Here is a 144,179-nt window from a genome sequence, read left to right on the forward strand (position 1 = left end):
TGACAAAAACAACTTAAGAGACAAAGGGTTTATTTGGCTCACAGTTCATCATGATGGAGAAAAGGTAGCAAGAGTCGAAAGCTGATCACATTGTGCACAATCAGAAAGCAGGGACATGGATTTCTGTGCTCAGCTACCTTCTTTTTTAGGCAATATGGGACCACAACCCATGGAATGGTGTCACCTCTGAAGGCAAGTCTTCCTACCTCAACTAGCCTAGTTCAAGATAATCCCTCAAAAGCCATGCCAAGAATCTTATCTCCCATTCCTACCTCATTTTGAAGAAACCACCTTTCCCAGACCTTAGGGTCTAGTTCTATACAGGAAACTTTCCATAGCCCAGTTAGAGAATCTGTGTGGTTCTCAAACCTTCTCTGGGAAAGCGTCCTCTCTGGGCTTATATGTGTATTTTAAGGAAAGAAATTTGTTAAGATTTCAACGCAGGAGTTCCTTCTTGTGGTCTGTGCCAATGTGGTTGGTGGCTTTGTGCTATGGTAATCAGCACCAGGGCTCCACCTAGTGTCTGCATATAGTACTACTGATTTGGGTATATTTTCCTTTCGTAATTATGTTAGTGCTTTGACTCAAAATAGTATTTTGAGACAAATAAGGCAAGAAGGGGGGGGGGGGCGGGGACGGAAGGAACGAAACCTCTCATGAGAAAGACAAATAGTCTGTCACAGAAAGATCACAAAATAATATTCACAAAATAAGACTCAACAGTGTTACTTAACTCAAAAAGAACATTTCACAGCAGTCTGCTTCAGGAGAGGCTGACAACAAACAAGACACGTCTAAATCCCATTATCCCATCTAAGAAAACGAATACTGGCATTTTTGTGAGGCATCACATGAAATTCGATGTTTTGTATTTACTTGCCACAGAACTAAAAATACCATCCCTTAATTGCACTTGTCCTGACCCTCAGACTAACACTGACTAACAGTGGTATGTGCAGAATAACTTTATGGCTACTCAGAGAGAACAGCATCATCTCATTCCTAAGAAACATATGCCTTGATATTATTTGAAATAAAAAATTCAAAGCAATGATAATTTTTAAATAATTTTTCAGCTCACATTATCTTTCTTCACATATAAATTCTCTGAGAAGATTGTTTTAAAGTAGGACTGTTTTGTCATGTATTGGAAAAATATCTAAGATTTCTTTATCATTTCTAGGTATGATGGTAGCTTAAATAGCCTAGAATCCATTTTATATAATAGGTTATTGCACTGTATATATGTGTGTCTTGTCAAAATGTTTTACAGCCCAATCGGTAAAATAGAAGATGAGAGCTATTGTGTCAGCCACAGCAGAACACATACGTGGTCTCTGTAGAATCTCCTCCTTGCCTGTATTCCATTCCTTCCTACCCTACAATTAATACGCTGAATTGTGTTAATCATTTTCTTGTACTACTTTCTTGAACTACTTTGCTAATGCAAGAACACATTTGCAATTTTGCCTATCTGGGAACATAAATGAAATGGTAAAATTTTTCTGAGTTCTTGAAGCCAAAGTAATTTCATGACTCATATATAATGGTGCACTTAGTTAAAAGTTCATGTTATCCAGCTACAAAGTGTTTTACTGTCTAACTGTACTATTTATTCTGGCTATTTGAGCTTTTAGAATTTTTTAAATATGATAGGACTGTATTTTTGTAACTATCTCCTACATAAATACACAAATTTCTCTAGCATATACATCACAAGGAAATATTAAGTCATTTTTCCAATGTGATCTGTACAAATCTACATTTCAATTAGATTTTCCCTACTATGATAAGTCTTTAATTTATACCATTCTATTTTGTAGTGGTGGAAACCAAACCGAGGTCGTTATACACACAAATACTCCTTTATTGCTGTAGCTCCAGTCTTGTTATAAACATTTAGTCAGCTGTGTATTTCAAGTATCTTCTCCCACTATAGGACTCCGCTTTTCACTTTATCATTAGGTTTTTTTTTTTTAAAGGATGTGTTTATATATTATGTATATAATGTTCTGCCAGAAGAGGGCACCAGATCTCATTATAGATGGTCATGAGCCATAATGTGGTTGCTGGGAATTGAACTCAGGACCTTTGGAAGAACAGCCTTCTGTTAACCTCTGAGCCATCTCTCCAGCCCCATATCATTAGTTCTTAATGTAGTCAATATCCAGTATTACCCTCTTTGCTATTGCATATTAAAAATACACTTCTGGGCCGGGTATGGTGGTGCACGCCTTTAATCCCAGTACTCCAGGAGGCAGAGGCAGACAGATCACTGTGAGTTGGAGGCCAGCCTGGTCTACAGAGTGAGTTCCAGGACAGCCAAGGATACACAGAGAAACCCTGTCTCAAAAAACAAACAAAAACAAAGAACCCTTCTGCATCAGTTGTGGTGGCTCATGAATGTCAATTTCAGGACTACCAGGAATTAAATTCAGACCTGTCTGAATAGGCAAATACCCCAAACTCCTGAAATCCAAGGTCATTAAAACTTTTAAAGTAAAAAAATTATTTTAAGATCTACCTTTTCCTCTAACATTAAGTATTTATTTAGCCCACCCAGAGATGGTATTTACATATAGCATAGGGTAAATATATCCTGTGCATCTCAATACAGTTTGCAGCAATTCCTGTTCTACCATAAATGGAGGTTGCATGCACATATAGTTTCTATCTCTCCATATTGCTTCCTGAAATCTGCCTACTGATGTACGGAACCTGCACTATCCTACTTACTACATGGTACCAGACTGAACAAGTCCTACCTCTTCCCTCCCTTCTTGGCACTCATTTGCCTCTCAGTTCCCACATAAAGTTCAGATGCAGACTGTTACTTATACTCCGCAACAACATCTCTTGGGATCAATTTGCAATGATTCTAAATCCTAACTTAGGAGAAACTGTAGTGTTATAATACTATCTCTTCCTAGCATAGGAATGCACTGGTTTTCATATATCTTAATGTTTCCAGTAAGTTTAACACTTGTAGCAAAAAAGGACCTTGCAGTTATTAAGTTATTAGCTATACCCCTTTCTAAATTAATTCTGTATTCATTGGCTCAATTTTTGAATGTAGTTTATTTGTAGATTCACATTGTATATTTGCAAATGACTCCTAAAAAATTAATTCCTGTCATACTTCCCCAATTCCAAGATAAAGCAAATCAACTACTGTATCCCACAAAATGAGGAACCCAAATTGGTTTTTGATGCACATACACAATAGCATTGAGAATGGACTGCATGCAGTCTCTCTTTTCTTCAGCAGCCCAATGTTTCTTTAAAGTGGCCATTATGTTAGTCTTTGTCTCCTTTCCTAGCCCAATGCTCTCTTTAAATGTTCAAGCACATTCATCACTTTTGTCAATGGGAGAAATATCTCATTTCCTGTTGAAGAAGACAAATATATACACTTTCATCTAGGGCTAAGAGCAAAGTAACCAGACACTCACATTTTATTTAAAATTAGAAGAGTACACCTTGTTTAAAAACTAAAATCCTAAATGAGACCCTGTAAGTCAGACAGTGGTTAAATGCACTTGGTCCCCCTCCCCAACACTGAATTAAATTCAGCCCAGTGTTCTGAATTCAATCTCAGAGATCCCCACATTTAGGAAAGAACCAATTCCCTCCAACTGTCTTCTGACCTCCACACAAGCCATGCCTCCCAGTAATTAACATGTTAAGGAGTTAATCTTTTAATGTGGAAAGACAGCCTGGGATGTAACTCAAGTGTCGAGTACTTGCCTACAAACCCGCATGACTATGGGTTTGAGCCCCAGAATCACAACCTGAACAAAATCCCCAAGTAATGTTAAATGTATTCTCTAATTAAGGCAGTAATGTATTGAAAATCAAAATAATCTTTTAAATAATTTCATGTATTTTGAACGAATTTAGACAAGTAAGAAGGAGCCCAGTGACATCACCAGGAGAGTCAGCATTATGGTGCCACTCTCTAATGTATGTGCCTCTTGTAGGAATTTTTAGAAATTCCTAGGCTGTTAGTACATGAGCCTGCCCTTTGTCACATAACTCAGGATCTGTATTAGGTGCTTTCCTTATTGCTGAAACAAGGTATCTGAACAGAACTACTTAGCTTGTTTTGGCTTAGTATAAGGGGAATCCCAAGATGGCTGGGAAAGCATGGAGGCGGGAATATAGAAGTGCCAGTAGCCAGTGATTAGTTAGTTCCCTTTTCCCTGTTAGGCCCCAGCTCATGAAATGCTGCCCCCCAAGGTTACAGGGCCCATCAAGATGACCCCCCAAAGGCATGTATAGACAGCTGCCTTCCAGGTGATTCTGTATCCTGCCAAGTTTACAATCTGTATCAACTATCAAAGGCTTTAAACCTTTTAAAAAAAATAAATAAGGTCTCACTGTGCACCCCCAGCTGTCAGGGAACTCACTATGTAGACCATACAGGCTTTGAACTCAGACTCAAGTGCTGGGATTAGAGTACACCACTATGTCCAGCAGACCTCAAATCTCTTTACTGATTTTTCCAAATGAAAAAATTACAGATTTACCTTTTACACAATTTACAAAAGCTACACAAACCTATCACTAGATGGCAGTACGTCTCTAGCATTTCAGTAAAAGATGCCTAGGTTATAGCTCAGTTGGTAGTGCTTGCCTACTATTGGAAGGACATAGATTGGATCTGTAATGTTACAAAGCAAAATAAATCATGATAAGGCTGGAGAGATGGCTCAGAGGGAAAGAGCAATGTTTTTTTCTTCTAAAGGTCCTGAGTTCAACTCCCAGCAACCATATGGTGGCTCACAACCATCTATAATGAGATGTGGTGTGCAGGAGTGCAGGCAGAACACTGTATACATAATAAATAAATCTCTTAAAAATAAACAAATCACCATAAAAACAATTATTTTTAAAGGCATCACTCCTTATCTCATAAACTGAAATTTAAAAGCACTCAGGATTCAAAAGGATATGGAGAAATATGTAGGTTGCTTTTGTACCTATAGACATAAAGGTAGATCAGGGGCAACAGTTCAAAACTCATTTCCTTTCTTTGTGAATGTATACTTTATTTTTGTTTTATGTTCACTAGTGTTTTACTTGCATGTGTATCTGTGTAAAGGTGTGAGAAGCCCTGGCACTGGAGTTACAGACAGGTGTGAGCTGCCATGTGGATGCTGGGAATTGAACCCAGGTCCTCTGAAAGAGCAGGCAGCCAGTGCTCTTAACTATTGAGTGTAGGCTTCGACCTTTTCCAAACCTACTTTGAGGTCCCTTCCAACCCACCTACCCTAGATAGGAGAGAAAAGAGGTTAATGGGAACAGGAGACCATTTTGGACTCAGTTCCTGGGAGAGATTCTCCTGGCGTAGTTGGAAGGATTTCAGCAGAGCAGCAATTCAGCCAAAGTTGCTGCTGGAACCTGGAACAGCAGCTGGAACCCCGAGCCCCGAAGTGTTCTCTGGAGTGGTTCTGCTGGAGCTTCTCAAAATGGAGCGACGAATAGCCACACAACAGGAAACAATACAAAGACCCAAAAGCCCCATCTCGTGTGTGTGTGTGTGTGTGTGTGTGTGTGTGTGTGTGTGTGTGTGTGTGTGTGTGTGTGTGTGTCCTCTCAGAGTCTCTACTAAGAAAGTAGCTCATCTTCTAGTGAATAAACATCACCTGTTCTCTCACAAGTCTGTTCCCCATCCCATACTTGGGAATCAAAACAAAAACATGTTTACATCATTACATATCCCACACTTGGATCACAACAAAAACATGTTTAAATCCACAAGTGAGCCATCTATCCTGCTCCAACTGTTAATTTTCTTAATCGAATACTTGAAGAAATAACTTTTAAAAGGTATCTGCACTAAAGTAAAGATACAATGATCCCTGATACTAACAAAAACACCCCCAAATAGCCAAAATAAGAACTAGATTACATTATGGTATAAATCTTAGTATCAGATGGACATTATAGGCAGTCTAAAATGGGTTGGGTGAGGTGGCTCAGGTCTATAATCTTTGCAGTTAGGGAACCAGATCAGGGACAGATGTGGTGGTACACCCCTTCAGTTCCAACACTCAGAAGGCAGAGACAGGCAGATTGTGGGAATTGTAGTTCAATGCAGAATTCAGCTCCCAGCCTCGCTGATGCCAATGTTGCTAAGGCCACTTTCTACACTGAGTTTCTAGACCACTTAAGAAGTCGGCATTTTCCTTATAATGCTAACAATCACACGCAGAACATAAACTTACAGTCCAATCACTATGTTTAGGTCATTTATTTCTACACTGTAACATGCCATCAGAACTTTTCTCTGATCTCAAAATGATGAATGTAAATACAAACAATTGGCTTAATGAAAACTAAGTGAAATATACTGAAATTTTTGAATGACTTTGTTGATTTGTTTAAGATGAGACAAGGTTTCTCTGTGTAGAGTTGCCTGTCCGGAACTTGCTCTGTACACCATGCTGGCCACAAACAGAAACTCACCTGTCTCTGCCTCCCAAGTGCTGAGGTTAAAGGTGTGCACCACCCAGCTTCAGTAAGTCTTTAAATTTTCTTTAACACTTTTTCCTGGTTCAGACCGGTACTCATTACATACCTCTGGCTATCCTGGAACTCATATCAATGAATCTACTTTTGTGTTGAAAGGGCAGGATATTTAGCTCCGCAGGACAGCAGTTGCCTAGCATGTCAAGGGCCCTTGGTTTAATTCCCTATGTGTAAAGGAGGCTGGAATTGAGCCCAAATCTTGACACACTTAGTCTGACCATTATGTGCTGAACTACTTTGAGTGAATGGTGAAGATAAGCCTGAAGTGTTAGTGCAGACATCCATGATACTGCAGGCAGCACTGTATATGCCATACAAAGATTCAAAGGGAACAGCATGGTGGCCTGTCTGAAAACCCAAGAAACCAGAAATGGCAGAAATAGGCTGAGCATAGTGAGAAGGGGACAACAAATTAGACTATCTAGTCAGAGAAAGAAGAAACCAGACAAAGCTCAGAGGAAGTTCATTTATTTACTCACTTTACATCCAGATCATAGGCCCTTCCTTCTGATCCCATCCTCCCTCCCTCTTCCCCCTACCAGCCCTACCCCCACTCCCCACCCCCCTTCCCGCCAGTGGAAAGTTCTTAAGGACTGCAGCTTTACTGACAGAAATATGGAGCCACTGCAAGATTCTGAGGATACTGACATCTGTGCCATAAAGAGACTATATGTAGTATCAAGGGCAGAAAGCAATGTAAATAAATATAAGTGGTCCTGGGAATTCACTGATGATAGATTTCTTAATGTATTCGATGTGAGATGTATCTCCAAGTTTTAGGACGAAGCAACTAAAATGTCAGAGTGAGTTGAGAGCTAACTGGGAAGAGGAAATGTGCCAAAGATTAGAGTTTGGTATTGGCATGTTAAGTTTGAGATTCCTATTGTTTATATATTTGGTCACCAAGCAATTAAAGTTTGAAAGCTTGAATTAGAAACTGACAGCTAGTGGTATGTGGTGGCACACATCTTTAATCCCAGCACTTGGGAGACAGAGGCAGGTGGATCTCTGAGTTCATGGCCAGTCTGGTTGTATTCCAGGACAGCCAGGGAGAGGGGGAGAGACCAGGAGGAGAAGGAGGAAGAGAGAAAGAGAGAGAGAGGGAGAGGGGGAGGAGGAGAAACATGAAGGGGGGGAGGAAGGAAGGAAAAAGAGAAAATAAGGGGGCTGGAGAGATAGCTCAGAGGTTAAGAGCTGTTCTTCCAAAGGTTCTGAATTCCCAGCAAACCACATGGTGGCTCACCATCTGTAATGAGATCTGGTGCCCTCTACTGGCATTCAGGCACACATATGGGCAAAATACTATATAAATAAAAATAAATAAAAGAAAATAAAGCTACAGCACAAGTACAGCTTACAGCTATGTAAGTTACAAAAGCACTAAAGTGGGGACACTAAACTCCCTTGGAAGTACACAAAGAGAAACAAACACAAGACACTCTAAGGAGCTTAAAAAATACTGTGAACTTTAAATTTCCCTTATAGCAGTTCAGGTTGGGTCTAATAAAGGATGCCATGTTCTGTACTTAATATGTCTGTAAGTACAGGAAATAACTGGGAGGTAACTAAATCATTGTACATTCTTCTCAGATGATCAATCTAAAACAGCACAATAAAATGGGCTACAAGCTTTAAAGTTTCTGTGTGAATTCTTTAAAGAGCTGGCTTACTCAAGGGATAAGAGTTGCCAGCACTCCTAAACCAGCTTTAGAATCTAACAATGTTTATACTACACAACATGAGGTCTGCTATTAGCTGTAAAAAGCCACCCACCTGTGAATTCATAGCTGCTAGACCAGTATCACATCTTTTAAATCAGGTGTGCTCCTAGGATGAGATGCTCCAAAGTGGTACACAAGGCCCAATTTTACTCTAAATTTGTACATGCATCTAAGTGTTATGTATATGTGAGCATGCCTTGTGTCTTCAGAGTCCAAAAGAGGGCAGTGAATACTGTGGAACTGGTTACAGTTGTGAGCTGCCATGTGAGTGCTGGGAATTGAACCTGAGTCCTTTGGAAGAGCAGCCAGTACTCCTAACTGCTATGCCATCTCGCCAGCCCCTTCCCCAAACTATCTACCTACCTTGTCTCTGACAATTACAAAGGTAGAATCTGCACCAATATTTTAAAAATTATGTACACATGTGTGTGTGCATACCAATCCAGGTACACACGAGAGGTTATAAAGTGCTACCAGATGTGGGTAATGTGGACCAAACTTGAATGCTCTCCAAAAAAGGACACACTCTTATGAACTGAGCTCCTGCCTATTCATATGAAATATTACTGAGCTTATATACCCTGACTTAACATACAAAGCATTTCACAAGGTAAGAGTCGGTATCAAGAATTGTGGAATTGAGCTTTTACAAATATATTCCTGATTACTGGTATCAATACAGCTTAAAAAATAGGGCAGAGGGGTTTAGCATGATAGGGATGGGCAAATAATAACTGTAAAACTAGAATCCAAAGAGCATTTTCTAACCTCCACTCACTTTTTTGCTAGTCACAACTCCTCAGCGCCTCCTTTGTAAAACTTACCATACAGTGTGACTAAAAAAAGTACGAAGGACTAAAAGTACAAAATCCATTTAAGAACACAAACCCTCAAGCAGGGAGGACATGGGTAAACTGTATTTTGTGGCTAGAAAGATAAACACCAAACTAAAAGGTGAAGATGAGAGCCTTCATCCATAGCTTTATCCATCTACCATCCTGTGAAAAACAGATGCATGCAAATCAACTGCCACCAATAAAATAGAGCATAAAATTAGATGGTCACATATAGCCTTGATAAAGCTAAGAAATATTAAGTCTAAATATAGGTCACACCTATACAACATCTCAATTTCTACTTCAAAGTAGGTGGGTCACTAATTACGTATACTTCCTGTCCCCTAAGTACAAACCTATAACCTTCCATGTATTTTCCTTTAAGAAATTTTCTTTTTCCACCCATTTACTTCATATTGATCTCAATGAGTTTTAGCTTGCCTCCTAAAAGTATGAGAATACCAACTAGACTGTTCACATTCCTTTTACCACTGTCTTACCACATTTAGCCTTTTCTCTATTTTAACTGTAACTAAAGGTTATGACTTCCGATTTAACCCCAGTTCTCACGGCTACATGATTACCATTTCTTGGACAGCAAAATATTAAATGTGCACCTTCTAAAGATCTTCTAGTGTTCTCCATCTTAGTCACTGGAATGACATCACACATGCTTGCCACCATGTCACTATATTCCACTGACCCTGCATGCTACCTCATTTACTTCCCCTTTTTTATTCCATTTTCTGATAAAGCTGTAAGCTTCATTGGCCTGTCTAATCTCTTTTCCCAATTTAATCTGCAGCAGATGCTTGGAATACTGAATTGTGACACGTCATATACACTAGTCACTTCCCTGTGATATTTAAAGTAATTTTTAAAATTACATAACTTGGAACGGGGCATGCATGCCACTGTGCCTGTGTACAAAAGGCAACCAACAGGAGCTAGTTATCATCGTCTTAGACCTCATGAGACTTGCAGATGGGACTCACGGCTCAAGTGCCCACCTGTTGAGCCATCTCACTGAGTCTAAGGTCGTAGGCTCCAGCGTTAATAAATCCTACAGCTTTCATGTTTCTTATTACCTGCTTCAGGTAAACAAGCATTCTTTAAAATCCTACTACACTGAATTCTTCTCCCCACAGGTTTTTTTCCACAATCTGCTCTACACGGAAAGTACGTACTTCCCTCTTTACCAGATTTCAGTATAATGTTAAGGAAGTAAGTCAAAGCTTCCTATAAATCTTCCTCTCACTTAATGTGGGGCCTAACTGGGTAGACATGAGGGCTTAGCAGGTAAGCACATCAAAAAGCATGATTTTGTGGTGATTTAGGAAATGATTCCTAAAAGCCAATAAAAAACAGAAGAGAGGTGTCCTTGGGGGTTGTTTGTTGGTTGGCCTGGTTTTTCGAAAGTTTCTCTGTAACAGCCCTGGCTGTCCTGGAACTCACCTGTGTGTGCACCAACAGTCAGGCAGCTGTAATCCCAGCAATAGAGAAGGCAAAGGCAGGAGGATCTCTGAGTTCAAGGCTGGCCCAGCTACACAGAGAAACCATCTTGGGAGAGAGGGACCTAGTGTGGTACACACTTTTAATCTCAGTATGGGTGCTGAGGAAATTCACCCATCTGATCACAAGCCTGCTAGCCTGCAGTGTGCCAATACGGCAGAAACAAGAGAGATGCTATCTTAAGGTGCAAAGCAAGATATATGCTGTCCTTAGATCTGACTGGCATGTGCCTACACAACACAGACACATAAGGATAGGGCGAACTGGTAACTTAGTTTGGCCTTAGACTAGAGATTCTCCTACGTCCATCCAAGTGATGGCGATTAGAAGCACACAGTACCATACTCGGGTCTGAGTATGCATTTTGAAGTATGAAAATCCTGCATACCTGATCAGAATCAAGGTGCATACACAAATTCCTAGGCACTGCCAATGAAAGATAAAAGCTGATAAAGGGGCTGGGTTTGCCTTTAATCCCAGCACTTGGGAGGCAGAGGCAGGTGATCACTTTAGTTCAAGGCCAGCCTGGTCTACAAAGTGAGGCCAGGATAGCCAAGGCTATACAGAAAACTGTCTCAAAAAAAAAAAATCTAAACAAGGTTATTTCATGATTGGGCTTAGGAAACACAAGTAGGAAGACTAAGAGAATCATCTTAAGTCTCTTGTTTAACAGGCAGAAACAGCTGTACCAGGTTGGAGCTGTAATTCAATTGGCTATCTTGCAGGAAGCCTTGGGTTTCAATCTCTAGCACTGCAGAAACTGGGAATGTCCACTATGACAGACAGCACTCACACATGGCAGAAGGATCCCAGATTCAATGTCATCCCTCAGCTATACCCTAAGTTTGAGGGAATGCAAGCTGTAACTGATTCCTTTTTGTTTGGTGTGTTCTTTACTCAAGATATCCCCAGTAACTTTCAGTTACATGCTTTTTGTTGTTATATTAAGGCTATAGACAAAGTATTCCAATGATGAACGCAACTTTAAAATGCATAAACAGTAACAAGAAAGCTAGCAATGCCATGTAAGTGCTGACAGTAACTAAACTGTTTAGCATTGTTATTCAGATGTGGCATGTAAAAACTTGCCATCCAATTCAACATTTGCCTATCAAGTATTTCTCTTTCTTCTTTAAAAGCATACTCTCATATAGTCCAGGAGGGCTTGGATCTCATGCATGAGATGAGGATAAATCTGAACTTCTGATCCAGAGTGCTGAGATTACATTGTGCCCCACTATGGCTTGTCTTGTGTGGAGCTGTGAATCAAGCCCAGGCTTCCTGCATTGTATGCAAGTTCTCTACCAACTGAGCTGTATCCCCAGTCCCAATGGATCAGCTATTTGAAGAACAAATCTGTTACTATTGGAAAGTATGTCCTATACTGTTCCCAAGTTGTCTGGTAAAATAAATTGCTGTGTGTGCTGGGAGAAAATAACCACTCTCAAGGAGGTTGGCTTAGACAAAACACAAATGAGCATCTAATCTGTTAATACTATATTTATTCAAAGTTAAAATGTTTAAGAAATCGTAAGTCAAACCAAGAAGGACAAACTGCAAAGTATTATCAAAACTTTGTTTTTATTTTCAATACAAGTTAAATACCATGCTTGTTACTAGCGCAGTTTAAGGCCAACAATGGCCATATAGCAACCTGCTGAACAGTCACCTAAATGCTAAAGAAAGAAAAGACAAAGTAAAACATTAAACACAAAATTGCAAATACAAACGTTTTAATGAAATGGGAATGAACCTTTTGAAAGAAGCTAATATGGAAGTCTAGTTTTCATGGACATCAAAAGGATGCCTATTTAATGGAATCTTACCTTGTGCACAGAAATCTTATGAAGTCACCACATTCAATAGCTAAAATCTCAAGACTTTCTTTGGCCTTCTGATATTAGACAACTTATTTACAAAGGGTGATTATTCAATAACTCATGGGTACTGTAATATGATACAATTTTTCGTTGCTAAGGGTTTTCCATAAAAAATTGTAAAACAACTTTGTAAGGCTGTGCTGGGCTGTAAACTACTTTGCTAATACACCATGGGATGCCGAGAAAGGAATAATAGACCTTTTTAAGGCTAAAGTCATAAATGTTATAGTTGCGTCCTCAAAATACATGATTCACCCCAAAGGACCATTTCCCATTAAATACCACCTGAGTACTACAATTTTCAAAGTAAAAAATAAAATAAAATAAACAAACGTGAATTTATCACTGTATTTTAAAATTGAATACAGAAATGCTGAGAATTGTTATGCAGGAACAGTGAGGCATATATATGCCTTCAAAATAAGATATTTTTTTCTAAAATTAAGGGTAAGAGTCTGTCCAATTATGAAATAAGTGTAATTTACTCCCATGGTGGAGTTTTAGGGTGTAACACAAAAAAAATGCTCGTAGTATTTACTATCCACAGGTACCATTCAAGATTTGTGTGACTTCGATTAAATCTTACCTAATATTTTAAAAGCCTCCCAGTACAATATAACTAACGTAGCAGGAAGTCTTTAAAATACTGAAATCTGCCTATATGTAACCAAGAGTTCATACACCCCATACAAAAAAACAGTAGCTAATATATTCAGTGAATGCCAACGTTTAAAGAAACATTGGGCTAAAACAAACCTAAACCAATCTGAACATAATACAATGGCCTGAATATTTTGAATATTCATAAATTCATATTGCTTCTTTCTAGCGCAAGAAAGAAGAGTATAAGAACTTCCTCCCAGAAGCCTAGACGCTTAGTACATTTTCTATTTTGACTTAAAATGAAACTAATTCTAAATCTTTATTTAAATAAAATCTAAATTTTAAAAAAATCTCATGTTATGAACACAAAAAAACACCACATATAAGGCCACATCTCAATAAATTCATAATTTTTGGTTGAATGTTTATTTAAAAATCAGTCTAAGGCTTCTAGGAGTCAAGTTGCTAAAAAATAAATACACCAGTGTTTAAACTGAATATTAATGTTAACACATACACTATAAGAACATAAAAATAGAATGCTTTGCTACAAAAATCCTACTTAATATGTTTTAGCATAAGTGTCTAGTATGTACAATGAATAGGCGTGCATTTAGTAAAGTACATACAAGCAGGGGAAACATTTACAGAGGACTATAGGTTGCAAATGAATGTCATGAATAAAATTTAAAAATCATTTATCTGTGCAATAGCAAGAATCTCAACACTGTATTCTCAGTAAAGACTCAGAATATAAACTTCCTCTTAAAATAACTTAAGCTGAAGCTTAAAACAATATTGGGGCCACCTTGTAAGATATACAGATGCAATGACCATTTGGGTAACAAAACTAAAATGCCAAGAGCACTCCAACAGAAGAGTCTTGCAGTAGCATCTCATTGAATGAAACAGCATGTACTTAGGTTATTGGCACATTCAAATACACAAGGAAAGAGAAAGTCTTACCCTTTCCAACAATTTCCCCCTTCACTATAAAATATTATACAACATTCATTAAAACATCCATGTTTAATTTTAGAACTGACTTTAAACTAGTAAAAGCTAAAGCAACAGTCTCCATAGGAGAATCAAATGAAAATAATATCTTAAGCTACATGTTATTTGTGAATTCCAAAATGTAATAACTGCTTAAGAACATTCTAGGTGAAAGAGCCATTAAATGAGCTAAGATACATGATCAATAGCTACGGCAAGTCACTCAAAATCTTGATGATGAAAACTGACAAACACATGTATATTTACACTAAAATAATCCTTTCTACAAAAGGACTTCCTTTCCCTCAAAGCAGTGTATTGAACTCAACGTGCTGCTCCAGGATAAATGCCATGTGAGTGCTCTACCACTCATCTAACTGTGCTGCTAGTTGCAAGGAATGTGACTGCACAGCACTAGGCAATGCTAGGACTCAAGATAAACTCAAGCTGGTTTTCATGGCCACTATATAAACTCTCCCTCACTCCTTTTTGATCCTCTCTCTCTTGTTTTTGTTGTTTTTTGGTGTCTTTGCAAAGAGTTCTCTCTTTGGACTGCTTTTACACAATAAAATAACAGAAGGGCTTTGACAAATAAAACAAGGTTTAAAATTTTTACTTTTACTGTTATACATTCATGTGTTATCAGGTAGGAGACTTTGCAAATTTGGCCAAACCAAAGTTATTTTATTTCTTCCTGACAACACTTAAAATAATCGACTAGCAGCAGCACTCACACTATCTGCAACCAAAGTCATTGAATGGAATAAGCCAAGCAAAGAGAGGAAGCAAAGGGTTCAACTGATTCAAAAACAAAAAAGAAAGAAATGAAAAGCAATGAAGATTAAAATAGTACAAAATCTCCAGTTTCATTTCAAGTATATGTATTTGTGATTCCATTTTTTAAGGTTTTCAGAGAAATTTTACCCTCGTGGACATTTTACTTACCTTTTAATCTTACTATTAACTAATTTCCCTTGTAAACTATGTCCAAACGTCTTCACATTAGGGTATTGCAATTAAACTATTAAAAAAAAAAAAGCTAAGAAATGACAAAAATACAATACCTATACACAAAACAATAGATTTTGATACAACTCTCAAATAAAAAAGGCAACTACATTTCAACAAGATTAAACACTTAAGAAAAATCATTTCTGAGAGCTAACAACAGTTGTAGTAAACACCAATGATCCCTTGCCAAAACACTCTGCTCACAAAACGTTTTAAAATGAACTGGCAGTGGTATGGATGTTTTAAAACTAATTTTTGAGTACTTTAAAAGCAGAAAGGATGAAACTGAAGAGAAGTACAAATCTCTCAGGCTGCATATTCTCTCTAGCCATGGTACATACCTTAGGCATTGCCCTTAGATTGAGACAAACTTCAAAGTCAATGCATAATATCCAAAGATCTCTCATAGGTAAGAAGATCTTTAAAATATATTTAAAACAAATTAGCTTAAGGATTTTTATTTCAAATTTATTTAGTAATTCTAATCTTTACCTTTTTATAAAAATAGGCCATCAAGTTGACCGTCTGTCTGGTAACTTTGCAGAACACATGCTAGCCAGGTGCTTTTAATACAGCCTTTTATTATAGTTGGCTTTTAAAAATTCAGCTCATTAACTAACTCTAAACAAGCATAAATCAACAAGGTTACAGGAATATACATAGAATTCCTTGAACCATGAAGACAGGATGTAACTGTAATCTCTTATAACACACACTCAAGAATCAGCCCAATGTTAGTAAACGTCACACCCTTCAGAAATCTTTATCAAATAGGGTTTCTTTACTCATTTATCTGCTGTATGGCCGTATTCACACTGCCCATGGCACCATCAGCATGATACAGTAAATTACTGCATCAAATCAGAATTATCAAAGTCTCTCTTAAATGCTAGCAGTTCTCAATTAATTTTTCAGTATATCTGGGTTGTGATTAAGCTGCACTACTGTAGCAAATACATGAGTTTTTACCAAAAATGTTACAACCTCAAATTTTTTTTACCCCTAACACATTGACTAGAATCCTGTATCTGTCAAATTTCAGTTTTTACACAGTTACATACCATTCAGCAAAATCACAAGCTAACTAGGTAAAAACAGCTAGAAAAGCAGAATATAGAAATAGTAAATACCCATGTAATCACCTATTCTAATATCAAAATCAAGGGCAAGAGACACTTAATTAGTTATGTTTAATTCACTGAACGCAAGATTAGATTGATGCATATCCAAACACGCTATTGCAATGCTTTTTTAAAGGACAGTAAAAATGTTGTCATAGTAACATTATCTTTAGATATTGCTGAACACAAGACTTTCCCTGAGGTGTAAACATCAAATAACTTGAACAGCTTTACACATCAGCCCCGTTAAACAGTTTATTACAACACTACATCTATTGTAATCAAAGTGGTGCTGTTTACAGACATTATCATATGAACATTTTAACAAGAACAAACTACTATAAAAACAAGCATTTACTTGACTTTTTTTTCCAATTGCTTGCACATTATAATGGCCAAATATATATAACCAGTAATAAAGTTGCAAAAGCTATTAACTTTTTAAAATCACACAGGTTTCCTTCAAATAAAACAGTTAAGCAACATAAAAAATAAAGTAGAGCTACTGGTTACCATTTATGCAGATTTGCTTTATTCAGATCTATTCCTGCTCAGTTTATCCATGAATCCTTCCTTACAGGTTCAGTTCAATCACAAGAAGCAAACTGCTGGACAAGCGTCACTTTTCCCCCATGAAGACTGTTTTGTCTTGGAAGGTGTTCCTCTTCCTTCAGCTGTAATGTGTCAAAATTTGTGATGTAGATTTTGCTATTCCCCAAAATACACAGAAAAAATGTTGGCTTAGCTATACATACACAAGTCGTGCATCTACTCACGGTTAGGTATTCTAACACAAAATAAAAGGTAATTCAAACAGTAGCTGCTTGTGTGGTGGAGAAATGCTCCTTATTTACAAATTCAAAAACAGAAAATTGCCATATTTCATTCTTTTTACATATCAACTACCTTTAAAAGTCAGTGAAGACCATTACTGTATACAATATGTGCTAATTTTAAAAAGAAAAAATTACAATAACAAATGAAAACAGAGCAGCTACTGTTTCTGTGATGATTGAGAACAGTCATAAGTCATTTTCTAAAATATGCATACTACAAAATAAATGGAAAAATGCTTGGATTTGAATGTAGATATTTTTCATTCATCCACATATCAACTTATTTGACAAATGCTGAACTGAATATAAAATGCAATGAAATTCACAAATTAACTGTATTTGACAGCATACATGAAATTCTGCCAATTTGTTATAAACCAATGGAGTTCCATGTTACAAAATTTATAGATAAATACCTCAAATGGACATTAAATATGACATCCACATACAAATCTTTAGACATAATACATAATTGAGACATTACTTTCACTCTATTTCAACTATATCCACTAACCAAACATAAACTAATGAGCATCTACAATGATAAATTTCATTGAAAACTTACATAAAGGGGGAGAGGGAAAACCAACAATAAAATTGATAATATAGTCTCAGTAATACATATTTATGTAAACTTCAAGTTAATGTCCAAAAAAGAAACATTAATTTTAAAAAATAATCCAATATTTGATTATTTTGAATCATTGAAATACCAAATATTTAAAATTCTAAAAGGGTATTTTAATGTTTTTCAAACGCATACAATGCTTAGTGGCATTGTCCTAAAAAATAATTTTTAAAAGATTCTTTGCTTTATAATCAGGAACAATTTTTGTGACAACTACAAATTTTTGTGTTCATTTCTCTACTGGGAGAATCTTAAAAGTATCAGTACGCATACACATGTTCATACTAATAAAACCTTAAATCTTGAAAGAACAAAAGGAAAGGTTCTTTCTCATCTAAATACTATGTATCTGCATATTTTTAGAGATATTTATGCTATTTATAGTAATCATCTTTTGTACCTTTGATTTTATATGTTGATGAGACTTATATAGGAGTTATTTAACAGAAAAAAAGTCTACAACGTCAGTTTTCAAATGTTTCACTTTTACAGGTTACAATTCTTGTAGGTCTTTTGGTTTGTCTTCTGGGATGGATACTAAGGACTAAATCCAGTACTACACACACACACACACACACACACACACACACACACACACACACACACACACACACACACACCACACACACACACCCTACACTAACAACCTACACTAACACATCCAGCACTGGTGAATTTTAAAAACAGTAAAGCATTAAAGGAAGACAAGGCACATGTTTTATTCTATAAAAAAGATTACAGGAAAATTAATAAATCCTACTAAAAAGAAGTGTTGTCTCTCCTAATATTTTTGTTGTGTTGTAAGGAATGAAGAATGAATCAATCACTGAGAGAAAAATTATTTAAAGTCACAGTGCAAGGAAAGGGATATATATGCATGACCCCAATGGAAACTTACTACTTTAATACAGGATATCCTGTTTGTGAGGTCATAATATACATATTTATGCAGAACTAATAATGCACTCATCTTTTCCTTCATTATATTATAGATAGGTCTTTACTAACTGGAACACCTTAAATTTTCACCATACAGACATAAAATTTAGGGAATAGTTTAGGAGCTTTTATTTCTAATTCTAAACACTTTACATAAACACAAATTTTACAATCTTAAATGGAAGCAAAATTTGAAGGCAATACAACCCATTTTCAATTCCATACTATAGTCTCAAATGTCTAAGTAGACAGCTACATAAACAAAATTATCAAAAAGCTTAAAAGTAACAAATACATTCAATGGCCATAGTAAAAACAGCATTTGCTCAAATCTGTAATGTCAAATCCACACAATTACTTGCTTTAGCTCTCAGTTATAAAGGAACCTATGTAAGCAGCTGCTAAATGAACTGAGGCAATGAAACTACACTTTTAGAGTCTGCAAGCTAAAGCAAGCAATAGAACTTCAATACAGAGTGAGATGCCTACATTCTGAGATAATGTGCTACCAAACCATAATTAACAACTCAAATTAAGTTTGTTACTCGTAGATGCAATCTTAGCATTATTCGTCATTATTCACGGTAAAATTATCTTTTTAAGTAAAACATTCTAATATCTATTTGATGAAAATTCTCATAGGTTTTTATGTTGGGTGTCTTTATTTCTGAAACTAGGTCTTACAGAGGCCTGGCTAGCCTGAAACTCTACATGTAAACTAGGCTCACCTGAACCTCACCGAATCCTCTTAAGGTGCTGAGGTCACAAGTGTATATTATCATAGTGAGCTCTTACAGATTTTCATAGTAATGTGCTGAATATAAAAGGATTCTCACATAATTTTAGAAATGCAATGCTTTTTAAATAAGTAAAATTTACCCTTCTAAATCTTAAATTTTCTCCTTAATGAGGAATGGGGATGAAGTAGGAAACAGAAGCATATAAACATAATGACTCTTAAGCTTCATCTTATGTTGACCAGTACACAGTACACAAAACACTATTGTTTATTACTGATGTTCACAAAAGGCTCCTAACTACTGAAACAGTTTGTCTTTCCTGTTTTTCTCTGAACACATACTTACCCCATTTCAACTAAAGTTTGTTACTACTCTACAAAATACACAATTAAGTGGTCTATGCAACTGGCTGCATAGAAATATCAACTCCATCACAAAAAAAGAAAAAAGCTTGGTGCCAAAGAGTCATCCAAAAAATATGGACATTTCAAAATAAACTGTTTGTTGCTTAGAATTCACCCACTGTCGAGAGTTAAGCTCTTGTTTAACCACAGAAAGCAAAAGTGTCCATCTGAGTGACATGAATGACAATCTCTTCCTGGTTAGTAGGTTTCCCTTCAACAATGCTAATTGAATACTCATTTAAAACATTAGTTATTCAAAACAATCCAATATACAAACTAAACAATGGTAGGGAGTTCACACTGAGATGAAGGTGAGAAAGCAAGGTGACTCACATTGGCATTGAATTTTTTTAAGACAGAAAACATCAATTATTTATAAACAAAACTATATTCTTAAACCACAGTGAGCAAAACACTATACATATATCCAAGAGATCACTTCCTACCCTCTCTTTGTCACTTCACGTAAGACAGTGTAGGGTCAAGATAAGATTTTACAAATACTAAAACCATCATCAGGAATCAAAAAATAAACTGAGCCAGCATAGCAAAATTAAGCAAAGCAGTTGAGATAGATGGGAAAGCATAAGAAAACAAGGCTGGGAATACTAAACAGGAAAAAAGTGATCTAGAGTTAGAGAAGTAATTTTGAAATCCTGTGAACAGTCTTCACTCCCTAGGCAATGAAAAGAATTTCATTTTCACAAAAGCCTCAACATAACACTCCTAAGGAGGTGGAACATCTTAATAGAAAAGAAATGCTTTTCTTTGGGCTTTCTCCCAAATTAACAAAAGCTATAAGATAATCTGAATAAGCAACACAAAGCATCCTAAATTCTGTGCAGTAAATAAATCCAAGTTAATGACATTTATGCCAGCAGTAATCACATGGCCATACTCTTACAGTTATTTTACCCAGGTTCCAAACACAGTGGGGGGTGGGGGGGGATCACTTGAGAACATGTGAATCTCATAAGTTAGGAAGAGGAGCCTGAATAAAAAGCATCTAGAAAAAGAATTTGCTTTCACTTTTCTTCAGTACACAAAACTCAGTTTAACAGAAACTGCTGAGTGGGGCTATTCTAAACCAGTAGTAAGATAAACAAAACCTAAAGAAAGGACCTCAACTAGAACTGCAACAGTAACATTACTTCCATTAAGAACACAACCTTACATCTTTTATTTTGCTCAGAGTGGTCTGAGAATAGAGGCAAAAATTACAATATATGAAGCACAACGCATTTACACACTGAAATTTACAAAACTTATTTTTTTTCTCATTTAAGTATTATTACCTATTTGAAGTTGAGTATGGAATGCTTTTAGAAAAACTAATACATTTTCAAATGAGAATGCTATTGACATTACCCAAAAGTTCAAACACAAAAAAAACTTAGAATGGGACAGACATCAACAGCAGCACCTCCCTTCACCACCATCATCACTCATTAGCATATTACATTATTAACTTACACAAAGACTGACAGTTACTTTATTGCTGAAGTATTTCTTATTCCATTTATTCCATTTAAATTTTACAAGGAAGTTCAAAAGGACTCATATTTAAAAACTTCTAAAGAGGTCAACAGACCTTATAATGATAATAAAATTTGCAAATAGGTTTGCACTCCAATATATGTTTTTAATCCCAGCCCCCACCCTCTTACTCACATCTACTTCCACAATACCTCTTGGAATATAGCAAAGGTACAATGATCCAGGAAAGAATCCTTTTTCCCCCACTAGAAAGGCTTTTGTAAATTTTGCTTGGATGAAGGCACACACAATATTACAATTCAATTCTGATTAATGTACAAACAAAACATGGGATTTGGGATATGGTACATCACTGATTGCAGAAAACATCAACTGCATACTAAGAAATTGTAGTTAATGCCTGAATGACATGGAACTCAAATCATGAATATTTAGGTGTATACTCTCAACTGGATTGTAAATTCAAAGGATGTAAAAATTAACAATGAAATTTTCAAAGGAACATACTTGGTTTACTGAATTAATTTTATGAACACCCATAGGAAACTGCTACTAACTCTACATATGAACTGGTTGAATGGACACACTGAATTACTGGAAATGTATCCAAGTTTCACTATCATATCTTTGGTACTATAAGATGGTTGATAAACTACAAAGCCTACAATAAATAAATAAATAAACAAACAAATGAATAAAAATACAACTTATAGACTCTGTACTTTATTAAATGACGAATCAGACATTTCATGCGATAACTTGGCCACAATCCACCTTAAGGGATTTTTACTAGGAATAAAAAAACTTCATTTAAAATTCAGCTAAGATTTAAATAACACAACATTCAGTTTTTATACCAAAACAGCACAATTTTAGTAATTTTAAAATAGAGAAATGTTTTGAGAATTAAAATTTTAATGCAGAGTATAAGTAGTAAAAAAAAGTTTTTATAAATATTCAAGGGCGTATTTAATATGTAAGACAAAGTATTAAAATGGGCTTTCTCATTTCAAAAAACCCTTAAACTGTAAGGTTACTAACTTATGTTCCATAAAAGAATTACTTTCCTTTTTCAAAAAGGATGATGTGTGTGATTAGAGAAACTGCTAGCAACAGAATTACATACATGATAAAGCCAATTACAATTTAAATGTTAACAATTTTCAGGACTGAATTTTCAGTACGTTTCTGTAAAGAATTTACTTATAAAGGATTTGTTTTAAGTCTAACTTAATTCAAATATTCCATCAGTATATGAAGCTGTTTACAGAATAACCTGCCACATACAAAAGATTCACAGTGCTTTTTCCCCACTCTTCATGAGTAAACACTGTTCACAAATACAAAATAAAATTACATGTAAAAATGAAGTATAAACAGACAACTCATTTTACTTTATGAAAAAATGTACACAAGAAATTTTTAAAATACAGAAAAAAAAGACAATGATTATGGCTTATGAGTGAAACAACAAAGAAAATTGTTCCCAAGTATTTCTAACTTGGGGTGGATGGCTTGGCAATTACTTGGCAATGTGAAGTTTTTAGGTATGTAACCTGAACCCACTTTATGTCTTCTTTGCAAATAAAAAGATAGTGTTCCTTTAAAAAACAAAAATCAAATGCTAGGAAAAAAAATTTTTTTTTTAATTTTCTAAGAAAAAAAGCACTTTCAATGCTGAAAAACAACCTTTTGTATTATTATCTATTATAGTGTTAGATTTTCTTAAAAAGTTTCAGGGACAAATGAAGTTAGTTCAAGGAAGGAAGGATAGAAGTTTTATTTTTAAAAATCCAAGCACAAAAAACTCATTTCTGAAACAATCCCCTGGTATTTTGTATTTTAAATCACATGCAAACAATGTATGTGATTACAACAATCCCAATTTTCAAATTTTAGAAGTAGACAATGAGTCCTCTTGATTATTTTTATTGCTTTAAAACCACAATCTGAGTGAAATCTAAAAGTCACAGATAACATGAATACAATATTTAATGGGAAAAAGGTTAAATGTTTTTTACCTGAAATGGCTTACCTGTTTTCAGATGTTTCCAGAAGATTAAATCAGAACAAGTACTTGGACCACTTAAAATGTAGGTATATTTACTGTATAAACAACAGCCTTGGAGTTATAATTACTGTTAAAAACACACACATACTAAATAAAATAACAAAAAGGAATGCCCACCTTCTAACGGTGACGGTATTCTCGCTCTCGGTCACGCTCACGGTCCCGGTCCCGATCACGATCCCGGTGTCTCTCTCGTTCTCTGCTTCTCTCTCTGTAATAATCATCATGGCGATCTCTACTCCGAGATTTATGACGCCGACTCTTTTCCCGTGATCTACTATGGTCCCTTTCTCTTGATCGTTCACGTCTTCTAAAAGAAATTACTGGATTAATGCTGTCCGTAACTGTAAAGCTTCAAAAGACATTCAATACAGTTTTCCTTTTATCACTAGTTTTATTTTCCATGGTTTCAATTACAAGTGAAGCAGTCTAAATATAAATCTAAATTTCAGTAATAAACATTGTTACGCCATTCTGTTAGCTGTAGGAGTAGAGAAAGTCCCGAGTGAGTAAAGTTTTGAATAATTGTGTTATTGACATGGCCTTGGCCATGTGGGGACCACAACGCCCTAACCAAACCCCATGAAACACTGGCAAAGGGGGTTCCCATATAGACCAGGCTCAAGAAAGGTTGTCAAGCTGTACTCAGGAGCCCAAGTATGAGTGTTTAGGAAGAAATTGATCAGTGAGCATAAAGACTAACAAAGGCAGCTTCCTCTGGGACGTTTTTCAAATAGCAACTGCTACTCTACAGAGACCGCCTACCTAGACAAGTTTGCCCCTCCCCCAGTATTGCACCTAATATATGAAGTTCCGAGTTACAGATTGCAGTAGTAGCAGAACCTTACTGACTCTGGCTCTCCTGAAAATGTGTCTGTCCTTTCTTCATTCACCTGCAGCCCCTAGTCATGTTTCCAGGACCCAAGCCACCTAGATTGAGGTAATCATCATCATGAAATCTGTCATCTTGCTCCTCCCTGCTTGCTTGTGAGCCACTCCATGTCCAGTGTACCCATACTATATGCTGTGTGCTCATTAATTATTCAGTATCTGTTGTAAGGATCATGATAGTGCAGTGCTTATGCTTGAATAACCTTTGGATTACTAATAATAGTTCCCAATGTGTTAAGTCATGATGCTGAGAGGCAATTTGGACATTGTTCCTTTAAGTGAAAATGAAAAAAAAAAAGTCATGCTGAGTTGGGCATGGTGGTGCATGCCTTTAATCCCAGCACTTGGAGGTAGAGGCAGAGGCAGGCAGATTGCTGTGAGTTCAAGGCCAGCTTGCTCTACAAAGTGAGTCCAGGACAGCCAAGGCTACACAGAGACACCTTGTCTCAAAAAAAAAGAAAGGTCATGCTGACATCACTATGGTCTACAGTGTGGACCCATGAAATAATGAACAAAAAATAACTTACACTAGTTTTACCACATCTTAAAAACCCAAAAACCATAGCCAAAGTTTATAATAATTCTATTAGTTTAAGTAAGAATTTTTCTGAACCAGGCAACTAAACTTAGTGCTAAGCTCCTTGATCAAGCTACGTTTCCAAAATGAAGACAAGGCTTGATATTGGTCACTAGCTATGACAAATTTCTTCACAGATATTTACACTGAGCCAGAAAAGTAATAACAAAGTAAAGACTGTGTCCAACATAAACTCCTTTCTCTGAATTAAGTAAGACACTACCTCCAGAAGAAGCACAGTAAGGGCAGGCAGAAGCATGATGTGGGCACCTGGAGGCCACCCCGGTGGCTCAGGGTTAAACACTGGGTTCTCCAGAACCCAGGTTCAAGTCTCGGTGTCCACATAGTGGCTCACAACCATCTCTAACTTTAGTTCTGGGGGATCCAAGGCCCTTTTCTAGTCTTTCTGGGCACCTAGCATGGTTAGTGCCCAGCCGGTATTGCAGGCAAAATAGCTGCACATATGAAATCAAAATATTAAAATGTGGCTGAGTATGGAAACACAACACTGAGAATGCAGCAGCAGGCTGATCTTTCTGTAAGTTCAAGGCCAGCCTGGCCACAGAGTGAGACCCTGCCTCAAAAGAAATAGTACCGTGTAAAGATTAAACATTCACCTCACAAAATACATAACATCTCAAGATTAGTGAAAATGCTTTTTAAAGTAACCTTTAAAAAACTATATCAAGCCTGGTGTAGTGGCACACCCCTGACAAGAGAGAGGCAGGCAGATCTCTTTGAGTTCAGAGGCCAGCCTGGTGTACAAAGGAGTCCAGGACAGCCAAGGCTACACAGAACAACCCTGTCGGGGAGAAATCAAACAAAAAAACTGTCGGGACTGAAAAGATGGCTCAGTGGTTAAGAGCACTTACAGAGCACTACTCTTACAGAGCGGACCAGGGTTCAATTCCCAGTAGGCACATGATGGCTCCCAACCATCACAGACATCCTTAACTCCAGGGGACTCAATGAATGCTCTTTTGACTCCCTCAGGCACCAGGCACACATATGGGGTGAGTATATAAACACATGCCAGCAAAATATTGATACACATAAGTAAATCTAAACTGAAACTATATTACAAAATAGATAATCACTTCTTCATTCATAACTCCCTCTTTGAAAACATCCTGTCTCCTGTATAAAGCAATGTTTAATAGCCAAGCCCCTTGCAATCGGCCAAAATGTGTTCAGTAAGAAATGGAAAATAATGATTAATAAAAATCAATAATCAAAGGCGGTTATAGTAAATACTACAAAAGAAATAGAATGTGACAGACTGGATTAAGTTAAAACATGAAAATGTAGAAGAGGAGAAAAACAACAAGAAAAATGGTTCCAAGAAGGAATATCAAGCACAAAAATCAGTGAGGAGACCCATTTGACTAGAGACAGTAAATATGAGACTTAGGAGAATCAAGGAGAGATTACATCACACAATGTGCTTGAATGTGTACAGTAGTCTAAAAGGAAAGAGAAGCCACATAGTTCCTTGTGTATAATTTTATTCTAAGTGACAACTTTAAGGATTTCAGGAAGCATGTACATGCCATTTAGAGTTTGAAAAATGCACTCTGACTGCTGGGTATGCAGCACCTAAACTCACTGGGCCATTTTTTTTTTTTAAGTTTCATTTTTCCCTTTTGTTTTTTTGTTTTTTAATCTTTGCTTAAAAATATTTATTTATTATACAATGTTTTTCCTGCGTGTACACCAGAATGGTCATGAGCCACCATGTGGTTGCTGGGAATTTGAACTCAGGGCCCTTGGAAGAGTAAGCAATGCTCTTAACCTGAGCCATCTCTACTCTTTTCCCCACTTCTGCTAACTAGCAGTTTTAACAATACTTGAGACAGGAAAGTTTTACCTTGATCCAGAGCCATAGGACTTGGACTCAATCCCATGAAGGCAATCTTGCAAAGAGCTAATAAGAACTTTGCAGCGATCATCTGCAGACACTTTGGATTGTTTAATTAAAGAAATTGCTGTTACCAAAGTTTCAATAGCACTCCCATAATCACCTGCAGGGCAAAGAGAAGGTTAATTAACAAATTGATGTTTCCAAATTCTCATCAAACCATTTGAGAGTAAAAGTAATGAGAACTTTTTTTAATGTCTCCTTATTTATTTATTTATTTATTTACTTATTTATGAGACAGGTTTCTCTCCTGAACTCACTTTGTAGACCAGTCTGACCTGTAAATGTCAAAATTTTAAGGTGACCATAGACAATGACTTTCACTCAATATTTTGAAATTTGCAGAAAACTCTCATTTTCATGATGCTAGTACAATTGATGGTTGTTTCATGAAGAGGGACAGTTACTCTTTTGCAAATATGAGAATGAGTTATCTTTGGGATTCTGAACTATTAAATACCAAAGTTAGCATTTTATCTCTTCGTATATGTCCAAGTGTTTTGCCTACATATGTATTTGTACCAGAAGCAAGGCTGGTGCCTACTGAAGCCAGAAGAGGGTGTCAGATCCCCTAGAACTGGAGTTTTAAACGGAAGTGAGCTACCACATGGGTCCACTGTAATTCCTAAGCTACTTTTTCAATCCCCACAGTTGGAATTTATTTTTAACTTTGTAAGTATAAACATTTGCCTGCATGTATATCTGTGCACCATGCATGTACCTGGTACCCAATGATGAAAGAGGATCCCAGCACTAGCAGTCAGTGCTCTTAACCACAGAACCATCTCTCTACCCCCAAATAGTATTTAAGTCTAAATCTAATAACCTAAAAGTGGTAGTCTTTCCACTACACCAACATGTGTCTTCCTTCAATACTTTAAAATTAAGTGAGAGATAATGATTTGGGAATATACAGATTACATAGAGTTAAGAGAAATACTTTGGGTTTTGGTTTATTTTAAACTTATGTATATGTGTGTTTTGACTGCATGTGTATCTGTCTTTACACAATTAGCATGCCTGATGCCTGAGTAAGTGAGAAGAGGGCCTTGGATCCTTAGGAACTGGAATTAACAGGTGGTTGCACATCAAACCAGGGTCCTCTGGAAGAGCAGACAGCTCTAAAAAGCTGAGCCATCTCTCCAGCCCCTAGGTTGGGGTTATTCTTAACATAAATAGGAATGAACACTGAAACAAATATACAAACCAGCACTGGCATCAGACACAGCTCTTGAAATAGCACTGCTTGAGATTGCCCGATTTCTATTCATGATTTCTTCAAACTCCGCTTCACTCAGTGGAGTTCTTGCAGTATCCATTTCCCTACAAAAGACAAAATAAAAAATAAAAAAATAAAAAGTTAAATTGTTACTTAAAAGTTCTCAAGTTAATAACAATGTAAACAACTCTACCCTAGGAGTCTTTTGGCATTTGCCTTAGAGATGGTTATTACTTTTCCAGATTGGAAAATGCTATTTTTCCTACCAGATCAAGTCTAAGCAAAATCCCCCTTTTCACTGTCTTCTAGCTGAAATAAAACTGCAGCTCAGAAATCTGATCTTTCTGCAGGACAGAAATTATGTTTACATTTCTACAGCGTAACAGATTTCAGTCAGAGTTCTTAATCTTTCACTAACTAAACAGTTTCATTTACTACATATATTGAACTTACCTCCCAGGGGGACCATAGTCACCCCTATCATATGGTGGAGGGCGGCCATATGGGTCTGTTGGTGGTGGACCTCGACTATCTGATGTTGGCATGCCACTATTAGTTGGTGGAGGGAAAAAAGCAGGATTCACATGTGGAGCTGGTGGTGGGGCACCTGGAGGTGGTCCCGGAAGATGTGGAGGAGGAGCAAGTGTAAGGGGAGGCCCTAGTGGACCTGGTGGTCGAGGTGGAAAAGGGCCTGGCGGTGGAGGTGGCCCCTGCTGAGGAGGCGGTGGACCTGGAGGTGGGCCGTAGCCTGGAACTGGAGGTGGAGGCCCAGGAGGAAGAGGACCCAACGGAGGTTGCCCAAAGGGTTGTCCAGGAAAAAGAACTGGTGGTGGAGGGCGGTCTCCTCGATTAGGAGGTCCTGCTAGAGGAGGTGGCAGAACCTGACCAGGAGGTGGAGGACCTGGTGGACCAGGTGGGCCTGGAGGCCCTAAAGGTGGACGTGGTGGAGTCTGTCCAGCTACAAAATAAAGGAGAAAAGAGGAGAAAAGCACTTTAGTAATGATTATTTAACTATTACATTTCAACAATATACTTCTAAAGCAGAACTTATAAACCATGACTCTCTCTTTAAATGAAACCCATATAGCAATAGCAATGCTCTAAGAACTACAAAGGTGAAGAATACTCTTACAAATTTAATTAGTACAAATAATGATTAAGAAAAATCACTAGAACAAAAACTTTATTAATATCTTAATGCTTAGAGTTATTTTCCATCTTTCTGCATACACACACGTCTTACAGTGAAATCACCCACCTTATATTCTACTCTGATGCCAAGCTAGAAAGTGAAACAAGGAAAAATGGTCTTGAAAGGATTTTTTAAGAGGTAAGAAAATAAGACGGATGTAAATATTCTATATATAAGTCAAGCAAGTTTGGAGAAAAATAAAGACCTTTTAGGCCAAAAATGGGTATTTCCTCTATGCTGTGCCCAATATGCCATGGAATCCTAGTTTCCAGGAACAAAGGCCGAGTTCCTTTAACAAGATGCTTGATCAAATTTCCTGGGTTCCAAAAATAGCATAACAAGGAGAGTAAGTCACATTAATAATGCATTACTTGAAAAAGAGAGAAAAGGAAAGAGGTATTAGGCAGACATGTTTTCTCTATGATAAACTTAAAAGTTTTACCTGGGAAAGGTGGAGGTGGCCCTCCTGGTCCTGCTGGCCCAGGAAATCTGTCCCCACCAGGAACAGCCCCTGGAAAACGGCCCCGTCCTCTACCACCTTGTGGAAATGCTGCACGTGAACTGCCTCCTGGAGGACCAGCTTTCCCTTCCCCAGACATCTGTCCTGATTGTGTAGCTGCAAACATCCAAATACTCATAAATAGCACTTATTAAAACAGTGTTCTCAATTGTAACCACTGTTACTATTGAAACTATTTCCAAGTTCATTTATATTATTTATCAATTTGCAGGTGCCTTGGACCTATGTGTGTAAAGTACTTGGCCAGAAAATCATTTATTTAAATATTTTCTTAGACTTTTTTGGTTGGTTGGTTGGTTGGTTGGTTGGTTTCGTTTTTTGAGACAGGGTCTCTCTGTGTTAGCATTGGCTGTCCTGGACTCACTTTGTAGACCAGGCTGGCCTTGAACTTACAGCAATCCATCTGCCTCTGCCTCCCGAGTGCTGGGATTAAAGGCGTGTGCCACCACACCGGGCTATTTTCTTAGTCTTGAAACATTCTAGTTTAGATGTATTTCCACTGAGTAGATCAACAGGTTGCTTTTAAAATTCCATACTCTGCAGCAGCCAAGACAAGAAATTCTTCAATAGAAATCTTAATTTCAATAACAGATTATTTCAGGCCATGTAATATATTATTCAGTTAAGTAGTAAATGCTAAAAAGTTAAAACAAAAACATCCACTTCAATTTCTATTAATTACATGAGTTATCCACCCTATCTCTCTTTTTTTAAGTGTATAACAGCAAGTCTCTTCTACATGTTTTACCAAGTAACAAAAGGTCTTGGTGGCAAAAAGAAAAATCAGTAACTATCTTCACTAGCTATCACTGGCCTCTCTCTGTATCAAAACATGTATACATATGAAAGGCTCCTCTTCTCCAAGAGTGAGACTGCAGCTTCCTTTCTCTAAGAAGGACAGGACTAGGATAACAGCACTAATGTAGCTCTTCAAACTATTGCATTAAGCCGGGAGGTGGTGGCGCACTCCTTTAATCCCAGCACTTGGGAGGCAGAGGCAGGCAGATCTCTGTGAGTTCGAAGCCAGCCTGGTCTACACACAGCAAATCCCAGGACAGCCAGAGTTGTTACACAGAGAAACCTTGTCTTGGAGGAAAAATAAAACACAAAACGATTGCATTCTGCTGGGTCTATGACATCTAGGGGAAAAAAAGGAATGGGAGTGGGGTTCCGATATATTGGCCCATAGCCAGAACCAATGATTAATCAAGTTCATCCAATAAGCTAAATAGTAACATGAATTCCTAAGTATATTTAATAAATGCCGGCAACGCTGCTTAAAATTGGAAGGGGAAAAAAAGCCGCTGAGAGGTTTGCTTACTTTTCCTGGACTGCATTTCAAACTGACTCAGGAACTGCTTGTTGCACGGAGTTACAACAGGGTTCTGACCATGGAGTTCTCTTTTAGGCAAAAGATCCATTAACTTTTTGGAAGATGCTTCAGATCCAACACCAACAAGGGCAAATCTAGAAGATGTTACGGGGGTAAGAATAAAAAGCAAAGACGAACCGAGAATGTTGGTATGGATTTAAAAAAGGCACGGTCTTAACTTACTCTTATACAGACTATTTATTTCTTAAGGCTACACAAGCATACACTATGGTTTATAATGTACTACAGAACTCACTCACTTAAATGTGCAATCCAGTAATTATTTTTGATATATTTTGGTATGTTTTACAAACATCATATGATGGTTCATTTTATAACATTTATGATTACCAAAAGAAAATCCGTAACTCCACCACCATTCCTACTTACTCTTGTCCCTTACTCACAGGGAAGCATCAATCTGTCTTGGCTCTATAGATCTGCCTCATTTGGAATTTCAAACAAACGGAATAGGTAATCCTTTACAACCAGCCTCACTTGGCACTCAAGGTCTAGTCATGTTATAACATGCATCACTATTTCATTTCTTTTAATGGGTAAGCAACGTTCCATTATAGACAGGGTTTTTTGGTTTTGCTTTAAATCCACCTATCAGTTAATAGGCACATAGGTTGTTTTCTCTTTTTTACTGCCACAAAAAGATGTTCAGTGTAGGGGCTGGAGAGAGGGCTCGTGGCTAACAGCACTGACTGCCATTCCAGAATGTGGGTTCAATCCCCAGCACCCACATGGTGGCTCACAACCACTTATAATTCCAGTTACAGGAAATCCAATTCCCTCTTTTGGTCTCTATGGGTATTAGGTACACAGACTACATAGACATACATGCAGCAAAAACACCCATACACATCAAAGTACAAATCAAAACCATAATGAGATTCAATTCCCTGCTGAGTAGTGGTGGCACATGCCTTCAATCCCAGCACTTGGGAGACAAGAGGCCAGCCTAGTCTACAGAGTTTCAGGACAGCTACACAGAGAAACTTTGTCTCAAAAAAATAAACAAGAAAAAAGAGATGCAATGTCCCACTATAATCAAAATGACAACTATTCAGTACTGGTGAAGATGATGAGAAACTATAACCCTCCTGCATTGATGATGAGTATTGCAAACAATCTGACAGCCTCTCAAAATGTTAAACAGTCTTACATATAATTTAGTAATCCCATTCCTAGGTATATGCCTCAAACAAGCAGAATCGTATGTTCACACAAAACAGTATACTAATGTTCTTAGGGACGTTCCCCTTCATAGCTACAAGTAGAAATCACCCAAATATTCACCAATGGATGGATCATGGAGTCCCCTTTTAGTGCTGCCCCATTATATGGATGCTGCTACATGGATGACCTTGAAAATATTGTGCTAAGTAAAAGAAGCCAGACACATAGAACAGTATTATTTACACAAAAGAACCCAGAATAGGCCTGAGGTAGCTAGTACATGAATGGTGATCAGGGAGTAATGTCAACAGGCACAAGGTGTCTTATGGTGATTGGGGCGGGGGGGAGCATGAAATGTTCTAAAAGTAGAGAGTTGCAATGTTGCTTAACTTTTTATAAATGTGTGTATATATGTATGTATATAGATACATACATATATACACACATACATACATATACACACATATAATAAATATATTTTTAAAGTACTACATTATACTCATGCACATATAAAATGATGTGAAAAAGATCCAATAATGTGACTACTGTATTATTTATAAGAGATACAAGTAGAAACAACCATAATACTGAAAATTAAGAAAAGCAAGATATATTTATCACTAAGTATTTCTTCTGCTTTTCCAATCTTGCATGACAAAGTGTGAATTATAATACCATCTTTTAGGGGAAATTTTGGATGCAGATTCACTAAAGTGATTATCTGTAAATGGTGAAAATGTAACAATTCATTTTCTTACTTTCATATACCTCCATTATATAATGCTCATTAATAATCCTATCCCGTGTGTGATTTGCTTATCAGGGAAATGACGCAAGATACCTAGATTACATTCTTCTTCAGTTATTCCCCCTTCTCCATTATTTTTATATTTATGGTGCTGGGATCAAACCCAGAGGCTTTCCACACATTAGAAAAGTGGTTCTACCACTGAGCTACATACCTGGCTCTTCCCTATCTTTTTTTTTGGAGGGGGCGGGCAGACAGGGTTTCTCTGTATAGCCCTGGCTGTCTTGGAATTTGCTCTGTAGGCATGGCTGGCCTCCGGCCTGCCTCTACCTCCCAAGTAGTGGAATTTAAAGTGTGTTTCACCACTGCCCAGCTTCTTCCCTCTTTATCGCAACAAAAATAAGGCTTCTTAGCATTGCCATTTCAACCTTAGAAGGAGTATACTCAGTAAAGTCAGGAAACAGGCTTGGTCTGGCCACAGACACACCTCAAACAGCTTCAGTATGTTTTTAAGAAACAAGGAATATGAAATCCAAATATGCCTAAAATCTTCCTTCTAGTGTGTTCACGTGGGTTCCTAAGAACTAACCTGGGATGTCAGGTATGTACAGCAAGGGTCTTTACTACCTAAGCCATCTTGTGAGCACTAATGTGTTTATATGTTCCTCATGTGTGTAAACAGCATTAAACTTAAGGAAAACTAATTGGTAAATTGTAATCACTATAAGCTTGTATTAGGAAAAAAACTAAATTCTTACCCCTTTGATTGTCCATTTGCCCGATTTTCAAAAAATTTTATCTCCAAAATATCATTTACTCCCAAAGAATGAACTGCTTCAGTTAAGTCCTCATCTGTTGTCCACTGCAAGATATTTCACTTTATTAGCCATTAAAACATATACACACTTTATTGTCTAAATTTAACGCTTAAAAGAAAACAAGAGAAGCCGGGCGTGGTGGCGCACACCTTTAATCCCAGCACTCGGGAGGCAGAGGTAGGCGGATCGCTGTGAGTTCGAGGCCAGCCTGGTCTACAAAGTGAGTCCAGGACGGCCAAGGCTACACAGAGAGACCCTGTCTCGAAAAACAAAAAAACAAAAAACAAAAAAAAAAAAACAAGAAAACAAGAGAAAATCATTGTTCAGTACAAACATAAATATAGCTACTGCTCATCAACCTCAACTTTTAAATAGCAGAAAAACATCCTGAGTGGCTAACTTCATTTCCTGGTAAGAGTTTTGGAAATTATAAAGTGCATGCCCTTGAAGACAGATAGTTTTACTCCTTACAAGTTTCCAGTTTCTTTCAGATTTAGAACGCCTATGATTTTAAATTCTCACACTTCATTGAATACCTACTATGCATGTTTTTATAAAATACTTAGCTCTTGCCTCCTAAGTCCTATTATTTTCATAAGGTGCAATAGAGGAGATAAACACCTTGTTCAAAGTCACAAGACACAAATCTATACCAATGCTTTTGTTTGGTTGGCTGATTTTGAGACAGGCTTTCTCTGTGCAGCTCTGGCTACACTGACCACAGCTAGCTACAAACTCAGAGATCCACCTGCCTCTGCCTCCCCAGTGCTAGGATTAAAGGCATGTACCACAATGGCTGCCAATTCTTTTTTTTTTTAAACAATTAAACACACACATTTATTTATTTATTTATTTATTTGTTTATTTTTAAAGATTTATTTATTTAATTTATTTATTATATGTACAGTCTTCTGCCTGAATGTACACCTGCAAGCCAGAAGAAAACATCAGATCACATTATAGATGGTTGTGAGCCACCATGTGGTTGCTGGGAATTGAACTCAGGGCCTTTGGAAGAGCAGGTAGTGCTCTTAACCTCTGAGCCATCTCTCAGCCCCATTGGCTGCCAATTCTTATTCAGCTACTGTTTCCAATTTTGTAAAAACTATTCAGATTGAATAACAGGAAACTCAGTCACTTAGTTTAAAGGAAAAATAATGTGAGGGCTGTAGAGATGGCACAACGAAAGATCCCAGGTTCAACTCCCAGCACCCAGACTAAAAAATTCAAGATTATAATAACTGTAATGTCTTAAAAAGGACTTGTTTCTGCCTTTCTTGTCACATAGGTAAACAGGAAAAAAAAAATCAATATAGCAATGTCAATTTTTTTTTTCAAAACTGGGCAAAACCACAGACTACGAGGGCAGTCGAAATGACTACCAACAATCTGTGTTACCTTTACTTACCCAAGTGAGATTTCCAATATACAACGCAATTCTCTTTCCAGTGTAAGTATAGACAACATTGGGTGCTGCTCCTTTACCCACGTCGTCGCCGACAGTTGGTGGGAGAGTATCCATGTAGTCCCGGTCTTCTGGGGCATCGCCATTATTTGCAGATGGAGAGATGACATCATCATATAAATCTATCTGATCATGCCCACCATATTCTGCTTCCTAAGACACAGAAATAATGTTCTAGATTACATGACAGTCACAATACTAAATAAATAAGTATGTATACAAATTCAATGTGTTCCTGAATGGTAACTTTAACTCTCTTTGAAAGTAAAATATTCTTAAAAGTAATTACACGTTCCCAGCGCTCAGGAGGCAGAGGCAGGCAGATCTCTGACTTCCAGGCCAGCCTGGTCTACACAGTGAGTTCTAAGACATCAGAGCTACACAGAGAAACCCTGTCTCAAAAAACCAAAAAAGTTAACACATAAATGCAAATAGACAAGTTTCAAAAGAATAATTGTCAGAAGACTATAACACACACAAAAAAAGATACTAACATGTGACCACATATGAAACATCCAGTATTCTCTTTGGTATTCAGATATTATTTACCTACTCTGAGAAAGCTAATTGGGAGGGGGGGAGTTGGGGGGGCTGTTTTGTTTGTTTGTTTTGAGACAGCATTTCTCTGTGTAGCCTTGGCTGTCCTGGACTCGCTTTGTAGACCAGGCTAGCCTTGAACTCAGTGATCTGTCTGCCTCTGCCTCCCAAGTGCTGGAATTAAAGGTGTGCGCCACCATGTCCAGCTTGAAAGCTAGTATTTTTAAGCTAAGCCATAGAAGGGGACTAATAACACACATACACAGATATAGATATAGATATACACAAAAAGCTACTCAAAGTAATATCTTGCAATTATTCTCAGTAAACAACTACTGCTTACCTGGCTTTTAAAATCTAGACAAGTACATTAGGAAAATGTTGCCACTGTCACCAGTAAAATTAAAGCAATGCTAGGATGTCACTTACATGCCTAAGTGATAAGCCAGGGAAAAAAATGGAAAAAAAATAAAATTAATGTGAGAGGGAAAGAAGGGTGGTGGGTAATTCAATTTGCCAATATCCCTTTATAAGACTAAGTAACTATCAATATCAGTATGAACTATTTAGCCTTTCTGAGGGAAATTTGAGACAAAAAACAATAAACACAAATTTCAGAGTTCAGCTATAACTAGGTATAACTTAAGGTATAACTTAAATTCTCCAAGGGTGCCTATGCTATACCAAGATACTACAGGAACAATAGCTATTGTTCCATAATTCCCATAAAAGCCAGAATAAGACTTGGTTTTGCCTTGGTTTTTGTTTTGGGTTTTGGGTTTTTTTAGTCTGTTGTTGTTGTTGTTGTGTTTTGTTTGAGACAAGGTTTCCCTGTGAGCCTTGGCTGTCCTAGACTCCCTTTTTAAACCAGGCTGGCATCTGTCTGCCCTCTGCTGGAATTAAAGACATGCACCACTACACCTGGCAACTTGTTTTTTTAAGAGAAAAAAAAAAGCTAGAAGGGAAAAATTATTCATAGACACTGTCAAAGAAGCTTCAAATTTCCATTGTTTATTTGGAAATCTGCAATAATAATGACTATGCAACCTTTTCCTAATTTATCAAGATACTACATACCAACTTATTATGAGGCAGGATATCTCTAAGTTTTATTTAATAGATTACCATGTAAGTCAAAGAACAAAAAGCCACCTTCAGCAAAAGACAGAAATTAAGACAAGTTAATGATGAATAATGTCATTGATTTTAATGTACAATAACAAAATAGGGATGGGCACATGGGAGGCAGAGATAGGTGCAAGAATTTGAGGCCAGCCTGGTCTACAAAGAGTCCAGACCAACCAAGGCTACACAGAAAAACCCTGTCTCAAAAAAATAAAAAATAAAAATAAAAATAAAAATAAAAAAAAAAGAAAGAAGCCAAAATAATATCTAAGTAATGAGTTTTTAACAAAGAAGCATAATCCAACTGCCCTAACAGTAAAAATTTGAAAAAAAAAAAAAAAAAAAAGCAAGGTAAGCTTTGTTATGTTATCTGAAACTTGTGATGTGGCTAAGAACAGTGGCTCCGTACATTTAAGAGATAGAAAATCCCACAAAGGATAGATAGTAGGCACTTTAAACTCTCTTACAATCAAGTACTGCAGATCAAGTAAAATTTTAATTATTCAAAGGGAGTTGTGTTCCCAACCTCCACAAAGATTAGCAGCAACATACAGTCTGAGGGACAATGAAAAAGTATGCAAGGGTTACTTGAATACAAGACTAAAAATCGAGATGGTGGCACACACCTTTAATCCCAGCGCTCTGGGGGCAGAGGCAGGTGGATCTCTGTGAGTTCAAGGTCAGCCTGGTCTACAAAGTGAGTCCAGCACAGCCAAAGCTGTTACACAGAGAAATCCTGTCTCAAAAAAAAAAAGTATTTAAACTTATACTTTCACTTACAGGAAAAGATTAAGTTATTGTATAACTTATCATTAGTTGTAAATGTATGAAAATGTTTACATAAGTAGATAATCATTTGCAAGCAGTAACTGAAGTTTCACTAACCTGGTGTATTATAATGGCTATTTTTGTACCTCCATGATTTCATACTGTGATACCAACCATATTTTTCCATATTCATATAATTCTACCAATATTTAGGTTGGATTGCTTCCAAATGGTTGAAGTGATGCTAATTAAAACCATGGTCTTGGGGTTTGATCTCCATGTGGACTAGTTAGCTTCACCGTGTTCCAAGGCCACAGACTGCATTCTTACCCCTAATGGTATACATTAGATTTGTTGAAAAAACATTCACTATTTTAACTATTTTAAAGAAAATCTAGAACACATTCAAGTGTTTCTACTTCAAATGGAAAATGTACATACCCAGAAATTATGCGCCTATCACAGGTTATATATAAAAATAGAACTCTGGGGACTGCAGAGATGGCTCAGAGGTTAAGAGCACTGACTGCTCTTCCAGAAGGCCTGAGTTCAACTTGCAGCACCCACATGGCAGCTCATAACTGTCTGTAACTCCAAGATCTGACACCCATAGACATACATGAAGGTGAAACACCAATGCACATAAAATAAAAATTAATAAATTATTTTTTTAAAAAAAACAGAACTCTGAAGATCTACTAAATAAACTAAAACCTTTCCACTTTACCAAAGAAAGTTCTGCTATGTGAAGTCTTTTCTTTCTTTTATTTTTTTCCGGTTTTTTGAGACAGGGTTTCTTCTCTGTTATCTTGGCTGTCCTGGCCTCACTTTATAACCAGGCTGGCCTTCCACCTGCCTCTGCCTCCCCAGAGCTGGGATTAAAGGCGTGTATCACCAAGCCTGGCTGAAAAGTCTTTTTCAAATACATCTCAACAGCATTCAAAAATCTAAGACTTTAACATACCCTAATCATTTCAGATTCCAAAAGTCACCTAGCCTTACCCATGTTTCAAGACCCACTCATCAATAAAAGTGCATACCTAATGTCTAGCAAGAACAGCCCTTAGGCATTAAATCAATGCCTTTAATCCAAGCAAACACTTAGAAGCAGAGGAGGTAGATAATTTGTGAGTTTTATGTTAGTCTGGTCTACATAATTCCAAGACACAGGGAGATCCTGCCACACAAAACAACAACAAACAAAAGAACAGCTCTTAGGATTTGGGGGGAGGGGGGTGAGTAGCAGAGTAATTTTTTTCAGTCCCTACAATCATTCTAATGGTGTGAAAGGTATAAAAATCCTGTAATAGTTGCTCTTTGATAATCCTAGTTAAACCTAGCAGTTGGGAGGCTGAGGCAGAAGACTGCCATAAACTTGAGGCCAGCCTGGGACACAGGCAAGCCTTTGCTAGAGGGAGAGGGAAAAACGGAGGGGAGGGGGTAGGATTTTGTACTAGGGCTGGAGAGATGGCTCAGAGGTTAAGAGCACTGCCTGCTCTTCCAGAGGCCCTGAGTTCAATTCCCAGCAACCACATGGTGGCTCACAACCATCTATAATGTGATCTGGTGCCCTCTGCTGGCCTGCAGGTGTATGAGCAGCCAGCACACTATATACATAATAATAAATTAATTAATTTTAAAAAAGATTTTGTACTAAAAAAGCCGGGCATAGTGGCGCATGCCTGTAACCCCAGCACTCAGGAGGCAGAGGCAGGTAGATCACTGGGAGTTCGAGGCCAGCCTGGTCCAGGACAGCCAAGGCTACACAGAGAAACCCTGTCTCGAAAAACCAAAAAAGAAAGATAAGACCAAACAAACATTTTGTACTATAGGATGATTGTTTTCTTCCTACAAGATACACAGAACTGTTGCCCAGTCAGAGAACACACTTAAAGTTATGACAGATAGAAAAATGATCAACATCCTGTTTATTTTCTCAAGGCACTATTTCAGTTTTTTCATTAGCACTATCTCCCTTCCTCCAAGATTTTTGGAAAGCATCCCTCCGCCCACTTCATTCATTTTTAATGCCGCAGATAAACTGTATATAATGTATATCATTATCAGGGCTATCCTGATAGAGCTATTAATGTATTCATTTTCTCTGATAGGCCCAACACTGGTTGTGGTGTTCTCAGACGTAGTTAATAACACTTCTGCATTATTGGTACTACCAGTGAAGGACAGCACCTATTTCAAAAAACACCTATATTTTAAAAAAGCATTAACAGTCATTCCATTAAAAAAGAGGAGGAATTATACTTTTCATTACAAGATATGTTGCTCAATGTTATATAAGAAAAAATTAGCACATAAACCCAGTAGCAAGAAACTGGTACCAACATATCCCCAACCCACTAAAGAATCCCAAAATGTACAGATGTTTAAGCCTCAAAATGATTCAGTATTTTCACATAAACTATATATCCTCTCATGTACTTTAAAAATTATCTCTAGATTTCTTAAACTCCTAATACAGTATAAATGCTTATGAAGTAATTATACTGTATTGGTCTGCAAAATGGCCAGAAGTCTGTACAAATGCAGTACAAATACAATTTCAACCAGCCAATACTTTAGGATCAAGTTCAAATTTTGGATACAGAAAAATGTGGATTCTTTTTTTTTTCCAGAAACATTGCTTTACAAATATACTAAGTGTGTTAATTTTATAACTGCTGTAAAATGTTACACTAGCTCTTAACCACTATGCCATCTCTCCAGCCCCTGTAGATTTATCTTTAAGCTGTATTTTCATTAAGCATATCATAAGTAAGGTTTCACAGGATAATAGTTCCTTTACAGTGAATATACAATGTCTAAGTATAAAGTGAAATGAGTTAGTCAATAAAATTAGACTTATGAAGATATCTACATCCTTAATTCCAACCCGACACCCCCACCCCAGCCATTGCCTCCATATACTTTTAGTTAAGTGAGCAGGTAACTGAATCAATGATCCACAATCTAACAAAGTAGACACTAAGCTCTATTAACAGCTCCTGACCCCAGATAAACATAATATATATTATTTAGATGTACAGAATATAAATTGAGCATACTAAGTTTATTTTGTTTTTTTGTTTTTTTTTTTTCCAAGACAGGGTTTCTCTGTGTAACCTTGGCTGTCCTGGACTCACTTTGTACATGAGGCTGGCCTTGAACTCACAGTGATCCACCTGCTTCTGCCTCCAAAGTGCTGGGATTAAAGGTGCACACTACTACACCTGGCATAAATTGAGCATACTTAAAAAAAAAAAAAAACTAAAGGTTTTTGAGCACCAATATGACACTCAAGAAGTTTTGGAGTTTGGGGCTAGAGAAGGCGCAGAGGTTAAGAGCACTGGCTGCTCTTACAAAGAACCTGGGTTTAGCCAGGTGTGGGTAGCGCACACCTTTAATCCCAGCACTCAGGAGGCAGAGGCAGGCAGATCTCTATGAGTTCGAGGACAGCCTGGTCTACAAAGTGAGTCCAGGACAGCCAAGGCTACACAGAGAAACCCTGTCTTGAAAAAACAAAAAAACAAACAAAAAAAGAAAGAACCTGGATTTAATTTCTAGCACCCTTATGGTAGCTGACAATCCGATGTATCTCTAGTTCCAAAGGATCTGATGCCTTCTTCTGGCCTCATGCAGACAATTCACATACATAGAATAAGTAGGTACTGGAGTGGGAAGGACTGCTTTCTGTTTAACTTCACAGTCAGTGCAGGCAATGCGCAGATTCACAGGTAGTTCATATTCTTTCCATTGAGCAACTGTTCTCAATTTGCCCACATTCAAAGCCTTTTAATTGAAGAACTAAGCAGCCTTTGTTCCTGTGCCTTCTCATCTTCATTCTCCCTTCTTAAAATCACCTAGTAAGAAAGTATATATATACACTGTCTCATCCCACCCCGAATCAAAGCTTAATAATGCCCCATACTTTCTGCAATACTGTGCTTTACTAAAATGCAAAAAGGCTTTATAAAAGCTGCCATTTTGAGTAGTAAAGACTAGTGACTACACAGAATTTCAGAGAATTCAAAGTACAAAAGAACTGCACCTCATGGGCCGGAGAGGAGGCTCAGCAGCTAAAGGCACTGGCTGCTCTTACAAAGGTCCTGAATTCAACTCCCAGCACCCACATAGTGGCTCATAACCATCTATAATGAGATCTGGTGCCTTCTTCTGGTGTGTAGGCATATATGCAGGCAGAACATTGTGTATATATAATAAATAAAATATTTTTTTAAAACTGCACCTCACAATAGAGAACAAAAAAAAAATGTCTTTAAGGCTGTGCCTGGTGGCGCATGCCTTAAATCTCAGCACTTGGGAGGCAGAGGCAGGTGGATCACTGTGAGTTGGAGGCCAGCCTGGTCTACAAAGTTGAGTCCATGACAGTCAAGGCTACATAGAGAAATCCTGTCTTGAAAATAAAAAAAGCTTTATAGGCTAGAGAGATGGGTCAGTGATTAGAGCAGAGGCTGTTCGTCCAGAGGACTCAGGCTCAATCCCCAGCACCCACATAGCAGCTCAGAATCCCAGTTCCACGTGATCTGATGATACCCTCACACCAATACTCATAAAGAAAAAAAAATTGTTTGTTTTGTTTTTTTGAGACAGGGTTTCCCTGTATAGCCTTGGCTGTCCTGGACTCACTTTGTAGACCAGCCTGGCCTTGAACTCACAGAGACCCACCTGCCTCTGCCTCCAGAGTGCTGGGATTAAAGGTGTACACCACCACCGCCTGGCAAATTAAATTATTTTTAATGAAGTTTAAAAAAAAAAAGAAAAGAAAAAAGTTAAACAAAACATAGATATCTAGAATCCAACATAATTTTAAAAAGCTAACAATTAGTTCTGAAAAATATTTTGCTCAACTACAATCAAATAATCACATTGGTTACTATGGCAGCTAGTAGAAATAAAGTTACCACCTATTGCTTAGAGAGAACAAATTACTAGGGATGCAGTACAGGAGTAAACTGTTTGCTTAGCATGTGCAAGGGCCTGAATGCTACTCCCAATGGGGTGGGGGCTGGGGGAGAAGAACTGAGTCTGATGGGTTGTACAGGTTGTAATTCCAGCACTGGAGAGGCTGAGGCAGCAGATGCACCACAAAAATTTTTTAAAAGTAAGCAGGAATACATTTCAAGTTCAAAGTCAACCTGAGCTACAAGACAGGAAACTAACAGAAACCAACAGAGAGGGAGGAGAGAACATAAGATTGAAATCAATCAATACTTTTGTTGTTGCTTCTAATTCTGGTAAGATCTCAGAAATACTTAGTAACACCTATTAGAAAACATGACAATTCTCAAAATAACTGGCAATCTTTTTTGTGGTTACTTTTTTGTTCAGGAATTCAGAGCAAGCAAATCCTAGAGGCCAATTATATGCAAACAGTAACAAGTAATGCCTCTGGGCTGTAGAGTGCATACTCAAGTGTGCATGGGTGCAGCACCCAGACCAGCAAACCAAGTCTTGGGGAAAGCTTCTACTTACATCTCCCAATTAATCTATTTAAACCTACAAAGATTTTACTTGTACAAGTACACAACCATGCATCAGATACAATGCTGAAAGTACAAGTTAATGAAAAACTACATTTATAAAAAGGAGGCATACAAAGTAGTATCTCATTGGGGTCAAAAAAGTTTAGTCTCTTGCTAGCAGTAGTTAATGCACAGAGATAAAGTATCACTTCATCCAGTTATCTGCATAAGGATACGATCTCTCCCAAATTAAGTATTCAGCAGTCTAAATATAGCTCACGTAGATACTATAGAAAACTTAATTAATCTCTCTTCCTTCTCCTCCTACACCCTCCCCTACACACACACACACACACACACACACACACACACACACACACACACACACACAATCTCTAAAACAGGAGCTCAACTTGTCACTGTCTCCCAAGTGCTGAGACAAAGGCATAAAAGTACTGGAAGCTGTGTAGCACTCAAAGAAAATTTCTGTTGTAGTTGACACAATTCAGGCACAGTAAAAAACAGATTTCCAAATGTAAAGTTTTATTGCAACAGGTTAATTACATTTTAAAATATCTAGTTTTGGCCGGTGGTGGTGCATGTCTTTAATCCCAGCACTTAGGAGGCAGAGGCAGGCAGATCTCTGTGAGTTCCAAGACAGAGATATTACACAGAGAAACCCCGTCTCAAAAAACAAAAACCACACAAACCAAAAAAATCTAGTTTCTAAGTCAATAGTAATTAACTCTACCAAAATTTGCTTTTTAGTTGAGGCATGGTGGCACATGTCTTTACTGCTGGCACTCAGGAGGCAGAGGCAGGCAATTCCGAGTTCCAGGACAACCAGGGCCACACAGAGAAAATTCTGTCTCAAAAAAAAAATTTTAAATAAATAAATAAGCTTTTTTCTTTTTAAGTATTTAGGCCAAAGTCGCAGTAAAGATTTAATACTTTCCATTATTTTGTTTTTTAAGTCTTGCAAGAAAACGCCATACTAGTCAACAGCACTTTAAGGTTTTCATATGAACCTTAAATATTTTTAAATATAGAATTTTTTAAAAAGACAGGAAATAAGTAAATTTAAGAGAACACAGCTTTTATTTGCACTATGGTTGGGTGTAATTTGAAAAACGTGGTCCGGCCCGGTAGCACATGCCTGTAATCTCAATAATCAAGGAGGTTGAGGCAGGAGGATCTCTGTGAGTTCGAGGCCAGCCTGGTCTACAAATGCGAGTTCAGGTCAGACAATGCTACACAGAGCAACCTCGTTTCGAAAAACCGAAAAGAAAAAAAAAAGAGAAAAGAAAAAAAAATGTGAATGTATGGAATGCAAGAAAAATGTGACGATGAGAGTAAGAGGCTAAACGTCACTAACTGGTAACCCGACCCATTCAAGGATGGCCATCATCAGACATCACAGCTAGTTTTCTAAGCATCCGTGGCCGCCTCCCTTTCTCCAGCCTTTCAAACCGTGAGAGGCAGAGCCCACAGGGCAAACACTTCGCTTTCAAACTACAATCACGTCCACAACGATTTGTCAGCTACCCTGCGAGCACTCCGGGCCGCCCGCCGTTCTTCCTTTCAGCCTCTCTGATCTGTTAGCTAGGTACCACCATCTTTTTGTTCTGCCCAACCACGGCGCTTCTAAGTCTTTGGCGCAAGCCATCTATCTTCACAGATATTTTTTTTTTTCTTCACAAAGGCCAAGGACTGGGCCTCGGAGGCACTGCACGCCCGCAACTGCCACGGCAGACCCACGCACCCGAGTTTTTAAATCATCAGTGGGTCCAAAAGTCAGATGACTTGTTGCAGACGTACCCACACCTAAGCCGCCTATCCCCTCGGGGGGCCGGGGAGCGGGACCCGGGGGGGCGCCACGCCGAAACCTGTCGCCAAACGCTAGCGGGGATCCCAGGGAGACCCGGCGCGCGGGATACAAAGGGGCTGTGAACGCGGCCTTCCATGAGGAGGCGACCGTGCGCGGACAGAGACACAAAATGGAGCGGCGGGAGGAATCGGAACCCGAAGCGGCAGGGGCCGGGATGGAGGCGGCGGGCGGGCACGCGCGCGCCGGGCCAGGGCTTCCCTTTTCAGGCCGGCGGCGGCGGCGGCGGCGGCGGGGGAGGGGGCGCGGCGGCCCGTTCTCCCCGCCCCGCACACGCGGCCTAGCTCGGCGGGAAGCGCCCGCCACCGTAGCCAACAATGGGGCGTGAGGCCGCCCCGAGGAAGAGGCGAGCGGACTGGCGGGCAGGCGGGCAGGCGGGCCAGCGAGCGAGCGGGCGGGCGGGCGAGCGAGCGAGCGAGCGGGCGGCGGCGGCTGCACGGAGACTGGGCCCCGCGCTCCAGAGCCCCGCGGCCCGCAAAACGACGCGCGAGAACATGGGGTGACGGGGGGAGGGGGGGGTGGACGCCGCGCACGGCGGCGCGGCCCAGAGGTGCCAAGGGCGCACGGTCTGCAGCCGAGCCGGCTCGCGGCCCGCGGCGGCCCCGGTGAGCGTCCGGGCCGCGGCGGCGTCCGCGGCGGCGACCAGACCCTCGCGTACCTGGTTGAACTCTTCGCCCACGTCCGCGTAAATGTCTATGTGGTCCACGCCGTCCGCCATCTTCCCTCTCAGCCTCAGCCTCGGCCGCCGCCGCCGCCGCCGCCGCCTCCTCCTGCAGGTCGGCCTGCCGAGGCAGCAGCAGCGGATCTAGCGGCGGGGGCGGGGCGCTAGACGTCACTTCCGAGGGGCGGCGAGGGGCGGAGACCAGAGCGCAGCGGCCCACTGGTGCTGCTTGGGGGGACCCGGCTAGGGAGGAGCCTACGGCTCGGAGGGCGCTAACAGGTTCCTTTGTGTGCAGGGTTAAGCCGGGGTTGAGGCAGGAACGGGATTTCCTGTGCTACCCCGCCATCCCGCATGCCACTGTTCCCAGACACTGACTTTTCAAACTGCTCCTGGCACTTTTTTTTTTTTTTTTAAATATTTACCTTTTCAGTTTTTCCTACTTTTTTTTTCTTCCAAGGATCCGAGAGGTGGGAGTTACGTGTGCATAATTAAAAACAAAATGTGATGCCCAGGGCAATGTCTTGTTTCTGCTTCTTCAGACAACTGAATTTTGTGATTACCTTGAGTTATTTGTGTATTTCAAATTTGCATCTCTTATCTTTTATGTAGTTGTAAGAGTTTCACTTCTTCCCTCATCCTTCCCTCTCTCCCGCCCCCCCAACACCATCGTTGTCTTTGCTTTTTACCTCTGCAGTAGATTCTCCGGCCATCGGAGCTCGTACAACAGAGTAGGTGTATATCGTAAGTCTAGGAACTCCTGGATCCAGAATGCCGAGCTAGAAGGGAAATTAAAAAGATGTCCTTAAATCCAAACATCCCATTTTACAGATGAGAGAACTAAGACCTAATAAGACATGAGTGATTTTGGTTTTTTTGAGACAGGGTTTCTCTATGTTATCTTGGCCATCCTGGATTCGCTTTGTAGACCAGGCTGGCCTCGAACTCACAGCGATCCACCCGCCTCTGCCTGGCGAGTGCTGGGATTAAAGGCATGCGTCACCACACCCGTCAGGACGTAAATGATTTAACAGGGGTTAAAGGTGGCTCGTAAAGCTGCACACCTTTTGACACTGGTTCATGATTCAGAGCTCTCTCTCCACTCCCAAGGGCCTTCCCCATTTCTTTCCTTTCCATTTAAAAACTCAACAGGTCTAGTGATGTTGCTCAGCAGGTAAAGATCCTGGCAGAGAAGGTTGATAAATTCAGTCCCTGGCACTCTCAAAGAGAAAAGAGAGAACTAAATCCTGTTAAGTAGTCCTCTGATCTAGTCAGGACCTCTGACTACTTTCACTTCCATCCCCACCCGTGCGAACAAATAAACATTTATAAAAAAAAAAAAAAAAAAAAAAGCACCGGTTGTAGACTGGTCTTGTTATGGCTTTGTAAAAGCTTACACGGAAAATAGTTTGATAATCTGGATACTCACTGCTTTAGAAAAAAAGAATTGTTTTATATGTAGAGGTGTTTTGCCTGCATATAGTCTGTGCACCAACGAGTGTGCAGCGCCCTGGCAGAGTGCAAAAAGGACTGGCGTCAGAGGATTTTGAGCCACGATGTGCTTTTTGGGAATCAGGTCCTGGTCCCTGAAAGAGAATCCTGTCCTCTTGGCCACAGATGTGACTTGTGATGGCCACCACTGTTGAAAAATCTTAGACTCGCTCCGAGGAGTGGTGGCGCACCTCTGGTTCCAGTAGTCGGGAGGCAGAGGCAGGTGGATTTCTAGGAGTTCTAGACCAGCCTAGCAACAGCGAGTTCTAGGCCAGCAGAGGGTACCCGAGCTCTTCTGCTCCTCTGCAGCTCACACACTGTCTTAGGAATGTTTCCCTGTCTCGAGAAAAAAAAAAAAAAAAAAGCAGGGCGTGCTAGCACACGCCTTTAATCCCAGCACTCAGGAGGCAGAGGCAGGTGGATCTCTGTGAGTTCCAGGCTAGCCTGGTCTACATAGCTAGTTCCAGAACAGCCAGGGCTCCAAACAGAAACCCTGTCTCCCCTCCGTTTTTTTGTGTGTGTTTTGGTTTGGGTTTGGTTTTGGTTTTCGAGACAGGATTCTCCATGTGTGTCCCTGGCTGTCCTGGACTCACCTTGTAGACCAGGCTGGCCTCAAACTCACAGAGATCTACCTGCCTCTGCCTCCCAAGTGCTGGGATTAAAAGCATGCGCCACCACTGTTCGGCCAAAATTTTTTTAATGTAACTTCATACTACATTTTTACTTGACAATTTTCAAATTTGGAAATATTCGTGAAAATGAAAAAGGAAAGATATAATAACCAGCACTTATTTTTATGTTTACTTATTTGTTTATTTTGTGTATGTGTGTTGTTGTTAATTTACCAGTATGGCCTAATAATGTTTATTACCAGGCCTATAATTATTACGGCAGTATAACCTGCTAGCAATCAATCAAGACACAGACACCTGTTATATTTTAAAATAGCCTTAGTTAACCTGGGGCAGGGCAAATAGTAATTCCCTAAACTACTTCTCATAGTGGGACAGGTATGGGATACCTGCCCCAATTCCATGCCATCTGCTTCTAGTAATTTCTATCAAGCTACCTCCCATCCATAATCCCAAAGACTTGCTAATGTTCTTCATCTGGGCCAAATCTCCATCCACGCCGGCCATGTGCTTCTCTTCCATCTAACCCATGGTGGCCGCCTTCTCCTCTCTTCCTCTGGTCTCTCTCCTTCCCAAGATTCTCTCTGTCTCCCCAAGCCCAGGAACCTTAGACACACCTATCCCATTTGCCCTGCCCAGGTGTGAAGGCCTTTTATTAATTAGCATCAAAATACATCAGACCAACGTATGTGTGTGTGAGTGTGCTTGTGTGAGGACCTGTCCGTAGACAGATGGAAGTTGGGGGGCCGCTGTGGGAGTCATTTCTCTCCTTTCACTGGGTGGATGGTTGGGGTCAAACTTAGGGAAAGGCTGCCAACAGACGCCTTTACATACTGAGCATCATGGCTCTCATTGTCCATCTAGCATTTGTTTAGTACCCTTCTCTATACCTACCTTGTTGTTAGCTAAAGATTGGGAACTTGGGTTTTTCCTGACTCAATTCTAACTACCCAAATAACCCTTTCTTTTCTTTTTTCGTTCTTTTTGTTTGGTTGGGGTTTTTTTAATTTTTTGTTGTTGTTGTTGGTTTGTTTTTGGTTTTGTTTTGAGACAGGGTCTCTCTGTGTTAGCCTTGGCTGTCCTGGACTCACTTTGTAGACCAGGCTGGCCTCAAACTCACAGCGATCCACCTGCCTCTCCAGTGCTGGCATTAAAGGCGTACACCACCATTCCCAGCTGTTCCATTTACTTTTTCTGTTGCTGTAATAAAACACTCTACCAAAAGCAATTTACAGAGGAAAGGGTGTATAAGTCAAGGTTCTCTAGAGTAACAAAACTGTAGGTTGGCTCTCTTTTTATATATGGGATTTGTTAGAATGACTTATAGGGTGCGGTCCAAAATAACCAATGATGGTTTTCTATGAATGGAAGGTCCAGGAATCCAGTGCAGTCCACGAGGCTGGATGGTCTTCAGTATGTGCTAGAACCCTGAAGAAGCGCATTCTAATGTGAAGGAGCAGACTTGCTAGTGAGGTGAGGGCAGGCAGGCAAAGAACACAGCTTCCTCTTCCATTCTTATTTATATAGGCTTACAGCAGAAGTTATGGCCCAGAGGAGAGGCCTCAAAAAAAAATCATGCATGGTGATTTAGCCAGGCATGGTGGCCAAGGCTTTAATCCCAGCACTCGGGAGGCAGAGGCAAGCGGATCTCTGTGAGTTCGAGGCCAGCCTGGTCTGCAAAGTGAGTCCAGGACAGCCAAGGCTACACAGAGAAACCCTGTCTCAAAAAACAAAAACAAACAAACAAACAAACAAACAAAAAACCATAGAAGTGGATCTTCCCCACTTCAGATTAGACCAAGATTTCCTTGCAGGTGTGCCCTGCCATTCTGAGGTTTTCGTTGATTCCATCTGTAGTCAAGTTGACAAACAAGAATAGTCATCACAAATGGTTGGTTTGTATTACACTTTCAGGTCACGGCACATCATTGGGGGATGTCAAGGCAGGAACTCAACACAGGATCTTGCAGCAGAAGCTATGGAGGGATGCCGCTTACTGGCTTCCTCACAGGCTTATACTCAGCTAGCTTTTTTTGTTTGTTTTTATACAGGCCAAGTCCACCTGCCTACGGATGGTGTCTCCCAAAGCAGGCTTGACCCTCACACATTATTCATCATTAAAACAGTCTCTCGCAGACCTAGCCACAGACCAATCTTAGTAGGCCACTCCTCAATTAAGGGTCCCTTTTTTCAAGTAACTCTGGTTTGTGTGAAGTTGACAAAAACTAGCCAGCCCAAGGCCTACCAAAGTACTGTAGAAAGTCAGAAGGCAGTTGGAAAGGTGGCACGGCTAGTCTGTGATGCATCTGCCTATTTCCAAGGCTACAAGGGAGCTTTCTGTCCTTTTTCATCCATGTGACCACACCACAGTAGCAACCTCAGTTCCAGGGTTCACATAATCACTGAGCAAAGAAAACAGGCAGCTGTCTTAGTTCCAATTACAAATCTAAGGAGAAAGCAACTAATTGCCTCATTAAAAATTAGCATATATTCATTTTTTTTTAAAAACCAAGATATTTGATTATGACATTTTCATACAAAATATCATATGCTTTAGTCATTTTCACACATTCCCTGTTAGCCTCTCTTGTACAGTCCTTCCTCCTTCTGATGATCCCAATTAGTCTCCTTTCTATTTTAGTGCCCTTTAAAAAAAATCTGGATTCCTCCAGGCATGGTGGTGCACGCTTTAAATCCCAGCACTTGGGAGGCAGAGAGAGGTGGATCGTCACTGTGAGTTCAAGGCCAGCCTGGTCTACAAAGCAAGTCCAGGACAGCCAAGGCTACACAGAGAAACCCTGTCTTGAAAAACCTTTTTGGTTCTACATATGATATGAGCAAAACTAGAAGATTTGCCTTTATAAATCTGGCTTTAAAAAAAAAATTAATATGACACCTGTTGGAGGACGGTCTGATGTATTTTGATGCTAACTACTGTTTGCTGTCTCTGTGACTCACCTTTTGACCAATGAAAAGCCGTCACCTGGTCCAGGCAGAGGAGGTAGATGTGGCTAAGGTTCCTGGGCTTGAAGAGAGACAGAGAGGACCCTAGGCAGAAAAAGGACGAGAAGAAGGAGAAAGACCTGAGGAGTGAAGGAGGCCGCCATGGGTTAGGTGGAAGAGAAACACATGGCAGGCGTGGATGGAGATTCGGCCCAGATGAAAAACATTAGCAAGTATTTGGGATTATGGGTGGGAGGTAGCTTAATAGAAATTATTAGAGACAGATGGTATGGGATCGAGGCAGTGATCCCATACCTGCCCCACCATGGGAAGTAGTTTAGAGGATTAATGTCTGCCCTGCCCCAGGTTAACCAAGGCTATTTTAAAATATAACAGGTGTCAGTGTCATGATTTATTACCAGTCAGGCATTCTGATATTACAGATAATTAAAAACAACAGACCCCATTGTTTTCCTGAAAATGACATTATTTATTTATTTATTTATTTATTTATTTATTTCTCCCCCCCCCCCAAGACAGGGTTCCTCTGTGTAGCCTTGGCTGTCCTGGAAGAGCAGGCTGGCCTTGAACTCACAGAGATCCACCTGTCTCTGCTTCCTGAGTGCTGGGATTAAACGCGTGCGCCACCGCACCTGGCACCAAATGACGTAATTTCACTCCTCTTTATGGCCAAATGAAACTTCATTTTTTTTTTTTAAATTCTGTACATTATGTTTCTTTATCTTGTCATCTGTTGAGGATGCTTAGGTCCACGCCATCACTTAGCTATTGTGAGGAGTGATGCACTGGTGGTGGACCCTCCTCTACAGCCTCGCCAGTTGTTGTTTATTTGCTTGTTTTGTTTTTTGAGACAGAGTTTCTCGTTGCAGCGTAGGCTGTCCTAGAACTCACTCTGTAGCCCGGGCGTGCGCCACCACTGCCCAGTAGCATCTTCCATTTTCATCAGTATTTTAATTTTTCCAGCGCAGATGTCTTTTACCTCTTTAGTTATACTTATTCCTAGGGGCTTTTTCTGTTTTCCCAAATTCTTTCTCAATATGTTTATTACTGGCCTAAAAAAATATCTACCAATTTTGGGGCTGGCCAGTTAGCACTAAGCCTGATGTCCTGAGGTTGATCTAGAAGGAAGGAATCTGTTCCTACAGGTTGTTCTCTGACCTCTGCATATGCACTGTGGCACTGACTCACACACACACACACACACACACACACACACACACACACACACACACACACACACACACACACTCTTAATAAACCCATAAATATTTTTAAAGCTATTGATTTTGCATGTTGATGTTTTTTTTTTTTTTTTTTTTTTTTTTGGTTTTTCGAGACAAGGTTTCTCTGTGTAGCCTTGGCTATCCTGGACTCACTTTGTAGACCAGGCTGGCCTCGAACTCACAGTGATCCACCTGCCTCTGCCTCCCGAGTGCTGGGATTAAAGGCGTGTGCCACCACCGCCCAGCTGCATGTTGATTTTTATAGCTTGCTACTTTCCTTTTTATCAAATATAAAGGTCTTCAGGCAGAGTCTTGAGGTTTTTTGTTTTTTGTTTTTTTTTTTTGGTTTGTTTGTTTGTTTGGGGTTTTTTGGCTTTTTGTTTTTTTTGGTTTTGTTTTGTTTTGTTTTGTTTTATTTTGTTTTTTCAAGACATAGAGGTTTCTCTATGTTATCCTGGCCATCCTGGACTCGCTTTGTAGACCAGGCTGGCCTTGAACTCACAGCGATCCACCTGCCTCTGCCTCCTCAGTGCTGGGGTCAAAGGCATGCACCACCATGCCCGGCTCAGACAGAGTCTTTAGGAGCTAGTAAGAATGGGATCATATCCTCAAAGAGGGATAATTTCATTTCTTCTTGTTCTATTTTGTATCCCTTTAATTTTTTTCTGTCGCTGCATTTCTCCAGCTAAAACGTCAAGCAGCATATTCAGTGAAAGTGGGGAGCATGGGCACTCTTGTTTCACCCCTGAGTTTAGAGGAATGGTTTCCATTTTTCCCCAGTTACCATATATTGGCTATTGGCTTGCCATATATAACCTTATTGTGTTTACGTATAGTTCTGGTTTCTACATTAATTTTTTTTTCCGAGACAGGGTCTCTCTGTGTAACCTTGGCTGTCCTGGACTCACTTTGTAGACCAGGCTGGCCTCAAACTCACAGCGATCCACTTGCCTCTGCCTCCCAAGTGCTGGGATTAAAAGTGTGTACCACCACTGCCTGGCCCTAGGGATTCTTTAAAAATTTGAAATTCTGGTAAAATTTCGTCAACGAAACCATCTGGTCCTGTGTGTTTCTTTGGTGGGAAATTAATGCTTTAATCATCTGTTTGTTTAGATCCTCACTTTAGGATTTTTTGGTTTGTTTGTTTTTTTTTTCCCTGTTGTTTTTTCAAGAGAAGGTTTTTCTATGTAGCCCAGGTAGTCCTCGAACTCACTCTGTAGATGAGGCTGGCCTCCAACTCACAGAGATCCACCTATCTCTGCCTCCCAAGTGCTGAGATCAAAGGCGGCATGCGCCATCACACTCAGCAATACTAAGCCATTTCTAAGAAGAATGTACACCTATGAGTGCTTACTTTTAAAAAAATCAGAGAGAGCCTGGTATGGTGGTGCATGCCTTTAATCCCAGCACTTAGGGAGGCAGAGGCAAGTGGATTTCTCTTGAATTCAAGGCCAGCCTGGTCTACAAAGTGAGTTCCAGGACAGCCAGAGCTACACAGAGAAACCTTGTCTTTAAAAAAAAAAAAAAAAAGGAAATAATAGCAGATCCCCAGTACCTAAAAAAGGCAGGTCAATGAGAAGGCAGTTATCGAGTACCTGGGAAGCTAAAACATGTGATTTTTACACTCTACATAGTGAGTTCCAGGACAGCCAGCATTACACAGACTCTCTATGTATGCTATAGAAAGATAGAAAGACCTTGTTTCAAAAGCAAGCAAGCAAGCAAGAAAGAAGAAAATGGTTTACTATATCCCAAAACATTTTTATATTAAAGGAATATTGTTCAATGTTCACAGGTTTGCATGGGTCTTGTTATTTCTATTGTTATTTACTTTTATTTTTATTCTATTATGATCTAATAAGATATTAACATTTTCACATGCCTCTAATCCCAGCACTCAGGAGGCAGAGACATCCAGCTCTCTGGGAGTTTCAGCCCAGCAGGGCCACATAGTGAGAATGTGTCTCCAAAATAATTTGAAAAAGACATTATCTTGGTTCTTTTGTATTTGTTAAAACTTGGTCTATAACCTAGAGTGTCACATATTTAGTAGAAAGTTCTATCAGGTGCTGGAAAGTATTTGTAATTCATAGCTGCTAGACTATTCTGCAGGTGTCTATTAAATCCCTTTGATCTGTGGTGCAGTTTAACTGATGGCTGTTAATTTTTTGTTTGTTTTCTGGTTTTTGGTTTTTCAAGAAAGGGTCTCTCTGTGTTAGCCTTGGCTGTCCTGGACTCGCTTTGTAGACCAGGCTAGCCTCAAACTCACAGCACTCTGCCTGCCTCTGCCTCCGGAATAAGGGGATTAAAGGCATGCGCCACCATGCCTGGCTCCAGTAGTAACGTTTTATGAATTTGGCTACACCAACATTTGGTGCACACATATTTACCATCATGGCTTACGGCTCAGCCAGGTTTTCCTTCCCAGATTCTCAAAATAGCAACAGTTCCTAGTCTTCAGAGCAGGTCAGTCTCAAATAACAGAAGCCCACCCCAGGTGGCATCTGATTACTGTACTCCTGAAGAAAGGGGTATTCAAATGGATTTCCTCTCCAATGTTGACTCGCCATACAGCAGAAGCCAACTGTGACAGCAAATCACCCCTCCCCCCCAAGATTTAAGTCTTGTGGATTTGTCCTGTGCCTAGGAATGTCAGTCACCTCTCCAGGGGTGTCTGCCTCACCTGGTATTGGGGCTTTGGCTTCATCTTTCTTCCTACAGCAGAGAGATTCCTACAACTTCCTTCCATATTACCTTTCCGTTTCTCTCTGCTTTTTATCAGCCCATTATTTCTCTCATAATTCCCCTCTCTCTCTCTCTCTCTTTCTTTTTTTCTCTCTCTCTCCCTCTCTCTCTTCTTCTCTCCTTCTCTCTCTCCCTCTCTCTTTCCCCCTCCCTCCCTCCCGCCTCCTCCCTCCCTTCCTTCCTCTCCCTCCCCCCTCTTGAAATAGAGTTTGTTCTTGGCTATTTAAATTCTTCTAATTCTTAACGTCCCTTAGGGTAACTTCCTGTCAGCCATGGTCACACCATTTTGGTTTCTTCCATTTTGCCCAAACTGTGACAATTCCAGAAACTAAAGTATATTGGTTTCCAGAACTTCCGGACTCAAGACAACCTTGAATTGTAATTTTATTTTGTTTTTATTTTACCTTTGGTTTTTTTGAGACAATGTTCCTTTATGTAGCGTTGGCTGTCTTAGAACTCACTCTGTAGACTAGGCTGCCTTTGCACTCAGACGTCTCTCTGCCTCTGCCTCCATAATGTGAGGATACATGGTGTGTGCTACCACTGCCCCCTGAATTATAACTTTATTTTTACCTAGTGCCTTCCTACCTCGTGGCTTCTGGTACCTAAGCTAGGTCGCAAGGTGTGGAAACTTCTTCCCTGCAGATTTGCAGGAGCTATCAACTCCCCTTGGTTCCTTGGAACTGAGGGGGACTGGAGGTTCTTTCCCTCCAGGACCCTGTCATGCTGTGCATGGCTGCTGTCTCTCCTAATGAGGCCCCTCTTTAGCCTGAAGGCCCCACTATGGCTGCCTCCAGCTGTGACAGATGCGCTCATCCACTCCTTAAGCATTCACTCAAGGCTCAGTCCAGCAGTTCTTCTTCACAATGATGCCCACGCCCCTTTTCACCTTTGTTATAGATATAGATATTAGCTATAAACAATAAAAACACGATAGTTTTTAGGACTTTAAGAAAGATACTTGAGCACACCTTAAATCCAGCACTCAGGAGCAGAGGCAGGTTAGACCCTGTGGGTTCAAGGCCAGCCTGGTCTACAAATCAGGTTCTACACCAGTCATGGGCAAAGCAGTAATAATACCCTGACTCAAACAAACAAACAAACAAACAGAACCTAAGCCAAACAAAACCAACAAGCCAAACAAAAATCACTTGGGTATTTTATGATGCTATTGTTCAGTCCATAAATCTTTTTGTTTGGTTGGTTTTGTTTTTGTTTTTTGAGACAGAGTTTCTCTGTGTACCTCTGGCTGTCCTGGACTCGTGAACCAGGCTGGTCTCCAACTCACAGTGATCCTCCTGCCTCTGCCTCCCGAGTGCTGGGATTATCAATCCACAAATCTTTACTGTGGTTATTCACTATGACAGTACCATTCCATGTGTCATACATAATCCACTTTAAATTGAGTTTACTGTTCTTAGGTCTCATAGACAGTCTAAATAGCCAATAGGACTTCTGGTGGTTACATAAAAGCCAGAATTCCTCAGAAACTTGTGAAACTGGTTCACACCTGCCTTTCAGTTACCTCTGGAAGAAGGGACACCGGGCTACCTGTGACACCTCTCAGCATATCAAAGCTCATGGTGGCCTCCAGGCCCCCTCAGCAGCATAAACAGCTGTTACACATTTCAAAGTCCACGCGGGCCATCCAGGCCCTTCTCACCTCCTCCTCTGCTTTAAACGCTCTCCAGCTCATGGGCTTTCAACCCCTCTGCAGCTCACCCTTCTTATAACCCAGCCATTCTCACTGTTCTCTTAGGCGCTTGCTCGCGCTCTCTCTCTCTCCACCACATTCTTCTGGGTTACTCCCTCTCTAGCGGGCTGCTCGCCAGCACTACACTCGATTTGCTCGATTCGCTGTCTCTTGTTATCTTGGTCTCTCCACTACTCTCCCGCTTCCTTAGCCCTCACTGTGTGTCCTGTCTGCCGGCCATGTTCAGTCTACTTCTTTCTCTCTCTGCTCTAAACTCTTCCAGATGCCTCTGGCTATTCTCTGTGTCTCTGTGTCTGTCTGTCTGTCTGTCTGTCTGTCTGTCTGTCTGTCTCTCTCTCTCTCTCTCTCTCTCTCTCTCACATCTACAGTAAAAACCTTAATTATATCTTGGAGCAGTTATGACAGCAGTTTCTTTACTGTGCCCCTTTGAATACAACCTTATGCTTATATGAAAGAATCACCTTAATATTCAATATTGCAGAACATCACCCATCTCTCTCTATAACAAGGAGTACTAGGAAGCTAAGGACGTTATTGATTAAAACTCCTTCATTTTCCATTGGTATCTCCCACACTTTGTTTGAGGCAACTGTTTCCGTTTCTGTTTCCCGTCTATCAAACATCATCTTACGTAGAGATTTGAGCGGAATGGGAACATGTCATACACTTAGTTTGGGTTCAAAAAGAAATATGGTCTGAAAAAAAAAAAGAAATATGGTCTGACTTTCATACGAACTCTGGGGCCCCATATTTGACCACTTCCCCTGGATGGGGAGGCCTGGTGGCACTCAGAGGAAGGATATCAGGCTACCAAGAAGAGACTTGATACCCTATGAGCATATAAAAGGGGAGGAAGTCGCCTTCAGTCACAGTCATAGGGGAGGGGAGTAAGGGGAAAATGGGAGGGAGGGAGGAATGGGAGGATACAAGAGATGGGATAACCATTGAGATGTAACAAGAATAAATTAATAAAAGAAAATAAAAGAAAAGAAATATGTATGGATGTGTAAGCCACTGTTTGGAGTCTTGGGACAGGGGCGACTTTCATGACTATTCACACTGCTGCTGTGTTGACTCATACAGCTCCTGTGTCCACTGTGAGAATTTCTTTCCTGAAAAGATGTACACAGTATTCATGAGGTCCCACTGACAAACCAAAGTACAGCTTCACGGACGTTCAACCTGGGGACCAGTAAGTTTATCAGGTTTACTTACAGAGTACAAGTGCGGGGTTACTGGTAGTGGTATGGGTGGCCCTAAAGTAGAGGCACTGGCAAGTCCTTACCTAGCAAGGGTGATGGCTTGCCCAAAGCTCCATCAATGGTGCCAGCTCCTTTTCAATCAACCTCCTGAGACCTATATACCCTAAAGCAGTGGTTCTCAACCTTCCCGATGCTGCAACCCTTTAATACAGTTCCTCATGGTGTGGTGACTCCCAACTGTAAAATCATTTCATTGCTACTTCATAACTGTAATCTTGCTACTGTTACAAATGATAATGTAGGGCCGGGCGATGGTGGGGCATGCCTTTAATCCCCGCACTCTGGAGGCAGAGGCAGGCAAATCGCTGTGAGTTCAAGGCCAGCCTAGTCTACAAAGTTAGTCCAGGACAGCCAAGGCTACACAGAGAAACCCTGTCTCAAAAAAAACCAAAAAACAAAAAACAAAACAAAAACAAAAAAGCAAATGATAATGTAAATATCTGTTATGTGACTCCTGGAAAAGGGTCATTCAACCCCCAAAGCAGTCGTGACCCACGGGTGGAAAACCACTGCAGCACCTCCTGAGACCCTACAGTAGAACTGCATTCAAATAAATGGAGGAGTGGCTGGAGTCTCCAGTGAGATCCCATGGGCCATACTCCCGCCCCTTACCTGAGGGATTGCAAACAGTCCACAGGGCACTCCTGATAGCCACTTAGAAGCAGGCACAGTTTATCTGAGGGAGATGGAGACCTTTTTGCTCAAAAGAACACTATCTACATAGTTTTACACATTAAACTATCCTAGGTACCAGGGATGTGTGGAAGAGAAGCAAAGTTTGAAATATATGGAGCTGTTACAAACTAATCTATAGGGAATAAAAGTATCATTGTTGTATGTGAGGGGTGCCTTTATAAAGCTGTTGAAATGGCTGTTCCATGATAGGAGATGGGGCTTATTATAGACAAGAGAGGGAAAATATTTAGAAGCAACTGGAAGAGTACAGAGAAGAGGGAATGGAAGCAGGCTGGACGTGGCCAGGGAATGTGTTGTTTCGTTATTTGTTTGTTTGTTTACTTATTTATTTATTTATTTTTAGAAGCAGGTCACATTGTGATATATATATATATAATTTTTTCTGGTTTTTCGAGACAGGGTTTCACTGTGTAGCCCTGTCCTGGACTCGCTTTTGTAGACCAGGCTGGCCTCGAACTCACAGAGGTCTGCCTGCCTCTGCCTCCCAAGTGCTGGGATTAAAGGCGTGCACCACCACTGCCTGGCTCCAGACTGATTTTTAACATGTGTGATGAAGCAATGCCTTCTCAGCCAATGATCTGATTGATCTAAGGCTATGAGCCACTACCTCTCCCAATTGCAACGTTTTAAGCAAGAGCGGCTCAACGGCAGTTGACCTGTCTGAAAGAAAAAAAAAAAAACTCAGAGATAACGATCCCTCTCTCAAGTGGGATATTTATTGGTGACAAGAGGATGAATAAGAGCCAACAATTATTGAGTACGTAGCAATTTATATCAGTCCCTGAGGTAAACGTTTCAGAGGCATCAACTCGAATTACAAACTGTGTGTTCGGAGAACTGATAATCCTTGAGCAGAGCACAGACATTACTTTGAAAATCCCTAGGAAGTCATGCCAGCCAAAACCTGGCAGGAAGCAAGCGGAGCTGTCTGTCAGTGAAATAAGAGGAGACGTTAATGGAGAAACCACTTATGAGGGTCTATGTCAGGTCTAAAAGAAAGTAATAAGTGTTGATGAAACTCTGTGCGGCAAGCCACCAAAAGCAAGGAGCCTCTAGCGACACAAGAGAGTCATCACGTAATCAGTAACTGTGAGGAGAGAGATTAGCGGGCAGCGGGAGTTGGGGGGTGGCGTGGGGGTGGGGAGCAGGAAGGATGCAGGGAAGGGTTACGTGACCCAGCTGTAGCCTTTGGTGCAGGCATACAATGGTGAGAGCCTAGGCAATAAAATTCTTATATCTCTCACACCTGACTGACCTTAAATCCTGTTTCCTCTGAGAGCAAACATTGGCTTCTCAAGGGAGTGGGGAGGTTCCTAGCAGTCAGAAGCTAAAGAAAGGAGATTCAGAAGCCCACCATCCCCCACGGGGGGGGAGGGGGAGGACGGAGAGCGGGGAGCGGCACAAAAGCTTGGGAGAGGAGTGCAGCCTGTTCGGAATTCTGCTAGTAGCATACTAAGAATATTTTTGCTGTTTTGTTTTGTTTTTCCTTTCTTCTGAGACAGTTTCTCTATGTAACAAGCCCTGGCTGTCTTGGAATTCATTTTGTAGACCAGGCTCACCTTGAACTCACTGAGATCTGCCTGTCTCTTTAATCCCAAATTTATGGGATTAAAGACATACACCACTTCCACCTGGCTCAGAGAATACTTTTACTGTTTCAATAAATAGTGATTGAACCTTTTATCTCCTCCTGTTTCACTGCCTTGAATACCAATGTTACCCAACAGAGTTTTGTTTGTTTGTTTGTTTGTTTTTAATATTTCTTTATTTTATGCATAGGAGTGTTCTATCACATGTACACCTGCAGGCCAGAAGAGGGCACCAGATCTCACTATAGATGGCTGTGAGCCACCATGTGGTTGCTGGGAATTGAACTCAGGACCTCTGGAAGAACAGACAGGAACAGAGTTATAACAAAAGCATGTATGCAAAACCCAGTGTGCTAAAGATGGAAGAATACATGGAAATAACCTACACATTGGTTCTGTTTTGGAATATGATGTGACTATTGAATAATCTTAGGAATCGTTAGAGAAAATATATAGTTAAATGTGGTGTTTTAAAAAGTACTTTTTCAAATCACAGACGTAATATAGCCTTCACATCAATAAAGATGGGATGTTGGTGGAGGTTGAGAGCTGGTTGGTGGTGGACTAATCCCAGCATTCGGGAGGCAGAGGCAGGTGGGTCTCTGTGAGTTCAAGGCTAGCCTGGTCTGCAAAGTGAGTGCAGTGCGGGACAGCCAGAGATATGAGTCCAGGACAGCCACAGAAACCCTGTCTTAAAGCAAACGAATGAACGAATGAACAAAAATAAGTAAACAAAACCTGCTTTGCTTCTGGGATGGATCTAATTGTCCATTGTAGGAGCATAACAGCATGAGGGATTGTCTCAGTATTTACTTAGTGTGGCCAACAAGGAAGGCAAGAGGATTCCCAGCAGTATCTTTTAAAACTATATCACTTAAAACAGTCACATAGGGGCTGGAGAGATGGCTCAGAGGTTAAGAGCACTGACTGCTCTTCCAGAGGTCCTGAGTTCAATTCCCAGCAACTACATGGTGGCTCACAACCATCTATAATGTGATCTGATGCCCTCTTCTGGCCTGCAGGTGTACATGCAGGCACTAAACTGTATACATAATACATAAATAAGTCTAAAAAGAAAAGTAGAAACAGTCACATAGGGTATAGAAAAATGGCTCATCTGTTAAGAACATTGGCTGCCTTTCCAGAGGACCTGGATTTTGATTCCCGGCACCCATATGGCTGCTCATACCATCTGACTCGAGTCCAAGGAGGTCCTATGCCCTTTTCTGGCCTCTGAAGGTACCAGGCACGTATATGATATAGCTTGTCATGCTGGCAAAACACTCATACGCAGAAAATAAGTTAAAACAAACAAACAAAGCCCAGAAGCATAACTGGTCCCGACTGGTTTTTAGAGGTGACTATTCCTCTAATGGAATGCTGGGGGAGGAAGGTAGATTATGCTAGAGAGCTCTGCTTTCAGGCTTGTGTTGACACTGTGGGTCGGCGTTGGTTGGACATGGTTTTATTTTACCTTGGCAAATGAAGCATCTCTCTGTTACCTAGACCCCAAGGTATGGGGAGAGTAGTCATCGAACGTTACTGAAGAATGATCACGCTGAAAAAGATAAAAAATATCCTGGGAGCCAGGGGGCATTTCTAGCAACAAGCACGCAGAGCCCCCTGCTGGCAAAAACTAGCAATGGCCAGCACAAAACAGCAGAAAATGCCATCAAAAATGACAGACTCAGAACTGGAGAGCGGAAGTTACAGGGACATTTGCATTGATCATCATAATCGGCAGGAAGACAAGCTGAGTGCTTCCGGGGTTGGAGGTCTGGTACGCTCTATGTGAAAGCTGGTATAAATGAAGGGTTGTGGCTGGTTTAAATAGGAAGCAAAGAGTGAGTGAGTGTGAAAGCAGAGCTGATGGCCAAACCACAAGCCAGAGTAGCACAAGAGTCAGCCTGGCAGAGCAGTGGTTCTCAGCCTATAGCTGCCACCCTTGAATACAGCTCTCCGTGCTGTGGTGACACCAAACCATTGGTTATTTTGTTGCTACTTCTTAACTGTGATTCTGCCACTGTTATGAATCCCCCTTCTGATGGTCTTAGGTGACCCCTGTGAAAGGTCGTTCATCCCTAGAGGGTTGAGAACTGGCCCGGGCTAGAGGATAAAGGAGTCTTCCGTTCATGTAGAAACAACCAAGCAGCTCCAAGGATCAGCTTCACCAACAGTTTCTCCAGAACTCAGAGGAACTGCGCAAATGTTTCAAAAGTTTGAACTAAACAAATTGAGACTTGTAGCCACTCCTGGCTAGGAGCCTACAGCATATGTATAGTCACCTTGTAGCTACCACGCCACCCCCAAGCCTGTTTATTTCTGCAAAGATCAAGAAATCTGGCTTCATGACAACTATGAAACCTCAGAGGTGTCTTGAGTTAAAGTCACTAGCTGCTTCTGCCGGACGCGGAGCTTTTGGACAGCCCTCAGGCACTCTGCTTTGCTAAGGGTGAGGACAACGACAATGGGTTCAAGTGTTACTTCAGCGGCAACTGTAATAAATTGCCTAGACATAATAGACGCCTAATCCATGTTTGGAAGCAAATGAATGAATCATTAAATCAGGCTTATAGGAGGCCTATAATTTGGCGAGGTCTCAGAAGAGTAATTCATTTATATATTTATCTGCTTCTTGCTTTATAATTATTATGTCTTCCTCCGTGGGGGATTTGAGAAAGCTTGTGATAAAACATGCACCCAAATAGAAAATATAAATAATAAATAAAGCCTGCATCAGGAGAAACACACGTTAGGCAAGCACAAGTTAGTGGGACGGACTGAGACACACCAGCAATGAGACAGCACCCAATTATCTAAGCCCAGCTACAAATTTGCACTGGGTTTTCGACGGAAAGAAACGAAAGCCAAGCATGGTTATCTTGATGACAGAGGCAAATGATTTTAGTTTCTTAGGATTTATAGGAAATTAACTTTAAGATAGAGTTCGGATCTGCTGCTTTATTTGTGGGAAATTGTGGAGATGTGGTAAACAGCTGGACACTAGTCCACAGAAAACCTTACAGAGCTTTCCCACAGCTGTGTGCTGGTCTGTGAACTTCGAGTGCAGTGGCTCTCAGCCTTCCTAATGCTGCCACGCTTTAATACAGCTCCTCATGCCGTGGTGACCCCTAACCATAAAATTATTTTCGTTGCTAGTTCATAATCGTAACATAAATATCTGATATGACGACTCCTATGAAAGGGTTTTTTTTGGGGGGGGGCCATGGGGTCATGACCCACAGGTTGAGAACCATGCTCTAGCATGCCCTGTACGGCTCACTGAAGGCAATTCTATTAGACACCAAGGAAATCCTCCTCAGTTGGAAACTTTTGGAATGTGAATGAAATCAAACAGTGTACATACAAAATCCGGAGAAGTGCTCAGCCCCTTTCTACAGTTCTCTGTTGGCATCATCTCCTCAAACCAGACATTTAATACAGGTGGGAAACAGATCATTGGCTTTATACCCTGTACTAAGACCTGAAGCGTGGCTGTCCTATATTGTTGCTAGGTGGTACTGGGTGCTTCAGTTATCAAATAAAACTTTTTTTTAATGGAAAAGCAAGTTAGGCATGTGACCAAAATCATCTTCAAGGATGGATGACCCGATAAAACTTTCTGACTTAAAACATCAGTGTTAGTGCTATGAGTGCTCGTGGCTCTTGTGATTGACAGGGCTCAGCAAAGTAGCTCGTGGTCAGGATTGTTCACACAGCTGCAGTTAGACAGTGGGGGATCGCCCAAGCTGGACACAAGAGCTCACTCACATGCCTTCTATCAGGCTAGGCAGACTCCGTCAGCCGGAGTCCGGAATGGGGGGGCTTATCGGGGCCATTAAATATCTGTATCAAAATGGACTTACCAGTGGCTCAGGACTCTGAGCTCTAAAGGCATCGAGACAAGGGGGCAAAGGAGGGAGGGAAAGACAGGGGAGAGGAGGGGGGGAGGGACAGAAAACATTAAAGAGAAGTCATGTTACTTTTTAATGACAACCCTGGAAAGGCGTACACTGTCACTTCTACGTTCTATTCACTGTGACCTTCACATTGTTCTGCCTATGGGAACTGGGACTGACGGAGAAGTGACAAGGCCTAGACCAGCATGTGGAAATATTGTTGCGATCATTTTGTAACATAAAATCTACAAGTCCTTTCGCCCCCCCCCCCCAAGACAGGGTTTCTCTGTGTAGCCCTGGCTATCCTGGAATTCACCCTGGAGACCGGGCTAGCCTTGAACTCAGATATCCACCTGCCACTGTCTCCCAAGTGCTGGGATTAAAAGTGTGCGCCACCATCACCTGGCTACATGTTTTTTTGTTTTTGTCTTGGTTTTTTTGAGACAGGGTTTCTCTGTGTAGCTTTGGCTGTCCTGGACTTTGTAGACCAGGCTGGCCTCAAACTCACAGTGATCCGCCTCACTTAGTTACATGTGTAGTTTTGGGTTTGTTGTTGTTGTTGTTGTTGTTGTTGTTCTTTGTGGGTTCTTCTTATTCCCATCCTTATCCCCTACCCCTGGTTTCACCCCCTATCACTAGATAGGAGAAAGAAGAAAGTAAGGGATGGAGAGAGGGAGAGGGAGAGGGAGGGACGGAGGGAGGGAGGGAGAGAGAGAGAGAGAGAGAGAGAGAGAGAGAGAGAGAGAGAGAGAGAGATCCTTGACTAACAAACCACAACCAACCACCAACCCTATGGGGCTCTAACATTTATGTATCCTCTGAAAAGTTCCCAGAATTCCAAAAATCACACAACCATAGAAACCATCTGCACTTGGCAAAAAAAAAAAAAAAAACCATGCTTCTGCTAGAACATGAGGCAAATCATAGTCAGCTGCTGCGGACAGTCCAAAGCAGCCCCGTAGCCCCACACCTGGGATTAAAATGAAAACATTCTTAAAATATTTCTGTTTTTTTTTTTTTTAAGGAAACCAAAATCTCCCTATATTCATGTTCTTCTCATTTGAAAGGTATCCCAAGGAAGTATTTATTAGGAGAAAAGTAGTTGCTGCGGGTTTGGGGGACAGGAAGGGAGAAGAGTAACTAACAGTAACTAATGGACCTGGAATTCAGTGCTGACGAAAAAGTTCTGAAGGCCTGTTGCAAGTACACGCAACACTAGTGAGTTGTTCACTTAACACTGTAAGGACCAGACAAGCTCCATTTTGAAAGAGAAACTCCATTTTGCACTAAACCTAGCCAAAGGCTGAACCCAGATTTCAGAAAAACCACAAACTAGTCTCAACAGAAAAATATTCCCTAGCATCACAATCAGCTCACCTTGGGAAAGTTCAAATATACTCTCTGCTGGTCAAGCTGACCAGCAGGTGGTCTGGCACATAGCAACAGCCAATTAGGAGAAGCCAGGCCAGCTGGGTATGGTGGCACATGCCTTTATTTTATTTATTTATTTGTCAAGAAATGTATTAACCTTTACAAATACTATTTCACTCAATCATTCATTTAAAAAATGGCACACACGTTTAATCCCAGCACTTGAGAGGCAGAGGCAGGTGGATCTCTGTGAGTTCAAGGCCAACCTGTTCTACAAAAGTCCAGGATAGCCAGGGCTACTCAGAGAAACCCTGTCTCGGGGGGCGAGAAAAAAAATGAAGAAAGAAGAAGAAGAAGAGGAGGAGGAGGAGGAAGAGGAGGAGGAGAAGGAGGAGGAGAAGCCAAGCCAAAGTCCCTAATGCCCCCATGACTGCTTCAACCAATCTTTTCTACTTTTCTATAGGCCAACTTGCCCCTACACCTATTACCCAACCATGAAATGCCAAGGCTTATAATTCCCTGCTTACAGCTTTTCTGCCCAAATGCCATCCAGTCATATACTATAAAACCCATTTCTTTGTCTAAGACCTATAAAAAAACCCCTTTCATTTGAGACTTGAGGCCACTTCCCTGCATCTGCTGTGTCAGTGCATGAGAGGTGTGTCCTGGGTTCAAACCTGCAATAAAGACTTCCTTGCATTTGGACTGGGCTCTTGGGTGGTTTGTTTGGGCAGTCTCTCAAAATTTGGGCATAGCAAAAAACACAAGATAGCAAATTTAAACACACACACACACACACACACACACACACACACCAAGCCACTGGTAAGAAGTCGATCTGTACTGAAGAGACCACTTGCTGAGATGATTCAGGTATTTATCAGCCCTATAGCCCCCCTCCCCCATTCCAGCATCTAGCTGACTGGGTCTGCCTAGCTTGGCAGCAACCATGTGAATAAGTGCCTGTGTCCAATGTGAGTGTTTCCAACCCAACCACTGTGTAGGTTGGTGGGTGGGTGGGGCATAGTCCTTACCCAACCTGGAAGCCAACACTCACTTACGTGCTCACTTCAGTCAGCTGGAGTTGGTTTCAGGGCCCTTAGTCAAAGTGCCTGATTTACCAGGAGACAGATCTGTCAGAAAACAGACTTTCTTAGGGTTAGGTTCAAAGCAGTCTCCCCTGTGCCAGTGCTAGTGACAGTGCGCTAAACAGACTTTGGCTGGGTACACAGAGTGATTGTTATTGGGCAAACAAAACCACAAGGAACCTCCTTTAACCACCCCAAAGGTCAACTACATAGGGCAAGGGCAGCTAGTTTCCAGCCTGTGTCAGCTCAAAGACCCCATCTGCTGCCATACAAACTCTGCCAGCTTTCCAGTTATTTTGCTCTTCTCTCTGCCACAGCACCCTTCCCACACCAGAGACAGCCTTGTCAGTTTGATCCCCAATAACCCTTTTTTCCTACCATGGAGCCACCTAGGTCAATGTTTCACTATACCCCACTGACATCCACATTATGGAGGGAATTTATTTAGAGCAGACTTTGAAGAACAGTGGTGTCAGAAAGCCTACGCCTGCTGCTTCATTCAATAAATGAAATGCTTTCAGAGGTACTCTCACCCCACCCCCAACTGAGGACCAGATTGCCTATCCCAATCTGGGTTTATTTGTGCTCACACAGTTAATTGCACCCCAGATCTTCATTACTGGTCGCTGCAATAAAACGTCCAACCATGCATCATGTCCATGAAATTGAATTTTAGAACAACAGCTTTAAATCTGAGGGGTTCTATTCAAGTCCTCATTGTTCTGTTTCTATGCCACTGTCGGGTCCAGGAATGACAGGGGAGTGTCTGACGGAATTCTGAGCTCCCAGGGACCCCAGCTTCGACAGTCTTCGAGGCAGGTATCCTGAGAGCGCTCTCAGGCCCTGCACCCCCAGAGACTCACAGGGTGATGATGGGAAATGCTGCAGAAGCTCCCTATCAGCTCCCCAGGCTGTGTGGCAAATACTGCCATCATTCTCCAAACAGTTCATGACAGTACAACTGTCAACATTTAAATATATATGCTTATATATTTATATTTATGTTTTATATGTGTATATATACATTATACATATATATGTATATATAAAGGGGGGGATAATACACATGCAGCAAAAGCCGCAGTCCTCAGTAGGTTGGTTAAGGAATTGTTTCATACGCAATGCACATGTTCGTACCATCAGCATGAAGACCTAGCTTTCGGTTTCCTTCTCAACCTGTACCCCAGTCCCACTGGGAATGAATCATTATCCTGTCACCCTTGATTAGGACTTCAGTTTTCTTGCTTGTTTTTGTTTTAGAAGGGTCACACCATGGAGCCCTGGCCGTCCTGGAACTATGTAGATCAGGCTATCCTCAAAACTCACAAAGATCCACCCACCCCTGGCACCCCACCCCACTCCACCCCATGACCTCCAAGTGCTGAGATTAAAGGTGTTTGCCACCAGGTCGGGTCTGGTTTTTGTTTGCTTTTATCTTGTTTTCCCAGACAGGGAGCTTATACTTTGTATTGGTAAATCATCATGGGCTGTTTGAACTCACTGAGAGTCTGGTTCTGTACGTGCGGTTTCCCTCTCCCCCATGTCAGAGCCAAACATGTTTATCTCAAAGCATTCTCCAAGGTCCCTTGTGTGGTGATGGGTGACTCCCTTAACTCTTGACAGGGAGAGCAGAAAACAACAGTACAGTCAGGGAGTGGTGGCACACCTCTTTCATCCCAGCACTGGGAGGCAGAGGCAGGTAGATTGATGTGAGTTTGAGGCCAGCCTGGACTACACAAAGCGAATCCAGGACAGCCAAGGTTACACAGAGAAACCCTGTCTCAAAAAAACCAAACCAAACCAACAACAAAAAGAAAACAACAGTACAAGAATAAAAATACGTTTGGCCAGCTGTGGTGGTACCCACCTATAATCCCAGGGGGCGGGACAGAGGTGGACAGATTTCTGTAAATTTGAGGCCAGCCTGGTCTATAAAATGAGTTCCAGGCCAGCCAGGGCTACATAATGAGACCATGTCTCAAAAACAAACTAACTAACAAAAACCCCAATAACTTCACATCCTCAAATATAACTAGAACATAGACCATTTCCAAGAGAATTACAATAGTTTACCCAAAGATGTAAAAGTGCCTGCAGTAGGAAAAATAAAACAGGTGCTCAGCCGTTCAGGCAAAGCTCGTCTGTGGAAGCAAACCCCATCCAGGACCTCCAGCCAACCGCCTTACCTTCTGCAGGACTCTGTGAGCACCTGACTTGATGATGTCATCTCTATCCCTCACTATCTGTTCTTTTACTTGAAAATCTAACCCAAAGGGACACTCTACTTGGCTGGGGACTCTATCAGGAACTGCAGCTGACTGTGTCACTGGGGCTTCATCAGTTGAGTTCTGCTAATTGTTTTATGAGTATGTGTGTCTGGCCGGCATGTTTGCCTGCGTGCCCTGTGCATACAGTGCCCTTGGTGGCTTGGAGAGGGCCTCAGATGTCCTGGGACTGGAGTTACAGATGGCTGCAAGCCACCATGTGGATGCTGGGATTTGAACCCTGGGTCTTTCTGATAGAGTAGTCAGTGCTCTTAACCATTGAGCCATCTCTCCAGCTCCTGCTAAGTGTTTTTTGGGTACTCAATTTGATGTTTCTTTGCTGTCTGACTGTCTGTCCGGCACTTGCTATTTATTCTTTTACTTTAACTTGCTATATTCTTCAACCCCCCGCCCCCACCCCCACCCCAGGACAGGGTTTCTCTGTAATTTAGTGTGGTCAAGAGATTGAGTTTTACCATTGTAAGCAGAAGTGATTGGCTTTGTGTGAGAGCCAAATACTAGCCCTCTTCTGGATGATTCTTCTTGTCCTTTCTTTTCCTGTCTCCTAGATGTCAACTCTCAGGTGACCTTCATAGCCATGAGGTAAAGATGGAAAAGCCTGCTGACCTTGGTTCCTGAGTGACTGTGCGGAACAGAGGGCTTTCGTCTCTCTTGCTTCTCCAGCCCTATCTCACCACCTAGAACAGCCTTGCTCTGAGAGTGAAAAGTACATATCTATAGCGTTTGGGCCATTAGACATGTAGGGGTTAATTAAATATAGTTGCTAGCCAACCTTAGCTAATGCACCTACAATAGCACCTTGCTTTCCCCCCTCAGACCTCATATATCTCTGCGATACACTACTTATGAAACAGTGGGAAAGTTAGAAGTATAATAGTAAATATATATATATATGCACATGCAAGACCCAAGTAGTCTTGTAGAGTCTGAAATGCCAAGTCTTCTGCCTCTCTTTCCACCCAGTTGCTAGCCCAGTGCCCACTATACCTACTTTTGACTATTTCCTTTTCAATTTTACTGTTACCCCTATACAATCTCCTCTATATATAGATCTACCTACTGACCCATCTACCTAATCTAGTGGCTTCCAACTATGAATGGGGCTGAGTTACTGAGGCTTGCTTTTTTTTTTTTTTTTTTTTTTTTTTAGTTTTTCGAGACAGGGTTTCTCTGTGTAGCCTTGGCTGTCCTGGACTCACTTTGTAGACCAGGCTGGCCTCAGACTCACATGACCCACCAGCCTCTGCCTCCTGAGTGCTGGGATTAAAGGCGTGCGCCACCACCGCCCAGCTTACCGAGGCATTTTTAACTAAGCATTTCCTCAGGCTACTCTAACAAACTAGTATGGGCTGGATGTTTTAAACAGTAAACACTTAACTCTCAGAGTTCTGGAACCTGCAACAGCCAAGATGCAGGTGTTGGAAGTCTGACTTTGGCATCTGCTCAGGGCTTGCTTCCTGGTTCGTGGGTGGCCATTGTCTGTGTGTGCAGTCTTATGGTTGGAATATGGCAGCCGAGTTCTCTGGCGCCCTTCATATAGCTCCCTTCTCATGAACTAACCATCTGTCACCTCTGGCTCCGTTGCCCTGAAGCTGAGGGTCCAACATATGAATTTTAGTGGACTGGGTATAGATCTTCAGTCCATTTTCCTATGAAAGTATTAAGCTGAGGAAACAAGGCGGTGTGAGAAAGCTATCACACATCATGATTGCATGAAGGAAAACAGTTTGATGTGGGACAAACAAAACCTGGGGTAAAAACTGTGTGAACTTTCCCTTTACACTTTCTTTATGAGGGTAGGAAATTGCTGAGCTGGAGTGATGGTTCCTCAAGCATTTCTACCATGAGTTCATCTCCTAAAGTATTTTCAGGTGTGCATGAGACAGCAGGACTATGGGGTGGTGGGGGGGGGTGGGGGGGTGGCGGGGGGGGGGGGATGGCATCGCTAAATACCTTGTCTCTCTTGGAAACTGTTGGATGCTTCATACACATGACTCTATTCTTTTCTGCAGGGACTCAGACAAGGTGGGTTATGAAAGAACAAACAAAGTTTGATAACTTGTCGTATTAGTTTCTTGTCCTGTTGCTGTGATCAAACACCTAGGGATAAACCCCTGGGAATAGATTACCAATTAAGCAGCTCACCTGAGCCAACACCTCTTGTTCCCACCCAGAGGGGGCAGCAAGAGATAGAATGCATTTGCCTGTAGAGCCCAGGAAGTCATGCTTAGAAACCGTATTAAAATCATATTTGAACTGCTGTCAGCTTACCACAAGGTTGGCCTGAGGCCCCAATGTGAGTAGAAATGTCTATCTCAAAAAAAACAAACAAACAAAACAAAAAAACAAAAAAACCCCAAAAAACAGGTTCAAATATAATCCACCAGAGTCCTTGACAAAGCAATACAAATTTGTTATTAATTTAGAAGTAATCATTTAAACAGTGTGCACCCATCAAGTATTAGCCCCGAGAAGATTGTGATCCCATGGGGACAGTTCACATACAGAAAACAGCAATTCATTTCCTTGTTCTCTGCCTAATGTCCAAGCTGATTTTTGTGCTGGTTCACATTGCTAAGCCAATGGCATCATCTAAAATCCACCCACTGAATGTTCTTGACTGAATCCTTCCTCCTGTTAACTCCACCATTAGGTGTTTTTTTTTTTCCTTAAGGCAGAAATAAAATCAGAGATTCCTATTTAGTGATGACAATTCTTGTGAATCCTTCACTGATGTGCACAAATCAAGGAGAGGATTTGTCTTCTACTGCATGTACTACCACTGGTCAAAGGATGGGTCATATTTTCACACTGGGAAAAAAGTCCCATTGTTACTTGATCTTGGACTTTAGATAAACATTTGATGAGTTCCAAATTCAGATGAGAGGTTATATAACATAATCATGGGTTATATAATATACACATATATACACACACATATATATTGGTTATATAACCTATATATATGAGAGGATTATATAGGAAGAGAGATGGGAATATACCAGACTATCTTTATTTGAAGTAAACCTACCAGACTATCAGTTGGGAACCTCATTTAAAACAAATAGACAATAGGTGTGGGGTTGCACGTATCCAATCCCAGCACTCCAAAGGCAGAGGCAGGCAGACCTATATGAGTTCCAGGCCAGCCTGCTCTATAAAGTCATTTCTAGGTCAGCTACAGCAACAAAGTGAGACCCTGCCTCAAATAAATAATGAATAAATATCAGTTAACTGGGTGGTGATGCACATCTGCAGTTCCAGCACTTTACTGTACAGTGAATTTGAGGTCAGCTCAGACTACATGGTGAGGTCCTGTCTCTTAAGAGTAGTTATTCATTTTAGCTGGCTGAGAAGTGTGTACCACTGCCTCTGAGTGAACAAGCTGGCCTTGTTCCACTTCCCTCTTTTCCTTCTCTCCCCTTTGCTCTGACACCCACTATCTTTTCTAAAGACAGACTGGTCTCAAACTCACTGCTTAGCCCAGGCTAGCCTCAAACATGAAATTCTCCTGCTTCAGCTTCCTGAGTACTAGCATTAAATGTCTGTGCTAACCCATTTGACAACCTGAAAAAAGTTAAAATATAGCAACACACACACACACACACACTTCCAAGTAGTTAAGACTCCATTCAAATCAATTAAGTCTTTTTTGTTTTGTTTTGTTTTGTTTTGTTGAGACAGGGTTTCTCTGTGTAGCCTTGGCTTCTCTGGACTCACTCTGTAGACCAGGCTGGCCTCAGACTCACAGAGATCCACCTGCCTCTGCCTCCTGAGTGCTGGGATTAAAGGCGTGCGCCACCACTGCCTGGCTCAAATCAATTAAGTCTTAAGTCAGAATGTATGACATGATAGTCTGACAACATGTTTTTTGTTGTTGATTTATTTTAAATCTTAGCAGGGCAAGGTGGCATAAGGCTTTAATCCTAGCAGCTGGAGGCAGAGGCAGGTGGCTCTCCGTGAGTTCAAGACCAGCCTACATACCAGTTCCAGGCCAGCCTACATAGATCTATCATATATCTATATCTATATCTATACCTATATCTATATCTATACCTATATCTATACCTATATCTATATTGGGGATCTATTAGAATGCCTTACAGGCTGTGGTCCAGCTAACCCAACAATGGCTGCCTATGAATGAAAGGTCCAAGAGTCCAGTAATTGTTCAGTTCACTATGCTGGACGCCTCAGCCAGTCTTCAGTATATGTCAGAATCCCGAAGAGGCAGGCTCTAATGCTAGTGAAGAGTTGGAGTTGCCAATGAGCGCAAGGAGGCAAAGAGAGAGCAAGCTTCCTTCTTGCGTCCCCTTTACGTAGGCTGCCAGGAGAAGGTGTGGCCTAGATTAAAGGTGGATCTTTCTCCCTCAAAAGATCTGGGTTAAAAGTGGGTCTTCCGGGCCTGGAGAGATGGCTCAGAGGTTTAGAGCACTCACTGCTCTTCCAGAGGTCCTGAGTTCAATTCCCAGCAGCCCCATGGTGGCTCACAACCATCTATAATGTGATCTAATGCCCTCTTCTGGCCTGCAGGTGTACATGCAGGCAGAGCACTGTATACATAATAATAAATAAAGTGGGAAGTGAGTCTTCCCACTTCAAATGATTCAGTTAAGAAAATGTTTCTCCCAAATATACCCAACCGCTAATTCCAGCTGTGGACAGGCTGGCAACCTAGAGTAGCCATCAAAGCATATTTTGAGATGCACACCTCAAACACCTATTTCACCACCATCTTACACTTCCCCTCCAAACACAAGGGCACCTGTGTCCTGCCGCTCACCCAATCCTACCAAAACACAGCGTGGTAGATTTGCCACTATGGCAGCTGCTGACTAAGCAACTGATTCTCTTGCCTCATACTGGTCTCATTGGGGGCTGTGAAGGTCTAAATAACTCAGTCACTTCAAGATCCGCTTAGTGAACAAACTCTCACCTACGAGTGGTAAGCGACGTGACCAAGGGCTTTTGTAGTTAAATGGCTGTTCTCACTATTGACTTCTAGAAGCAAAACTGCAAAGGCAGACCGCCTGAGTGGTCATCGTAATCACAAGACGATGCGCACACCTTTATTTGTGCCTAATGTGGTGTCTTAGAGTTCCTGTTGCTTTGCTGAAATACCACAGTCAAAAGGCAAGTTGGGGAGGAAAGGGTTTAATTTGGCTTACACTTCCACATTGCTGTTCATCACTGAAGGAAGTCAGGGCAGGAACTCAAACAAGGCAGGAGCTGATGCAGAGGCCACAGAGGGGTGCTGCTTCCTGCTTGCTCAGTCGGCTTTCTTTTTCTTTTCTTTTTTTTTTTTTTTAAAGATTTATTTATTTAAGTATACAGTGTTTTCCCTTTTTTTGTGTATACCTGCATGCCAGAAGATCTCATTATAGATGGTTGTGAGCCACCATGTGGTTGCTGGGAATTGAACTCAGGACCTTTGGAAGAGCAGGCAGTGCTCTTAACCTCTGAGCCATCTCTCCAGCCCTCAGTCGGCTTTCTTATAGAACCCAGGACCACCAGCCCAGGGATGGCCCCACCCATCACAGGCTGGGCCCGCCCCCATTGATCACTAATTGAGAAAAATGCCTTGCAGCTGGATCTCATTAACTGAGGCTCTTTCCTCTCTGGTGACTCTAGCTGTATCAAGTTGACACATAAACCAGCCAGTAAACGAGGGAAAGAAAGCCACTGGACACACATCGGGGGTTTAGTAGCACCTGCACATTCTTGACCTTGAACATGAATTAAAAACCCAGTTCCAGGCTGGAAAGATGGCTCAGCTCTTAAGAGCATTGGCTGCTCTTCCAGAGGTCCTGAGTTCAATTCCCAGCAACCACACAGTGGCTCACAACTGTCTGTAGCTCCAGTTCCAGGGGACCCAACACACTCATACAGATATACATGTAGGCAAAACACCAATGCAAATAAAATAAATAAATTATTTAAAAAAAAAAAAGACCAGTTTGCCAGGCATGGTGGCCTTTAAGCCGAGCATTCGGGAGGCAGAGGCAGGCAGATTGCTGTGAGTTTGAGGCCAGCCTGGTCTACAAAGCGAGTGCAGGATGGCCAAGGCTACACAGAGAGACCCTGTCTCAAAAAACCAAAACCGAAAAATAAAACAAAACAAATGATGATGACAACAACAACAACAACAAAAAACCCAGGTCCTTGTAGAGCTCCACGTAGTTTACATGAACTGCCCTCCAATCTACGGAAGATCATAGGGAGAAGTGGGTGTGGTCACTCTCAATCCCCAGCCATCTTTGTTTGTTTCTTGTTCTGTGTGTTCAGGAAAAAAAAAAAATGGGTCTGTATCACCAGTCCTATTGGCGTAACCTGGAATCAGATTGCATGGAAGTTCAAAGCAGGAGTATGAGGAGTTCAAGGTTGTCTTTGACTACAGAGTGAGTTTGAGGCCAGTCTGGCCTATGTGAGATGCTGTCTCAAAACATAAAAATAAAGATGCCAGCGAGGTGGCTCCATGGGAAAAGGCAGTGGCTGCTGGTCTTGACAACCTGGGACTCATAGGAGTAGACGCTATTCCCACAGGCGTCCTCTGTGCACATGTGACATATATAAAATGTAATAAAAATTAAAAAAGAAGAGAGACGTGTGAGTGCTTGAGGTGGTAAAGAAGGGTCCTAATTGTTAATAAATTTGTTATTTATTTATTTATTTATTTTGATTTTTTTTTTTTGAGGCAGGGTTTCTCTGTGTAGCGTTGGCTGTCCTAGACTCACTTTGTAGACCAGGCTGGCCTCGAACTCACAGCAATCTGCCTGCCTCTGCCTCCCAAGTGCTGGGATTAAAGGTGTGTGCTACACCATACCCACCTTTTATATTTGTTCTTTAAAATATACTAATTGTAGAGATTTGAATAGGTATGGCCCCCATAGACTCATGGGTGTGAATGCTTGATCCATAGGGAGTGGCACTATTAGGAGATGAGGCCTTGTTGGAGTTGGTGTGGCTTTGTTGGAGGAAGTGCGTCACAGGGGGGCGGGCTTTGAGGTCTTATAGGCTCCCATCAGGCCCAGTGTCTTCCTGCTGCCTGCTGATCCAGATGTAGAGCTCTCAGCTCCCTCTCCAGCACCATGGCTGCCTGCATGCAGCCATGCTCCCCACCGTGAAAATAATGAACTAAACCTCCGAACTGTCAGCCAGCCATAATTAAATGTTTTCCTTCATAAGAGTTGCTGTAAGCATGGTTTCTCTTCACAGAAACAGAAACTCTAACTAAGAGACTACCACCAGCCATTGAATGAACATAGTTCTGAAAGAGGTAATATTTTCTTTCATTAAGAATAGAGATTGAGGCTGGGCGTGGTGACACACGCCTTTAATCCCAGCACTTGAGAGGCAGAGGCAGGTAGATCTCTGTGAGTTCAAGGCCAGCCTGGTCTACAGAGAGAGTTCCAGGACCACCAGGGCTGTTACACAGAGAGACACACCTCCCCTCGAAAATGAAAATTAAAACTAAAAAAACCAAACAATCAAAGAATAGAGATGGGGTGGAGGTGGCGGTTCTGGAGAGATGGTTTAGTAATTAGAACACTTGTTCTTGAAAACTCTCGTTTGATTCCAAGCACCCACATGGCTCCCAACCATCCATAGCACTAGTTCCAAGGTGCACATGATACATAGATACACATTGCAAAATACTTGTACATATACACTTTAAAAATGTCTGGGCTGGAGAGATGGCTCAGAAGTTAAGAGCACTAGATGCTCTCCTAGAGGTCCTGAGTTCAATTCCAGGCAACTATATGGTGGCTCACAACCATCTATAGTGAGGTCTAGTGCCTATTTTTGGTTTTTCGAGATAGGGTTTCTCTGTGTAGTCTTGGCTATCCTGGACTCACTTTGTAGACCAGGCTGGCCTCCAACTCACAGTGATCCACCTGCGTCTGCCTCCCGAGTGCTGGGATTAAAGGCATGCGCCACCACGCCCAGCAATAAATAAATCTTAAAAAAAAAAAGAAATCTGAAAAAAATTTTAAAAGTTATCCTTTAAAAAATACTAGGCTGGGCTGGAGAGATGGCTCAGAGGTTTAGAGCACTGGCTGCTCTTCCCAAGGCCCTGAGTTCAATTCCCAGCAACCACATGGTGGCTCACAACCATCTATAATGAGATCTGGTGCCCTCTTCTGGCATGGAGGCAGAACACGGTATACATGATAAATTTAAAAAAAAAAAAAAAGACCAGAGAGAGTACCTTATGTCACCAACATGCCACCCAGCTTGACTACCTGAGTTTGATCTTCAGAGCCCACATGAGAACCCACTCTCACAGTTATATCCCGACCTCCACACATTTATTTACTCCTTTCCAATATGTGTGTACACAAAATAAATTAATGTATATTTTTTAAAAAGAGACAGTCTGTACCCAACGTCATCAACGTAGCTCAACCCAGACATAAACAGTTGGGTTACATCAGTGTCACACACCCAAGCTAGCATCTCTGTTGAGACCTTCTGAGGTGCTAATTGCAATTGGGAATTAATCATTATTCTAACTGAGCCAGTGTCTTATTTTCTCCTCAAGCGTCTCATTATTAAGTTTGCACCAATTGGTGAGTGCGCAGACACCACCAGTGTAAATTATCATTCAGAAATACATTATTAAACACTCAGGGCGGTTATTACTATTCAGCCTATCGTGTGAATCTATTCATGCAAAGCCATCAGTTAATTACCTATTGTAAATTTCCGTTTTTCCTTTCTTTATTCTAGCATACTTTCATGATCTGAGGAGTCTTAGCAAGCAGCCCTTGCCCTTTCGTGCTTTGAAACCTAATGTGAAAACAGTGAGAGCTCTCTCCTTTCCCGAAAGTCACCTATCTCAGAAAAAAAGCGTCACTAAGGATTTGGTGTGAGAGCCCTTGAAAGTGCTAGCTCCTCAGCCTCCTTGTATATTAACAAAAGTATTAAGGTAGCTTCACCGTGGTGGTGAAAATAACTCAGCAAACCAGTCATTAGTCTGTTGCCGTGAGAACGCAGAAGTCACTCTTTCCCCAGAAGCTGGAAATTGAAGGGTTAGTGAAAGCGCATCTCCCATCATAGCTAGAGGAAGGGTACTCCCGTCTTTACAGTGGAGCCCGTGGGGCTCAGGAGGAGTCTCACAGGAGTGGAGGTTGAGTGCTTGGCAGATAGCTCTGACACTCCCAACACTGCGGGCCGATCAGGTGCTGGGGATGCTGGGAACCTCTGCCGGGTGGGTCAGGTGCTGGGATGCTTGCCTAGTTGGACCTACCTTTCACCGTGGTTTCCTAATTGGCATCCTTGAGCACTCTGTGGGTTTTTGTCTGAACCCAAGGTTGCAAAGGAGAGAACCATGATACGGATCAGAACTAAGCAGGCGTCCGTTTCTTTTTCAGAGAAGTAAAAATCCCCAGAGACACTCTGAAACCGAGGCAAGCGCCTAGTTAGCACTGAGGTGACATCCCTAAGCTTCTAAGCTGGGATTCGAGGAGCGAGGCTTGTCTGGAAGGGCTGTGTGCCGTCAGGCTCCAGCTCAGAAGAGGCTAAGAGTACCTCGGCTTTCTTCAGACCTTCTGCTTGTCCCTGCCAGACAGACGTGGCACTCGCCTTTAGTCCCAGCACTCGGCAGGCAGAGGCAGGCACCGATGTCTGAGTTCCAGGCCAGCCTGTTCTACAGAGCGAGTCCCAAGCCAGGCAGGGTGACTCTAGTCCCGTTGTATGTGTCCCTATTCGGAACGCTGGCTTCCTGTCTTCCTCACAAGCTGTATTGAGGTAAAGGCTGAATCCATCTTGTGCAGCATCCAACTCTGTGTTATTCAGCATTCTCTGCGCGTGGGCCCAGTCCAGGTCAGTCGCCCCTACCCAGATCATTGGTAACAGCCGCCTGCCTGCCTTCAACTCCGTATCACCAGTGCAAGGTGTTGTTCCCACACTTGCAGCGATGAAGCGTGGCACCTGGGGAAAGAGTGATGTTGTGGTGTGTGTGTGTGTGTGTGTGTGTGTGTGTGTGTGTGTGTGTGTGTGTGTGTAAAATGCATAAAGCCTCCGTGCCATGGTGTTCACTCCAGTAGTGCTAGTGTTTCTTTCCCATAGCATTTTCTCCAGTTTATCTGTCAGCAGTGTCGTTATTATTATTGGTTATCTGTTTCTCTAATTTGACTTGAGGGCGAGGAACACGCCCACCTCACTCAGAGCTGAGAGCCTAATAGCAACCCGTAATGTGTTCCGGATGGCTGATTACAGCAGATGGTGTGCTAGCCCAGTGATCAAAAACAGAGCAAGGGCAAGGATGGAGACGTGTAGAGGGGCCCTGGCTTGTCAACCCAGCAGGAATTCAGAAAAACGAACTTGCTGTAGCTTGACCGGAAGTAGCCAAGAGGTGAACAGGAAAGGCGAGCTGCTAGTAGCTCCGCTCTGGGTTGGGCGTGGGGCTGGAGGGAAGGGATGGGGCTTATCTGTCCTTGCAAGTGTGGACCCAGTGCAGAGGGAGAAAATATACCCTGTCGTGAATCACACAATCGGTCAATGGAAGATCCAAAATTCAAACAGGCTTAGTTAGGCATTTTCTTTTTACAGCAAACTGCTTTTCTCATGGGTAGGAACTACCAAGGTGCAGACTGGAAATTAAACGGGGCTTCTGTGCTGCCCCTGTTTGTCTGACCCGGAATCAACAGCATCTGAGATTGCCATTTAGTCTTCAGTTCACCCTGGAGTCCGCATTGTGATGGCTATCATCTGGAGGTTAGTGCGGAACGCCAGGATTCTGTGCTGTTCTCTCAGTATCTTTCGCTTGTTCCTGTAGGCTGTGGTGGTGAGAATACTAATGGAGCTGCTTTTGGGAATCCAATGGGAGCTCAGTCACACGGCAGAGACAGAGGTTGGGCAAAGGGGCAGGGCAGGTGGCAGTGGAGCTGGGAGATGATAATTCCTGTCTTAGGAAAGGCTTTAGATGGCGGTAAGAGAGCGAGTCAGAGAAACACTAGGGATGCACTAGGATGCTGCAGGCCACACGACCCCTTGCTAGCCACATACCCATCACACTAGGGTCAAAAGATAAGTTCTAGGACAGCCAGGGTTGTCACACAGAGAAACCCTGTCTTGAAAACAACAACAACAACAACAACAACTAGTTTTCTTATTTTTTTTCCTTTTCAAGCAATTGTAAAGACTTTATCTTATTGCTAGTTTCATTTATTTACAAGGCTCTGTGCTAAATGACCCAAGTCAGGCACATGCCATGAACGAAAGAAGCAAATGGACACACAGAGAAAAAGAAAGTCCCTGAATGTGCAGGCTGTGCTAAACTCTTCAGGTGTTCTTGGCACCCTTTTGTGCATCCCAGCTTTTTGTTTTCCTTGGTTTGGTTTTTTGTTTTTGTTTTTGTAAGACAGAGTTTCTCTATGTAACATCCCTGGCTGTCCTGGACTCGCTTTGTAGGCCAGGCTGTCCTCGAACTCAGAGATCCGCCTGCCTCTGCCTCCCGAGTGCTGGGATAAAAGGTGTGGGCCACCACCGCCTGGCTGCGTTCCCGGTTTGAATCTAGATAGAGGCTAACTGCCGTGGCACATGCTCGTGTTTAGAACCAACATTGTAGACATCGAACACAGATGATCAAATATTAAATCAATCATGCATCTGTGTTGTTTTAGAAATGACAGTTATTTAACACCCCCATTCCTTCATATTCAAATTATGAACGCTATAATACACTTAAGATAGTCTTTAAATAAGGTGCTGAATTTATCATTAATTTCAAGCCATTTAGCCCCAATGTTAAGAGTGTCAGCCTTCCTCCCTCCTTCCCTCTCTTCTCCCTCCCTCCCTTCTTTCCTTCCTTCCTTTTTCATTTTCATTTTTTTACATTTTAAGACAGGGTTTCACTGTGTAGCCTTGGCTTACCTCAAACTGGCTATCCTCCTGCCTCATTGCTGGCTTGTGTACACATTCTTGAAGAAAAGAACTGTCAAACACATCAACAATCCACTGATTTCTGGGGTTTGTTGTTGTTGTTGTTGTTGCTTATGGAGTGAAATCTTAACGCTTTCTCTGTTCTCTGCCCCCTTATTTTATCTTTTCCTGCAAGTTACTATTTAAACATCAAAATGAGTCTCAGGAATCAACATTCACCTTGGGCCTGCCCTGGGCAGGGTGGGTCCCCTCAAGCATGCTTTCCTGGCCTTGGGCCCCAGGCAAAGACTCTTGGACCTGTGGGTGGAAGGATAGGAGCTCTTCATATGTTATACACACTTCCTATGCATCTAAGGAAATGCATCCAAAATTGTGTATTTCTGTTATTCTTACTGATGTATGTGTAGGATTTGGAGCTTCAGGTTTTCCCTTGCTTCCCAGCAGGCCGTCTGAGATGGGCTGGGGTATAGGCATGTATTGTATTGACCTTTGTCCTATTCAGGCATACATAGCCTTGCTTTATCATCGGGCAAAATGATTTGCTCTCCGGGTGGTATTATATACACCTACAGACACACATGCATGGCTGTACATGTATGTTAAAGTTAATGTTTGACTTTTGTCCCTGGTTCTTGGCTCACAGGTTCTAGAACAGATTGTCTGTAGTGGAGAGAGTTTCTTTTTAAGTCTCAGGTGATACTGGAGAAGCAGAGACTAGCTGCTATGAGAGGGAGAAAGCCTTTCAGTTTCTGCCATCTAACCTGGAGGTACTTTGAAACTGTCTTATGGCATATATGTGTGTATATGTGTGTGTGTGTGTCACAAGCCATATATATATATGTCATATATATACATATTTGTATGTGTTTGTACACACATGTTTTCTGTTTCCTTTTTTTTTTTTTTCTGGTAGTGGGGAACAACTGAACCCAGGCTTCCCTATACATTAACCAATCACTGATCCCCTTGAGATCTGCCCCTGCCCCCCCCCCCCCCCCCCCCCCCCCCGCCACACCAATGTATATTTTCTGAATATGAACTCGGCACAAAGAAGTAGTGGGTAGGGGGACAACGGAGGGCACTTTGAGAGTGTGTTAGGGTGTCTCAGCCTGACATGGTGCTGCATGCCTGGAGTCCCAGCTATGAGGAGGCAGAGACAGGGCCTCTTTCATGCATGGCTCTGAAGCCCAGCCCAGTGAATCCCAGGTTGTTTGTTTTCCAAGACAGGGTCTCTCTGTGCAGCCTTGGCTGTCCTGAACTCACTTTGTAGACCAGGCTGGCCTCAAATTGTGAATCTGATCTTAAGATACTTCTCTGTCTCTGCATATAGCTGTCCATCTAGCCTGCCTGGTAAGGGAGTCGGGGAGGGGAGGGCAGAAAAGCAATGGAGTGGTTTTCAACCACGGTTCCATTATACCAGTGGCTTAGTCGAGCTGCGTGAAAAATCCCCCTGGGTACTCACTGGGGCTACCTCTCAAGAGAATCAGATGTAATTGGTCAGGCACCAAAATTTTCTCCAGAGCTCCTTATGTAGCATGCTTCGTGAAAAGCTACAGCTTTGGCTGTGTGTGGTGGTGCACGCCTTTAATCCCAGCACTCGGGAGGCAGAGGCAGTCAGATCTCTGTGGGTTCGAGGCCAGCCTGGTCTACAAAGTGAGTCTAGGACAGCCAAGGCTAACACAGAGAAACCCTGTCTCGAAAAACCAAAGGGGGGAAAGAAAAGAAAGAAAAGAAAAGAAAAGTTACAGCTTTAAGAGTCCTGATGCTTTCAATACCCTGCGCTTTCATCTGGGATTTAAACATTAGCACGTTAGTTAGATGGCATCTAACTCAGAGCTTCAGGTGACATTGAAAACAATGTCTTCTTGGTATCTTTACGCCACACACAATGTAATAAATATGTGTAATGAAACATTTTAAAGCTGACTTGGTTTTTTTTTTTTTTTTGGTTTTCCAAGACAGAGTTTCTCAGTATAGCCTTAGCTGTCCTGGACACTCTCTTTGTAGTAGACCAGGCTGGCCTCAAACTCACAGTGATCCACCTGCCTCTGCCTCCTGAGTGCTGGGATTAGAGGTGTGCTCCCTGACTTATTATTCCAAAGTTCCTTTCCTTCTCATGCTAAAAGATCTTTTTTTATGGCGGCTTAGGGAAACTAGGCCGCTTCTGGACTGCTGTGAATTTCCAGGTTTTTAATATTTTAAAAAAATAAAACTGGCTAACTTTAAAGTTCATTTTCATTGGCCATGTGTCCCAGTTGACTCTGGTCTGGTATACTCCAATCTGTCAGGTCTTGGTGCAAGAGCCAGTCAGAAACGACTGCCCCCTGAGCGTTTAGCAGGAGAACTTCCCTGAGAACGGCTCCTGGAGAGAACCTTTCAAAGCACGTCCTCTGCTGTCCTACTCACTAGTTACAAGGAAAACCCTTTGTCCTGCTCTTTTTAATTTTCTTTTGAAAGGAGTATGACCATATTATTAAACATTTAAAAAAATATTTATTACTTTATTTCATGTGTATGGGTGTTTTGCCTGCATGTGTGCATGTGTACTGTGTGGCTGTGGCCTAGGAGGCCAAACAAGGGTCTTAGACCCCTGAAAGTGGAGTTACAGATAGTTTTCTTTCTTTTTTTTAAGATTTATTTACTTATGTATATAAGCACTCTTTTACACATATGCCTGCATGACAAAAGAGGGCATCAGATAGAAGAGGGAACCAGAGCTCATTATAGATGGTTGTAAGCCACCATGTAGTTGGTAGGAATTGAACTCAGGACCTTTAGGATGAAGCAGCCAGTGCTCTTAACCACTCAGCCATCTCTCCAGCCCAAGTTGTGGATAGTTTTGAGCTGTTGTTTGGGTGCTAGGAACTGAACCCAGGGCTTCCACAAGAGAAGTAAGTGTTCTTAAGCACTGAGGAATTGTGTGGTTGGCTTGCATGGCTGCCATCTGGGCCACATGCTCCCATGAGACCGCTGTCTTCTTGCACAGGGATTCTGGGCTAGATGCCCTAACTCAATGGCTGGTAATGCCAACTTATTGCCCACTCATGGTGGAAAGCTGAAGGTCATCGTATGCTATGACCTGAGTGCCTATGTCGCTCCAAAGTTCATATGTTGAAGTGTTCCAGGTTCAGGAATAGCTGCACAATGATCATTCGACTCAGATTGATGGAAGTTTATTTGAATGCTGAACAAAAAACTGAGCCTAAACTGACCAGAATGTGGCCTCGGGAGCCAGACTATGATACCGGTCTGTTTCTAATGCTGGTTTTTTATAAGAGAAAAACCATAGCCAGGTAACAACCAGGTAACCAGGTGGGAAGCAAGAGGGAGGGCACTGTTCCATCATTTTGGTTAGCTAAACACAAAAAGAATCAATTTTCTTCAGAGCACAATGTCCAGGTAGCTGAACAAAGCATTTTGAGGTGATTGGCTAGAATATAGGCTTGGGGACTTTTCTGTTCCCCGCCATTCCAGAATAAAGGACTATTATAGCTGGGAATTGTGGGTTTGTTTAATTAGAACACAAATCACTAATTCAACCAGAATATTCAGCAAGCATTGAATTGGAAGTAAAAGGCTATTCAAGCTCCCAGGCAGGTAGAGACTGAAAACCTGAACTTAGTCTTACTTTATGATCGAAATGGAGACGTGGAGGCAAAATGGCTTCTGATATGCTTAAGGTGGCTGCAGGTGTTAACCGAGGAGCCACAGCTGTGCTAGCAACTAAAGTAGGTCTCAAGAGAGGGGCTTTGGAGTTTAAGCATGTTAAACAGGTTACAACAGAAGAATTGCAGAGATAACTCAGTGGGCGGGGGCGGGGGTGGGGCGGGGGCGGGGAATGCTTGCTTTGCACGCATGAGGACCTAAGCGTGCATCCCCAGAACCCATGTAAAATGTTCAGCATGGCTATGCATGCCTGCAGCCCCAGCATTATGGGGGAGAAAGGGGTTGAGACAAACCTAGAGCTCACTAGTCAGCCAGCCTAGCCCAAATGGTGAGTCCGGTTTAGAGAGGGACTTTGTCTCAAAGCAACTGTGGTGGTTTGAATGAAAATGGCTTCAGTAGGCACATAGGGAGTGGCACTATTAGGGGGAGTGCCCTTGTTGGAGGAAGTGTGTCACTGGGGGTGGGCTTTGAGGTCTCAGATGTGCAAGCCCAGCCCAGCGTCTCTCTCTTCTTGCTACCTGCAGATCTGAATGTAGAAGTCTCTGCTCCTTCTCCACTACCATGTCTGCCTGTGTATTGTCTTGCTTCCTGCCGTGACAGTAATAGACTAGACCTCTGAAACTGTAAGCCAGCCCCAGTTATATGCTTTTCTTTATAAGAGTTGCCATGGTCATGGTGCCTCCTCACAGCACTAGAAACCCTAAATAAGACAGCAACAACGAGGAAAGGGATAGAAAGGACACTGGATATCTTCCTCTGGTCTCTACATTCATAGGCATGGGCATGCAAACCTGAAGACTCACATGGATCACACAAACACACACACACACACACACACACACACACACACACACACACACACTCTCACACACAGGGGCGGCATGTGTGAGAATAAGAATAAATATTCATATGTTGACTTTTAATGCAGATTGGGAGGTAGAAAGGTTGGGTGGCAAAAAGGTAGTGAGGGTAGAATCCTCATGAATAAGATTAGGGCCCCTATAAAAGCAGCCCAGGGGATCTTTGTCTCCTTGCCTGTCCCTTCCACTATTCAAGGACACATAGATAATACTCTGAGGAGTACCTAGGCTCACATCAGACACTGACTTACTAGAGTGTTCTTTATGGCCTTTTCAGCCTCCAGAATGGTGTCCTTCAATTTCTTTTTGTTTCCTCTCTCTCTCTCTCTCTCTCTCTCTCTCTCTCTTTCTCCTTCCTTCTCCCTCCCTCCCTCCCTCCCTCCCTCCCTTCCTTTCTTTCTTTCTTTCTTTTTGTTCTTCAGCACGTGGTTTCTCTGTGTAGCCCTGGCCATCCTCAACTCACTCTGTAGACCAGGCTGCCCTGCTGAGTGCTGGGATTAAAGGCATATGTCACCATCACCCTGAGAGACTTCAATTTTGTTGTTTATAAAAATAAATATACAGTATGACAATATAAACATTATAAACTTCTACTCTTTATGAATAGAAATCTTTAGTGGCAGAACTAGAACAAGATATTTTATATCCATCTCATAACTAATTTTTACTTCTGCATCTCTCCTTAATGCTTACTGACACTCAGTTCAGGTCTCCAAGATCTTTTCAGGTTTAGGATTAAGGTTACAAGTGAAAATGGAGCCTGGCAGTGGTGGCGCCTGCCTTTAATCCCAGCACTTGGGAGGCAGAGGCAGGTGGATCTCTGTGACAAGGCCAGCCTGGTCTACACAATGAGTTCCAGGACAGGCAGAGCTGTTACAGAGAGAAACCCTGTCTCGAAAAACCAAAAGAACAAAAAACCAAAAACCAAAAAACCCCAACAACAACAACAACAACAACAACAACAAGAAAATGAGATAATTTATTCCATTGGTAAGAAAATTAATCTAATTATAAAGATTAGTATTGGGGGTGTGGTGGAAAGGGTTGTATAAACCATGCGTATTTCTGAATGTCTGCAACCTCACCATTCAAGGGATAGAGCTGAGCTGGGGTGTGGTGGCGCACGCCTTTAATCCCAGCACTCGGGAGGCAGAGGCAGGCGGATCTCTGTGAGTTCAAGGCCAGCCTGGTCTACAAAGTGAGTCCAGGACAGCCAAGGCTACACAGAGAAACCCTGTCTTAAAAAAAAGGAATAGAGCTGAAAGAATGACTGAGTTTGAGGCCAGCTTGACTACATTGTAGAAACCTGTCTGAAAGAGGGGTGGGGAGGAGAAAAGAAATCTCCATTTATTTTTATGACTTAAGTTACTATAAGTATACTTTTAAAAACATATGCTAGTTAAAACACATAACATGGTAGTTACGTTAATATAATATATTAATTACACAATATAAACTTGTTTTCTTTTGTCAGATAATCAAGAATTTGGAGACCTTTTGGTTGGTTTTCCTCTTAACAGGTTCTTCCCTTCCCACATTGGTCATATAATTCTGCCACCATTCTTGGCCCTGTCTCTAAAGAACCAAGAAGGCGAATTCAAGGAAGTTCTCTTATCTTGAAACACAAATGTGCTCAAAAGATGGAGGTATGTGACAGGGGGCAGCACAACTTAGGAGGCCATCGAAGCAAAGAGAATGTTCCAAGAACAGTCAAAACTGGTGCCAATACTTAGAGTAGCACTAGATAGATGAAAAGCAACCCCCTTTTTCCATGTCCACTCCCATTTCTAAATATAAATTGTTAGCAAATAACTATGGAGAATAATAGCACATCATTTAATTTCCTGCCAGCTGAGGTCGGGTGGAGTTGAAACACGCTGAACCTCAGGAGCCTGCAGGTTTTCAAACTGAACAATTAGCGCATGATGGTGGGAATAGAGGTTACCATGGCAACCTGGTCTCACAGCTCTGTGTGAGGGCTTATTGTGTCAGGAGTGGCAGAAACTGGCGGCTGTGGTTTACACTGCAGGCAATGTTGGGGGTACAGATAGGAAGTTTTCCTTGTGACAGTTCAGAAAGCGTAGGTCCTTTGAACTCTGCCAAGGAGGATTGTGTAACTCCTCAGTGTCATGACAACGCATTGTTGTCAATAGCAGTAGCTAATGACAGTAGTTAGCCTTCAGTTTGGGGAAAACAATCTTGGAATTAGAACCTCTGCAAAAACAATTGCATTGGCACGTAATGGCTAAATAGGATCGTACCTAGTTTCCATTGATTCGGTGATGCTGGCCAGGTCTCCTCAGCTCAGAGCAGCTCACTGATCCCTGTTCCATCCTCACATTCATATTTGAAGACACTAGATACTACAAATGTCTTTACTACAGAGTGTCTAATTTGCTCACTGAATCCAGAACCCGGATCAGAGTCTAGCACACAGTGGGGTTCCATCCTCAGCAACCCTCAAACCAATAACAACAATGCTAATTAAATCTCACTAGGTTCTAGACTCGATCCCGTTTCAGAATTCGGTGACCAAAAAGACACACTCTGTGTATCCCAATAATTCCGTATATCTGTGATTTCAGCTACAAGGGAAGCTGACGCAGATTACTTGTAAGTTCAAGGCCTGCCAGAGCCATGTAGTAAATTCAAAGCCAGCCTGGGCCATTTAGTGAGCCCTTGTCTAAAAACTTAAATATTTATACAGTGGTAGTGTAGCTCAGTGGTAGAGGGGTTTCCTAGATATTAAGGTCCTGGGTTTTGTTTGTTTGTTTGTTGGTTGGTTGGTTTTTCAAGACAGGGTCTTTCTGTGTAGCCTTGGCTGTCCTGGACTTGCTTTGTAGACCAGGCTGGCCTCGAACTCACAGCGACCTGCCTACCTCCACCTCCTGAGTGCTGGAATTAAAGGCGTGAGCCACTACGCCCAGCGAAGGTCCCTGTTTAATGGCAATAACAGAAGAAGAAAGAAAGGGCATGTGGTAGTTTAAATATGCTTGGCCCATGGGAAGTGACACTATCAGGAGGCATCTCCTTATTGGAGGAGGCGTGGCCTTGTTAGAGGAAGTGAGTCACTGTGGGGGTGGGGCTTTCAGGTCTCATATATGTGCTCAAGTCTGGCCTGCGTGATCCAGAGCCTCCCCCTGGCTGCCTTTGGAAGACAGCCTCCTTCTGGCAGCCCTTGGATCAAGATGTAGAACTCTCAGCTCCTCCAGCACCATGTCTGCCTGTGCGCTGCCATGCTTCCCACCATGATGACAATGGACTAAGCCTCTGAACTATAAACCAGTCCCAGTTAAATGTTCTCCTTTGTAAGAGTTGCCTTGGTCTTGGTGTCTCTTCATAGCAATGAAACCCTAACTAAGACGGGGAGGGAGGAAGAGAAATATTTATGCAGTCAAAAATGAAAGGAAGTGAGCCAGCCATGCAGACATCTGTGGAAGAATATTCTGGACAGAAGAATTGCTCGTGCAAAAGCTCTAAGGAAGAAATATGGTTTCCATGTTTAAAGAGCACTGGGAAAACTAGAGTGGGAAACCAGAAGACAACAAAGTAAAAGTGAGAACAGAGTAATAAGCAAGGGCAAGACCATTTACAGCTGCTTTCTAGAATGTTCTCCAAAGGCTCATGTGTTCCACTGAGTCATCTTGTCAGCCTTATAGCTACACTCGGTTTTTTTCAATATTTGTTTTTATTTGTGTGTGTGTGTGTGTGTGTGTGTGTGTGTGTGTGTGTGTGTGTGTGTCTGGTGGGGGGAGAGGAGGGCAGAGTCACAGGATCCCCCAGGAATTGGAATTACAGGCAATTATGAGCCACCTGCCCTAGGTTCTGGGAACCAAACTCCGGTCCACTGCAGGACCACTGTTAAATGCTAGGCTACTCTCTAGCACCTACCTACGCATCTCTTGAGATGGCATTTTAGCCTGCTTGAATTATTTGGGTGCTTCACAAGAACCCCAGGTAACATGGTGGGAGCCAGGAGATAGGAAGTCTAGGATGGTGCCGCAAACTTAAAGACTTGCTGCCCTGTGAGGCAGGAATGAAAGTCACAGAGAGAGAGAGAGAGAGAGAGAGAGAGAGAGGAGAGTCGAAGCAGGGGGGCTGGACAGACAGACAGCTCCAGTGCATTGGACAGGTCAAGCCCGAGGCTCTGCAGGCAAGGAAAGTGAGGAATGAAGCGAAAAGGAAGAGGAACTGAGGAGCCGGCTGCTGAGATGGCTCGGCAGTGAAAGCGCCCGCTGCACAAACGTGACAAGCTGTGAGCCTGATCCTGGATCATCCGATGAAAGGAGAGACTAAACTTCCACATGTTGTGTCTCCACACAGGTAACATGGCACACACAGCCCTCCCCCCATTTCTCTGCCCACCCCACCTCTCCTACACACACACACACACACACACACACACACACACACACACACACACGTAAGAATAAGTTGATGTACTTATAGTAAAGCCATGCAAATGGCCAGTGGTTCTCAACCTGCGGGTCGTGACCCCTTTGAGGAGGTAGCATAGCCTATAGCCTGTGTATCAGAAATTTACAATACAATTCATAACAGCAGCAAAATTATAGTTATGAAGTAACAACAGAAATGATGTTGTGGTTGGGGGGAGGTCACATGAGGAGCTGTATTAAGGGACTGCAGCGTTAGGAAGGTTGAGAACCACTGGAATGGGCCATTTTTTCAAGGAGCTAAATCAGTGTCACAGACATCACCCTACAATTTATAGCGTATTATTGTCATCTGACAAAATCTTATATATTCTGGATTCACCATCCATCCAGAACCACTTACTGTCACAAAATATTCATGTAGAGTTTAAAAAGAGGGCCCACTTACTATAACTGCTAATTAATTCTACATTATTTAATATATAAACAAAGTCTCAGTTCGTAGCCTCTGCTGGCTCAGAACTGACTCTGTAGACCAGGTTGGCCTCAAACTCATAGAGATCCACCTGCCTCTGTCTCCCAAAGTTCTGGGATTAAAGGTGTGCACCACCACACCTGGCCCTTTAAATTTTATTTTAATGTCCTTGTCATCTGAAAGTCCAGGCCATAGGAGGTGCCTCTTTATAAGCACATTTATATTTTCTCTTCTTTTGCCTTCCAGATAGTTCGTCCGTTATTAGCCCTTTAAGGAATACTTAGTAAGTTAGACTGTGGGCAAGGAAAAATCAATAAAACACTATTCCTGTCGAGGCATTAACAGTCTCGTGGGAGAAAGAAACTTTTAAACAACAGACAAAATGCCAACGCAGCAATAGCCACGACTCTAGGTCTGGGACAACGGTCACAGATGGATTGAGACAAATATCCGCAAGACTGGAAGTGAGGTTACGCTGAGAATGAAGCCAGGAAGAATCAATTCACAGAGGATTAGACTAATCCCCGGGAACCCGTGCTCAGTATGTTGCCTATAAGCATGTCAAAGCGCTTCTCTCTGCTGTCCACAGGCGTAAATTCAAACTTGCCATGGCCTTCCGTTATCCCCGCATACACTTCCAGCTTTGCAGCGGGTTGGTGGTTAGTTAGCTCTTTCAAGTTTGAGAATCACGTGGGACGCGATTTGAACATCTCAGCAAACAGAACCGATTCTGGTCTTTCCCCTCGATTGCCTTGCGAGACTCTGCCAGTAGGGGGTGCTCGAGGAAGGCCGAAGAGGTCAAGGTTGCTGACGTTCTAGAGTGCAAAGAGTCATCCCACAAACCGCAGTCCGGTTTGCGGTTTTGGCAGAACTGACCTCACTGTACCCGGTGCAGAGAGCGAGCATCAGCAGAATTTTAATTTAAGCAATTCCGGCCTCTTCTCTTTCCCATCTCCCAACGTTATGGGTGGCAGCTGCTCCCTTTTCCCTGCCTTAGCTGCCTTTGGGATTACTTAAAAGACAGGGACGTTTGCCAAAAAGCTGGAGAGGCGCTTGCTTGTTACAACGCCAGGCTGGTTAGGGAGCATTTGAAATAAACATCCCACTACACACAGGATAGGCCCCTACGCGGTATTCCACCCAATGAAGCACCAGTAGCCGAGCTGGGAAACCCCGGTTTCCTGGTTCTTTTTAACCCCTTCAATTAATGATGTCAAGTAATGAGCCGGGACAGGGGGTGAACACCTGTAATCCCACTGTGATCCACTCACCCTGTGAGTTCAAAGTCATCCTGGTCTACAAAGCGAGTCCAGAACAGCTAAGGCTACAACAGTGAAGCCCTGTCTCGAAAAACAAAAACAAAAACAAAGAAAACAACAGCAACAACAACAAAAAAACCCTCCAAAGTCTTAACACATCTTTGAAAAGAACAGAGGGAGGGAGGAAGGGAGGGAAGGAGGGAGGGAGGGACGGAGAGAGAAAGAGAGAGGGCTGTTGTGGTTTTGATTTAATCCTGTTAATTCAGCTTTCACAAGCATTACAAAAGCAATTAGGCTGGGAGTGAGTAATCCTAGCAACGGAGCGGAGCGGGAGGATGCCTCTATCTGGGGGGTCAGGGGGAATGGAGCAGGACGGGACAGAAACTTATGCTGTATCTGGTTAATTTGGTGACTTTTTTTTTTTTGGAAAGGTTTAAAAAGATAAAATTTGTAAAATTAAAAGAGGGGGGCTGGAGAGATGGCTCAGCGGTTAAGAGCACTGGCTGCACTTCCAGAGGTCCTGAGTTCAATTCCAGGCTACCACATGGTGGCTCCCAACCATCTATAATGGGGGTTGGTGCCCTCTTCTGTCATACATGCAAATAGAACACTCATATAAATAAATAAATAAATATTTTTAAAAAATAAAATTAAAAGAGGAATCAACCAGGGAAAAACATAAGATTTCATATTTTAAGACAAAACAGAACAAAGCAAACAAACAAAAAAAACCTGGACTGTAAAGGATTTATGATTAGATCCTTATTACAAAATCCGTTTTGTCTATACTTACTTATTGGGGATCAAACCTTGGACATGGCAGGTGATTGTTCTGCCAGTATACCATTGATATCCCCAACTTAGGAATTAAATCTTCATGTTTCATGATAAGAACTAGATACATTAGTTGGGTGTGGTGGTGGCACAGGCCTTTAACCGAAGCAACTTGGGAGGCAGAGGAGGGCAGATCTCTGTGAGTTCGAGGCCAGCCTGGCCTACATGGTGAGTTCCCGGACTACATAGAGAAATCCATGCTTCAAAACAAATCCCCGAAAACAAAACAAAGCAACAAAACACAAAACAAAACTGGATGCAGTACACAAATGAGTGATGGTGTTATTTTAGGACATTATGGCTGCCAGGGCAGAGCCTGAGAGGCGTGTGGAGTAGAGGACTGTTGATTCTCACTGTAACCGCACCAACATCATCTTAGTCAATCTACGTTCACTTGTTATTTTAAGATATCTTTTTGGTTTTTTTGAGACAGGGTTTCTCTGTGTAGCCTTGGCTGTCCTGGACTCACTTTGTAGACCAGGCTGGCCTTGAACTCACAGCGATCCTCCTGCCTCTGCCTCCCGAGTGCTGGGATTAAAGGCGTGTGCCACCACCGCCCGGCTATTTTAAAATACTTATGAAAAAAAAAATCTTGCTGATAGGATGCTGCTCCATAAACATTACACAACGGGCGTGGGAGGAGCTGGAGAGATGGCTCAGAGGTTAAGAGCAACGACTACTCTTCCGGAGGTCAAGTCCTAGCAGCTACGTGGTGGCTCACAATCATCTATAATGCGATCTGGTGCCCTCTTCTGGCCTGCAGGAGTAAATGCAGGCAGAACATTGTGTACCTAATAAATCTTAAAAAAAAAAAAAATTACACAACGGAAACGTCAGGCTGGCGGTTGGCAGGTGCTTTTATTTGGTCTCCTTTGTTTAACAGATGTTGCAGAAATGTACTGTTTTGCATATACGTCAGATTTGGTGAAGACACAGCCTTGTTTGCATACGGTACAGATGCCTATGCTCAAGAGCAGCTCACCGACGCCCGCTTCCCAGTCAGCCACAGTCCCCAGTGTCTTTCTAAGTAGTCTTACCGAGGCTGGCTCTCTTTCTCCACGTGGGCTGCTGACTTTGCTCCTCTAGGCGGTTGCCTTCTGGAACTCCAGATGAACGGCAGGGGACAATTATGATCATCTTTTGCCAGGCATGCAAAAGCAACAAAGGCATTCTCCCCCACCCCCAAAAAGTCACAGAGTCAAAAGTGCTTCGAGCCTGGGAGCCAATGAAGTGGATGAAAAGAGAAAGGGTCTGGTTCCTAAAGTGTCAGGCACTGTTCCAGGCAGCTCGTGTGCGTTACTTTGTCTAACCCTTGTAACAACGCAATGAAGTTGGCACTTGCTAATGCAATCCCACACTGAAGAAACTGAGCAGGCGCAGGAGATGGCTGGCAGAGCACTTGCCAAGCGTGTGCGAAGCCCCTCAGTTCAGTTCCTTACTCTCCAGAAAACAGGAGTGGTGTCACATGCCTGTAGCCCCAGCACGCCGGAGGATCCGAAGACCCAGGTCTTCCTGAGCTATACAGAAAGTTCAAGGCCAGCCTGGGGTACACGAGACCCTGGCTCAATACAAATTAATAAATTAATTAACAATATAAAACATTTTAATGAAAGAAATCAAAACACAGAATGGTTAAGTAGGCTTGCACGTGCTATCAAGCAAGAATTCCAACAAGCCATCTAAACTGAGGAGTCATCTTTTAAACTGATATTCAAGAATAACCCACGCACTTTGTTCAGATGCCTTTTATACCAGCCAGGACTTTCTGCTTGAAGAGCCAGCTCAAACCAGCCTTGAAACAGAATATTTTCAAATGTGAACCATCTGGCTCACAGAAGTCAGGCCACAGGATGCCTGCATTAGAGCTGGCCCTCTGGCTGAGCGCACCCAGCCTCTCTCTCTGATTTCCGTTATCCCTTGTGTATTGACGTCATCCTCTCAAAACAAGACTGTGTTTCAGGAAGGCCTTCTGATGGGACTTGTTTTCGGCGTGTTTATTAAGGAGTAATCTCAGGATGCACCTGTAGAAAGAAGCAAGCAGGAGGAAGAGAAAGGCAAGCTGTGACGCTCAACTGGGGCCCAGCCGAGGAAGAACACAACACTGACAAGGAGACAAAGTCAAAATGGTCCAAAGGGTTTCTCATGGCCTGGAGGCTCACCTTGGCAATGACAGTATGTGATTTTTGTCAGTTGTAGTTGGGGGCATTGACCTCTGGTCATTGAAATGTCACAAGGGAATGAAGAACACAAAGACACATGAGGGTCTGTTATTTCACAGAGAAAATGCCACTGAAACAAGGAAAATGCCACTGAAACAAGGAAAAATGCCACTGCAACGGGGAGCCAGAATCTTGCTCGAGCCTTCATCAGAAAGAATTCTCTCCTTCATGGTGACTTGCAAATTTTGTTTATTCTATAAGATAACAAGGCAGTTGACTGACACACACATGATTGCAATGGGAAACAGGCTGACCTAGGACATGAAAGGTTAGACGGCAGCGCCACCCTGTGGTGTTCTGCATCCTAACTTTGAGCTGAGGTAGGAACAAGATGGTAAAGTGCAGTTTGGGGGTCATACAAAGAAAAAGGAAGAGCAGCCTCTCTTTCCCACACACAGAATTCACATTTTCCAGATATGTTAATGCCCTCACCCAGTTCTGGTCTTGCTGGCCTCTGAACCACCCACCTCACCTAAATCGCTCTGGCTTCGATGTGCCTCCCAGCACTTAATTTAATGTGTTTGTCCCACACAGAACATTAGTGTCAAGTACTCAGGACAGTTTTCCACCTACTCTGTGTGGCCACACGGCTCACTACTGTTACAAGAGTCCAGTATGGGGTGCCAGCTCGGCCCTCTGGTGTTGCTGCTGCAGGTGGCATTGTGCTGGTGCTCTCCTTTTCCAGATCTTGTGACTAATCCGTGTTGCTCTGCCGTGCATCTGCCACCTTTAGAGACCTCAGAAACTGCTACACACTTGCTTCTCCCTGGAGCTATGTCTAGCCCTTGGTTGCTTCAGTTGGGACTGGTGGACTACCTGGCTCACCCATTGAGTTTCCATAGGATGCTTGGTTACCTTGGTCCAGATTCTGCAGTTAGTGGTCCCAGTGTCTGTTTTTAGCTTTTGGGGTCCAGGTCTAAAACTGGACCAAATCTCCTTGCTAGGTCTAGCCTTTGTTCATCTGAGAGGCCTTTGTTCATCCAGAAAGGCTCCTTGCTCTTCCAAAGTCCTCGGTCTGTCCTCTCTGGCTTCTGCTGTATGGTCAGCATCTCAAGCAGAAGAACCCAAAACACTTAATAAAGCAACTCCCCTCCCATCCCGGAACAAAACCAAAGTGGTCTTCAGACCCATCTGACATGTTTCCCTGGCGACGGGCACTGCTTCCCACGGCATGGTGGCTGCGCTGAGAATGTGGTCCTCTCTCGGTTAAAGGGCACACCCTTCCCCAGGGAGCTGGAGCACAAGGCTCTCTCTCCTGTGTCATTAGCCAGAATCTGGGATGTGATGCACTCAATGAGCGCTGTGCTCCTTTGTTGAGCAAGTGATAACTATGGGGCACTTCTGGAAAACACCGTGGGGGGCTAGGGAACAATTACATTGAGAGTGTGATGCATTCAAGTTTTATAGTAAGTTGTTATTTCCATCCACAGGTTTCTAAGAATATCTTTAAGAATGTACGTATGGCTGGGCGTAGTGGCGCACGCCTTTAACCCCAGCACTCCAGAGGCAGAGGCAGGCAGATGGCTGTGAGTTTGAGGCCAGCCTGGCCTACAAAGGGCGTCCAGGAAAAACAAGTCCAGTACAGCCAAGGCTACACAGGGAAACCCTGTCTCGAAAAAAAAAAAAAAGAATGTATGTGTGTGTGTGTATGTGTGTGTGCGTGTGTGTGTGTGTGTGTGTGTGTGTGTGTATGCATGTACCTATGTACATATGAATTCCATGGCAATTACTTGTTGGGTTTCTCCTGGATTTCCAGATCCTGTGGTCTACAGTTCATCACCTCCCATCTCCAACCTAATTCTTAGCAACATTAGGAAAATATTGTGCCACCTACTGTCCAAATCTGCCCTGCCCTTTTCACTTCAAATTCCCCTATTATTGTGCCTAAAATAGCATCCTCACTGCCCCCTGCCTCTCACAGTTAGGTTGCTAATTTCCATTTGTCCGTTACCTTTCCACTGTGGGCACTGTGGGCAGAGGCCTCTCAGCCTCGTGTCCAGCTGGGCTGCCTTTTATGCTCTCACAGCAGCACTGCCAGGTGTCTACCCGTGGTGGTCCAGACCTAACTGCTTATGTAACCAGAGACGTAAATTGGTCCCAGGAGTCCTGAAGCCAGTTACTGAAATAACATTCTCTTTATCACAGGCCTATTTCCGTTGGGCCTTTTTACAGTATGATTTTGGAACAGCAGCCACGTCAGCAGTGGAACTGAACAACACAGAGGGATCCTTACAGTGAATAGATCATTTAATCTATTACATAAGAATTGTAAAATACTAGTGTTTCTCCTAAGAACTGGTGAGGGTCAGAAAAGCTATTCCTTGTCTTAGCAGAAAGGCTCAGAAGTGAGGTTTCCAAAAATTCAAAAGCAAACTTGATAAATAATTACAACGAAAGTGAAAAATAAGCCCTGTTGTGGAAATCTCTCAGCTTTGACTTGCTTTGATTTTCAGTTAGTCACTTTCTTCAGCTTTCAGTGAAGTCGGTTAGTTAAGTAAGTGTCCATAAGTAAAGATTTTACTAAATAGAGATTTATTTCACTCAAAACCAGTATTTATCACAAGACTACGCAGTGAACGTATAAAGGAATAAGTGAAGAGGGAGACGACATAGGGGAATTCAATTCTATTCTAATAGCTGGATTAGACGGCTTCATGTTACTATAATGAAATGCTTGGCACAATTAAGTTATGAAAAGGAAAGTTTTGTTTTGGCTTCAGATATAGACTAGACGTGAGAGTCCAAAACCAAATGGCTTTTCTGTTTGTGCCTCTGGCAAAGATGTGGTAAGGCCATCCTCTTACATCTAAAAGACACTAAGATATTGAAGTCCCGCAGTCTCCTTCAAAGGCATGCTTCTTTTTTTAAAAAATTTATTTATTAATTCATTCATATTACATCTCAATTGTTATCCCATCCCTTCTATCCTCCCATTCCCCCCTCCCTCCCACTTTCACCCTATTCCCCTCCCCTATGACTGTGACTGAGGGGGACCTCCTCCCCCTGTATATGCTCATAGGGTATAAAGTCTCTTCTTGGTAGCCTGCAATCCTTCCCCTGAGTGTCACTGGACCTCCCCATCAAGGGGACGTGGTCAAATATGGGGCACCAGAGTTCATGGGAAAGTCAGTCCCCACTCTCCACTCATCTGTAGAGAATGTCCTGTCCCTTGGCTAGATCTGAGTATGGGTTCAGTGTTTACTGCACGTATTGTCCTTGGTTGGTGCCATGGTTTGTGCAGAAGCCAAAGGCATGCATCTAATGATCCAAGGACCTAAGGCTGTATTATGCCCCACCTCCTAAAGGTTTTACCTCTTCTCAAGAAGACTTCCTTGATATCTAAACCTTTTTTTTTTCAACAGGAGTTTTTGGAGACTACTATCTAAATTCAAACTGTAGTATGTATGTATACACACATGCATGCATGTGTGTGTGTGTTTGTTTACTTTTGCTAGGGACTGAACCCAGGACCTTGTACTTATAAGGTTCTACCAGCATGCTATATTATTATTTGTGTATGTATGTTTATCTTCATGTTTGTATGTGTGTGGGGGGGTACAGTTGTGCATCTCTCTCTCTCTCTCTCTCTCTCTCTCTCTCTCTCTCTTTCTCTCTCTCTCTGTGTGTGTGTGTGTGTGTGTGTGTGTGTGTGTGACAGGACAACCTTACTTTTCATTCTTCAGAGCTGTCCATCTTTTATTCTGAGATAGGCTCTCTCACTTGACTGGAACACATCCATTCAGCTAGGCTGATAGGTCGGCAAGTCCTGGGATCTGCCTCTTCTGTCTCCCTGGACCTGGAATTACAAGGGACCCCCAACTCTGCCGTTGTACATAGGTTCTGGGGGTTGAACTAGGATCCCCAGGCTTGTATAACTGCACATTACCTGCTGAGTCACCTCTCTAACCCTACACCTATACTTGTTTTTAAAATGGTGTAATAGATATACCAGGACTCATTATATTTTGTTTATTTATTAGTTATTTATTAACTTATTTTGAGTCAAGGTCTTGCTATAGAGCCCAAGCTTTTCAGAAGCACAGATTGCCCTCAAACTTACAATCCTTTTACCTCAGCTTTTAACACTGAGAAAAAAAATCACCTGTGGATTCACACTGACCTGGACCCCAACCTGGGTCTCCTGTGAGAAGTTTCTTATTTCCTAAAGATGAAATAAAAGGAAGGAAGGAAAAAAGGAAGGAAGGAATTGCCTTTCTCATTGGATCTCAGGATGAACGGAAGTAAGTCCCATAACACCAAGCCCTGGTTGGTAGTATCTTCTTCAACAGGCTGTCTGAGAAAGACATCATATAGGGGACGTGCTCAGATGGCAAAGGGTTAACCACAGCTCTAATTCTCTCCAGAAGGTTCTTAGAGAGACATACTTAGGACACACTGCTAAGTGTCTTTGATGAGTCACTGTGTATGTAGAAACATGCCAGGCATTTTTTTTTTTACCCTTGTTGAACTTTGTGGTGTGTGTGTGTGTGTGTGTGTGTGTGTGTGTGTGTGTGTGTGTGTGTGTTTGAGACAGGGTTTCTCTGTGTTGCCTTGGTTGTTCTGGACTCGCTTCGTAGACCAGGCTGGCCTGGAACTCACAGCCATCCACCTGCCTCTTCTGGGATTACAGGTGTTTGCCACCCCTCCCAGAACATGTTGAACCCTTACCACAGGCCACAGGGTAGGTAAAAAAAAAAAAAAAAAAAAAAAAAAAAAAAAAAAAAAAAAAAAAACTAGGCCCCAAAGAGACCACAGGTTTTGACCAGTTTCCTTTCAGTGTGAGCAGGAGGCGTCCAGGCTACCTTTGTCTGTGCGGCTCTGAAGCTCAGGTCTGTCTTTCTCCCATATGCGCCACACCAGGGGTATACTGCTGTCAGAAAAAGTATGTTTTGACCTGAAAGGACTTTCAGAGGGTTCATGCAATCTATATTTTGTTATTAAAACAATTTTCTTTAAAAAGAAAAGAAAAGAATTTAGGCTTTCTCTTGCCAAATAGGACTTTGCAAATCAGGACTTTGCCAAGAGAAACAAAGACTGCTTGGTTATTCTGTAAGTCTATAATTGATTGAATAAATCTTAAAATTAGCCAGAGCCCTTTTTGGCCATATTGGGTGAATGGGGCCTGCTGGGCCATTCTGCCTGTCCAGGGTGGACAGTTTGGCTCTGGTTCTCTCTGTGTGGGTTTCCTATCCTTCACCCCCAAGCCCAGCTCACGGTCTGCTTCACCCCCACCTCAGCTGCCAGGTGAAGATGGCATTTATTACACTTACTGCCTGCTGGGGCCAGGGCCTGGTTGTATGGGAGTTACCTCAGTTCATCATGAGAACCAATGAGAAAAACAGTATCTCCTCTTTCCTCCTTTAGGAAGTAAATAACTTCTCACAGTAGACCCAGGTTGGGGTCCAGGCCACCGTGAATGTACAAGCGGTGTTTTTCTCGGCTCCACAGTGGGGTGCAATGGTGGTGCACACTGTTGCACTGTGTTCTGGACACAATGTGCGCTTCATCCCCTGCTGCTAAGCCTTGGGGGCAAGCAGTGGGCTGGTTTTGTCATTTCAGGAGCAGAGCCAGGCGGGCTTTAGGGACCTGAGCGGGGCTTAGCTCCGGCATCTAAATCCCTTTCTTAAATAGGAAGGATTTCCTTTGTCTGGAGTTTTAAAAGGACTTTCTCCATTTAAAAAAAAAAAAAAGACCCTTCTTTGTGGAGCAAAACAAGGGGTTCTGTTCTCAACAACTGGCTTGAGAAAAGCGCCCACACATTTTCCACTGTCCATCGCTGCTCAGGGTGGGTCTGGACGATCTCAGTGAAGGGGGTGTGGGGGAGGGGATTAATCAGGTGACATTTACACTGTGCCCAGAACTTTGCCACCACAGACTGTTTGTTTTTTAATTAAGAGGATTTATTTCTTAGGTAACACAAATACAAACAGCCAGGAGAAGAGACCCTCCCCCCCCCCCCAGGACGGAAACCAGAGGAGCAGTGAAATAATGGAAACAGACGAATGAGAAATTTCTGGAAGCTCTGTTTATAATCGCCTCCTTTGGGGAATTGAGGAAAGAAAAGCAGACGTCAGCGTGTGGAATGTTTTACAGAGACTAGTGTATGGCTGTGTCGTCTTGAGGGGAAAAGGAGACGTAAAACGGAGACTTCATGTTTAGCTTGCAACATAAGATGAATTGAAGCAATTCGGTATTGTAGGCCAAGGCCTGACCATGTAGACTGCCGAGTCTGTACCAATTAAAGGAGAGGAATCATTGTGCTCTTAGGAGGGTGTGTGTGTGTGTGTGTGTGTGTGTGTGTGTGTGTGTGTGTATGTGTAAATGACTCCCCTCAGGGGCCAGGGAACTGAGAACAAGGCCCCTTCTGGACTAGGGGCTCAGCCTGCCAGGGCAGCTCTCCTCTGCAGTTAAGAACCACAGAATGTGTGGAGGCACGCCCAACACTTTGCTAACTCTCTGTCCCTTTTCTCTTTTCAAACAGGCTGTTGCTCAAGGCTTGGTCAGTTTTCACTGTGTACGTGGGCCAAGAAGGGCTTTTTGATAGTCCATTTCTTGTTGTGTGTTTTTAAAAATGAATTAATCTTTTTTTTTTTTTTTTGGTTTTTCGAGACAGGGTTTCTCTGTGTTAGCCTTGGCTGTCCTGGACTCACTTTGTAGACCAGGCTGGCCTCGAGAACTCACAGCGATCCGCCTGCCTCTGCCTCCCGAGTGCTGGGATTAAAGGCGTGCGCCACCACGCCCGGTGAATTAATCTTTTTCATACACTATATTTTGATCGTATTATTTGCCCTCCCCCAGCTCCTCCCAGGCCTTCCCCACGCCTTACTCACTCAGCTTCATCTTCAAGTAAAACAAAAATTGCAAAAAACTCCAACAACCCTAAAAACTAGAACAAAACAAAACGAAAAACCAAACCACCACCACCAAACCAAACCAAAACAACAATAAGAACCCCCCCCACCCCCCAAAAACCATGGAGTCCATTTTGCATTGGCCAATTCCTCCTGTGCATGGAGCCTGTCCTGGAGCGTGGTTGATGAGCCCAGTGTCACTCCATTAGAGACAATAGCAGGTATCAATTGCAAACAGTTTCCTGGTTAGGGGAAAGGCTTTGTGACCACTCCCCTTCTCACCCTGGGATTCCATCTGGTTTGAACCCGCGCAGGCCGTATGCATGCTGCCACGGTCTCTGTGACCTCATATGTGCATCGGTCTTGCTGTATCTGGGAGATATTTGTTTCTGAGACAGGGCTTCCTGTGGCCCAGGCTGGCCTTGAACGCAATATGCAGCTGAGAACAACGGTGAACTCCTAGCCGGGCATGGTGGCGCACGCCTTTAATCCCAGCACTCAGGAGGCAGAGGCAGGTGGATCGTTGTGAGTTCAAGGCCAGCCTGGTCTACAAAGTGAGTCCAGGACAGCCAAGGTTACACAGAGAGACTCTGTCTTGAAAAAAACAAAACAAAACCAGGGGAGTCCTGATCCTGCTACCTTCACTGGCCAAGTTCTGCTTCTCTTTACAAAAACATCTGCACCTGCATCTTTCAGATCACACCAGGGAACTCTGGGCCTCTGTCACAAACCAGCTGCATGACCGTGAGCAGATCGCTTAAAGTTGGCTTCAGACAACTTATTGGAAAAAGGAATGCATTAGTTTTTAAAATTATTTCAAAGATACCTTTGAAAAAAACTTAGGTGGTTGGTGGTGCATGCCTTTTGATCTCTGGACCTGGGAGGCAGAGAGGCAGGGAGGTCTCTGAGTTCAAGGACAGCCTTGTCAACAGAGTAAATTCCAGAACAGTCAGGGCTGTACAGAGAAACCTTGTTTCAAAAAAAAAATTTTTTTTTTCTTAAGTAAATTTTATTATAAAAGAACTTGCAGGCAGGCGGTGGTGGCGCACACCTGTAATCCCAGCACTAGGGAGGCAGAGGCAGGCGGATCGCTGTGAGTTCGAGGCCAGCTTGGTCTACAATGCGAGTCCAGGATAGCCAAGGCTACACAGAGAAACCGTGTCTCGAAAAACCAATAAATAAATAAATAAAATAACTTGCAAATAAACAAGAATCTCATAGCCAAACTTTAACCAGACTCAACGTCTATACAACTCAATGGATTTCTATACAGTTAGAATGGAACAGAACAGAACAGAAGCTGTGGTGCTCCACAGTAAATTTTACACTTTGAGCATTAATATATTTTTATGCACTTATCTATGACCAAAAAAACAAAAACAAAAACAAAAAAACAAAAAACAAACCAAACAAAAAACAAACAAACAAACCCCAAAATGGCAGAATTATAAGTAATGAAAGAGCTTTATAGTCTCCTTTACATCTTTTATATCTTCCATAACTCACGATCCCCAGCTAGGATGAAATGTATACGCTCAACTGCTTTGTGGCTCATTAGGCTGCTCCTGTGCCTGTCCCTGTCACATTTCTGTAGCCTTGAGCAAAGCTTGGTAAGGGCAAGAGTCTCAGCTGTGGCCGGGACAGGTCCACAGAGGGTGTGTGTCTGCCTAGAAGCTTTCCCGACCCGCCTTCACACAGTCCTGCAGCAAAGAAGCCTGGACACATACATAGTTGTCCCTTTAAGAAGAACACGGCTGAGGCCATTCATTCAAAACTATTTCTTAAAAAGTTGACAGTTACTAAGTAAGTTTCATTGTCTGGGGTAATCATCTATATCTTGCTGTGTTATCAAGAAACGTGACCTACGGAGCAGAGCATAAGTCTTGCTGGCCTGCTGCAGCTCACTTCATTAGAACGTATTGTTTTCCTGTCTATCTACCATCTAACCTGCCCTGGAAGTTAAGAAATCATGTTTTATCTGTCTTTCTGTTCCCCATTACCGAGAATATATCCCAGCTCAGTAGTTAACCTTTAAATAAAAGATGACTTATTCCTCACTGCCAATCTTTAAGGGTCTATTCAGAGTTGGTTCCCAAATTCCACCATTTTAACAACAACAACAACAACAACAACAATAAAAACCCAACAATGTGGGACCCAGGAAACTCCACATTCTGAGACTCACTTGGTGGGCATGGGGGGGGGCACTAGACTTTTGACTAGACTTTCTGGATTGTAATGTACATATTTTTAAACATTTCTGAGCAAAAAAGAAAACTCACACTCAAAAGTTGCACATCACCCAGGCATCCCTGCAGGGGAGAGCTGGGTCCTGGGGGGCTGTCCTCAGGCCCTAAAGAGATGTGCGTTGTCCATGAATCAGGATGGGGTGGAGATGAATTCCTTCCCACTGGGCGTGCTTACTTTGGGGGCCGGTGAGAGGGGAAATGATACGTCTTTCTTGGGTTACCTTCAGTCCATCTTATCAGGCGAGGAACCCATGTACCCCGAAACCAAACATCGTGTTTTGAAGGCCAGCCTCTTGGCACACTGATGTCACTACTCAGGGGAGAGAAAAAGTGCAGGAAGACTTCCCAATTCACCTTACTCTCTTGCCTTCTAAGCACCGGGTAAATATAAATACTCACAAGACAGAAAGAGCGTTAACTGGAACCCGCTGAGGCATCCATTAGATGCATGGACATTTAAGAGAATCTCAAAACACCAGCTCCTCAAAATGCCTTCCCTGAGGCTGTAAAAGGAACTTTTATTCGCCCGAGGTAATGTTGTGTGGGAGGCTTACTGCCTCCTTCTGCTAACCTAGGTCTAGTCCTGGAAGCTTCTAGCCTCCATACAATCTAACCTAGGCCCAGAATGTTTTCAGCCTCTGAGCTTAATAAGCTCACCCTTACTTGTTTCTTACTGAACTCTGGGCTGAACTCTCAGCTGTTCTGGCTCAAACTCCTCTCCCAGCTGACTGATTCAGCCTGGTCTTTTGCTTGGCTTGGAATTGCTCTCCTTGGCTTCAAACCAACTCCAGCAATCTGCTCTGCTCTTCCTGGCTCCTCATGCTCTGGCTCATTCGGTCTTCACCTGAGTTCTTTCTCTGCAATCCAACTCTCCGTTACTCTCCAGTGAAACTGCCTCCTTTCTCTGTCTCTGCTCTGTCTCTGTCTCTCTCGTGTCTCTCTGCATTGCCTCCTTTAAGTAGCTTCCCTCCCTTTAAGTTCTCTCCCTCATGAACGTTGAGCATATCCCATTCGGTCAAATCTTTCTCTGATTCACCTCTTTGTCTGTCCCTCAATTAAACATCACTTTCAAACATGGGTTCATCCTTCTACAAACTAAATATATCTTCACTTTTTCGGATTAAAAGTGTGTACCACTAGGCCTGCACCTAAGCTTTTATTTACCTGAAACTGCTCTATACCAGGCTAGCCCTGAATCCAGATCTGCTTGCCTCTGTCTCATGGATTAAGGGCATGTTTGCTTTCCAGCCAGATCACACAGACCCAGAAAGTCTTTGGATGTGATCTCTTGCCAGAGCAGCCATGTTCTGAATTAACATTCCTCTACATGACGCCAACCTGGCTCTCAGTCACACATCCTGCTTCAAGTCATCCGATTTTCTCACGTCACCTTATTTCATTTTCTTGGTGCATATATTTCTTTCTTTTCTTTTTTAATTTTTTTTTTTTAGTTTTTCGAGACAGGGTTTCTCTGTGTAGCTGTGGCTGTCCTGGACCACTTTGTAGACCAGGCTGGCCTCAAACTCACATGCTCCACCTGCCTCTGCTTCCCGAGTGTTGGGATTAAAGGCGTGAAAGGCCTGCGCCACCACTGCCTGGCTGGTGCATATATTTCTAATTCAAGGTTTCTTTTGTTTTTTGTTTTTTTTTTTTTGTTGTTGTTTGTTTGTTTTTAGAATGTTCTTAAGTGCAGGTGGCCTCTCTGCACTCTTTCTGTGCTCCAGCTGCTCGGCATGGAGTAGATGCTAGGCAAATGCTTGTTGGCTCAGTAACCAAGCAAGTATCATTTATTACTTATAGGAGATGATTCTTTAAAATTATTTTTGTAAGGTGGAAATCTACCAGAAAAGGGGGAAGATAAAAAACTACTCTGGGAAGGATTCATATCAGAGAAATTAATAGGTTGTATCTGACACATATGCCTAATTTTTTTATAAATTGAGTCTTTAAAATGTGTAGGTGCTTGGAGAGATGGTGGCTACCAGCATGGAACATGGAGCCAGACTGTCTCTAGGTGCCTGCTGTAGAGTCCTGGAAAGTGGGAGTCCATCAATGAAAGTTTCCAAGGTCAAGGTCAAGTTCAAGTTTGTGCTCACGGTATTAGAGACATTTTTATCTGTCTTGAACTAGTCATGCGGTTGGTCTCAGAACTCAGCAGAAGAATGAGATACGAGGTGTTTTTAAAAGTCAGTTCCACGCTTGAGAGATGCCCGTACTGACCTAAAAAATATCGTCTTCCAAGAAAACTTAAAGCCATCATAGCCAGGCTAGAGAGATGGCTCAGAGGTTAAGGGCACTGGCTGCTCCTCCAGGAACAGGTGTTTACAGTAAACAATCTCAGGGTTCACAAGGGGATCAAATATCCTGCAACAACTCCCTTCTGCTGAGCAGGAGGGTGATGTAAGCCTTTCCATTAGACTCTGTGGGCCAGCAGCAGATCAGGCCTTACACTCATTCTCAGGCATGCACACCCTATAAAGATACTTTGCTTTGACTTTTGGTCCTGTATTTAGGAGATGACAGCAGGGAGATTGTGTGATGTTAGCCTGAGCTACTTAGTGGGATCGAGGCCACCATGTGCTGTGTAGTGGGACCTTGTCTCTTGAAATAAAAACAAAACAAGTAAACCAACAAAGCAATGCTGAGACAGATATCTACTGCCATATCAGCAACAACACAAAACAAAACATAAGCTACCTACTTAAACTTGAATTTCAGTTAAGCAGAAAATGATTTTTAAAAATGTTTTATCATTTGTTTTTTAAATATGTACTATTATTTTATGTGTGCACCTGTATGCATCCACATGCATGCAGTACCCACAGGTGGCCAGAAGAGGGCATAAGATCTCCTCGAACTGGAGTTAGAAATGGTTGTAGGCTACCTTGGGGGAAGCTACCATGGTACCCATGAACCCAAGTCCTCTGGAAGAGTAGTCAGTGCTCTTGGCCACTAAGGCAAGCTTTCTAGTCTTCAGGAAATAAATTTCAGTCTAGGGATGCATAATACAAAATAAGGGATGATCTTATACTAACTGAAAAACCATTAGTTTATATAAAATCCACATTTGACTGTGTTAACCCCAAATTTATAGAAATAGGACTGTAGAGAGCACATGAGAAGTGATGAGTGAGACCATTAGACACCCTTCTCCCCACACCCAAACCACGATGAGGCCCATACACACAGGGCCTTTAAAATGTGCTGATTATAAATATTAACCTCGTGCATGAAATACCTTCACAGTGATACTCACAAGACTGTTTGGTTGGATAACTGGGTATTATAGCCCAGCCAAGTTAGCCTGCACACCAGGGAACTTATCATTATTATTTTTAAAAAATTTGGCCACTGACTCATTCCTGAGGCTAAACATCAAGATCCAACTATCAAAATCCATTATTTGGCTATGCTGGCTAATATGTCTGTTCAGGATTTACCAGATTATCCTTGCACAGACTTTGCCACTTTTCCTCTTAAAAAGCCACTGTGGAAACACCTGATGCCCAATCCAAAGACCCTTCCCCCCCTCACCCCCACCCCCACCCCCCACTTGTCCTGCTAGGGTAATAAATCTCTGTGCTGAGAATTTGATGTCTGGGTGTGTTCTATTCCTACTCTGGGGATCCTCTTCAGTCAACACTTTGGATTTATATAGACTTGGAGTGAATTTCTGGTCCCCTGCCTCTCTGTTTTCTTTTCTTTCTTTCTTTCTTTTTTTCTCTTCTTCTTCTTCTTCTTTTTTTTTTTCAAGACAGCGTTTCCCTGTGTAACAGTCCTGGACTCACTTTGTAGACCCCCCCCCACTACCCCCATTCCATTACCCTTAGTGGGGTCTTCTTTGTCTCCTAACAGTGCTCCACTGTGCTGTGTGTTACAAAGTCGAAAACCCGATGCATCCCAGGTAACTAACTCGCCAAGTGGCAGGTATTTATTTAATAAATATGGAGCACACAGACAGACAAGAAACCTGCTCTTAGGTGCCTGTGTCTTCCTGAGGTGACAAACGTAAGCTACGGCTGGCAGGTGGCATATGCTATGCTGTGGATAAGATGACAATACAGGAGGCCTGGGGGTGTGGGGTTGGAAGGGTGGGGGCCTGAGCCTCCCCTGATGTCAACGGGAGGCTGCAGTGGAGGAAACCACGCCCATCCCACAACGGCCCAGCTTCTGCCCTAACGCCTTTCCTAGAGCTCCATTAAAGATAGGAACAGTGTTTTTGTTTTGTTTGTTTTGGGTTTTGAGACAGGGTTTCTCTGTGTAGCCTTGGCTGTCCTAGACTCACTTTGTAGATCAGGCTGGCCTCAAACTCACAGCAATCCGCCTATCTCTGCCTCCTGAGTGCTGGGATTAAAGGTGTGCGCCACCACCACCCGGCTAGGAACAGTGTTAAGTGTAGCTAAGCACTCGCGTCCTGAAGCAGAACTGTCTGCAACCGATCTCCAACCCAGCAGAATGCTTCTCTGGGTGACCTTGGGCAAGCAAGTTGCTCTCTGTTCATAAGGTTTACCCGTGTCACGGGTTGTGGAGAGGGCGAAAAATGTTCCAAGTAGAGCTGAGCCTGGCACAGAGTGTTGGCTGGGGGTGGAAGGGAGGTGGCCTCTGAACATTGTCCCAGAAGGGAGATGGTATGTTTTTTAAGGATGGGAACAGGAGCAGGGTGGGGTGTTGTATTGACCAGTCGTATTTTGACACAAGGGGTTGAGCAAAGAATCAAATATGGGTGACCGGGCCTTTCCAGGTTACCTGGAAAGGTCATCTTTTTGCAGTCATGTCTTCTTGGACTTTGGCCTGGAATTTAGGATGATAGGGGGACAAAGGCATGGGCAAGCTTTAAGTCAAGACAGGCAGCACATTTACAACCTGTGAGCCTTAGTTCAGACAACAGACAATGGCCACTTCCCTCTTTCTATCCTTTACTAGTTAACAGACGAACATGAAACACCTGAAGATGCAGGGTAGGAGTTCGGTTCTGGGGGCTGGGAAATATGAACTCAGTTTGGACTCTGTCAGCAAGATGGAACCTGAGATGTCTGGACCCAGAAAACTGTCTCCTACCAAGAGGAAGGAGCAGTTGTCAGACTTAAGAAAGAATGTGGGGGTGGCTGGAGAGATGGCTCAGAGGTTAAGAGCACTGACTGCTCTTCCAGAGGTCCTGAGTTCAATTCCCAGCAACCACGTGGTGGCTCATAACCATCTATAATGTGATCTGCTGCCCTCTTCTGGCCTGCAGGTGTAAATGCAGGCAGAGCACTGTACACAAAATAATAAACAAATCTTTAAAAAAGAAAAGAAAGAAGAATGTGGACAGCTTGTACTGTAGGGGGGAGGGGGGAGACGATGACAGTTTCTGCTCAGAAAACGATGGCTGCGTGAGGTTGCAGGACTCACTTCTATGCTCCAACAGATGCACAGCCATCTGTGTGGGCTCCCCTGCACAATACATCATCACTACCAGTTCAGAGAAATAGAAGTTAACTTTCCACTTTCAAGAACCGATCATCCATGAGATCTTGGAGATGAACAACAGGAAACCGTGCCTGCCTTTCAAACCTTGTGGCACCTGGGTTTGATGTTGCTGGTCACAAAACACATGTCCACTAGAGCTGGCAGTCCTGTGAGCAACCTTGGGTTGAGAAGGCCAAGGGGAGGCTCAGTGCTGGCAAACCTGCCATAGTCCCAGCCTGTGTGAAAAATCTCATCTTGGCCACTGAGGGTCCTGTTCCCTGATGAACTCCCAGGTACTGCTCCCCGGGGTCAAATCAATCAGGGAATCATTCATAATGAGACATGGCAGTCTTCATGCTTGGATGAGATCATTCTCACCGCTTTCTTTCTTTCTTCTTTTCCTTTTTTTTTTTTTTTAAGACAGGGTTTCTCTGTGTAGCCTTGGCTGTCCTGGACTCGCTTTGTAGACCAGGCTGGCCTCAAACTCACAGCAATCTGCTTGCCTCTGCCTCCCAAGTGCTGAGATTAAAGGCATGCGCTACCACGCCCGGCTCCGCTTTCTTTACTAAGAAAAAGTTCCTTGAGGGGACTACTCTCTCTCTCCACATCGATGACCCCTAAGAGAAATTTGTTTCCCTCCGTTCTGGGGTCAGACTCTATGAGAACTGCAGACACAGTGAGTGAGTCCCATGTTGGTCAGGGCTACACAGTGAGTGAGTCCCACATTGGTCAGGGCTACACGGTGAGGCCCTCCCTGCCCTTTACGTTGTTGGGCACCTACCTGGAAGCAGGTATCGTTTTGATTTGACACTGGTTAGCCCGTCCAGTGGGCTTGTTAAAAGCTGTACCTGTGGCTTCTTTCAAAGGAATAAAATCGACAGGCAACAGCTTCAGAGTATTGCGGAGGAATGAGGTTGGCCTGATTATCTCAGGCGGAGAAAAGCCTTGTGGTTTTGCGGTTTTGCCTATGGCCAGGGATTTCTGCAAATCTCATCACCTTGAACACCGAGTTGGAGCCGTGGAAGGGAAAACTCTGAAGGGTTGAGTTAGCTTTCAGATGGTGTGGTGTGGGCTGCGGTTCTCACAAGGAGGGAAAGTTTCCTTTGGCACATGGCGTCAAGAGTCAAGCCAAGGTCGGTTAGCACCATTGCCTCTGGGCTTGTGTCAAGGTAGCAAAAATGTGGTCTCCCATGGGAGAGGGAACTTGCTCGTCTTTTGCCTGATGGAAAGGCGAGACAATGAATAGAGGGACTGGGGTCTCAATAACCCCATCAAGGGCACGCCCCAGGGACCTAGCTTTGTACCTCTGTCCCAGCGGTTTTCAACCTTCCCAACGCTGCGACCCTTTGATACAGTTCCTCACGCTGTGGAGACACCTGGCCATAAAATTATTGTTGTTGCTACTTCATAACTGTAATTTTGCTACTGTTATGAATCATAATATAAACATCTGATAGGCAGATGGTCTTAGGTGACCCCTGTGAAAGGGCCATTGGACCCCAAAGGGTCACGACCCACAGGCGAGAACCGCTGCTCTAGACACTACTGCGCATGTCACTCTTCTCAGCGTTATGACAAAACGCTGATGAAAGCAGCTGAGTGGTTAACTCTGGCTCTCAGTTTGGGCGCACAGTCCATCGTGGTGAGGAACGCGTGGTGGCAGAACCATGAAGCTCTGGCCACTTTTTATCCACAGTCAGGAAGCAGAGCACACTGAATGCTAGCACTCAACTCACTTTGTCCCTTTCCTTCAGCCAAGGGGGCCCCAGCTCATAACATACACCAGGGTGGGTCCTCTCATCTTGGCCCAATCTAAAAATGCCTCACAAACATGCCAAGGGCTTGCTTTCTAGGTGGTCCTGATTCCTGTCAATCTGATGGTCGATATGGTTTTTTTGTTTTGTTTTAGGTTTTTGTTTAATTTATTTAGGCGTGGGGTGGCTGTATAAATCTGCATCACATGCATGCAGTGTCTATGAAGGCCAGAAGGGGGCGCAAGAAACCAACGTAACTGGAATTATAAAGCATGAGCTCTACCATGGGGATGCTCCGACCCCAACCTGGGTCCTCTGCAAGAGCAATAAGTGCTCTTACCTGCCGAGCCATCTCTCCATCCCTTCTAATGATCAGTATTAACCATCACATTTTTAAACAGTCCATCATCTCCCAAGAGTACCACAGGTGGGTGACCAAGCCTTTGGCCAACGGACTCTTAGGGGGACACTTAAGACCTAAATCGGTAACAAGTGGCTAGGGATTAAACAGGAATACTGGCAGACGGGACAGGTCTCGCAACTTGCCTGCAGCAGCTTATTTCCTGAGTTTCGTTTCAAGGGCCTCTCCTGAAGTAAATTATTAAACTGTAATTCCAAGTCCGAGATAAAAGCAGGAAGAAAGGGATGTGATTTGGAGGGCAAACACATTGAATGCGCATGCGTGGCACGGGGCACAGGGCAAGAAGAAGCACGTGGGTAAAGGAGAGATAGTCGCAATTGTCCTGTTTGTAGAGTTTCTGTTTCTGAACACAGGAACCACTTGAAACCTGTATGAGAGGCGCTTCCCCGCCAAGAGTGAGTAAAGAACTGTAAGTTTTTAGACTATCTTGGGCAGCACCTGGTACCCAGAATCTGGGGAGAGGCCTTTGCTAAGCCAAATAGAAAACACCTTTGTTTTCCAAAGGCCAACGAGCCCATTGCTGCTTGTGTTGATAGTAGCATTGCAAGGAGATTGTACGTGTCATAGTAAACTGTGTCCAAGCAAGGAGGGCAAGGCAAGGGGCAGATTTTAGTGTATGTGCTGCTGGAGTTAGCAGAAAGGAACTTGGGTTTTTTGGTTTTTTGTTTTTGTTTTTGTTTTTTGTTTTTTTGAGACAGGGTTTCCTTGTGTAGCCTTAGCTGTCCTAGACTTGCTTTGTAGACCAGGCTGGTCTCGAACTCACAGTGATCCGCCCGCCTCTGCCTCCCAAGTGCTGGGATTAAAGGCGAGCTCCACCATGCCTGGCAAAAAGAAAGTTTTAAAGGCAAAAAATGAGCAAGGTTACATAAAATATTTCGATGCAATAATCCCTTGGCCAGGCACATTAATGGATAAGAGTGTTCCAGGGTCAGAGGTCAGTCCAAGTTTAAACAGAAAATGCCAGATCAAATGTCCTTGCAACATCGAAGGATGCTGTGATTCTGTCAGTCTTTTGAGGGCAGGCAGTCCTCGTTATCCAAGATTCCAGGAGAGTCTCTCCTCCAGGGCTTCCGAGCTTGACAAAAGTGACTCCATTTTCACTCTGACAATCTTTACACTTTTCAGTCCCACCCTGCTGAGGTCTCTCCCTGGTGCAAATCCCCCTGAGTCACTGTTACTGTTTGTCACATGTCAGGACTTGCTCTTACCCTGTACTCTCCCCCTTCTGTCACCTCACTGCCCAGAGACAACACACTGTCCTGAGCTCCTCTGTTAACACCTGCTTCTCCGTCCCTCCAGTTGGTTCTACTGTTTATTCCCAGCCAGGCCTGTGAACCGGAACTGGCTATAGAGTGTAGAGAGGAAACCTGGTATATGGGCTAGACGGTCCACCATGGTTTGGCGGTTCAGTGCTCAGCCTCCTCCTCCGCCCGCCCCCCCCCCACTCCGCCCCCCTGTGAGCTGTCATGAAGATTAAACGAGCGAGCGAATGTACCTAGCTAGAGTTTACTTTAGCTGAAATCTAAAGAGAGACGATTTACCAAGGCAGGAAAGGTGGAAGCGCCCCTTATAGAGGGATCTGCCGAGTGAGTCTCAGGTGCAGAGTCCGCACTGCCCAGGGGAGCCTGTGTGTCCCCTCCGAACCAGGCAAACTGTCTGTTGCTGGGGACACTGAGGTTCCAGAATTCAAAGCCTTCTCAGAAGGGCCCCAGCACAGGAGGCTGCTCAGCTACTTTGCGCCCCGACTCTTAGCCCAGCTGGACCTCAACACTCTCGACTAGACTGCGGAAAAGGCGGAAAAGGCGCTAATTAAACGAATCACTCGAGGGAGCTGCTTCCAACTCCCTTTCCGGTTTCAAGCACCGCCATAACACGGCGTAGTATTAATTACGTGTCAGATTAGTTTGGCTCTACGTTTTAATTTACTGGGACACCAGAGCCACCGAGAAGGAGGGTTTACATAAACGGAGCCTGGTGTTAAAACAAACTTATTCTGCCATAAGATACTTTGCAAAGCTGTGAATAACCTGAGCACGTGGAGAGAGTTAGCGTCACTGCTGCAACTTGGGCTGTCTCCTCACAGGTCTTAGGCAATTCTCTATGTGATAAAGTCCTTTAAAAGGCAGACTGAATCCCTTTTTTAATCCACGTACTTAATCTATATGCTCGTTACCTGCCCTTTTCCTCAGAAGCACCTTAATTGATTTTTTAAAAAAGCTGGGTTCAATACTGTTTTCTTTCTTTCTTTGTTTCTTTCTTTCTTTGTTTCTTTCTTTCTTTGTTTCTTTCTTTCTTTATTTATTTATTTCTCTCCTGTGTGTGGTTTGGAAACGAGCGAAGACAAGCACAATGACTAGCAAGGAAAGACAGGAGAAATGCTTGACTGCTTTCTAACTAATCTAGGTCACCACTCTGATGACACAAGCTAAACAGGAAGAGGCTGTCACAATAAGACAACGGAGGAGGCAGCACGGTGACAAGCATCATATTGTAGCAGGGGAGCGGATACATGGTCCATTTTATCTTGCACGCATCATGCACACCATTTTCTGGTAGTCCATAAAGAGATGTAAGAGCAAAGGGTCAAGGCTCACGCCAAGGGTCTTGACAAAAACAAACAAACAAACAAACAAACAAAAACAAAAACAAAAAACAAATAATAAAACCCCAAAAACAAAAACCTAGGTGAAACATGATATTTATCAAGAAGGGAAGGACTGAAGGAGGGACAACTGTGAGACAGAAGACTGCGTGCCGTTTATGGCATCTTTATTCTGATATGTCTGTTGACTGTCAAGTGAATTCAGGGGCGAGTCAGAGCTAAAGGCGTGACGGGGTAAGTCTTTGAACTGTGCCTGCTGTAGGGGCCCTAGCACCTAAAGAGTGACTATAAAGGTCCCTGAAACAAGTGATTCTAAAAGAGGCTGTCCAGCAAAGGGCCGCCAAGAAAGCAGGTCAGGTCATCCTGGAAGTCTGGATGCCAGCGTTGTAAGAGCCATTAGCAGACTCTGCCAGTGGCTGCACGTGAGTTCAGAAGAATGAGGAATTGCCCTTTGGAGTGGCAACTAGGAGACTATTGGTGACCACCCCACTCGTGTGGGCTCCAGAGAATGGGTGGTAAGGACCAGGGACACGTCCCTTCTGTCTTTGACAAACTGAAAAGATCTCGCAAGAAGCACCTTTTCAACGGATTCTACAAGGGAAAATGAAACAATTGGAAAAGGTGAGCTCTAGGGACGGTTTTGTTTTTAATCATGATTTTTACTATTTTTGTTTGTTGGTTGGTTGCTGTTGGGGACTTGCTGTGTAACCTAGGCTGGTCTTAGCCTTGTGGTAATCCTGCCTTAGCCTTCTCATGGAAGTGATTGCAAATGTACACCATCACACCCAGACTTATTTGGTTTTTCTTTTAATTTCCAAAATTCCATTTATTTGTGTGTGTGTGTGTGTGTGTGTGTGTGTGTGTGTGTGTGTGTGTGATGTGTATGTATGTGTGTGGGGTCATGCATGTACATACATGTGACATCAAAGGACAACTTATAGGAGTTGATTCTCTTCCTCCACCGTATAGAGTTGGGAATGCTCGTACTCAAGTTATCAGCCTTGGTATCAAGCACCTTAACCTGCTGAGCCATCTCACTGGTCCAGAGATTGTAAATATAAGGTGAGACTACTTGGTATGGCCCAGGCTTTTCTTGACTCTCTCTGGCTGCTGGGATACAGGCAAAGCAGTGCAGAGTGAGTCAGGCGGAGCTAGATGGATGGACTGCATTGTGACCTCTCAAAAAGTCCTTTATTGAAGCCACAATCTATGATGTCCCTCTATTGAAGATGGAGCCTATCAGGAGGTTAGAAAGGTTGAATGACATCAGAAGGTGAGACCTTAATCCTGGTGTCCTTATAAGAAGGGACACAGGACTCTCCCTTTCTGCACACATGCAGAAGGCTATGTGAGGGGACCACAGGAAGCCATGTGCAAGGCACGAAAGAGGCCTCAAGAGCCATCAGTCCTCCTGGGGCCTTAATCTTAGCCTTTCTGCCTCTAGAACTGGGAGGCAATGAGTTTCTGTTATCAAAATCCCCAGAGCTGTGTCATTTAGTCAGGACAACCCTAGTGGCTAAAAAAATCAAAGAAAGTTTTGCAGGACAAAAGTCACAGAAAGTGGAGCAAGGAGTACTCAGAAAGCAAGATTATATGAGAAAAAGGGCAGAACGTGGAGCTGCGCATGGTGGCGCACGCCTTTAATCCCAGCACTCAGGAGGCAGAGGCAGATGGATCAATGTGAGTTCGAGGCCATCCTGGTCTACAAAGTGAGTCTAGGACAGACAAGGCTACACAGAGAAACCCTGTCTCGAAAAAAACCAAACAAAAAACAAAACAAAAAAACAAAACAAAACAAAACAAAACACACAACACACCCCCCCCAAACAAAAAACAAACAGAACATAGTAGTTGTATAACCAGTGGCAGCTCTTGGTAGCTGCTTTCTTTTTTCTTTTCTTCTTTTTTGTTTTTGTTTTGTTTTGGTTTGTTTGTTTGTTTGTTTTTCGAGACAGGGTTTCTCTGTGTAGCTTTGGCTGTCCTGGGCTCGTTTTGTAGACCAGGTTGGCCTCGAACTCACATTGATCCACCTGCCTCTGCCTCCCGAGTGCTGGGATTAAAGTCAGGGACTATGCTGGGAAATCAGTGTTCTGCAGGGTCACTTGACCTCAAGGAGTTCACAGTGGGTAAAAGACACACAGACAGTGTCACTACAACACGGTCAGTGATCAGTGCCATCTTAAGAAACAAGGCACATTCTCACCCAGAGGATCAATCCTGAGGCAGGGGTTTGCCAGGAGAGAGAAGTGAGGCTCAAGAAGAGCGTGGACCCACCAAACAAACCACTCATGACAGGACATGCCCAAATCCCAGGTCTCATGGAGGCTGAGGCAAGAGGATCACCAGGAGACCTCTTAGTAAAGCCAAGCTAGAGAGGACTACAGGACAAGAACCCCATCTTGGAGGGGAGGGAGGAAGCATAAAATGTAGGCCAAAACACTCTGGAAGCCAGAGTGCGGGTCAAGTTGGAGGGGGCGGGGCCGAAGAAGCACACCGCAATCACAGTGTGAAAGTCCCGTGGGTGACCATGCAAGCGGACTAGCGGGTACAAGACAACCTCTAAAATAAATAAACGAGAGAAAATCCAGGCATCACCGTAAAAGATAAGTTAGATGGGAAAACCACTCTTCGGAAGTATATATGGCAGAGAGTTCAATTCAATGGTCTAGATAAAAGGATGATGCCCCATCGAGGTCAGATCTAACAACGGCTTCCAACCTTCTGCTTGGATGCCTGGGATTGTCATAGCACTAGTTAGCGTTAGGGACCAATAGGTGAGAAATAGAAACTGTTGGCCGGGAAATGGGACGCAGCGGGTGGAAGGGTGTTGATGAATTCTGTTTTAGATATGCTCACTTTGAGGGGCCTTTGGGAGATGTTCACAGGCAGCTTTAAACACCAATTTGGAGTTCTGGGGAGAACAGAAGGTGTGTACAGTTTGTGGAATTATCCCATGCAGTCACTGAAGTCATCCAGACAGCTACCAGCTATTGGACATGTAACATACGCCAAGACCTACGCTTTCTGCACACTATCTACTGCCAGCAGCAATATCATTTAGGAGAAACTATCGCCGTTGCTGTTTTCCAGTGAACAATCTGAGGCACAGAGGGATATTAAGTAATGTCCCCAAGCTCCCACAATCGATAAGTGAATATGGATCCAAATGCTGTGAGCCCAGTGCTCTGTTCTCATGTTTGCTATGGACGTTTTTACGTCTAAAGGGGCAATGGAAAAGTAGTCTGGGGAGAAAGCATTTGACAGAGAACCAACAACAAAACTAAACCAAGTGATGGCTTAGAAACCAGATAGAAGGCATCGAGTTCTCCAAGGCCTTCAAAGATGGGGGCAAGGGGCAGGGAGGTCATTAAAGAGAGGTTCTGAAAAGAAGCCAGGATCAGACAGCTAGGAGACCACAGAGGCGCATTGCCATAGCAGGCAGTGAGGAACTGGGACAGAGGCTGTGGTTTGATGTAAACTATGCAACAAGGTTAGATAGCACCCGGAGGGAGAAAGGATGGTGGGCTGGTACTGCGACCAGCACGTGGATGACGTCATCTTGCCAAGTTTACCTCCAGTCAACATCCTTATCTCCAGTCTTGCAGGCTCAGAACTGAGCTTGCCAGGGCAGGGGTCCGAGCTCACGTGAGCTTATGTTTAAGAACCAGAATGTCGATTAATTAATTGTTACTGAGTAATAAAGGAAAGCAAAGGAAGCCAGACACGTTCATGGTTTGCTAATGAGAGCATTACAGTTGGCAGGCAGTGCCTGATTATAATTAAAAAGTTGCCAGGGAGCATAAGCTCTGGACCAGAGGACCAGTGGCATTAATCTGTGACACACAGTGCCTTCACTGCTATGACTCTGACTGGTTCAGGTGCCCATGGACCGTGACCTTCTTCCCTTGGGCAGCAATGGAGGTCCATTGATGATAGGTTTTATTTCTCTGTAGAGTGTGTGTGTGTGTGTGTGTGTGTGTATGAGATGGGGTAGGTAGCCTGAGAAGTGGGCGACTGTACAGAAGGATATATTTAGTTTATTTTGTTTTTATTTCATTTTTCCCCCATTCCATTGTCTAATTGGCTTTATTGGAAGAAACATTTGATTTTTTTTAAAAAGGAAGTTTCTCCTTTCCCTCCTTCTCTTTGCTTCCCGTCTCCAAAATTTCCAATTTCTAAAGTTAATTTACCTATGTTAGCATACAGAGTAATGGGTTTAATCTTTGCATTTTCACATGCATGTGCCATTGTGCTCTGCTCTAATTTATCTCCCTCTCCAGCTCTTACCTGCATCCACCTTCAATGGTGGTCAATAGTCCAGGGCCCAGAAGCAAGCAGCTGAGAGTAATTGAGGTCTTTGGATACTGTGCAAGCTCTTGAGCCCGCACAGTTATTTGGTTTGTGAATGTGAGGGGTAGTCTGTGAGTTGTAGGAAGGAGACATAGGCCAGAAGAAGAAAAATGGTTGCTCCATTGGAGGAGACAGCACTAGCCTGATGGGCTGTGAGGGTGGAGAGCCTGGGCGCTTTGGAAGCCCCTGAGAGGCAGGAGAGACTAACGTGGGAGGTGGGTTTGAGCATAGTTAGTCAGTGTGTATCAGTTACCTGGTGATCTGCTGGGAATCCTATGGTCTGACTCACAGGAGGAGTCAGGTCTAAGGCTAAAACAGTAGAGCACAGGCAGTGTAGACTGAGCCCAAGACATGCAGATGACACAACTTGGAGAGAGGAGAGAGAGAGAGAGAGAGAGAGAGAGAGAGAGAGAGAGAGAGAGAGACTGACTAAAGGAACCAAAGAGGTTCTTCATGAATGAGTATTTCCTTAAGGATAAACTCTAAGGAATTTTACTGACCAGGCCAATGAAAGACCCTGTCACAAATGAAAGGTAGGAGATATCTAAGGAATGATACCAGGGGGTGTACACACACACACACACACACACACACACACACACACACACACACACACACACACACCCCACGTGAGGCCAGGCCCTCTCCTCTGAGTGCTGTTGGTGTTATGTTTAAGAGCAATGGAGTCCTCTCGGGGTACTTCCATGCCTACTCGGTGTCTCAGACTCCTGTGGCCTCTGCTTTCTTTCTGGAAATACCCTGTGATAAGACAGAGTAAGGAATGTGGATGGTGTGTGAAGTTCTGGGAAGTTTATGTTTTGAATGTTCAAGAGCCCTGTTAAGCATCTTTGATAACCCAAGCTTGTAGGGTACCAGGCAGTGCAGCTGATAGGATCCTCTCCCTGTGAAGTTCTCAGAGGCTGTTTTTTCCAGGGCCCAGGTCAACTGGAGAAGGAGGAGGAGGAGAAGGAGGAGGAAGAGGAGGAGGAGGAGGACAAAGAGGACAAAGAGGAAGAAGAAGGAAGGAAAGGGAATGGTAGTCACCATGAGTCACTCAAGGAATTAACCAAAAAGCAGGTTGTTTGTACACTGGCGTTTGAGGGCTGTAGTTCTTAGTGAGACCAAAGACGGTGCTGAATGGGAAGATCACTTCAGAGAGAAGTGGCTGGGGTGTGAGCAGGATTCCTGCAAGAGACCCAAGGAGGGAGCCAGGATGGCAAGGCCTGGGTGACAGCCTGAAAGAGACTTCAGTATGGAAGAGGCCAAAGAAAACAGGAGAGATCTAGAAACTAAGACAATAAGACTCAGTCAGGTAGAGTAAATCAAGGGTGGGACATAGCAGGTACTCAGGAGGCTAAGGCAGAGGGATTGCTTGAGCCTAGGAGTTTGAGGCTAGCATGGGAGAGAGGAGGGGGAGAGAGAGAGAGAGAGAGAGAGAGAGAGAGAGAGAGAGAGAGAGAGAGAGAGAGAGAGAGAGAGAGAGAACATACATGCATGAGCATGCACATGAGAGAGGGAGACTAGATGACTTCTCTGAGGACAAGGGTTGAAGACTGATCCCTGTGTCACTGGCATGCAGGAAACTCAACGTGGCATTGCCAGCTGAGCAGTCTGAGGAGTGCCCCCTCAGAGACTGGGATCTTCAACTCATGCGCACATTGGTTGGTTCTTAACACCACAGAGAAGAATTTCATAGGAGGCAGAGTGAAGAAACCAATTCGCCACTGAAAGAGGTTAGTGATGGTGAACCGCAGAGAGAAGAGACCTATCCAACGAGACCACACTGGGGTGCTGACGCGAGCTTTAGGCTTAAGCAGAGGGAGAATTAAATTAGTGCATGGGGTGTGTGTAATTAGGCAGCGCTAGGCAAGGTATGGCCAGGCTGGACCTCATCTAAGTTCTGGCGATGAAAGGTGATCCAAATAATTATTGTCATCACTTGAGGGAACCAACCTGGTTTCTACAAGATGGTCCCTTCTGCTCTGTGGTGCAGCTTTGCCTTCATGGATAATTACCCTCATGGGGGGGGTGGTGGTGGTGTCGAATGAGCAGTCCAGGGGGGATTTTCATCCAAGGTGACACATGAAGAAATGTTAGGGACAATGACTTAAGTCTGTGCCTTCAGGCAAAGTAAGACAGGCAGACACAACAGGAAGGTAAAGACACCAGGATTTCATTATGCTTTTCACTGTCTTGTAGGCCCCAGTCAAGCATCCGTGCTTTTAAACACAAGCGGCTTCTAAGTAACTGTCTCAAGACAAGATGCGCTTAAGGCAGTGGCCTCAACATTCCTAACATTGTGACCCTTTAATGCAGTTCCTCATGTTATGGTGACTCCCCCAACCATAACATTCTTTTCAATTCTACTTCACCACTGTAATCTTGCTACTCTTGTAAATCATAATGTAGATTTCTGTGTTTTCCGATGGCTTAGGTGGCCCCTGTGAAAGGAGCATTTGAGCCCCCAAAGGGATCGTGACCCACAGATTGAGAATGACTCATTTAATGAGTCTGATGCAAGGGTTAGCAGAGGAGAATATCCAAGCACCTCATAGTAGCTGCACTTGTGACGTATGGGCTTTGAAGCTGCTTGAAGTTTAGGTATCAGGGAAAGTGTGTGTTGGAATGTTTCGTTTCTCCTTCTTCCATGGCATTCTGTCCTGAGAAGGAGACTTCTTCGGGTGCATTGTAAAGACTTGCGGGGGGTAGGGGAGTGGTGGGGGGGGGGGAGGACTGCTAGTGGAGAAAGAACACTGATCAGAGGGAGGCTGGCCTCTGCATCCGGCCCAAGGATGTCAGACTTGGCACATAGACTATTCGCTTTTCTTCCAGTCTCAGGAAGGGGAGTGGTTGAGATCAGGCTAGGCCCGAGTCTGGGTTACTTCACTTTGTATAAACAGTGATTTTTGTTGGTTTGGTTTGGTTTATGGTTGCATCTGCCCAGGAGAGACTCTACAGGAGGCTTTAGCTCCATATAGAAGGTGGGGATGACCTCACTCCTGGGTGGACAGACAGACACCACCACCTGTCTGGCACCACATATTCTGCATAGCCTGATAAGTGATTTATTCCTGGGAGCTGAAACACTAATACTGTCTATTGGTGACAAAGTGGGACTATTGGCACACATGGGTGCATTAAAATCATATTGGGAAAAATCATACCTAAAAACTTACAGGACAGGTCAGCTCAAAAAAAAAGGTGTAACTCCCTCATCTGGGCCCCATAAAATGACGGACACCTAACACAGCAGTGATAACGGCCACACACTGACCTGTTATCCAATACCCAGTGTGTGCATTAAGGAGCGAAAGACAGAGAACTCTGAACTGTCCTTGGGACTTCATCCTAACTCGGGCCCCTGCAGTTGACTGGACCTACTCAACACCCACCTGCCCACCTCACCTGCTCCACCCCCCCCACATCTGGACCTGGCTCTGTTTTTACCTGGGCTCAAATCTGACTCCCCGCTACAGATGGTAGCACCTTTTCTGCAGGTGGTTTGGGCTTTGTTACCATATCAATATACTTAATTTCCACCAGCCTACTTCAAAACCTTCTTGACTGCTGCTGGACTCTATTTAACTTATACTAATTAATTCTGTAAACCACACACACACACACACACACACACACACACACACACACACACACACATCACACCATGTACCATGCGATGTTACCATCCACGATGTATTATTGCAATTAAAAAAAACAAACAAACAAACCAAAACCCTACATTCCCCTTGTTGAGATTACCAAGGCAGCTGGGGATTATTCATAAAACTGCTGCCATTGAAACCATTACACCTTGTGAGTTTGTTATGCACTCACCACAGGGTACAGTTCTTTCATATGTGGCTAGTCGGGTTTGAAAACTCCTGAGGGTTGGTCCATAAGAGATAGAAATCAGAACAAGGTGTGGGAGGGGCCCCCTTCCCCCCCTCACCCCCCCCCTGCCTTCTGCTCACACTCCTCTGTTTCTTTCTTTCTTTCTTTCTTTCTTTCTTTCTTTCTTTCTTTTATGTTTTTGACACAGGGTTTCTCTGTGTAACAGCTCTGGCTGTCCTGGAACTCGCAGTGTAGACCAGGCTGGCCTTGAACTCACAGAGATCCACCTGCCTCTGCCTCCCAAGTGCTGGGATTAAAGGCGTGCACCACCCCCTACTCCCCACCAGCTAGCCCCTCTGTTTCTTAACTAGTCTCAGGTGCACTAGAGAACCAGGGATGACTGGGCTTTTTGGAGACACGAGTGGTATAGGGAAAGATAGATGAAATGTCCATCTTTTAAAACCCCAGGACCTACGTATTAACTTATATAGGGATTTCACGCATGTGACTAAGGATTTTGAAATGAGAACACTGTGTTGGAGTATCTGGGTTAGAGGTCCTTATGGTCACATGGGTCCCTAACACCAGGAGACAAAGTCAGGAGCCAGGGAGAGAAACGAAATATAAGTATAATATAAATAATGTAATATAAAGGGGACGGAGGTTGGAGCCATGGGATTGTGCCTCCAAAGACAGAGGAAGAGATTCCTGACTAAGACACAGCTTCTGGCAGCTTCTAGAAGTTAGACAAGCTCATTAGATATACCACCCAGTTCTTATTGGGGCCTCCAGAAAGAGCTCGGTCCTGCGGACACCTTGCTTTTATCCCAGTGGAGCGTACTCCGGCCTTCTGGCCTCCAAGACTGTGGGACAGCTGTGATCTTTGAGACCTACTTGGTTTGGACGATACTTTTTTTTCCCAGCAAGAGAAACTGATTGATAAGCCCCCTGCCCCCAAATGTTTCAAAGAACGTGAAAGAGCAGTGCATTATGGGAAGAAGCCTACAGACATCCGGATGTGTATGTGTGTGTCTGCGTGTGCGTGCATGTGTGTGTGTGTGTGTGTGTGTGTGTGTGTGTGTGTGTACATGTGTGCAAGATGAGTGTCTTCACTTCAGAGGGCTGGGCTGCAAGGAACAGAATCCTCTGGGGAAATACAAATTTCAGCTCAAGCCAGGAAGTCGAGGAGATGGCTCGAAGAAAGGCTAGGGGCCTGGGGAACTATTTTAATTTTTGGCAGGACAACAAGAGTTTCAGAGGTGCAATGCAAATAGGGAGACACTGGATTGCTGGGCCCAAGTGGAGTTGAAGAGGAACAGAATGTGAAGAGGAAAAGGCTCTGTGAGCTCCAGGGACTAACCGGCCACGCACAGTGCACGGGCCTCTTGCTGAGACTTACAGGAAACAGAGACACTAGAGGGGTGGGCAGTGGGACCGGAAGGTCAGAGCCGGAACGAACTTGGCCCGGCAGCTTTAATAAAATGCCTTTTAGCTTCTTCTTTGATTTTTATCCACAAATTATGATGCATGGCGCTCATTTCCCCTGGCCACGGTCAAATTCAGCAATAAAACTTTTTTGTATTTGAAACGCCTGAGACAAATTGTATGCAGAATGGCATGTCAACTTAATGCTAATGAGTGAATAAAAGCCACAAACAAGTCTAAATAAATCCACTTCCTCACTGCCGTAATAAAACATCAGTTCTGACTAACCTCACCCACTGTAAAGCTGAGGTTCTCTGAAGAAGTTGCTCGTTTGGTGCAGGGACTATGGGCTGCCTGACCTCAGCTGAGCAAAACAGCCAGACCAGGGAGAGAAGGAATGTTGACGGTCAAGGGCCAAGAAAACCATCTTGGGTTATCTCAGTCCCTTTAGCGGCCATTTTCTTTCAACCTCTGTGCCTGAGTCAACATCCTGCAAGTATGGGGTGAAGCTCTTGGAATCTGCTCTAACCAAGATCTACGGCCTCTGCTAAGCCCCAAAGCTAAGAATCCTATTAGACAGCCACTGAGTCCCTATGGGCAAGAGGCCCTTGTTGAGTGTCTGCCCCTGCCTGATGCTCCCCACCAACACATGTGCTATAGCTTTATGACCCTCTTTGTTCTGTGGCTGTGAAAGGCCATGTTTCTGTTCTCATGATGGGAAGGCAGGTGAGGGGAGCAGGTCATCCAGGGTAACTTGGACCCACGTTCCCAGCCCCGGCTCGCGCGTATTTGACAGGGTTGCTTCATCCTGCGGGCATTATTCGGCTAGCACTGGGTTTGTCTGAATTACAGTAAGCCATAGAGTTCTGGAAAGTGTGCAGGGCTACTCTGCAAGACTTTCCCTGAGGCCCTGATGTACAGCGAAGGAACACAATTCCTTCTCTAAACCAACGACACGCTTGGCAGAGCTGGTAATAGCCTGGGGCCAGGGCCTTGGGAGAGCTATGGCTTCTGGCATTGAGAACCCAACTCTTCCCACCCTCTGGGGCTATGGTTTTCTGTTCCAAGGATGCTCTGGGCTTGATCTGAGACACTCTTTAAACACCCCACATTCCGTTTGTGCACTATTGCTTAACTCTCTTCTGACTTCATCTCATTGTATGGTAGCTTTCTGCTAACTCTGTCCCACTTCTTTCCCAGAAATAGTATATAAGACGCTGTGCTTCCTTAAAGGTTTATTTATTTATTTATTTATTTATTTATTTATTTATTTATTTATTTATTTCATGTATATGAGTGCTCTGTCTTCATGCACACCAGAAGAGGGAATCGGATTCCATTACAGATGGTTGTGAGCCACTGTGTGGTTGCTGGGAACTGAACTCAGGACCTCTGGAAGAGCAATCGGTGCTCTAAACCTCAGAGCCATCTCTCCAGCCCTGACACTGTGCTTCTTAATAAGCTCGCTTGACATAAGACATGGCTTGTGCAAGACTTTCCAGTCTGCATTTTCCTAGCCTCATCTCTTCTGGTCTCCTGGTTCTCCCCCTTAGGACCCCGTCACTGAAGAACCACTTGCTGGTATAGTTCATGGAAACTTGAATTTAGCTCCATACAAGACTATGGTTCGTGTTTTATTTACAAGATGAAAAGAAGGACACGCGGTCCTCAACCTGTGGGTTATAAGCCCTTTTGGGCTCTGCCCACTCCAGGATGGCCAATGCCTCTGGCCTCTCTGGGCACCTGCACTAGAGTGAACTTACCCATGCACATAAAGGTACACAGTTAAAAATATCAAAAATTAAAATGAAAAAGATCAATTCACCTGGTGTTAAAAAATAAATAAAAGGGGGCTAGAGAGATGGCTCAGAGGTTAAGAGCACCGACTGCTCTTCCCAAGGTCCTGAGTTCAATTTCCAGCAACCACATGGTGGCCCACAACCATCTATAATGTGATCTGATGCCCTCTTCTGGCGACAGCGTAAGGCAAATAAACCCTTCTCTCTTCAAGTTGTTTTTGGTCATGGTGTTTCTTTAAAGCAACAGTAACCTGAACTAAATAAAACATACTCCTTTATGCCTTGGCCCAATCATGTCTTCAACTTTCAATCATTGCCCCTCCTAAGCTGGAGTAGGAGTCGGGAAACACTGAGTTTCTCCATCCCCTCCCTCCCCCCCCCCCCCCCCGCCCCCCACTCCCCGCGACGGTCACTCCCCTCCAGACTCCAAACTAATAAACTATGTTTATTGATGCATAAATTCATTTTGTGTATTTCATCCATTTGTTCCTTCCTGAGTACAAAGCTACTTGCTTCTTTAATTAAGCACTCTTCGCTAGGATTAAAGTTGTTAGCATATTCCACAACATCCGTCCGCTCTATATTTCCCAGGGGGCTGACTGAAGCATGCGCTTCCAGGAACCAGCTGGCGCTGTTTATTTGCTGTGGGTATCAGGTGCTGGAAGGATAAATGACTGCTTTTCAAACCGTCTGTTTCTTCTCCTTCATGTGGATGGACCTAAAGCTGCTGCGGACACCACCAAGCAGCGCAAGAAGAACCTCAGTCAGCTGCTTTCACAGTCTTCAGAGTCCAGACTTTGAATTAGCCATCCCGGAAATACTTTTTATTTGCCACGCAGGGAGGTAGGAGCTGCTATCTAGGCAGACACACCATCCCAGCAGCATCCCTGCACTTTGTCCACGAGGCTCAGTCTCATAATCACTGTGTTGCCCTGTGCAGCAGGAACATGAAGGTGATTGTGATTTATCTGACTGTGTCTTCGTTCATAAATACTGATGTGTGCTCTCAGGGCTGGTCGGTATCTGTTTGGAAACTGTTATGTTCCAACACGGTCCTTCATGAGCAGTGCGTAGCACTCTATGCTGAAGGCGGCCCAGGCTTGTTTTAATGCTCTGATGTCATTATCTTGAAATTCTTAACAACTGCACAATAAGAGTCCCTCTCATTTTTCACCAAGCTCAGCAAATTATGTAGCTTCCAAGTCTCCAACGTAGGTGCTTTCATCATTCCCAGTTACTTTGTTTGTTTGTTGTTGTTGTTTTTCTTTTTTCTTTCTTTCTTTTTTTCTTTGAGACAGGGTTTCTCTGTGTAGTCTTGGCTGTCCTAGACTCACTTTGTAGACCAGGCTGGCCTCAAACTCACAGCGATCCACCTGCCTCTGCCTTCCAAGTGCTGGGACTAAAGGCATGCACCACCATGTCCGGCGTCATTTTGTTTTTTCAAGACAGGTTTTCTCTGTGTATCCCTGGCTGTCCTGGAACTCATTCTGTAAACCAGGCTGGCCTCGAACTCATGGAGATCCACCTACCTCTGCCTCCCCAGTGCTGAAACTAAAGGCGTGGGCCACCATGCCTGGCATCCTGGTTACATCTGACCTTTGTCTGTGTCTGTATCTATTTTCCAGACTTTCTTTTTCCTCCTCTTCCATCCTAAAGCTCAGAGCAGCATTCCGCAACCTGTGGGTCTCAACCCCTTAGGGGGTCAAATGACCCTTCCACAGGGGCTGCATATCAGACATCCTGCCTATCAGATATTACATTTCGATTTATAAGAGTGGCAAAATTACAGTTAATGAAGTAGCAACAAAAATAATTTTATGGGGCTGGAGAGATGGCTCAGCAGTTAAGAGCACTGGCTGCTCTTCCAGAGGACCTGGGTTCAATTCCCAGAACCCACATGGAGCTCACAACTGTTCGTAACACCCTCACACAGACATACATGCAGGCAAAACACCAATGCACATAAAATAAAGTTAAATAAATTCTAAAAATAATTTTATGTTTGAAGGTCGCCACAGCATGAGGAACTATATCAAAGGGTCGCAGAATTAGGAAGGTTAAGAGGCACTGGCCTAGAGAGTGGCTGACACACATTGTAAATGCTCAGACAGTACTTGCAGAACACCTGAATGCCCCAAACAGAAATCAACAATATTCCCATAGCAAAGGTAACAAGCCGATTATTGGGATTATGACACATTTGGAGTCAGGTTCACTATCAAAGAGGTAATTAATTCTGGATACTCCCTCCCTGCCTCCTTCTCTGTGTGAGTCCTAAGCCGCTTTAACGCTTGGATGCTCACCCACCCTGAGTCTCCGCCAACCTGATTCCTGATTCCTGTAAGCCGAGCAGGGAACATGGTACTGACTCAAGAAACAAGCTGGCCACTGCAGTCAGAGTTCAGGATTCAATGACAGAGTTTTGACCTCAGGTTTGCATGAGCTTTAACTCAGGCCAGCTGAGCTATGTGACCTTGGGGGAACAAACACCGCTATCTCCACAGTTAGATGAAAGAGGCGCCACCCTGCTCTCTCCTGGCAGCTGGCAAAGCATCTGGTGGACACTGAATAAATACCACAGTAACACTAACCAAGCTGAGCTCAGTGGTAGAGCATGTACAAGGATGTGGGTTCAGTCCATGATACACAACCCCTACTGCTCCATCTCTCTCTCTCTCTCTCTCTCTCTCTCTCTCTCTCTCTCTCTCTCTCTCTCTCTGTCTCACACACACACACACACACACACACACACACACACACTATTTGTGCTGTGGGTCATGGTGGAGGTGTTGTTCTTGTTTTCTTGTTTATTTCTTTTGTTGGCAGTAACTGATGTTGAATTTAGGAGGCCTTCTACAAGACAGGCAACCTTCCTATCACTGAGTTAAATCTCTATTCCACTCTTGGTTGACTTTTTATTTTTGAGGCAGGGTCTCATTAAATTACTGAGGTTGGCTCTGAACTCACTCTGTAGTCCACCTGGACTTGAACCTCCTTCAGCGTGAGCTTTGGTTTTCTTGGCCATGAAAAGACTTGAAGAAACATGGAAAGCTGGCCATGGTGGAGCACACCTTTAATCCCAGCTCTCAAAGGACAAAGTCAGATGGATTATTTTGCCATTTTTATCATTACATGCTTACTTTTAGTAAGCAGACGTGGATGGTGGGCAATTTGCACAGGACTAGATGGTTGCTTTTTAAAATTATTTTATTTTTGTACATATACATTTATATTATTACACACACACATATATATAATAGATTACCTATAGCAAGAAGAACCATGACACAATCAGGAATTATATAAATGTTATATTCTTAGTGTTTTGGCTATTTGTATTTGACAGCCTTGAAGAAGACATCTTTCCTATCTTGGTGCATCTAAATTTCAGAATGTACCAGTACCTCTTGACTTGTCAAGTTGGAACAGTGCCTGCTAACAGACAAGGATTCGATCTCTGTTCCCTGCCCCCACATCTATGCCTGCCCTCCTTTCTCCTGACACAGTTATAGCAGCACACTCTGTTCCTCAGCCGGCCACATCTGTACCCCCTTCAAGCTGCCAGCCGAACCACCACTGGTTCCATCAAACACAGAGTGAGCATCTTGTTTAGGAAGTCAGTGCTCTCCTCATCCCAGCAGACATCCAGTTATCTCCCTCTCGAGAAGACGATTCCATCCTATGCTCTCTGAAGTGATTCGTCTGCAGTCTACATGTAGTGCAGTCTGGGAAACTAACTCAGCATGGAGCATTCACATTGCGGTATACAGGCTCGCACACACTCTGCAGAACCCAGGAGTGCCGAGCTGGGTCTCTCTGCTGTTCCTCTCTGTGGGTGGAGACAGCTTGGAGCTTTGAATAATCTTTCTCCTGCTTCTTCGTCTCCCCTTTACACTCATGTTGCATCCCCACTACCCATTTTTGTTCATACAGCCTGTTTTTACCCTCTCTGCTGTGCTTGACCCTTCATCTTCATCCAGAGGGGAGCTTCCTCTGGACTTGGGGCAAATGCTGTGGCTTTTGGCATTCTTTGCTCTGGATCAACTCTTTACTCTTTCTTTCTTTTCTAAGAGTGTCTTGATCTTTTTGTTTGTTTGTTTTTTTGAGACAGGGTCTCTCTGTGTAGCCTTGGCTATCCTAGACTCACTTTGTAGACCAGGCTGGCCTCGAACTCACAGCGATCCACCTGCCTCTGCCTTCCGAGTGCTGGGATTAAAGGCGTGTGCCACCACACCCTGCTTGTTTTTTGGTTTTTGGTTTTGTCTTTTTTGTACCAGGAACATCTTGAAAATTCTTATCCTCTTTGCTATTGTAACTTGAATACATTTTTTAGAAATCCTCAGCAAAGGGCTTGCTGCACAAGTATAAGGACCCGAGTTGTTGATCCCCAGAACCCATGAGAAAGAGCAAGCCATGGCCAGGTGTGTGGCACAAGCTTTGAATCCCAGCACTTAGGAGGCAGAGGCAGGCAAATTTCTGTGAATCCAAGGTCAGCCTGGTCTACATAGCCACGCTGGTCAAGACAGCCAGATAGCCAGACAGTCAGAGTTGCATAGTGAGACACTGTTAAAAAAAAAAAAAAAAGCAGGGCATAGTGGTGTGCATTTGCAGTCTTAACTCTGGAGAGGCAGAGGCCTGGGGCTCACTGCCTATTAAGTCCTAATCCAGGCTAAGGAGGAGTTACCTCAATGAACAACCCAAGGTTGACTTCTGGCCTACATGCATATGCATACATACATGTGTGTCCAAACATAACACACACACAAATCCATTTCTGTCATTTTCATCATATCCTAGAGAAGAAGAAGAGGAGGAGGAAGAAGAGGAGGAGGAGGAGGAGGAGGAGGAGGAGGAGGAGGAGGAGGAGGAAAACAGCCTGTTCTCAATCCACCATCATGAACTCAGATATAATTTAGTATAAACAGCTCTATCTGTTCTTCCTCAGAGAAGAACACAGGAGTTTGAAATGTGCCAAACAAAAAATATTCTGTAAGGACAAGACAAATTCTTTTTGCTTCTGGACCATTTGATCCTTGACCTTTTTTTTTTTTTTTTTTAAGAAATTCCCCTTCCTTAACTTTTTTTGTTTTGCTTTGGTTTTTGAGAGTCTTGCCCTGTAGCCCTGGCTGTCCTGGAACTCACTGCATAGATCAAACTGGCCTCGGGCTCACAGACATCTGGCCGCCTTTGCCTCTGGTGTGTCGGGATCAAAGGCGTGCACCGCTGGGCTCAGGTTTTCCCTTCTCTTCTTAGTTTAGAAGCCTTTCACCTCCAGGAGCGGCAGTGCATGCCTGCGATGCCAGCACTTGAGGGCTGAGACTGGAGGGTCACTGCACATTCAAAGCCAGCCTAGGCTACGTGGTGAGTTGGAGGCTAGCCTGAACTACGTACAGAGAGAGTGAGAGCCTGGCTCAAAAGCAAAGCAGATGTGGACGGAAACAACAAAAACCCTCCTGTACCGATTCTATTTCCTCTGCTAATTTCCCTAATGATTCGCACTCCTCCCCCTACCCTCCCCGCTGTTACTTTATGCACTAGTTAAAAAGTCTCCAAGGTTTTGTCTCCAATGCCAGAGTGTTTCCCCGAACCAGACCCTTAACTTCTGGCTGCCTTCCAACATCTTGACCTGAGTGTGCCACAAGCAGGGTGGCGTCTACACACTTAGCCAGAGCTCAGGACCTCTAGTAGGTGCCTCATCTTGGTTAACAGAACTATCTCCAAATAGTCCTTGATGGTAGAAACATTGATTGTATCTCCCTGTGACAGATGCTGGTCACAACGTCCCTTCCACTCTTCCTGGGTATAGCTGAACAGTGTTCCCCCAATGTCTGCCACTGGTAGGTGTGACATAAGCCACCGCAGGCCTGCCCCAGGAGAAGCTGCCTTCCTGGATGCTCTTCTCTCCCTCTTTCTGTGCCTTTTTTGCTGACTAGAGGTTAAACAGGGTGTGTCATCTGCGCCCCTCCCACAACGCCCCCCCCAGGATATGCTGGATAATATGTCATTTTTCTGGGCTTAGGAAAGGAACCAACAGTCTCAAGAGATTGCTGCCAAGAATTTTCTTAATCAATGTTGCTGATAGTTTAATGGTATGGCCTAATAATGCTTATTATTAGGCTTATAATTATTACAGCGGTATTATCTAACCCACTTTTACAATCAGTAAAACCACAGACAGCTGATGTGTTTTATAATCGCCTGTTTTGACCTGGGGCAAGGCAGACATCACCTCCTAAGCTTCTTCATTTATATCCCAGTCTCCATCCCATGCCATCTGCATCTAGTAATTTCTATTTGATTTACTTCCCATCCATGATCCCAAAATACTTGCTAACGTTGTTCATTTGGGCCATTTCTTTCATGTGGGACTTCAGAGTTCCTCCTCTGGACCCACGTGGCTAGTTCCTATCCCGTGGCAATCCTCCTCCTTCTTCCTCCTCCTCAGTCCCTGTTTCTCCTTCCCAAGATTCTCTCTGCTCAAAGCCTCCCCCTTCCTTCTGTCTTGCTCAGGTGTAGGCCTTTTATTCAGTCAATCAAAGAGGCAAGGTTTAGGGCAGGGACTACATTTTGCAAGCCAGCAATTAGCATCAAAATATATAGCATCAGACCAACCTCCAACAATCAATGAGTTGGTTTTGTTTGCTTGTTTTGAGACGAGCCTTGACATGTTGTCCAGGCTCGCCTCAAACCCACAATCCTCCTGTATTAACCTTTTTAGAGCAGAGATTATAGCATGAGCCACCCTGACCAGCTTTGTGATGGCGATTTGTATACATCATTTAGCTAAGCTGCAGGGGCTAGTTTTGTCAGACACTAGTCTGAATGCTGCTGCAAGGTACTTTGTATATGTGACGTGGGTTAAGAGATGCTGGTGGGCCTCCACAGTGAGTGGATCTCACGTGATTCATTGAAAGACTTAAGCGAAAAGATGATGGTTTCTAGAAGAAAAAGAGGAAGAGGAAGAAGAAGAAGAAGAAGAAGAAGAAGAAGAAGAAGAAGAAGAAGAAGAAGAAGAAGAAGAAGAAGAAGACGGCAGCAGCGGCAGCAGTAGCAGCAGCACCAGCAGCAGCATCCACTTTAGGACTCCATGGAAACACTGCCTGGGTTTCTAACCCACTAGTCTTCTGTATGGACGTCAGAGTTTCCAGCTCCCATAATTGTCTAAGATACTTTCTTTCAATCTCTCCATCAATGTACTTTTTATTGTCTTTCCCAGGAGAACCCTGACTAACCCACCAATGAGAGAGCCAATTCCTTTTAATAGGATTGTTTTATCATTCCGACCAACATTGGGTCTGAGGCTGTGTCCGTGCACTCACCAGATGCTGCTCAAGGTCACAGAAAAGCAGTTTGAAGAGTTCAGACACAGGTGCCCCTTCCTTACCACATTACAACAGGATTTTGTCAATGCACCCTATAAAAAAGATGCTCAGATCTTTTTGGATCCTCTCTGTGTTTGTTTGTTTGTTTGTAAGCCTAACAAAACATAAACAATAGAGTTGTCGTCTTAATGGGTCGCTGAGAAGAAAACATACCCTTTTCTCTATTAATTGGTACCAATTTAGGATTCCAAAACTGCATACCCATGAAATTGGAATATCCTTTTAAAAACACCTGACCTTTCTCCTGTGCCATACCTGAGTAAAAACCTTCCTAATGCTGCCTCTATCCTGTTGAGTTAGGCTGTGTAGTGCACTCCAGGTTTCCACTTCTCATGAACTGTCACTCATGCTGGCTCAACTTTGATGACGCAGCTGTCTGAGTCATTTCTGCTCCTGTAAGTAACCCCTATAAAACCCATTGCTTCATAAAATTGGGCCTCGGTGGCATCTGTACTTTGTTCTGTTGTTGTCTCCCTGTGTAAGGTGAGTGGACATTTGTTCTTGTCTTCTCCAGGAAGAATGTCATACAACATCCATGTTTCTACTTTTTTTTTAAAAAAAACTTGGGGGTTTGTTTGAGACAGGGTCTCTCTATGTAACCCTGTATGTCCTGGAACTGCCTACCTAAACCAGGCTGGTCCTTGGTCTCACAGAGACTGGTCTGCCTCTGATTAAAGGTGTGTGCCATCACACGTGACTAAACTAAGCTGTGGTGGTTCACCTCCATTGCCAGCTTGGCTGGTTTTAGCATCATTTAGGAGACAAATCCCTGGGAAGTCTGTTAGGGGGTTTCCTGAGCACAGAAGCCAGAAGAGGAAGAGTCACCTTGAAATGGGTGGTACCTTCTCATGGCCTTGTCCCCAGACTTAATGAAAAAAGAGAAAGAGCAAGCCAGCTGCGTACCAGCATCCATGCGCCTGAGCTCCCTGACTGCATACATTGCACCAACAGGTATGTACTAAGTACATACACACGCGTGCACTGACTAATGGAGAGGAATGCTTTGTCCATCAAAGTGAAACTGTGGTATCTAATCATTTAATGGAGGGGTCATACAGGAGGTTAGAAACAAGCACAGTCTAACAATCACAATATGATAACATACAAACTTGTTGAGTCTTGTGTTGTTTTTCTAAGAAAGTGACATTTAAACAGAGACCTAAAGGTGATCAATGGCCCCTCATCGCCAGTGACTGACGGCCTCTCATTTCTGACCCAGCAAAGTGCTTACCTGAATGTTTATGGATGAGGGGAAGCAAGGGCTATGCAAGATTCAGGCTGCAACCCAAACATGTCTTTTCCAGAAAGGAAGGGTAATATTAAAAAAAAAATCCGAGTTAAAAATTACTTAGAAAAATATTGCAAATGCTTAAGAATTTACTTTGTAAAGTCCTAAATCGTATATTTGGACATGTATTTGGGACAATCTCATTAAAGGCCCTAAGCTGAGTACCTCTCCGGCCTCTGGCTGTTTAGGGGAAATAGCACACACATTTGGCACTAGGCAAAAGACTTCAGCTTGTAGCCAATACTTTCCTTATATCTAGCGGAACTTTTTCTTTTCTTTCTTTTTGTTTTTGTTTTGTTTTGTTTTTTTGAGACAGGGTTTCTCTGTATAGCCTTGGCTGTCCTAGACTTACTTTGTAGACCAGGCAGGCCTCGAACTCACAGTGATCTACCACCCTCTGCCTCCTGTGTGCTGGGATTAAAGGCGTGCGCCACTATGCCCGGTTTAGCGGAATTTTTTCAACAGATGATTGTTCGCATACCATAGTGCTAATTCTCTTTGATACTTGAAAGACACAAGGCTAAGTAGGTTACCCGAGAAAGGCATTTTTCTTGTTTCACTTTAGCCATTTAAAAAAAGATAATGCTTAAGACGATGGGATGGGATTTCCAAGCAGAAACCACAGGATCCGGTTGCGGTGCCGCTAAGTGCCAGGGGAGACCGAGACAACATGTTTTAATAGGTGCACTTTCAGCCCTTAGAAGCCTGCCTCTCATACACTAAAACTTTCCAAGGCTTCCTCAAGCACCCCCGAGGCCACACCCACCAAGACCATCCCCTCCTCCCTTTAACGTCTGTCGTGCAGGAAAGAATGTTCTCAACAGTAGGAGGTACATACAAGCAGGATTTAAAAACTGAGTACATGTGAGAAAGCTGCTGCTTGCGGCCTATGCTTTCATCTAGATTTTTCTTTCTGTTGGAGCACATCATAAGCCTTTCTGAAGCTGCCTCTCTCTCTGTCTCTCAGGCTGCTTCTCAGATCAATTTCATGACTAGCATTTTTACATTTTGTGACATTGGGAAGGGCAGTGTGATCGCATGATATAGTGATGACTTCATGTACTGCAGGCCTGCGAGATCTTTCAAGGTCACAGCCAGACAGCCAGACCACGAAACTAGTTGAGTCATCCGAGTGAGAGACACTTTTCTTAAGACTTGAAGTTACAACTTCATTTATTTGCTTTCACCATCTAATCTGGGCTGGCCTGACAGAGCACCTGGTTTGTTCCTTTATCTCGACAGCTTATGAAGTCTCAACCCAGGCACTGTTCTTTAGTCAGTAGTCACTGGGTGTTCATCTCCTAAAAGCATCTCATAGGAAACAAAAATACAGCAGTCCAGGGTTTAGAGAACTCATCTTACACGGGGTCATTTGTTTCTCATGGCTGTCCTTTTTCTGAGGACACTATGCCTTCCAAAGCACAGCACTATAATAATAATAATAATAATAATAATAATAATAATAATAATAATAATAATAACAACAACAACAACAACAACAATAATAACAACAACAACAACAATAATAAAGTGTTAAAGGGGAGAAGAGAAAGATAGAACAAGGGCACCTTCTATTGCTGTGCTAATCACCATGGCCAAATACAACTTCTACATTAAGTCTGTCTATAGATGAAAGGATTTATTTGGCTTATGCCTTCTATTCGCAGTCCATTGTTGAAGGAAGTCCTGGCAGGAACCTGGAGGCAGGAGCTGATGCAGAGGCCGTGGAGGGGGCTGCTGGCTTGCTTGCTCCCCATGGCTTGCTCAGCCTCCTTATACCACCTAGGTTTACCTGCTGACGGCCAGCACTGCCTCCTGTGGGTTGGGCCCTGTGGTATCTAGCATTAATCAAGAAAATGCCCTAAAGGCTTGCCTATAGGGAATCTGATGGAGGCGTTTTCTCAGGTGAGGCTCCTCTTCCTAGATAGCTCTCCCTGTGTTAAGCTGACAACAGGTAACTGTGACAGTAGGAAAAAGGAAAAGACAAATGAGGCCAACATTGAGCAGATCTCATGGATTCTTACTTATTTATTACCTATTTATTTATTTATGTTAGCATTTCCTAGTTTTAATTTTATTTCTATCATTTGCTGAGTTTAATGTAAACATTTTAGCATTTGCAGGGCTCACCGGAAGGGGTGTTGGGATGGAGGTGGGATGGCCAGCCCTCCTGGAATTTAGCCTCTTCTTGTCAGTCCACAGGCCAAAGCGAGTGGAACAAGAGCTCCTTCCTGCCATGACTTGCGTGAGGTAGTAGTAAAAGCGCCATGAAATAAGCATCACTCAAAATAGCGGCTCAGCACGGCAGTATCTCACAGAACCAACGAGAGACAAGAGGAGGGAGGGCAGTCGAGGCCCCATTAGAGGGGTTTTCTAAGCCTCTCTCTGGGTCGAGCTGCTCTGCCAATGCCGGTACTGAAGAACTTTTAGACTCAGGAGATCACGTGATACACATGGTGACTCAACGAACCCAAGGCTGGAATAGTTCTCAAGGAAACAAGATTCAATAAGGCAAAAACCCCAGAGCTAGCCACGGCATGCATGCCCATGCCTTTATTTCCATTATTTTATTTTATTTTCCAGAGCTGAGGACCGAACCCAAGGCCTTGCGCTTGCTAGGCAAGCACTCTACCACTGAGCTAAATCCCCAGCCCCTCATTTCCGTTTATTTGATTGAGCTCTGAGGCGACTATAGAGCAAGGAATGTAAGGCCGGCTCACTTGCCCAGAGAAATTCGTTCACAAGTAACGTACTGAACAAAATAAGGTGGCAGTGTAGGAGGAGCCGAGGAGGGTGAGAACTCCGAGTGAATGCATTTGGTTTCTTCCTGGAGTCTTCTAAAACCGCGGTGACTCTCGTTGGGAAACCATTCCTAAATCGCCACTGTATTCATGCGCAGCTGCACCCAGTCAGCAGCACTGGGCTCCAGAGAAATGCACATTAAAACAGCTGCAGTTTGTTTGTTTGTTTTTTTCCTTTTTTTTTTTTTTTTTTTTTTTTGACAAAAGAATGCTTTGTGTAAGGAGACAGCTGAAACGTGCTGGAGGCCTGTGAGTTTCCTCCTCCGCTTCCACTTTTTGCTGCGCAGTGTTCGCATCCCACAGAACGGCGAGAAAGAGCGACAATTCCAAGTGAGAACGAGGGCGTGGACAAACTGGAACGCTCATATATTTTGCACGGGTGTGTAAAGCTTATCAATTCAAGAAACCGGCCGATTATAAATCCACAGCACAGTCTGGCAATTTGACTCCTGGGTGTATATTCAAGGAAACCAGAAAGCATGCGTTACAAATGAGTATGGTGCTTTCTTCTCAACAGTGTAAACCGTGAGCAACTCACCTGTTCAACCGCAGCAGGATAGATGGTAAACTACAGGCTGTTTATACAGTGGGCCGCTACGCTGTAATAAAGAGAGCGAACCCGAGTTCAGGCAACAAGACTCGCGAGGCTAATACACATAGAACGCAGTGAAAGATGCCCAAACCAGAACATGTACTGCAAGTGCAGAGCACATAGCTCCGTTTTCAGGAAGATTAGGGACATCAAGCCCGTAAAGAGGGGACAGCAAGTTAGTGTTATCACTGAGGGCTTTTTGACTGCTTAGGAGGCCTGAGTGAACATCAAGGGATGATAGAAATGTTCTACACATTGACTGAATGGTTGTCACATAGGTATAAACTACATAATTTTAACCAGGTTGAACACATTAAATATATACTTTTTTTTTTTTTAACTATAGACGAGTTGTATCTAAGCTAAAAGCTAAAAACAAAAAAACCCCCAAAACAAACTGCGCCATTTGGTCTTCACATCCTTGGTAAGATTTCTCCAAGCTGGAGAGCCCCACCAGAGTCCCTCCTGTCCTTCCTCCGTGTCCCTTAAACAGCCTCATCTGATGCCACGACTCACTTCTAGGCATGGCTTCCAGCTGATCCGTTTCCATGATGCCTTGTGAATGAATAATAGCACGGCTTCTGTCAGCTTTGTCTGGGGGGCATGGGCTAGGCACAGGGTAGCAGTTTGGGGTTGGTGACACGGTGTGTAGATGGCGGGGTGGAGGTGGGGGAGTGGGAGGAGGGGGTGGGGGGAGGGGGGGAGGGGGCTGGGGGGAGGGGATAAGGGTATAGCACATTTGGCACACATTCCACCCTGTGGCCAGGGGAACAATTCATAGATAGAAAAACAAATTCCCATGGCATGCTGGTTTCGCTCAGAGCCTGTCCTGGCTGGAAATACTGGCACTCTTTACTTTTTTTCCTCCCTCTGTGGTTGACAAAAGAACTCTTTGTACAAGGAGGCAGTCAGGGGACTTGGAGGTCACTGAGGCTCTTCTTCGTCGTCAGCAACATTCTATAAGGAGATAAGGTCATAGTGTCTCTCGCCCACCTTCAGTGCCGGGGCTTTCTCAGCACCGTCCGTACCTGACCTAGACAGACACTCACTCAGTGAGTCTGCAAGGCCTTTCTTTGTGCCCCTCAGGATGGGCCCTTGCAGTTAATCTCCAAAGCAGCTGGATCCTGTTTCTCCACCCAGGTTAAGTAACTAAGCTCTGTGAGCCCCTCTACCTAAGCCCCATGAGAAAGAGACGAACTTCTTGTCTTCCTTATAGGAGTCGACAAGGGGCGGAGGCTCCTCCTTCCCAGGGCCACCACAAGGCAGGGCCTCCTCCTGAGCTGGGAACATCTACTGCGGGGCTGAGTGTGTGAAAACTCACGGAGAAGAACACGGAAGGAGGCTCGGTCCTCTGTCTGTCTCCGTTCTTCCTTGCCGTCCATCTCTCTGGGCTAGTTTCTGCCTCACCCATGGGGGCTCCCAGCCTCTGCTCCCGAGGCCCCCTCCCACAGCTTTTGGTAAAAAGAGTAGAACAGAGTGCTCACTCTCTACTCCTCGTTTGCTCTGTTTTTCCTTTATCCTGACTCCACTTTAAAAGTTAACGAAGAAAGAAAGGTGCATGACATTTCGAGAGACTTCCTTTGTTTAAATTCAGACACACATCATTTTTTGTTGTTGTTGTTTTCATTTTAACCAAAATACACCCACAAGATCAATCAGATGGCCTTCTAATGTTTAGGAGTTGTTGTAAGTATAAAAGATAATTTCAAAGGGGTGTGATGGCGCATGCCTTTAATCCCAACACTCAGGAGGCAGAGGCAGGCAGATCTCTGTGAGTTCGAGGCCAGCTTGGCTTACAGAGCAAGTCCAGGACAGCCAGGACTACACAGAGAAACCCTGTCTCAACAAACAAACAAAAACCCAGATAATTTCATTTTTATTTGATTAATTACTGGGGAAGGGGACTTGAGTGTGTCACATGGTACCCACATTGGAGGCCAGAGAATAGAATAACTTTGAGGAGTCAGTTCCTACCTTCCACCTTTATGTGCTTCTGGGAACCAGATCCAGGTTGTCAGCCTTTCAGGGTAAGCACCTGCACCTGCTGAGCCATCTTGCTGTCCTAAGATGCTGCCTGTTGGGATGAGGTTTGCAAACACATGTATCAGGAGGCTGTCCTCATAGTTACCTTCCTGTTTTCCTCCCTCACATCATTTTTCATTCTGCTTTCATGTTCTATACATATATAAACACACACACACACACACACACACACACACACACACATCCCTGGGTTTTGTCTGTTCACCTAGCACGTTATGTAGAAAGTATCAACTGTCTGTACTAAGAACTAGGGACAATGATAGATTCTGGGGGGCTGAATAGCCTCGGTTTCATGTCTGTGGTTGGACGTGTGTGTGTGTGTGTGTGTAGCAGGGCGGGGAGTCTAGATCACGTTTTAACCTCTTACTTGTTTTATGTGTATGAGCGCTTTGCTTGTGTGTATGTATGTGCACCACATGAATACTCAGCGATGCCGAGGTAAACAAGAGGAAGCCAGACCTCCTGGGATCTGGAGTTACAGATGGTTGCGAGCCACAGTGTAGGTGCTGGGAATTGAACCTGGGACCTCTACAAGAACAGCCAGTGCTCTAAGCAGCTGAGCCACCTCTCCAGCCTTACAGGGGACTTAGATGTTAATTCTTGATCACTGGTCCCATCACTTAGGCTTTTTTTTTTTAATGACTGAAATGAATTTTATTTCCAACAAACATAAAAAGTATGAGAGGCTCCCATATACTTGTCCTCCAACATCCACAATTATCTGCAATTTGTCCTTGTTTCATGTGTCTTTCGTGGGCGTTTCCTTTACTTCAGTGATGTAAAGCAAATCCCAGACGATATTTCCTTACGCTCTCTGTGATTCACCGTACTCACTGACCTACACATCCTTAGGAAAACATACAGACTAAAGATATAAAAAAAAAAGCACTAAAAGAAAAGTTATCTTTTTGTGTGTGTAAATTTATTTGTAATTGGGAAAGAGCTGTTGTATTTACCATGCAGCACACTTCAGTTGTGTTCTGTATTACTCTCGAGTCTCAGAAACAGGAATTCATGCTAAAAGGCATATGCTTTTTTTCTCCCCCCAAACAAGTGTTTATTCTTAACGTTTCCCAGATATATCCATTTACCATGGTGTTCCTGCCCTTTGTGAGACTCATGGGCTGGAACCAGAACATGACACTTCAGATATAAAGCGAGAGGGAAGATGGCCATCGCGCATTGTGCCCTGTGGTTTACAACCCGTAGGGCAGCTTACTTAGAAGTCTAAAATATCTCGGTTTGGAAAATGTCTAGCTTGTCTTCTGCCAAACGGTTATTCGATGTCCAGCACGTTCAAACAATCCAAAGACAATGGAAGTTGCCATGGTTCAGTAGGTGAGAACCAAGGGGCAGAGACCACAGGCTTCTGTAGGGGTGCCCTCCTCCCTCAGTTATCCTGGGTGTTCGTTTCCAGTTGACGTCAACTGCTAAGTAGATCTGGGGTCCCAGAATGAAAGCCTTGACGTGCTTAGACCCTGCTCAGCTTTGGGAAGGCAGCCAGCTTTCTGCTAGCAAAATATTTTCTTTTTCTATGCGTTATTGACTCAAAACAAATGTGTTACCTGGAAGCCGGCACGGCTCGTTGGCTTTGCGTTGGCCTATACTTCAGCTCCTACTCTGAGAGAAGAGGTAGAAGACAATAGCTCACCTCCATGGTGAATCTCAGGATAATGGTGGAGGGCTGAAGGCTTAACTTGGAATCCATGGATGGCAGCTCTTCACATTTCAATATGGGAAGGAGTTAAAAGGAAGTGTTTTTTTTTTTCTTAAAATGGCTTGGGCTGGGGCTAGATTTCAGTGATAGAGTATTTGCCTAGTACGGACAAGACCCTGGGTTTCGTCCTTTTGCCTGGCATGTTATGTAGCAAATATCGCTTGTATTAAGAACTAGGGGCAGCGAAAGATGCTGGGTGCTGAAAGGCTACGGCTTCATGTCTGTGATTGGGTAGAATGCTATGGTCTCTTCTGGGTCCTTTTTTTTTTTTTTTTTTTGGGGGGGGGATGGTGTTGTTTTCGGTTTTGTTTTTCAAGACAGGTTTTCTCTGTGTAGCCCTGGCTGTCCTGGAACTTGCTCTGTAGACCAGGCTGGCCTCAAACTCACAGAGATCCGCCTGCCTCTGTGGTTGACACAGGATCTTGCTGTGCAGCCCAGACAGATGTGCAGCACCAGCCTGCCAGGTGCTGAGTTTACAGGAATATGCCAACACTATCCAGCTTGTCCCTACATCTTTATCACAGTGTGTGTGTGTGTGTGTGTGTGTGTGTGTGTGTGTGTGTGTGTGTGTCGGCAGGCATGTGCCATGGTGAAGGAAGTGTGAAGATGAGAGGATTGTTGCTTAAGACTGGCTTGAACTCAGCCTATCAGGCTGGGCGGGTGGCAAGCATCTTTGCCCGCTGAGCAACCCCCTTGTCCCTACCCCCGCCCCCTCCGCAACATCTTTATAATCTTCCTTTCAGTTCATTCTCTCTTAGACCCCTTAGGCGCTTGGCCTATGAATGAACCCATATAAGAACAGTATAAATGTTACCTCGCTCTGGCCCGCTGAAGGAACCCTGTGCACCGAGTGTTCCAGCATTTTGAAAACTTACGGTCTAGATAAGATGTTGTGATCTGTGAGCATAGCTGTGGTTAATAGAGCAGGTTCGGGAGCACATGGTGCTCAGGAGGTGTAATTTCTTTGATTAGGGGCCTTGAGGCCAACAAACGGGTCTGTTTTGTTCGCAGTCTTTGCAGAGTCTTTTCTAGGAAGACTGTCGGCCTGAAGTAGGCTCCCTTTGCTTCGTTTTCGTTGCAGTTATATTGTTTTAAAGAGAGTATTTTCATTAATTCTTTGAGAATTTTGTGTATGTATATAGTGTTTGGATCATATTTACCCCCATCCCTCTTAACCCCTCCAAATCTATCCCTCCAGCCCCCCACCCTCCCAACTGCTTCCTTCCTTCCTTCCCCCCTCCTTCCCTCCCTCCCTTCCTTTCTTTTTTTTTAAAAAATAACTCATGGGGTGCACTTTGTGCTGCTTATGTACTTACGGGTGGGTGTGGGGCCATCCAATGAAGCATGGGCTATCCACTCAGGACCATGCCCACAAGGAAAAATGATTCTGCCTCCCACCAGAGGCCATCAATTGCCAGTAGCTCCCCAGCAACACCGGGCCTGGCAAGCTCTCCTCCACGCTAGACCGTTGACTGGCTTGCTTTTGTGCAGGACTTGCGTAGGCGCTCACAGCTGTGGCGGGCTCATGGGTGCTGTAGTTTGGTCATATCCAGAAGCTATGACATGGTTTCTGCCTTGGCCTCAGGCTTTTCTGGTCTTCCTGCCCACCCTTCTGAGGCTTGATGTCCCTGAGGCTTGATGTCGGCTGGTAGAGGGGGGTGACAGATGCCCATCTACGGCTAAGTGCACCACAGACACTTATTCTCCGCACGTTGGCCAGCTGTGAGTTTCCAAAGCTGGGGTTCTTACCCTAAGACGGATATCATCAGGAGTTGCTGGAATTCTGCAGCGCGTGCATTCATTAGCGGATAAGAGGGTTCCAGAGAGGCCGTGTCTTTCAAAAGACGTCATCCCCCAGAAAGGTTAAGATCCATTGAGATGTATACAGATACAGAGAAAACCACAGCTTGCCTTCCCAACCTCTGCTGTCCATATGCCACTGGCCTCATTACCCTGGCAGCCGGAGAGATGAGACACCTGTGGCCATTAATCTAGCTCTCTATGGTGACAGGAATTCTAAAAGGGCCCGCTAGCATTGTCAAAAGGCCACATATTAGCCCCAGGAGGCTAAGTTTTCCCCAAAGTCTTGTCAAAATCTTCCAAAGCAATGAGCCCCCTTCTAGTTCCTGCACATGAATTTAGTGACAGGTTGCCTCGTGAATGTAGGGGAAATGCAGAAGGCTGACTCAAGCCAGTTCTTTCATGGTCCATGGACAGCTTAACATATTTTGTTGTTTTAGCAGTGTGGTCAGGCGGACTCATACCAACTGTCGTTGGTAAGTGCTGAAGTCTTTTACCGATGGCAGAGTTAGTGAGTGTGCCAGCAACAGTCGACCTCCTTGGGCAGATGAACAGCATTGAGAGTTAACCACAGTAATGTGCACCTCCACGGATGTAAATGATGGATATCTAAGTATTATTAGGAACGACAGGGTCTAAATTACAGAGAAGGCTTTTGGTACAAAAGCTGAAATGCAGGCATGTGTTGGCAGTACCACGAGGAAGTTGCCGAAGTGTCTTTATTTTAAAGCCCCGCTTTTAGAATTCCAATTCTACCTTGATGTGAGGTGGAGTTTTTTTGTTTTGTTTTTTAAATTTTTCTTCTTCATATTTCTTGAGTTTCTGTTAAGCTCTTGGTATAAAAAAAGACGCTTGATCACCACCCCTGAGAACATTTCTTCAAAAAGTTATTTCAGAACCTACAGCCTCTCCAACAAGATGTCTATAGACTTCAGATCCTAAATGTTTGGTGGGCTGTAAAGTTGATGATTTGAGAGGCCAAAACATGAGCTGATCTTTAATGAAGTAATATAGAGTCTCAGAAGGCATATGGAGTCAGTGTAAGTATCATTCTCTCTTGAAATTGTTCTCTGTGAATGTGTGGGTTCTGGTAGTAGTGTTCTGGAAGTGTTTAGTGGCCAGGGTCTGTGGCAGAAGAGATAATATGCACGCATTTATAATAAACCTTACTACTATAAAGGATGTGTAGCCACAATGTACAGCTAATAATTATCTAGTACTCCTTATTGTAAATTTCACTGTAGCCAATTGATTCTCAAAAAAAGCTTTTGCTGATTTTTGCCAAAACAGTATTTATAGACAACCTGTAAATTGTAAATCATCTCTAACTCAGTAAAATAAGGCTGAATAAAAGCTTGACTTGTCACCAGGTCAGCAAAGAAAACCCTCCCATTAATGACGAATGAATATATTCAGATGTGAATGTTAGTTAATATGAAGACGTGTTGAAACCTCACTAGTTCATCAATGACACAAGCGAGTCTCTGCAATGAGATACAATTTCAAATGCTACAGTAGAAAAACACTGTGCCATTATTTTCTGATAGTCACAATGTAATGGCTATAGACATTTAAAATACGTAACCA

The 144,179-nt window shown here is 43.2% G+C and overlaps 1 protein-coding gene across 6 annotated transcripts; it reads right to left on the reverse strand.

Annotated features, from left to right (window-relative positions):
- Window positions 1-12,165: 12,165 nt before the first annotated feature.
- CPSF6 (cleavage and polyadenylation specific factor 6) lies at window positions 12,166-45,846 on the reverse strand. 6 transcript variants are annotated; one of them, XR_014775091.1, is made up of 12 exons: window positions 45,688-45,846; window positions 35,178-35,387; window positions 33,710-33,813; window positions 30,968-31,113; window positions 29,569-29,742; window positions 29,332-29,442; window positions 28,388-28,892; window positions 27,923-28,038; window positions 26,665-26,818; window positions 23,447-23,639; window positions 23,294-23,364; window positions 12,166-16,922 (listed from the first exon to the last, which is right to left on the reverse strand). XR_014775091.1 is itself a non-coding variant. In XM_084759862.1 (11 exons), the coding sequence occupies exons 1-10, from the start codon at window positions 45,745-45,747 to the stop codon at window positions 23,450-23,452; spliced, it is 1,767 nt and encodes a 588-aa protein (XP_084615988.1). In that variant the 5' UTR covers window positions 45,748-45,846; the 3' UTR covers window positions 12,166-16,888; window positions 23,447-23,449. The 6 variants fall into 6 exon arrangements, 5 of the variants coding, with proteins under 5 accessions (XP_084615988.1, XP_084615986.1, XP_084615990.1 ...); XM_084759862.1 differs by lacking the exon at window positions 23,294-23,364 and having other exon boundaries at window positions 12,166-16,888; window positions 23,447-23,636; XM_084759860.1 differs by lacking the exon at window positions 23,294-23,364 and having other exon boundaries at window positions 12,166-16,888.
- Between the last annotated feature and the right edge of the window lie 98,333 nt (window positions 45,847-144,179).

The sequence above is a fragment of the Acomys minous genome (assembly GCF_964271855.1).
Source record: "Acomys minous genome assembly, chromosome: 15".
NCBI classification, from domain to species: domain Eukaryota; kingdom Metazoa; phylum Chordata; class Mammalia; order Rodentia; family Muridae; genus Acomys; species Acomys minous.

Bases quoted from the DNA above. Each gene is read 5' to 3' on its own strand.
- CPSF6 (XM_084759860.1), bottom strand. From the start codon at position 45,747: ATGGCGGACGGCGTGGACCACATAGACATTTACGCGGACGTGGGCGAA. The intron at 35,388-45,687 runs GTACGCGAGGGT...TCTGTGTCTTAG, and splicing joins TGGGCGAAGAGTTCAACCAG to GAAGCAGAATATGGTGGGCA. The intron at 28,893-29,331 runs GTCTTTATTTTT...TTTATTTTGTAG, and splicing joins ACCCATTTTTGGCCTAAAAG to CTGGACAGACTCCACCACGT.